Source organism: Symphalangus syndactylus, chromosome X, assembly GCF_028878055.3.
Source record: "Symphalangus syndactylus isolate Jambi chromosome X, NHGRI_mSymSyn1-v2.1_pri, whole genome shotgun sequence".
NCBI lineage: Eukaryota > Metazoa > Chordata > Mammalia > Primates > Hylobatidae > Symphalangus > Symphalangus syndactylus.
The window spans coordinates 9,836,403-9,980,581 of record NC_072447.2 but is presented as its reverse complement, the minus strand read 5'-3'; positions in this window follow the sequence as shown (position 1 = coordinate 9,980,581).

The following is a 144,179-nucleotide window of genomic DNA, read 5'->3' as shown; positions in this document are numbered from 1 at the left end:
TGAAACTTCTTTCTGATCTGTGCATTCAGCTAACAGAGTTAAACCATACTTTTGATTGAGCAGATCTGAACACTCTTTCTGTTGAAAATGCAACTGGACATTTGGAGCGCTAAGAGCGTAGTAGTGGAAAAAGGAATATATTCAAATATAAACTACACAGAAGCATTCTGTGAAACTTCTTTCTGATCTGAGCATACAGCTAACAGAGTTAAACCATACTTTTGATTGAGCAGTTTTGAAACACTCTGTCTGTAGAAAATGCAACTGGACATTCGTAGCGCTAAGTGGGAAATAGTCGAAAAAAGAATATGTTCAAATATAAACTACACAGAAGCATTGTATGAAACTTCTTTCTGTTCTGTGCATTCAACTAACAGAGTTGAACGTTACTTTTGATTGAGCCGTTCTGAAACACTCTTTCTGTAGAAACTGCAATTGGACATTCTGAGCGCTAAGAGGCCTATATTGGGAAAAAGAATGTCTACAAATAAAAACTACACAGAAGAATTGTGTGAAACTTCTTTCTGTTCTGTTTGTTCAACTAAAAGAGTTGAACCTTAGTTTTGATTGAGCCGTTCTGAAACACTCTTTCTGTAGAAAATGCAAGTGGAGATTCGGAGCGCTAAGAGGGTAATAGTGGAAAAAGGAATGTCTCCAAATATAAACTACACAGAATCATTCTGTGAAACTTCTTTCTGATCTGTGCATTCAGCTAACAGAGTTAAACCATACTTTTGATTGAGCAGATCTGAACACTCTTTCTGTAGAAAATGCAACTGGACATTTGGAGCGCTAAGAGAGTAGTAGTGGAAAAAGGAATATATTCAAATATAAACTACACAGAAGCATTCTGTGAAACTACTTTCTGATCTGAGCATTCAGCTAACAGAGTTAAACCATACTTTTGATTGAGCAGTTTTGAAACACTCTGTCTGTAGAAAATGCAACTGGACATTCGTAGCGCTAAGTGGGTAATAGTGGAAAAAAGAATATGTTCAAATATAAACTACACGGAAGCATTGTATGAAACTTCTTTCTGTTCTGTGCATTCAACTAACACAGTTGAACCCTACTTTTGATTGAGCCTTTCGGAAACACTCTTTCTGTAGAAACTGCAATTGGACATTCTGAGCGCTAAGAGGCCTCTATTGGGAAAAATAATATCTTCAAATAAAAACTACACAGAAGCATTGTGTGAAACTTATTGCTGATATGTTCATTAAGCTAACAGAGTTAAACCATACTTTTGATTGCGCAGTTCTGAACACTCTTTCTGTAGAAAATGCAAGTGGACATTCGGAGCGCTAGGAGGGTAATAGTGGAAAAAGGAATGTCTTCAAATATAAACTACACAGAATCATTTGGTGAAACTTCTTTCTGATCTGTGCATTCAGCTAAAAGAGTTAAACCATACTTTTGATTGAGCAGATCTGAACACTCTTTCTGTTGAAAATGCAACTGGACATTTGGAGCGCTAAGAGCGTAGTAGTGGAAAAAGGAATATATTCAAATATAAACTACACAGAAGCATTCTGTGAAACTTCTTTCTGATCTGAGCATACAGCTAACAGAGTTAAACCATACTTTTGATTGAGCAGTTTTGAAACACTCTGTCTGTAGAAAATGCAACTGGACATTCGTAGCGCTAAGTGGGTAATAGTGGAAAAAAGAATATGTTCAAATATAAACTACACAGAAGCATTGTATGAAACTTCTTTCTGTTCTGTGCATTCAACTAACAGAGTTGAACCTTACTTTTGATTGAGACGTTCTGAAACACTCTTTCTGTAGAAACTGCAATTGGACATTCTGAGCGCTAAGAGGCCTATATTGGGAAAAAGAATGTCTACAAATAAAAACTACACAGAAGAATTGTGTGAAACTTCTTTCTGTTCTGTTTGTTCAACTAAAAGAGTTGAACCTTAGTTTTGATTGAGCCGTTCTGAAACACTCTTTCTGTAGAAAATGCAAGTGGAGATTCGGAGCGCTAAAAGGGTAATAGTGGAAAAAGGAATGTCTCCAAATATAAACTACACAGAATCATTCTGTGAAACTTCTTTCTGATCTGTGCATTCAGCTAACAGAGTTAAACCATACTTTTGATTGAGCAGATCTGAACACTCTTTCTGTAGAAAATGCAACTGGACATTTGGAGCGCTAAGAGAGTAGTAGTGGAAAAAGGAATATATTCAAATATAAACTACACAGGAGCATTCTGTGAAACTTCTTTCTGATCTGAGCATTCAGCTAACAGAGTTAAACCATACTTTTGATTGAGCAGTTTTGAAACACTCTGTCTGTAGAAAATGCAACTGGACATTCGTAGCGCTAAGTGGGTAATATTTGAAAAAAGAATATGTTCAAATATAAATTACACAGAAGCATTGTATGAAACTTCTTTCTGTTCTGTGCATTCAACTAACAGAGTTGAACCTTACTTTTGATTGAGCCTTTCTGAAACACTCTTTCTGTAGAAACTGCAATTGGACATTCTGAGCGCTAAGAGGCCTCTATTGGGAAAAATAATATCTTCAAATAAAAACTACACAGAAGCATTGTGTGAAACTTATTTCTGATATGTTCATTAAGCTAACAGAGTTAAACCATACTTTTGATTGCGCAGTTCTGAACACTCTTTCTGTAGAAAATGCAAGTGGACATTCGGAGCGCTAAGAGGGTAATAGTGGAAAAAGGAATATATTCAAATATAAACTACACAGTAGCATTCTGTGAAAATTCTTTCTGTTCTGTGCATTCAACTAACAGAGTTGAACCTTACTTTTGATTGAGCCGTTCTGAAACACTCTTTCTGTAGAAACTGCAATTGGACATTCTGAGCGCTAAGAGGCCTATATTGGGAAAAGAATGTCTACAAATAAAAACTACACAGAAGAATTGTGTGAAACTTCTTTCTGTTCTGTTTGTTCAACTAAAAGAGTTGAACCTTAGTTTTGATTGAGCCGTTCTGAAACACTCTTTCTGTAGAAAATGCAAGTGGAGATTCGGAGCGCTAAGAGGGTAATAGTGGAAAAAGGAATGTCTCCAAATATAAACTACACAGAATCATTCTGTGAAACTTCTTTCTGATCTGTGCATTCAGCTAACAGAGTTAAACCATACTTTTGATTGAGCAGATCTGAACACTCTTTCTGTAGAAAATGCAACTGGACATTTGGAGAGCTAAGAGAGTAGTAGTGGAAAAAGGAATATATTCAAATATAAACTACACAGAAGCATTCTGTGAAACTTCTTTCTGATCTGAGCATTCAGCTAACAGAGTTAAACCATACTTTTGATTGAGCAGTTTTGAAACACTCTGTCTGTAGAAAATGCAACTGGACTTTCGTAGCGCTAAGTGGGTAATAGTGGAAAAAAGAATATATTAAAATATAAACTACACGGAAGCATTGTATGAAACTTCTTTCTGTTCTGTGCATTCAACTAACAGAGTTGAACCTTACTTTTGATTGAGCCTTTCGGAAACACTCTTTCTGTAGAAACTGCAATTGGACATTCTGAGCGCTAAGAGGACTCTATTGGGAAAAATAATATCTTCAAATAAAAACTACACAGAAGCATTGTGTGAAACTTATTTCTGATATGTTCATTAAACTAACAGAGTTAAACCATACTTTGATTGCGCAGTTCTGAACACTCTTTCTGTAGAAAATGCAAGTGGACATTCGGAGCGCTAAGAGGGTAATAGTGGAAAAAGGAATATATTCAAATATAAACTACACAGTAGCATTCTGTGAAAATTCTTTCTGTTCTGTGCATTCAACTAACAGAGTTGAACCTTACTTTTGATTGAGCCGTTCTGAAACACTCTTTCTGTAGAAACTGCAATTGGACATGCTAAGCGCTAAGAGGCCTACATTGGGAAAAAGAATATCTTCAAATAAAAACTACACAGATGCATTCTGTGAATCTTATTTCTGATCTGTAAATTCAGTTAACAGAGATAAAACATATTTTTGATTAAGCAGTTATGAAACACTCTTTTCGTAGAAAATGCAAGTGGAGATTCGGAGCGCTAAGAGGGTAATAGTGGAAAAAGGAATGTCTTCAAATATAAACTACACAGAATCATTCGGTGAAACTTCTTTCTGATCTGTGCATTCAACTAAAAGAGTTAAACCATACTTTTGATTGAGCAGATCTGAACACTCTTTCTGTTGAAAATGCAACTGGACATTTGGAGCGCTAAGAGCGTAGTAGTGGAAAAAGGAATATATTCAAATATAAACTACACAGAAGCATTCTGTGAAACTTCTTTCTGATCTGAGCATACAGCTAACAGAGTTAAACCATACTTTTGATTGAGCAGTTTTGAAACACTCTGTCTGTAGAAAATGCAACTGGACATTCGTAGCGCTAAGTGGGTAATAGTGGAAAAAAGAATATGTTCAAATATAAACTACACAGAAGCATTGTATGAAACTTCTTTCTGTTCTGTGCATTCAACTAACAGAGTTGAACCTTACTTTTGATTGAGACGTTCTGAAACACTCTTTCTGTAGAAACTGCAATTGGACATTCTGAGCGCTAAGAGGCCTATATTGGGAAAAAGAATGTCTACAAATAAAAACTACACAGAAGAATTGTGTGAAACTTCTTTCTGTTCTGTTTGTTCAACTAAAAGAGTTGAACCTTAGTTTTGATTGAGCCGTTCTGAAACACTCTTTCTGTAGAAAATGCAAGTGGAGATTCGGAGCGCTAAGAGGGTAATAGTGGAAAAAGGAATGTCTCCAAATATAAACTACACAGAATCATTCTGTGAAACTTCTTTCTGATCTGTGCATTCAGCTAACAGAGTTAAACCATACTTTTGATTGAGCAGATCTGAACACTCTTTCTGTAGAAAATGCAACTGGACATTTGGAGCGCTAAGAGAGTAGTAGTGGAAAAAGGAATATATTCAAATATAAACTACACAGAAGCATTCTGTGAAACTTCTTTCTGATCTGAGCATTCAGCTAACAGAGTTAAACCATACTTTTGATTGAGCAGTTTTGAAACACTCTGTCTGTAGAAAATGCAACTGGACATTCGTAGCGCTAAGTGGGTAATAGTGGAAAAAAGAATATGTTCAAATATAAACTACACAGAAGCATTGTATGAAACTTCTTTCTGTTCTGTGCATTCAACTAACAGAGTTGAACCTTACTTTTGATTGAGCCGTTCTGAAACACTCTTTCTGTAGAAATTGCAATTGGACATTCTTAGCGCTAAGAGGCCTATATTGGGAAAAATAATGTCTACAAATAAAAACTACACAGAAGAATTGTGTGAAACTTCTTTCTGTTCTGTTTGTTCAACTAAAAGAGTTGAACTTTAGTTTTGATTGAGCCGTTCTGAAACACTCTTTCTGTAGAAAATGCAAGTGGAGATTCGGTGCGCTAAGAGGGTAATAGTGGAAAAAAGAATGTCTCCAAATATAAACTACACAGAATCATTCTGTGAAACTTCTTTCTGATCTGTGCATTCAGCTAACAGAGATAAACCATACTTTTGATTGAGCAGATCTGAACACTCTTTCTGTAGAAAATGCAACTGGACATTTGGAGCGCTAAGAGAGTAGTAGTGGAAAAAGGAATATATTCAAATATAAACTACACAGGAGCATTCTGTGAAACTTCTTTCTGATCTGAGCATTCAGCTAACAGAGTTAAACCATACTTTTGATTGAGCAGTTTTGAAACACTCTGTCTGTAGAAAATGCAACTGGACATTCGTAGCGCTAAGTGGGTAATAGTTGAAAAAAGAATATGTTCAAATATAAATTACACAGAAGCATTGTATGAAACTTCTTTCTGTTCTGTGCATTCAACTAACAGAGTTGAACCTTACTTTTGATTGAGCCTTTCTGAAACACTCTTTCTGTAGAAACTGCAATTGGACATTCTGAGCGCTAAGAGGCCTCTATTGGGAAAAATAATATCTTCAAATAAAAACTACACAGAAGCATTGTGTGAAACTTATTTCTGATATGTTCATTAAGCTAACAGAGTTAAACCATACTTTTGATTGCGCAGTTCTGAACACTCTTTCTGTAGAAAATGCAAGTGGACATTCGGAGCGCTAAGAGGGTAATAGTGGAAAAAGGAATATATTCAAATATAAACTACACAGTAGCATTCTGTGAAAATTCTTTCTGTTCTGTGCATTCAACTAACAGAGTTGAACCTTACTTTTGATTGAGCCGTTCTGAAACACTCTTTCTGTAGAAACTGCAATTGGACATCATAAGCGCTAAGAGGCCTGTATTGGGAAAAATAATATCTTCAAATAAAAACTACACAGAAGCATTGTGTGAAACTTATTGCTGATATGTTCATTAAGCTAACAGAGTTAAACCATACTTTTGATTGCGCAGTTCTGAACACTCTTTCTGTAGAAAATGCAAGTGGACATTCGGAGCGCTAAGAGGGTAATAGTGGAAAAAGGAATGTCTTCAAATATAAACTACACAGAATCATTCGGTGAAACTTCTTTCTGATCTGTGCATTCAGCTAAAAGAATTAAACCATACTTTTGATTGAGCAGATCTGAACACTCTTTCTGTTGAAAATGCAACTGGACATTTGGAGCGCTAAGAGCGTAGTAGTGGAAAAAGGAATATATTCAAATATAAACTACACAGAAGCATTCTGTGAAACTTCTTTCTGATCTGATCATACAGCTAACAGAGTTAAACCACACTTTTGATTGAGCAGTTTTGAAACACTCTGTCTGTAGAAAATGCAACTGGACATTCGTAGCGCTAAGTGGGTAATAGTGGAAAAAAGAATATGTTCAAATATAAACTACACAGAAGCATTGTATGAAACTTCTTTCTGTTCTGTGCATTCAACTAACAGAGTTGAACCTTACTTTTGATTGAGACGTTCTGAAACATTCTTTCTGTAGAAACTGCAATTGGACATTCTGAGCGCTAAGATTCCTATATTGGGAAAAAGAATGTCTACAAATAAAAACTACACAGAAGAATTGTGTGAAACTTCTTTCTGTTCTGTTTGTTCAACTAAAAGAGTTGAACCTTAGTTTTGATTAAGCCGTTCTGAAACACTCTTTCTGTAGAAAATGCAAGTGGAGATTCGGAGCGCTAAGAGGGTAATAGTGGAAAAAGGAATGTCTCCAAATATAAACTACACAGAATAATTCTGTGAAACTTCTTTCTGATCTGTGCATTCAGCTAACAGAGTTAAACCATACTTTTGATTGAGCAGATCTGAACACTCTTTCTGTAGAAAATGCAACTGGACATTTGGAGCGCTAAGAGAGTAGTAGTGGAAAAAGGAATATATTCAAATATAAACTACACAGAAGCATTCTGTGAAACTTCTTTCTGATCTGAGCATTCAGCTAACAGAGTTAAACCATACTTTTGATTGAGCAGTTTTGAAACACTCTGTCTGTAGAAAATGCAACTGGACATTCGTAGCGCTAAGTGGGTAATAGTGGAAAAAAGAATATGTTCAAATATAAATTACACAGAAGCATTGTATGAAACTTCTTTCTGTTCTGTGCATTCAACTAACAGAGTTGAACCTTACTTTTGATTGAGCCGTTCTGAAACACTCTTTCTGTAGAAATTGCAATTGGACATTCTTAGCGCTAAGAGGCCTATATTGGGAAAAATAATGTCTACAAATAAAAACTACACAGAAGAATTGTGTGAAACTTCTTTCTGTTCTGTTTGTTCAACTAAAAGAGTTGAACTTTAGTTTTGATTGAGCCGTTCTGAAACACTCTTTCTGTAGAAAATGCAAGTGGAGATTCGGTGCGCTAAGAGGGTAATAGTGGAAAAAAGAATGTCTCCAAATATAAACTACACAGAATCATTCTGTGAAACTTCTTTCTGATCTGTGCATTCAGCTAACAGAGTTAAACCATACTTTTGATTGAGCAGATCTGAACACGCTTTCTGTAGAAAATGCAACTGGACATTTGGAGCGCTAAGAGAGTAGTAGTGGAAAAAGGAATATATTCAAATATAAACTACACTGGAGCATTCTGTGAAACTTCTTTCTGATCTGAGCATTCAGCTAACAGAGTTAAACCATACTTTTGATTGAGCAGTTTTGAAACACTCTGTCTGTAGAAAATGCAACTGGACATTCGTAGCGCTAAGTGAGTAATAGTTGAAAAAAGAATATGTTCAAATATAAATTACACAGAAGCATTGTATGAAACTTCTTTCTGTTCTGTGCATTCAACTAACAGAGTTGACCCTTACTTTTGATTGAGCCTTTCTGAAACACTCTTTCTGTAGAAACTGCAATTGGACATTCTGAGCGCTAAGAGGCCTCTATTGGGAAAAATAATATCTTCAAATAAAAACTACACAGAAGCATTGTGTGAAACTTATTTCTGATATGTTCATTAAGCTAACAGAGTTAAACCATACTTTTGATTGCGCAGTTCTGAACACTCTTTCTGTAGAAAATGCAAGTGGACATTCGGAGCGCTAAGAGGGTAATAGTGGAAAAAGGAATATATTCAAATATAAACTACACAGTAGCATTCTGTGAAAATTCTTTCTGTTCTGTGCATTCAACTAACAGAGTTGAACCTTACTTTTGATTGAGCCGTTCTGAAACACTCTTTCTGTAGTAACTGCAATTGGACATGCTAAGCGCTAATAGGCCTACATTGGGAAAAAGAATATCTTCAAATAAAAACTACACAGATGCATTCTGTGAAACTTATTTCTGATATGTAAATTCAGTTAACAGAGATAAAACATATTTTTGATTGAGCAGTTATGAAACACTCTTTTTGTAGAAAATGCAAGTGGAGATTCGGAGCGCTAAGTGGGTAATAGTGGAAAAAGGAATGTCTTCAAATATAAACTACACAGAATCATTCGGTGAAACTTCTTTCTGATCTGTGCATTCAGCAAACAGAGTTAAACCATACTTTTGATTGAGCAGATCTGAACACTCTTTCTGTTGAAAATGCAACTGGACATTTGGAGCGCTAAGAGCGTAGTAGTGGAAAAAGGAATATATTCAAATATAAACTACACAGAAGCATTCTGTGAAACTTCTTTCTGATCTGAGCATTCAGCTAACAGAGTTAAACCATACTTTTGATTGAGCAGTTTTGAAACACTCTGTCTGTAGAAAATGCAACTGGACATTCGTAGCGCTAAGTGGGTAATAGTGGAAAAAAGAATATGTTCAAATATAAACTACACAGAAGCATTGTATGAAACTTCTTTCTGTTCTGTGCATTCAACTAACAGAGTTGAACCTTACTTTTGATTGAGCCTTTCTGAAACACTCTTTCTGTAGAATCTGCAATTGGACATTCTGAGCGCTAAGAGTCCTATATTGGGAAAAATAATATCTTCAAATAAAAACTACACAGAAGCATTGTGTGAAACTTATTTCTGATATGTTCATTAAGCTAACAGAGTTAAACCATACTTTTGATTGCGCAGTTCTGAACACTCTTTCTGTAGAAAATGCAAGTGGACATTCGGAGCGCTAAGAGGGTAATAGTGGAAAAAGGAATATATTCAAATATAAACTACACAGTTGCATTCTGTGAAAATTCTTTCTGTTCTGTGCATTCAACTAACAGAGTTGAACCTTACTTTTGATTGAGCCGTTCTGAAACACTCTTTCTGTAGAAACTGCAATTGGACATGCTAAGCGCTAAGAGGCCTACATTGGGAAAAAGAATATCTTCAAATAAAAACTACACAGATGCATTCTGTGAAACTTATTTCTGATCTGTAAATTCAGTTAACAGAGATAAAACATATTTTTGATTGAGCAGTTATGAAACACTCTTTTTGTAGAAAATGCAAGTGGAGATTCGGAGCGCTAAGAGGGTAATAGTGGAAAAAGGAATGTCTTCAAATATAAACTACACAGAATCATTCGGTGAAACTTCTTTCTGATCTGTGCATTCAGCTAACAGAGTTAAACCATACTTTTGATTGAGCAGATCTGAACACTCTTTCTGTAGAAAATGCAACTGGACATTTGGAGCGCTAAGAGCGTAGTAGTGGAAAAAGGAATATATTCAAATATAAACTACACAGAAGCATTCTGTGAAACTTCTTTCTGATCTGAGCATACAGCTAACAGAGTTAAACCATACTTTTGATTGAGCAGTTTTGAAACACTCTGTCTGTAGAAAATGCAACTGGACATTCGTAGCGCTAAGTGGGTAATAGTGGAAAAGAGAATATGTTCAAATATAAACTACACAGAAGCATTGTATGAAACTTCTTTCTGTTCTGTGCATTCAACTAACAGAGTTGAACCTTACTTTTGATTGAGCCGTTCTGAAACACTCTTTCTGTAGAAACTGCAATTGGACATTCTGAGCGCTAAGAGGCCTATATTGGGAAAAAGAATGTCTACAAATAAAAACTACACAGAAGAATTGTGTGAAACTTCTTTCTGTTCTGTTTGTTAATCTAAAAGAGTTGAACCTTAGTTTTGATTGAGCCGTTCTGAAACACTCTTTCTGTAGAAAATGCAAGTGGAGATTCGGAGCGCTAAGAGGGTAATAGTGGAAAAAGGAATGTCTCCATATATAAACTACAGAGAATAATTCTGTGAAACTTCTTTCTGATCTGTGCATTCAGCTAACAGAGTTAAACCATACTTTTGATTGAGCAGATCTGAACACTCTTTCTGTAGAAAATGCAACTGGACATTTGGAGCGCTAATAGAGTAGTAGTGGAAAAAGGAATATATTCAAATATAAACTACACAGAAGCATTCTGTGAAACTTCTTTCTGATCTGAGCATTCAGCTAACAGAGTTAAACCATACTTTTGATTGAGCAGTTTTGAAACACTCTGTCTGTAGAAAATGCAACTGGACATTCGTAGCGCTAAGTGGGTAATAGTGGAAAAAAGAATATGTTCAAATATAAACTACACAGAAGCATTGTATGAAACTTCTTTCTGTTCTGTGCATTCAACTAACAGAGTTGAACCTTACTTTTGATTGAGCCTTTCGGAAACACTCTTTCTGTAGAAACTGCAATTGGACATTCTGAGCACTAAGAGGCCTATATTGGGAAAAATAATATCTTCAAATAAAAACTACACAGAAGCATTGTGTGAAACTTATTTCTGATATGTTCATTAAGCTAACAGAGTTAAACCATACTTTTGATTGCGCAGTTCTGAACACTCTTTCTGTAGAAAATGCAAGTGGACATTCGGAGCGCTAAGAGGGTAATAGTGGAAAAAGGAATATATTCAAATATAAACTACACAGTAGCATTCTGTGAAAATTCTTTCTGTTCTGTGCATTCAACTAACAGAGTTGAACCTTACTTTTGATTGAGCCGTTCTGAAACACTCTTTCTGTAGAAACTGCAATTGGACATGCTAAGCGCTAAGAGGCCTACATTGGGAAAAAGAATATCTTCAAATAAAAACTACACAGATGCATTCTGTGAAACTTATTTCTGATCTGTAAATTCAGTTAACAGAGATAAAACCTATTTTTGATTGAGCAGTTATGAAACACTCTTTTTGTAGAAAATGCAAGTGGAGATTCGGAGCGCTAAGAGGGTAATAGTGGAAAAAGTAATGACTTCAAATATAAACTACACAGAATCATTCGGTGAAACTTCTTTCTGATCTGTGCATTCAGCTAACAGAGTTAAACCATACTTTTGATTGAGCAGATCTGAACACTCTTTCTGTAGAAAATGCAACTGGACATTTGGAGCGCAAAGAGCGTAGTAGTGGAAAAAGGAATATATTCAAATATAAACTACACAGAAGCATTCTGTGAAACTTCTTTCTGATCTGAGCATTCAGCTAACAGAGTTAAACCATACTTTTGATTGAGCAGTTTTGAAACACTCTGTCTGTAGAAAATGCAACTGGACATTCGTAGCGCTAAGTGGGTAATAGTGGAAAAAAGAATATGTTCTAATATAAACTACACAGAAGCATTGTATGAAACTTCTTTCTGTTCTGTGCATTCAACTAACAGAGTTGAACCTTACTTTTGATTGAGCCGTTCTGAAACACTCTTTCTGTAGAAACTGCAATTGGACATTCTGAGCGCTAAGAGGCCTATATTGGGAGAAACAATGTCTACAAATAAAAACTACACAGAAGAATTGTGTGAAACTTCTTTCTGTTCTGTTTGTTCAAGTAAAAGAGTTGAACCTTAGTTTTGATTGAGCCGTTCTGAAACACACTTTCTGTAGAAAATGCAAGTGGAGATTCGGAGCGCTAAGAGGGTAATAGTGGAAAAAGAAATGTCTCCAAATATAAACTACACAGAATAATTCTGTCAAACTTCTTTCTGATCTGTGCATTCAGCTAACAGAGTTAAACCATACTTTTGATTGAGCAGATCTGGACACTCTTTCTGTAGAAAATGCAACTGGACATTTGGAGCGCTAAGAGAGTAGTAGTGGAAAAAGGAATATATTCAAATATAAACTACACAGAAACATTCTGTGAAACTTCTTTCTGATCTGAGCATTCAGCTAACAGAGTTAAACCATACTTTTGATGGAGCAGTTTTGAAACACTCTGTCTGTAGAAAATGCAACTGGACATTCGTAGCGCTAAGTGGGTAATAGTGGAAAAAAGAATATGTTCAAATATAAACTACACAGAAGCATTGTATGAAACTTCTTTCTGTTCTCTGCATTCAACTAACAGAGTTGAACCTTACTTTTGATTGAGCCTTTCTGAAACACTCTTTCTGTAGAATCTGCAATTGGACATTCTGAGCGCTAAGAGTCCTATATTGGGAAAAATAATATCTTCAAATAAAAACTACACAGAAGCATTGTGTGAAACTTATTTCTGATATGTTCATTAAGCTAACAGAGTTAAACCATACTTTTGATTGCGCAGTTCTGAACACTCTTTCTGTAGAAAATGCAAGTGGACATTCGGAGCGCTAAGAGGGTAATAGTGGAAAAAGGAATATATTCAAATATAAACTACACAGTAGCATTCTGTGAAAATTCTTTCTGTTCTGTGCATTCAACTAACAGAGTTGAACCTTACTTTTGATTGAGCCGTTCTGAAACACTGTTTCTGTAGAAACTGCAATTGGACATGCTAAGCGCTAAGAGGCCTACATTGGGAAAAAGAATATCTTCAAATAAAAACTACACAGATGCATTCTGTGAAAGTTATTTCTGATCTGTAAATTCAGTTAACAGAGATAAAACATATTTTTGATTGAGCAGTTATGAAACACTCTTTTTGTAGAAAATGCAAGTGGAGATTCGGAGCGCTAAGGGGGTAATAGTGGAAAAGGAATGTCTTCAAACATAAACTACACAGAATCATTCGGTGAAACTTCTTTCTGATCTGTGCATTCAGCTAACAGAGTTAAAACATACTTTTGATTGAGCAGATCTGAACACTCTTTCTGTTGAAAATGCAACTGGACATTTGGAGCGCTAAGAGCGTAGTAGTGGAAAAAGGAATATATTCAAATATAAACTGCACAGAAGCATTCTGTGAAACTTCTTTCTGATCTGAGCATACAGCTAACAGAGTTAAACCATACTTTTGATTGAGCAGTTTTGAAACACTCTGTCTGTAGAAAATGCAACTGGACATTCGTAGCGCTAAGTGGGTAATAGTGGAAAAGAGAATATGTTCAAATATAAACTACACAGAAGCATTGTATGAAACTTCTTTCTGTTCTGTGCATTCAACTAACAGAGTTGAACCTTACTTTTGATTGAGCCGTTCTGAAACACTCTTTCTGTAGAAACTGCAATTGGACATTCTGAGCGCTAAGAGGCCTATATTGGGAAAAAGAATGTCTACAAATAAAAACTACACAGAAGAATTGTGTGAAACTTCTTTCTGTTCTGTTTGTTAAACTAAAAGAGTTGAACCTTAGTTTTGATTGAGCCGTTCTGAAACACTCTTTCTGTAGAAAATGCAAGTGGAGATTCGGAGCGCTAAGAGGGTAATAGTGGAAAAAGGAATGTCTCCAAATATAAACTACACAGAATAATTCTGTGAAACTTCTTTCTGATCTGTGCATTCAGCTAACAGAGTTAAACCATACTTTTGATTGAGCATATCTGAACACTCTTTCTGTAGAAAATGCAACTGGACATTTGGAGCGCTAAGAGAGTAGTAGTGGAAAAAGGAATATATTCAAATATAAACTACACAGAAGCATTCTGTGAAACTTCTTTCTGATCTGAGCATTCAGCTAACAGAGTTAAACCATACTTTTGATTGAGCAGTTTTGAAACACTCTGTCTGTAGAAAATGCAACTGGACATTCGTAGCGCTAAGTGGGTAATAGTGGAAAAAAGAATATGTTCAAATATAAACTACACAGAAGCATTGTATGAAACTACTTTCTGTTCTGTGCATTCAACTAACAGAGTTGAACCTTACTTTTGATTGAGCCTTTCGGAAACACTCTTTCTGTAGAAACTGCAATTGGACATTCTGAGCACTAAGAGTCCTATATTGGGAAAAATAATATCTTCAAATAAAAACTACACAGAAGCATTGTGTGAAACTTATTTCTGATATGTTCATTAAGCTAACAGAGTTAAACCATACTTTTGATTGCGCAGTTCTGAACACTCTTTCTGTAGAAAATGCAAGTGGACATTCGGAGCGCTAAGAGGGTAATAGTGGAAAAAGGAATATATTCAAATATAAACTACACAGTAGCATTCTGTGAAAATTCTTTCTGTTCTGTGCATTCAACTAACAGAGTTGAACCTTACTTTTGATTGAGCCGTTCTGAAACACTCTTTCTGTAGAAACTGCAATTGGACATGCTAAGCGCTAAGAGGCCTACATTGGGAAAAAGAATATCTTCAAATAAAAACTACACAGATGCATTCTGTGAAACTTATTTCTGATCTGTAAATTCACTTAACAGAGATAAAACATATTTTTGATTGAGCAGTTATGAAACACTCTTTTTGTAGAAAATGCAAGTGGAGATTCGGAGCGCTAAGAGGGTAATAGTGGAAAAAGGAATGTCTTCAAATATAAACTACACAGAATCATTCGGTGAAACTTCTTTCTGATCTGTGCATTCAGCTAACAGAGTTAAACCATACTTTTGATTGAGCAGATCTGAACACTCTTTCTGTTGAAAATGCAACTGGACATTTGGAGCGCTAAGAGCGTAGTAGTGGAAAAAGGAATATATTCAAATATAAACAACACAGAAGCATTCTGTGAAACTTCTTTCTGATCTGAGCATTCAGCTAACAGAGTTAAACCATACTTTTGATTGAGCAGTTTTGAAACACTCTGTCTGTAGAAAATGCAACTGGACATTCGTAGCGCTAAATGGGTAATAGTGGAAAAAAGAATATGTTCTAATATAAACTACACAGAAGCATTGTATGAAAGTTCTTTCTGTTCTGTGCATTCAACTAACAGAGTTGAACCTTACTTTTGATTGAGCCGTTCTGAAACACTCTTTCTGTAGAAACTGCAATTGGACATTCTGAGCGCTAAGAGGCCTATATTGGGAGAAAGAATGTCTACAAATAAAAACTACACAGAAGAATTGTGTGAAACTTCTTTCTGTTCTGTTTGTTCAACTAAAAGAGTTGAACCTTAGTTTTGATTGAGCCGTTCTGAAACACTCTTTCTGTAGAAAATGCAAGTGGAGTTTCGGAGCGCTAAGAGGGTAATAGTGGAAAAAGAAATGTCTCCAAATATAAACTACACAGAATAATTCTGTGAAACTTCTTTCTGATCTGTGCATTCAGCTAACAGAGTTAAACCATACTTTTATTGAGCAGATCTGGACACTCTTTCTGTAGAAAATGCAACTGGACATTTGGAGCGCTAAGAGAGTAGTAGTGGAAAAAGGAATATATTCAAATATAAACTACACAGAAACATTCTGTGAAACTTCTTTCTGATCTGAGCATTCAGCTAACAGAGTTAAACCATACTTTTGATTGAGCAGTTTTGAAACACTCTGTCTGTAGAAAATGCAACTGGACATTCGTAGCGCTAAGTGGGTAATAGTGGAAAAAAGAATATGTTCAAATATAAACTACACAGAAGCATTGTATGAAACTTCTTTCTGTTCTGTGCATTCAACTAACAGAGTTGAACCTTACTTTTGATTGAGCCTTTCTGAAACACTCTTTCTGTAGATTCTGCAATTGGACATTCTGAGCGCTAAGAGTCCTATATTGGGAAAAATAATATCTTCAAATAAAAACTACACAGAAGCATTGTGTGAAACTTATTTCTGATATGTTCATTAAGCTAACAGAGTTAAACCATACTTTTGATTGCGCAGTTCTGAACACTCTTTCTGTAGAAAATGCAAGTGGACATTCGGAGCGCTAAGAGGGTAATAGTGGAAAAATGAATATATTCAAATATAAACTACACAGTAGCATTCTGTGAAAATTCTTTCTGTTCTGTGCATTCAACTAACAGAGTTGAACCTTACTTTTGATTGAGCCGTTCTGAAACACTCTTTCTGTAGAAACTGCAATTGGACATGCTAAGCGCTAAGAGGCCTACATTGGGAAAAAGAATATCTTCAAATAAAAACTACACAGATGCATTCTGTGAAACTTATTTCTGATATGTAAATTCAGGTAACAGAGATAAAACATATTTTTGATTGAGCAGTTATGAAACACTCTTTTTGTAGAAAATGCAAGTGGAGATTCAGAGCGCTAAGAGGGTAATAGTGGAAAAAGGAATGTCTTCAAATATAAACTACACAGAATCATTCGGTGAAACTTCTTTCTGATCTGTGCATTCAGCTAACAGAGTTAAACCATACTTTTGATTGAGCAGATCTGAACACTCTTTCTGTAGAAAATGCAACTGGACATTTGGAGCGCTAAGAGCGTAGTAGTGAAAAAAGGAATATATTCAAATATAAACTACACAGAAGCATTCTGTGAAACTTCTTTCTGATCTGAGTATACAGCTAACAGAGTTAAACCATACATTTGATTGAGCAGTTTTGAAACACTCTGTCTGTAGAAAATGCCACTGGACATTCGTAGCGCTAAGTGGGTAATAGTGGAAAAAAGAATATGTTCAAATATAAACTACACAGAAGCATTGTATGAAACTTCTTTCTGTTCTGTGCATTCAACTAACAGAGTTGAACCTTACTTTTGATTGAGCCGTTCTGAAACACTCTTTCTGTAGAAACTGCAATTGGACATTCTGAGCGCTAAGAGGCCTATATTGAGAAAAAGAATGTCTACAAATAAAAACTACACAGAAGAATTGTGTGAAACTTCTTTCTGTTCTGTTTGTTCAACTAAAAGAGTTGAACTTAGTTTTGATTGAGCCGTTCTGAAACACTCTTTCTGTAGAAAATGCAAGTGGAGATTCGGAGCGCTAAGAGGGTAATAGTGGAAAAAGGAATGTCTCCAAATATAAACTACACAGAATCATTCTGTGAAACTTATTTCTGATCTGTGCATTCAGCTAACAGAGTTAAAACATACTTTTGATTGAGCAGATCTGAACACTCTTTCTGTAGAAAATGCAACTGGACATTTGGAGCGCTAAGAGAGTAGTAGTTGAAAAAGGAATATATTCAAATATAAACTAAACAGAAGCATTCTGTGAAACTTCTTTCTGAACTGAGCATTCAGCTAACAGAGTTAAACCATACTTTTGATTGAGCAGTTTTGAAACACTCTGTCTGTAGAAAATGCAACTGGACATTCGTAGCGCTAAGTGGGTAATAGTGGAAAAAAGAATATGTTCAAATATAAACTACACAGAAGCATTGTATGAAACTTCTTTCTGTTCTGTGCATTCAACTAACAGAGTTGAACCTTACTTTTGATTGAGCCTTTCTGAAACACTCTTTCTGTAGAAACTGCAATTGGACATTCTGAGCGCTAAGAGGCCTATATTGGGAAAAATAATATCTTCAAATAAAAACTACACAGAAGCATTGTGTGAAACTTATTTCTGATATGTTCATTAAGCTAACAGAGTTAAACCATGCTTTTGATTGCGCAGTTCTGAACACTCTTTCTGTAGAAAATGCAAGTGGACATTCGGAGCGCTAAGAGGGTAATAGTGGAAAAAGGAATATATTCAAATATAAACTACACAGTAGCATTCTGTGAAAATTCTTTCTGTTCTGTGCATTCAACTAACAGAGTTGATCCTTTCTTTTGATTGAGCCGTTCTGAAACACTCTTTCTGTAGAAACTGCAATCGGACATGCTAAGCGCTAAGAGGCCTACATTGGGAAAAATAATATCTTCAAATATAAACTACACAGAAGCATTCTGTGAAACTTCTTTCTGATCTGAGCATTCAGCTAACAGAGTTAAACCATACTTTTGATTGAGCAGTTTTGAAACAGTCTGTCTGTAGAAAATGCAACTGGACATTCGTAGCGCTAAGTGGGTAATAGTGGAAAAAAGAATATGTTCAAATATAAACTACACAGAAGCATTGTATGAAACTTCTTTCTGTTCTGTGCATTCAACTAACAGAGTTGAACCTTACTTTTGATTGAGCCGTTCTGAAACACTCTTTCTGTAGAAACTGCAATTGGACATTCTGAGCGCTAAGAGGCCTATATTGGGAAAAAGAATGTCTACAAATAAAAACTACACAGAAGAATTGTGTGAAACTTATTTCTATTCTGTTTGTTCAACTAAAAGAGTTGAACCTTAGTTTTGATTGAGCCGTTCTGAAACACTCTTTCTGTAGAAAATGCAAGTGGAGATTCGGAGCGCTAAGAGGGTAATAGTGGAAAAAGGAACGTCTCCAAATATAAACTACACAGAATAATTCTGTGAAACTTCTTTCTGATCTGTGCATTCAGCTAACAGAGTTAAACCATACTTTTGATTGAGCAGATCTGAACACTCTTTCTGTAGAAAATGCAACTGGACATTTGGAGCGCTAAGAGAGTAGTAGTGGAAAAAGGAATGTATTCAAATATAAACTACACAGAAGCATTCTGTGAAACTTCTTTCTGATCTGAGCATTCAGCTAACAGAGTTAAACCATACTTTTGATTGAGCCGTTCTGAAACACTCTTTCTGTAGAAACTGCAATTGGACATTCTGAGCGCTAAGAGGCCTATATTGAGAAAAAGAATGTCTACAAATAAAAACTACACAGAAGAATTGTGTGAAACTTCTTTCTGTTCTGTTTGTTCAACTAAAAGAGTTGAACTTAGTTTTGATTGAGCCGTTCTGAAACACTCTTTCTGTAGAAAATGCAAGTGGAGATTCGGAGCGCTAAGAGGGTAATAGTGGAAAAAGGAATGTCTCCAAATATAAACTACACAGAATCATTCTGTGAAACTTATTTCTGATCTGTGCATTCAGCTAACAGAGTTAAAACATACTTTTGATTGAGCAGATCTGAACACTCTTTCTGTAGAAAATGCAACTGGACATTTGGAGCGCTAAGAGAGTAGTAGTTGAAAAAGGAATATATTCAAATATAAACTAAACAGAAGCATTCTGTGAAACTTCTTTCTGAACTGAGCATTCAGCTAACAGAGTTAAACCATACTTTTGATTGAGCAGTTTTGAAACACTCTGTCTGTAGAAAATGCAACTGGACATTCGTAGCGCTAAGTGGGTAATAGTGGAAAAAAGAATATGTTCAAATATAAACTACACAGAAGCATTGTATGAAACTTCTTTCTGTTCTGTGCATTCAACTAACAGAGTTGAACCTTACTTTTGATTGAGCCTTTCTGAAACACTCTTTCTGTAGAAACTGCAATTGGACATTCTGAGCGCTAAGAGGCCTATATTGGGAAAAATAATATCTTCAAATAAAAACTACACAGAAGCATTGTGTGAAACTTATTTCTGATATGTTCATTAAGCTAACAGAGTTAAACCATGCTTTTGATTGCGCAGTTCTGAACACTCTTTCTGTAGAAAATGCAAGTGGACATTCGGAGCGCTAAGAGGGTAATAGTGGAAAAAGGAATATATTCAAATATAAACTACACAGTAGCATTCTGTGAAAATTCTTTCTGTTCTGTGCATTCAACTAACAGAGTTGATCCTTTCTTTTGATTGAGCCGTTCTGAAACACTCTTTCTGTAGAAACTGCAATCGGACATGCTAAGCGCTAAGAGGCCTACATTGGGAAAAATAATATCTTCAAATATAAACTACACAGAAGCATTCTGTGAAACTTCTTTCTGATCTGAGCATTCAGCTAACAGAGTTAAACCATACTTTTGATTGAGCAGTTTTGAAACAGTCTGTCTGTAGAAAATGCAACTGGACATTCGTAGCGCTAAGTGGGTAATAGTGGAAAAAAGAATATGTTCAAATATAAACTACACAGAAGCATTGTATGAAACTTCTTTCTGTTCTGTGCATTCAACTAACAGAGTTGAACCTTACTTTTGATTGAGCCGTTCTGAAACACTCTTTCTGTAGAAACTGCAATTGGACATTCTGAGCGCTAAGAGGCCTATATTGGGAAAAAGAATGTCTACAAATAAAAACTACACAGAAGAATTGTGTGAAACTTATTTCTATTCTGTTTGTTCAACTAAAAGAGTTGAACCTTAGTTTTGATTGAGCCGTTCTGAAACACTCTTTCTGTAGAAAATGCAAGTGGAGATTCGGAGCGCTAAGAGGGTAATAGTGGAAAAAGGAACGTCTCCAAATATAAACTACACAGAATAATTCTGTGAAACTTCTTTCTGATCTGTGCATTCAGCTAACAGAGTTAAACCATACTTTTGATTGAGCAGATCTGAACACTCTTTCTGTAGAAAATGCAACTGGACATTTGGAGCGCTAAGAGAGTAGTAGTGGAAAAAGGAATGTATTCAAATATAAACTACACAGAAGCATTCTGTGAAACTTCTTTCTGATCTGAGCATTCAGCTAACAGAGTTAAACCATACTTTTGATTGAGCAGTTTTGAAACACTCTGTCTGTAGAAAATGCAACTGGACATTCGTAGCGCTAAGTGGGTAATAGTGGAAAAAAGAATATGTTCAAATATAAAATACACAGAAGCATTGTATGAAACTTCTTTCTGTTCTGTGCATTCAACTAACAGAGTTGAACCTTACTTTTGATTGAGCCTTTCTGAAACACTCTTTCTGTAGAATCTGCAATTGGACATTCTGAGCGCTAAGAGGCCTATATTGGGAAAAATAATATCTTCAAATAAAAACTACACAGAAGCATTGTGTGAAACTTATTTCTGATATGTTCATTAAGCTAACAGAGTTAAACCATACTTTTGATTGCGCAGTTCTGAACACTCTGTAGAAAATGCAAGTGGACATTCGGAGCGCTAAGAGGGTAATAGTGGAAAAAGTAATATACTCAAATATAAACTACACAGTAGCATTCTGTGAAAATTCTTTCTGTTCTGTGCATTCATCTAACAGAGTTGAACCTTACTTTTGATTGAGCCGTTCTGAAACACTCTTTCTGTAGAAACTGCAATTGGACATGCTAAGCGCTAAGAGGCCTACATTGGGAAAAAGAATATCATCAAATAAAAACTACACAGATGCATTCTGTGAAACATATTTCTGAACTGTAAATTCAGTTAACAGAGATAAAACATATTTTTGATTGAGCAGTTATGAAACACTCTTTTTGTAGAAAATGCAAGTGGAGATTCGGAGCGCTAAGAGGGTAATAGTGGAAAAAGGAATGTCTTCAAATATAAACTACACAGAATCATTCGGTGAAACTTCTTTCTGATCTGTGCATTCAGCTAACAGAGTTAAACCATACTTTTGATTGAGCAGATCTGAACACTCTTTCTGTTGAAAATGCAACTGGACATTTCGGGCGCTAAGAGCGTAGTAGTGGAAAAAGGAATATATTCAAATATAAACTACACAGAAGCATTCTGTGAAACTTCTTTCTGATCTGAGCATTCAGCTAACAGAGTTAAACCATACTTTTTATTGAGCAGTTTTGAAACACTCTGTCTGTAGAAAATGCAACTGGACATTCGTAGCGCTAAGTGGGTAATAGTGGAAAAAAGAATATGTTCAAATATAAACTACACAGAAGCATTGTATGAAACTTCTTTCTGTTCTGTGCATTCAACTAACAGAGTTGAACCTTACTTTTGATTGAGCATTTCTGAAACACTCTTTCTGTTGAAACTGCAATTGGACATTCTGAGCGCTAAGAGGCCTATATTGGCAAAAATAATATCTTCAAAGAAAAACTACACAGAAGCATTGTGTGAAACTTATTTCTGATATGTTCGTTAAGCTAACAGAGTTAAACCATACTTTTGATTGCGCAGTTCTGAACACTCTTTCTGTAGAAAATGCAAGTGGACATTCGGAGCGCTAAGAGGGTAATAGTGGAAAAAGGAATATATTCAAATATAAACTACACAGTAGCATTCTGTGAAAATTCTTTCTGTTCTGTGCATTCAACTAACAGAGTTGAACCTTACTTTTGATTGAGCCGTTCTGAAACACTGTTTCTGTAGAAACTGCAATTGGACATTCTAAGCGCTAAGAGGCCTAAATTGGGAAAAAGAATATCTTCAAATAAAAACTACACAGATGCATTCTGTGAAACTTATTTCTGATCTGTAAATTCAGTTAACAGAGATAAAACATATTTTTGATTGAGCAGTTATGAAACACTCTTTTTGTAGAAAATGCAAGTGGAGATTCGGAGCGCTAAGAGGGTAATAGTGGAAAAAGGAATGTCTTCAAATATAAACTACACAGAATCATTCGGTGAAACTTCTTTCTGATCTGTGCATTCAGCTAACAGAGTTAAACCATACTTTTGATTGAGCAGATCTGAACACTCTTTCTGTTGAAAATGCAACTGGACATTTGGAGCGCTAAGAGCGTAGTAGTGGAAAAAGGAATATATTCATATATAAACTACACAGAAGCATTCTGTGAAACTTCTTTCTGATCTGAGCATACAGCTAACAGAGTTAAACCATACTTTTGATTGAGCAGTTTTGAAACACTCTGTCTGTAGAAAATGCAACTGGACATTCGTAGCGCTAAGTGGGTAATAGTGGAAAAAAGAATATGTTCAAATATAAACTACACAGAAGCATTGTATGAAACTTCTTTCTGTTCTGTGCATTCAACTAACAGAGTTGAACCTTACTTTTGATTGAGCTGTTCTGAAACACTCTTTCTGTAGAAACTGCAATTGGACATTCTGAGCGCTAAGAGGCCTATATTGGGAAAAAGAATGTCTACAAATAAAAACTACACAGAAGAATTGTGTGAAACTTCTTTCTGTTCTGTTTGTTCAACTAAAAGAGTCGAACCTTAGTTTTGATTGAGCCGTTCTGAAACACTCTTTCTGTAGAAAATGCAAGTGGAGATTCAGAGCGCTAAGAGGGTAATAGTGGAAAAAGGAATGTCTCCAAATATAAACTACACAGAATAATTCTGTGAAACTTCTTTCTGATCTGTGCATTCAGCTAACAGAGTTAAAACATACTTTTGATTGAGCAGATCTGAACACTCTTTCTGTAGAAAATGCAACTGGACATTTGGAGCGCTAAGAGAGTAGTAGTGGAAAAAGGAATATATTCAAATATAAACTACACAGAAGCATTCTGTGAAACTTCTTTCTGAACTGAGCATTCAGCTAACCGAGTTAAACCATACTTTTGATTGAGCAGTTTTGAAACACTCTGTCTGTAGAAAATGCAACTGGACATTCGTAGCGCTAAGTGGGTAATAGTGGAAAAAAGAATATGTTCAAATATAAACTACACAGAAGCATTGTATGAAACTTCTTTCTGTTCTGTGCATTCAACTAACAGAGTTGAACCTTACTTTTGATTGAGCCTTTCTGAAACACTCTTTCTGTAGAAACTGCAATTGGACATTCTGAGCGCTAAGAGGCCTATATTGGGAAAAATAATATCTTCAAATAAAAACTACACAGAAGCATTCTGTGAAACTTCTTTCTGATCTGAGCATTCAGCTAACAGAGTTAAACCATACTTTTGATTGAGCAGTTTTGAAACACTCTGTCTGTAGAAAATGCAACTGGACATTCGTAGCGCTAAGTGGGTAATAGTGGAAAAAAGAATATGTTCAAATATAAACTACACAGAAGCATTGTATGAAACTACTTTCTGTACTGTGCATTCAACTAACAGAGTTGAACCTTACTTTTGATTGAGCCTTTCTGAAACACTCTTTCTGTAGAATCTGCAATTGGACATTCTGAGCGCTAAGAGGCCTATATTGGGAAAAATAATATCTTCAAATAAAAACTACACAGAAGCATCGTGTGAAACTTATTTCTGATATGTTCATTAAGCAAACAGAGTTAAACCATACTTTTAATTGCGCAGTTCTGACACTCTTTCTGTAGAAAATGCAAGTGGACATTCGGAGCGCTAAGAGGGTAATAGTGGAAAAAGTAATATATTCAAATATAAACTACACAGTAGCATTCTGTGAAAATTCTTTCTGTTCTGTGCATTCAACTAACAGAGTTGAACCTTACTTTTGATTGAGCCGTTCTGAAACACTCTTTCTGTAGAAACTGCAATTGGACATGCTAAGCGCTAAGAGGCCTACATTGGGAAAAAGAATATCTTCAAATAAAAACTACACAGATGCATTCTGTGAAACTTATTTCTTATCTGTAAATTCAGTTAACAGAGATAAAACATATTTTTGATTGAGCAGTTATGAAACACTCTTTTTGTAGAAAATGCAAGTGGAGATTCGGAGCGCTAAGAGGGTAATAGTGGAAAAAGGAATGTCTTCAAATATAAACTACACAGAATCATTCGGTGAAACTTCTTTCTGATCTGTGCATTCAGCTAACAGAGTTAAACCATACTTTTGATTGAGCAGATCTGAACACTCTTTCTGTTGAAAATGCAACTGGACATTTGGAGCGCTAAGAGCGTAGTAGTGGAAAAAGGAATATATTCATATATAAACTACACAGAAGCATTCTGTGAAACTTCTTTCTGATCTGAGCATACAGCTAACAGAGTTAAACCATACTTTTGATTGAGCAGTTTTGAAACACTCTGTCTGTAGAAAATGCAACTGGACATTCGTAGCGCTAAGTGGGTAATAGTGGAAAAAAGAATATGTTCAAATATAAACTACACAGAAGCATTGTATGAAACTTCTTTCTGTTCTGTGCATTCAACTAACAGAGTTGAACCTTACTTTTGATTGAGCCGTTCTGAAACACTCTTTCTGTAGAAACTGCAATTGGACCTTCTGAGCGCTAAGAGGCCTATATTGGGAAAAAGAATGTCTACAAATAAAAACTACACAGAAGAATTGTGTGAAACTTCTTTCTGTTTTGTTTGTTCAACTAAAAGAGTCGAACCTTAGTTTTGATTGAGCCGTTCTGAAACACTCTTTCTGTAGAAAATGCAAGTGGAGATTCGGAGCGCTAAGAGGGTAATAGTGGAAAAAGGAATGTCTCCAAATATAAACTACACAGAATAATTCTGTGAAACTTCTTTCTGATCTGTGCATTCAGCTAACAGAGTTAAACCATACTTTTGATTGAGCAGATCTGAACACTCTTTCTGTAGAAAATGCAACTGGACATTTGGAGCGCTAAGAGAGTAGTAGTTGAAAAAGGAATATATTCAAATATAAACTACACAGAAGCATTCTGTGAAACTTCTTTCTGAACTGAGCATTCAGCTAACAGATTTAAACCATACTTTTGATTGAGCAGTTTTGAAACACTCTGTCTGTAGAAAATGCAACTGGACATTCGTAGCGCTAAGTGGGTAATAGTGGAAAAAAGAATATGTTCAAATATAAACTACACAGAAGCATTGTATGAAACTTCTTTCTGTTCTGTGCATTCAACTAACAGAGTTGAACCTTAATTTTGATTGAGCCTTTCTGAAACACTCTTTCTGTAGAAACTGCAATTGGACATTCTGAGCGCTAAGAGGCCTATATTGGGAAAAATAATATCTTCAAATAAAAACTACACAGAAGCATTGTGTGAAACTTATTTCTGATATGTTCATTAAGCTAACAGAGTTAAACCATACTTTTGATTGCGCAGTTCTGAACACTCTTTCTGTAGAAAATGCAAGTGGACATTCGGAGCGCTAAGAGGGTAATAGTGGAAAAAGGAATATATTCAAATATAAACTACACAGTAGCATTCTGTGAAAATTCTTTCTGTTCTGTGCATTCAACTAACAGAGTTGATCCTTTCTTTTGATTGAGCCGTTCTGAAACACTCTTTCTGTAGAAACTGCAATTGGACATGCTAAGCGCTAAGAGGCCTTCATTGGGAAAAATAATATCTTCAAATATAAACTACACAGAAGCATTCTGTGAAACTTCTTTCTGATCTGAGCATTCAGCTAACAGAGTTAAACCATACTTTTGATTGAGCAGTTTTGAAACACTCTGTCTGTAGAAAATGCAACTGGACATTCGTAGCGCTAAGTGGGTAATAGTGGAAAAAAGAATATGTTCAAATATAAACTACACAGAAGCATTGTATGAAACTTCTTTCTGTTCTGTGCATTTAACTAACAGAGTTGAACCTTACTTTTGATTGAGCCGTTCTGAAACACTCTTTCTGTAGAAACTGCAATTGGACATTCTGAGCGCTAAGAGGCCTATATTGGGAAAAAGAATGTCTAAAAATAAAAACTACAGAGAAGAATTGTGTGAAACTTCTTTCTATTCTGTTTTTTCAACTAAAAGAATTGAACCTTAGTTTTGATTGAGCCGTTCTGAAACACTCTTTCTGTAGAAAATGCAAGTGGAGATTCGGAGCGCTAAGAGGGTAATAGTGGAAAAAGGAATGTCTCCAAATATAAACTACACAGAATAATTCTGTGAAACTTCTTTCTGATCTGTGCATTCAGCTAACAGAGTTAAACCATACTTTTATTTGAGCAGATCTGAACACTCTTTCTTTAGAAAATGCAACTGGACATTTGGAGCGCTAAGAGAGTAGTAGTGGAAAAAGGAATATATTCAAATATAAACTACACAGAAGCATTCTGTGAAACTTCTTTCTGATCTGAGCATTCAGCTAACAGAGTTAAACCATACTTTTGATTGAGCAGTTTTGAAACACTCTGTCTGTAGAAAATGCAACTGGACATTCGTAGCGCTAAGTGGGTAATAGTGGAAAAAAGAATATGTTCAAATATAAACTACACAGAAGCATTGTATGAAACTACTTTCTGTACTGTGCATTCAACTAACAGAGTTGAACCTTACTTTTGATTGAGCCTTTCTGAAACACTCTTTCTGTAGAATCTGCAATTGGACATTCTGAGCGCTAAGAGGCCTATATTGGGAAAAATAATATCTTCAAATAAAAAGTACACAGAAGCATCGTGTGAAACTTATTTCTGATATGTTCATTAAGCAAACAGAGTTAAACCATACTTTTAATTGCGCAGTTCTGAACACTCTTTCTGTAGAAAATGCAAGTGGACATTCGGAGCGCTAAGAGGGTAATAGTGGAAAAAGTAATATATTCAAATATAAACTACACAGTAGCATTCTGTGAAAATTCTTTCTGTTCTGTGCATTCAACTAACAGAGTTGAACCTTACTTTTGATTGAGCCGTTCTGAAACACTCTTTCTGTAGAAACTGCAATTGGACATGCTAAGCGCTAAGAGGCCTACATTGGTAAAAAGAATATCTTCAAATAAAAACTACACAGATGCATTCTGTGAAACTTATTTCTGATCTGTAAATTCAGTTAACAGAGGTAAAACATATTTTTGATTGAGCAGTTATGAAACACTCTTTTTGTAGAAAATGCAAGTGGAGATTCGGAGCGCTAAGAGGGTAATAGTGGAAAAAGTAATGTCTTCAAATATAACCTACACAGAATCATTCGGTGAAACTTCTTTCTGATCTGTGCATTCAGCTAACAGAGTTAAACCATACTTTTGATTGAGCAGATCTGAACACTCTTTCTGTTGAAAATGCAACTGGACATTTGGGGCGCTAAGAGCGTAGTAGTGGAAAAAGGAATATATTCAAATATAAACTACACAGAAGCATTCTGTGAAACTTCTTTCTGATCTGAGCATTCAGCTAACAGAGTTAAACCATACTTTTGATTGAGCAGTTTTGAAACACTCTGTCTGTAGAAAATGCAACTGGACATTCGTAGCGCTAAGTGGGTAATAGTGGAAAAAAGAATATGTTCAAATATAAACTACACAGAAGCATTGTATGAAACTTCTTTCTGTTCTGTGCATTCAACTAACAGAGTTGAACCTTACTTTTGATTGAGCCGTTCTGAAACACTCTTTCTGTAGAAACTGCAATTTGACATTCTGAGCTCTAAGAGGCATATATTGGGAAAAAGAATGTCTACAAATAAAAACTACACAGAAGAATTGTGTGAAACTACTTTCTGTTCTGTTTTTTCAACTAAAAGTGTTGAACCTTAGTTTTGATTGAGCCGTTCTGAAACACTCTTTCTGTAGAAAATGCAAGTGGAGATTCGGAGCGCTAAGAGGGTAATAGTGGAAAAAGGAATGTCTCCAAATATAAACTACACAGAATCATTCTGTGAAACTTCTTTCTGATCTGTGCATTCAGCTAACAGAGTTAAACCATACTTTTGATTGAGCAGATCTGAACACTCTTTCTGTAGAAAATGCAACTGGTCATTTGGAGCGCTAAGAGAGTAGTAGTGGAAAAAGGAATATATTCAAATATAAACTACACAGAAGCATTCTGTGAAACTTCTTTCTGATCTGAGCATTCAGCTAACAGAGTTAAACCATACTTTTGATTGAGCAGTTTTGAAACACTCTGTCTGTAGAAAATGCAACTGGACATTCGTAGCGCTAAGTGGGTAATAGTGGAAAAAAGAATATGTTCAAATATAAACTACACAGAAGCATTGTATGAAACTTCTTTCTGTTCTGTGCATTTAACTAACAGAGTTGAACCTTACATTTGATTGAGCCGTTCTGAAACACTCTTTCTGTAGAAACTGCAATTGGACATTCTGAGCGCTAAGAGGCCTATATTGGGAAAAAGAATGTCTACAAATAAAAACTACACACAAGAATTGTGTGAAACTTCTTTCTATTCTGTTTGTTCAACTAAAAGAGTTGAACCTTAGTTTTGATTGAGCCGTTCTGAAACACTCTTTCTGTAGAAAATGCAAGTGGAGATTCGGAGCGCTAAGAGGGTAATAGTGGAAAAAGGAATGTCTCCAAATATAAACTACACAGAATAATTCTGTGAAACTTCTTTCTGATCTGTGCATTCAGCTAACAGAGTTAAACCATACTTTTGATTGAGCAGATCTGAACACTCTTTCTGTAGAAAATGCAACTGGACATTTGGAGCGCAAAGAGAGTAGTAGTGGAAAAAGGAATATATTCAAATATAAACTACACAGAAGCATTCTGTGAAACTTCTTTCTGAACTGAGCATTCAGCTAACAGAGTTAAACCATACTTTTGATTGAGCAGTTTTGAAACACTCTGTCTGTAGAAAATGCAACTGGACATTCGTAGCGCTAAGTGGGTAATAGTGGAAAAAAGAATATGTTCAAATATAAACTACACAGAAGCATTGTATGAAACTTCTTTCTGTTCTGTGCATTCAACTAACAGAGTTGAACCTTACTTTTGATTGAGCCTTTCTGAAACACTCTTTCTGTAGAAACTGCAATTGGACATTCTGAGCGCTAAGAGGCCTATATTGGGAAAAATAATATCTTCAAATAAAAACTACACAGAAGCATTCTGTGAAACTTCTTTCTGATCTGAGCATTCAGCTAACAGAGTTAAACCATACTTTTGATTGAGCAGTTTTGAAACACTCTGTCTGTAGAAAATGCAACTGGACATTCGTAGCGCTAAGTGGGTAATAGTGGAAAAAAGAATATGTTCAAATATAAACTACACAGAAGCATTGTATGAAACTACTTTCTGTACTGTGCATTCAACTAACAGAGTTGAACCTTACTTTTGATTGAGCCTTTCTGAAACACTCTTTCTGTAGAATCTGCAATTGGACATTCTGAGCGCTAAGAGGCCTATATTGGGAAAAATAATATCTTCAAATAAAAACTACACAGAAGCATCGTGTGAAACTTATTTCTGATATGTTCATTAAGCAAACAGAGTTAAACCATACTTTTAATTGCGCAGTTCTGACACTCTTTCTGTAGAAAATGCAAGTGGACATTCGGAGCGCTAAGAGGGTAATAGTGGAAAAAGTAATATATTCAAATATAAACTACACAGTAGCATTCTGTGAAAATTCTTTCTGTTCTGTGCATTCAACTAACAGAGTTGAACCTTACTTTTGATTGAGCCGTTCTGAAACACTCTTTCTGTAGAAACTGCAATTGGACATGCTAAGCGCTAAGAGGCCTACATTGGGAAAAAGAATATCTTCAAATAAAAACTACACAGATGCATTCTGTGAAACTTATTTCTGATCTGTAAATTCAGTTAACAGAGATAAAACATATTTTTGATTGAGCAGTTATGAAACACTCTTTTTGTAGAAAATGCAAGTGGAGATTCGGAGCGCTAAGAGGGTAATAGTGGAAAAAGGAATGTCTTCAAATATAAACTACACAGAATCATTCGGTGAAACTTCTTTCTGATCTGTGCATTCAGCTAACAGAGTTAAACCATACTTTTGATTGAGCAGATCTGAACACTCTTTCTGTTGAAAATGCAACTGGACATTTGGAGCGCTAAGAGCGTAGTAGTGGAAAAAGGAATATATTCATATATAAACTACACAGAAGCATTCTGTGAAACTTCTTTCTGATCTGAGCATACAGCTAACAGAGTTAAACCATACTTTTGATTGAGCAGTTTTGAAACACTCTGTCTGTAGAAAATGCAACTGGACATTCGTAGCGCTAAGTGGGTAATAGTGGAAAAAAGAATATGTTCAAATATAAACTACACAGAAGCATTTTATGAAACTTCTTTCTGTTCTGTGCATTCAACTAACAGAGTTGAACCTTACTTTTGATTGAGCCGTTCTGAAACACTCTTTCTGTAGAAACTGCAATTGGACATTCTGAGCGCTAAGAGGCCTATATTGGGAAAAAGAATGTCTACAAATAAAAACTACACAGAAGAATTGTGTGAAACTTCTTTCTGTTTTGTTTGTTCAACTAAAAGAGTCGAACCTTAGTTTTGATTGAGCCGTTCTGAAACACTCTTTCTGTAGAAAATGCAAGTGGAGATTCGGAGCGCTAAGAGGGTAATAGTGGAAAAAGGAATGTCTCCAAATATAAACTACACAGAATAATTCTGTGAAACTTCTTTCTGATCTGTGCATTCAGCTAACAGAGTTAAACCATACTTTTGATTGAGCAGATCTGAACACTCTTTCTGTAGAAAATGCAACTGGACATTTGGAGCGCTAAGAGAGTAGTAGTTGAAAAAGGAATATATTCAAATATAAACTACACAGAAGCATTCTGTGAAACTTCTTTCTGAACTGAGCATTCAGCTAACAGATTTAAACCATACTTTTGATTGAGCAGTTTTGAAACACTCTGTCTGTAGAAAATGCAACTGGACATTCGTAGCGCTAAGTGGGTAATAGTGGAAAAAAGAATATGTTCAAATATAAACTACACAGAAGCATTGTATGAAACTTCTTTCTGTTCTGTGCATTCAACTAACAGAGTTGAACCTTAATTTTGATTGAGCCTTTCTGAAACACTCTTTCTGTAGAAACTGCAATTGGACATTCTGAGCGCTAAGAGGCCTATATTGGGAAAAATAATATCTTCAAATAAAAACTACACAGAAGCATTGTGTGAAACTTATTTCTGATATGTTCATTAAGCTAACAGAGTTAAACCATACTTTTGATTGCGCAGTTCTGAACACTCTTTCTGTAGAAAATGCAAGTGGACATTCGGAGCGCTAAGAGGGTAATAGTGGAAAAAGGAATATATTCAAATATAAACTACACAGTAGCATTCTGTGAAAATTCTTTCTGTTCTGTGCATTCAACTAACAGAGTTGATCCTTTCTTTTGATTGAGCCGTTCTGAAACACTCTTTCTGTAGAAACTGCAATTGGACATGCTAAGCGCTAAGAGGCCTTCATTGGGAAAAATAATATCTTCAAATATAAACTACACAGAAGCATTCTGTGAAACTTCTTTCTGATCTGAGCATTCAGCTAACAGAGTTAAACCATACTTTTGATTGAGCAGTTTTGAAACACTCTGTCTGTAGAAAATGCAACTGGACATTCGTAGCGCTAAGTGGGTAATAGTGGAAAAAAGAATATGTTCAAATATAAACTACACAGAAGCATTGTATGAAACTTCTTTCTGTTCTGTGCATTTAACTAACAGAGTTGAACCTTACTTTTGATTGAGCCGTTCTGAAACACTCTTTCTGTAGAAACTGCAATTGGACATTCTGAGCGCTAAGAGGCCTATATTGGGAAAAAGAATGTCTAAAAATAAAAACTACAGAGAAGAATTGTGTGAAACTTCTTTCTATTCTGTTTTTTCAACTAAAAGAATTGAACCTTAGTTTTGATTGAGCCGTTCTGAAACACTCTTTCTGTAGAAAATGCAAGTGGAGATTCGGAGCGCTAAGAGGGTAATAGTGGAAAAAGGAATGTCTCCAAATATAAACTACACAGAATAATTCTGTGAAACTTCTTTCTGATCTGTGCATTCAGCTAACAGAGTTAAACCATACTTTTATTTGAGCAGATCTGAACACTCTTTCTTTAGAAAATGCAACTGGACATTTGGAGCGCTAAGAGAGTAGTAGTGGAAAAAGGAATATATTCAAATATAAACTACACAGAAGCATTCTGTGAAACTTCTTTCTGATCTGAGCATTCAGCTAACAGAGTTAAACCATACTTTTGATTGAGCAGTTTTGAAACACTCTGTCTGTAGAAAATGCAACTGGACATTCGTAGCGCTAAGTGGGTAATAGTGGAAAAAAGAATATGTTCAAATATAAACTACACAGAAGCATTGTATGAAACTACTTTCTGTACTGTGCATTCAACTAACAGAGTTGAACCTTACTTTTGATTGAGCCTTTCTGAAACACTCTTTCTGTAGAATCTGCAATTGGACATTCTGAGCGCTAAGAGGCCTATATTGGGAAAAATAATATCTTCAAATAAAAAGTACACAGAAGCATCGTGTGAAACTTATTTCTGATATGTTCATTAAGCAAACAGAGTTAAACCATACTTTTAATTGCGCAGTTCTGAACACTCTTTCTGTAGAAAATGCAAGTGGACATTCGGAGCGCTAAGAGGGTAATAGTGGAAAAAGTAATATATTCAAATATAAACTACACAGTAGCATTCTGTGAAAATTCTTTCTGTTCTGTGCATTCAACTAACAGAGTTGAACCTTACTTTTGATTGAGCCGTTCTGAAACACTCTTTCTGTAGAAACTGCAATTGGACATGCTAAGCGCTAAGAGGCCTACATTGGTAAAAAGAATATCTTCAAATAAAAACTACACAGATGCATTCTGTGAAACTTATTTCTGATCTGTAAATTCAGTTAACAGAGGTAAAACATATTTTTGATTGAGCAGTTATGAAACACTCTTTTTGTAGAAAATGCAAGTGGAGATTCGGAGCGCTAAGAGGGTAATAGTGGAAAAAGTAATGTCTTCAAATATAACCTACACAGAATCATTCGGTGAAACTTCTTTCTGATCTGTGCATTCAGCTAACAGAGTTAAACCATACTTTTGATTGAGCAGATCTGAACACTCTTTCTGTTGAAAATGCAACTGGACATTTGGGGCGCTAAGAGCGTAGTAGTGGAAAAAGGAATATATTCAAATATAAACTACACAGAAGCATTCTGTGAAACTTCTTTCTGATCTGAGCATTCAGCTAACAGAGTTAAACCATACTTTTGATTGAGCAGTTTTGAAACACTCTGTCTGTAGAAAATGCAACTGGACATTCGTAGCGCTAAGTGGGTAATAGTGGAAAAAAGAATATGTTCAAATATAAACTACACAGAAGCATTGTATGAAACTTCTTTCTGTTCTGTGCATTCAACTAACAGAGTTGAACCTTACTTTTGATTGAGCCGTTCTGAAACACTCTTTCTGTAGAAACTGCAATTTGACATTCTGAGCTCTAAGAGGCATATATTGGGAAAAAGAATGTCTACAAATAAAAACTACACAGAAGAATTGTGTGAAACTACTTTCTGTTCTGTTTTTTCAACTAAAAGTGTTGAACCTTAGTTTTGATTGAGCCGTTCTGAAACACTCTTTCTGTAGAAAATGCAAGTGGAGATTCGGAGCGCTAAGAGGGTAATAGTGGAAAAAGGAATGTCTCCAAATATAAACTACACAGAATCATTCTGTGAAACTTCTTTCTGATCTGTGCATTCAGCTAACAGAGTTAAACCATACTTTTGATTGAGCAGATCTGAACACTCTTTCTGTAGAAAATGCAACTGGTCATTTGGAGCGCTAAGAGAGTAGTAGTGGAAAAAGGAATATATTCAAATATAAACTACACAGAAGCATTCTGTGAAACTTCTTTCTGATCTGAGCATTCAGCTAACAGAGTTAAACCATACTTTTGATTGAGCAGTTTTGAAACACTCTGTCTGTAGAAAATGCAACTGGACATTCGTAGCGCTAAGTGGGTAATAGTGGAAAAAAGAATATGTTCAAATATAAACTACACAGAAGCATTGTATGAAACTTCTTTCTGTTCTGTGCATTTAACTAACAGAGTTGAACCTTACATTTGATTGAGCCGTTCTGAAACACTCTTTCTGTAGAAACTGCAATTGGACATTCTGAGCGCTAAGAGGCCTATATTGGGAAAAAGAATGTCTACAAATAAAAACTACACACAAGAATTGTGTGAAACTTCTTTCTATTCTGTTTGTTCAACTAAAAGAGTTGAACCTTAGTTTTGATTGAGCCGTTCTGAAACACTCTTTCTGTAGAAAATGCAAGTGGAGATTCGGAGCGCTAAGAGGGTAATAGTGGAAAAAGGAATGTCTCCAAATATAAACTACACAGAATAATTCTGTGAAACTTCTTTCTGATCTGTGCATTCAGCTAACAGAGTTAAACCATACTTTTGATTGAGCAGATCTGAACACTCTTTCTGTAGAAAATGCAACTGGACATTTGGAGCGCAAAGAGAGTAGTAGTGGAAAAAGGAATATATTCAAATATAAACTACACAGAAGCATTCTGTGAAACTTCTTTCTGAACTGAGCATTCAGCTAACAGAGTTAAACCATACTTTTGATTGAGCAGTTTTGAAACACTCTGTCTGTAGAAAATGCAACTGGACATTCGTAGCGCTAAGTGGGTAATAGTGGAAAAAAGAATATGTTCAAATATAAACTACACAGAAGCATTGTATGAAACTTCTTTCTGTTCTGTGCATTCAACTAACAGAGTTGAACCTTACTTTTGATTGAGCCTTTCTGAAACACTCTTTCTGTAGAAACTGCAATTGGACATTCTGAGCGCTAAGAGGCCTATATTGGGAAAAATAATATCTTCAAATAAAAACTACACAGAAGCATTCTGTGAAACTTCTTTCTGATCTGAGCATTCAGCTAACAGAGTTAAACCATACTTTTGATTGAGCAGTTTTGAAACTCTCTGTCTGTAGAAAATGCAACTGGACATTCGTAGCGCTAAGTGGGTAATAGTGGAAAAAAGAATATGTTCAAATATAAACTACACAGAAGCATTGTATGAAACTACTTTCTGTACTGTGCATTCAACTAACAGAGTTGAACCTTACTTTTGATTGAGCCTTTCTGAAACACTCTTTCTGTAGAATCTGCAATTGGACATTCTGAGCGCTAAGAGGCCTATATTGGGAAAAATAATATCTTCAAATAAAAACTACACAGAAGCATCGTGTGAAACTTATTTCTGATATGTTCATTAAGCAAACAGAGTTAAACCATACTTTTAATTGCGCAGTTCTGAACACTCTTTCTGTAGAAAATGCAAGTGGACATTCGGAGCGCTAAGAGGGTAATAGTGGAAAAAGTAATATATTCAAATATAAACTACACAGTAGCATTCTGTGAAAATTCTTTCTGTTCTGTGCATTCAACTAACAGAGTTGAACCTTACTTTTGATTGAGCCGTTCTGAAACACTCTTTCTGTAGAAACTGCAATTGGACATGCTAAGCGCTAAGAGGCCTACATTGGGAAAAAGAATATCTTCAAATAAAAACTACACAGATGCATTCTGTGAAACTTATTTCTGATCTGTAAATTCAGTTAACAGAGATAAAACATATTTTTGATTGAGCAGTTATGAAACACTCTTTTTGTAGAAAATGCAAGTGGAGATTCGGAGCGCTAAGAGGGTAATAGTGGAAAAAGGAATGTCTTCAAATATAAACTACACAGAATCATTCGGTGAAACTTCTTTCTGATCTGTGCATTCAGCTAACAGAGTTAAACCATACTTTTGATTGAGCAGATCTGAACACTCTTTCTGTTGAAAATGCAACTGGACATTTGGAGCGCTAAGAGCGTAGTAGTGGAAAAAGGAATATATTCATATATAAACTACACAGAAGCATTCTGTGAAACTTCTTTCTGATCTGAGCATACAGCTAACAGAGTTAAACCATACTTTTGATTGAGCAGTTTTGAAACACTCTGTCTGTAGAAAATGCAACTGGACATTCGTAGCGCTAAGTGGGTAATAGTGGAAAAAAGAATATGTTCAAATATAAACTACACAGAAGCATTGTATGAAACTTCTTTCTGTTCTGTGCATTCAACTAACAGAGTTGAACCTTACTTTTGATTGAGCCGTTCTGAAACACTCTTTCTGTAGAAACTGCAATTGGACATTCTGAGCGCTAAGAGGCCTATATTGGGAAAAAGAATGTCTACAAATAAAAACTACACAGAAGAATTGTGTGAAACTTCTTTCTGTTCTGTTTGTTCAACTAAAAGAGTCGAACCTTAGTTTTGATTGAGCCGTTCTGAAACACTCTTTCTGTAGAAAATGCAAGTGGAGATTCGGAGCGCTAAGAGGGTAATAGTGGAAAAAGGAATGTCTCCAAATATAAACTACACAGAATAATTCTGTGAAACTTCTTTCTGATCTGTGCATTCAGCTAACAGAGTTAAACCATACTTTTGATTGAGCAGATCTGAACACTCTTTCTGTAGAAAATGCAACTGGACATTTGGAGCGCTAAGAGAGTAGTAGTTGAAAAAGGAATATATTCAAATATAAACTACACAGAAGCATTCTGTGAAACTTCTTTCTGAACTGAGCATTCAGCTAACAGATTTAAACCATACTTTTGATTGAGCAGTTTTGAAACACTCTGTCTGTAGAAAATGCAACTGGACATTCGTAGCGCTAAGTGGGTAATAGTGGAAAAAAGAATATGTTCAAATATAAACTACACAGAAGCATTGTATGAAACTTCTTTCTGTTCTGTGCATTCAACTAACAGAGTTGAACCTTAATTTTGATTGAGCCTTTCTGAAACACTCTTTCTGTAGAAACTGCAATTGGACATTCTGAGCGCTAAGAGGCCTATATTGGGAAAAAGAATATCTTCAAATAAAAACTACACAGAAGCATTGTGTGAAACTTATTTCTGATATGTTCATTAAGCTAACAGAGTTAAACCATACTTTTATTTGAGCAGATCTGAACACTCTTTCTTTAGAAAATGCAACTGGACATTTGGAGCGCTAAGAGAGTAGTAGTGGAAAAAGGAATATATTCAAATATAAACTACACAGAAGCATTCTGTGAAACTTCTTTCTGATCTGAGCATTCAGCTAACAGAGTTAAACCATACTTTTGATTGAGCAGTTTTGAAACACTCTGTCTGTAGAAAATGCAACTGGACATTCGTAGCGCTAAGTGGGTAATAGTGGAAAAAAGAATATGTTCAAATATAAACTACACAGAAGCATTGTATGAAACTACTTTCTGTACTGTGCATTCAACTAACAGAGTTGAACCTTACTTTTGATTGAGCCTTTCTGAAACACTCTTTCTGTAGAATCTGCAATTGGACATTCTGAGCGCTAAGAGGCCTATATTGGGAAAAATAATATCTTCAAATAAAAAGTACACAGAAGCATCGTGTGAAACTTATTTCTGATATGTTCATTAAGCAAACAGAGTTAAACCATACTTTTAATTGCGCAGTTCTGAACACTCTTTCTGTAGAAAATGCAAGTGGACATTCGGAGCGCTAAGAGGGTAATAGTGGAAAAAGTAATATATTCAAATATAAACTACACAGTAGCATTCTGTGAAAATTCTTTCTGTTCTGTGCATTCAACTAACAGAGTTCAACCTTACTTTTGATTGAGCCGTTCTGAAACACTCTTTCTGTAGAAACTGCAATTGGACATGCTAAGCGCTAAGAGGCCTACATTGGTAAAAAAATATCTTCAAATAAAAACTACACAGATGCATTCTGTGAAACTTATTTCTGATCTGTAAATTCAGTTAACAGAGGTAAAACATATTTTTGATTGAGCAGTTATGAAACACTCTTTTTGTAGAAAATGCAAGTGGAGATTCGGAGCGCTAAGAGGGTAATAGTGGAAAAAGTAATGTCTTCAAATATAACCTACACAGAATCATTCGGTGAAACTTCTTTCTGATCTGTGCATTCAGCTAACAGAGTTAAACCATACTTTTGATTGAGCAGATCTGAACACTCTTTCTGTTGAAAATGCAACTGGACATTTGGGGCGCTAAGAGCGTAGTAGTGGAAAAAGGAATATATTCAAATATAAACTACACAGAAGCATTCTGTGAAACTTCTTTCTGATCTGAGCATTCAGCTAACAGAGTTAAACCATACTTTTGATTGAGCAGTTTTGAAACACTCTGTCTGTAGAAAATGCAACTGGACATTCGTAGCGCTAAGTGGGTAATAGTGGAAAAAAGAATATGTTCAAATATAAACTACACAGAAGCATTGTATGAAACTTCTTTCTGTTCTGTGCATTCAACTAACAGAGTTGAACCTTACTTTTGATTGAGCCGTTCTGAAACACTCTTTCTGTAGAAACTGCAATTTGACATTCTGAGCTCTAAGAGGCATATATTGGGAAAAAGAATGTCTACAAATAAAAACTACACAGAAGAATTGTGTGAAACTACTTTCTGTTCTGTTTTTTCAACTAAAAGTGTTGAACCTTAGTTTTGATTGAGCCGTTCTGAAACACTCTTTCTGTAGAAAATGCAAGTGGAGATTCGGAGCGCTAAGAGGGTAATAGTGGAAAAAGGAATGTCTCCAAATATAAACTACACAGAATCATTCTGTGAAACTTCTTTCTGATCTGTGCATTCAGCTAACAGAGTTAAACCATACTTTTGATTGAGCAGATCTGAACACTCTTTCTGTAGAAAATGCAACTGGTCATTTGGAGCGCTAAGAGAGTAGTAGTGGAAAAAGGAATATATTCAAATATAAACTACACAGAAGCATTCTGTGAAACTTCTTTCTGATCTGAGCATTCAGCTAACAGAGTTAAACCATACTTTTGATTGAGCAGTTTTGAAACACTCTGTCTGTAGAAAATGCAACTGGACATTCGTAGCGCTAAGTGGGTAATAGTGGAAAAAAGAATATGTTCAAATATAAACTACACAGAAGCATTGTATGAAACTTCTTTCTGTTCTGTGCATTTAACTAACAGAGTTGAACCTTACATTTGATTGAGCCGTTCTGAAACACTCTTTCTGTAGAAACTGCAATTGGACATTCTGAGCGCTAAGAGGCCTATATTGGGAAAAAGAATGTCTACAAATAAAAACTACACACAAGAATTGTGTGAAACTTCTTTCTATTCTGTTTGTTCAACTAAAAGAGTTGAACCTTAGTTTTGATTGAGCCGTTCTGAAACACTCTTTCTGTAGAAAATGCAAGTGGAGATTCGGAGCGCTAAGAGGGTAATAGTGGAAAAAGGAATGTCTCCAAATATAAACTACACAGAATAATTCTGTGAAACTTCTTTCTGATCTGTGCATTCAGCTAACAGAGTTAAACCATACTTTTGATTGAGCAGATCTGAACACTCTTTCTGTAGAAAATGCAACTGGACATTTGGAGCGCAAAGAGAGTAGTAGTGGAAAAAGGAATATATTCAAATATAAACTACACAGAAGCATTCTGTGAAACTTCTTTCTGAACTGAGCATTCAGCTAACAGAGTTAAAACATACTTTTGATTGAGCAGTTTTGAAACACTCTGTCTGTAGAAAATGCAACTGGACATTCGTAGCGCTAAGTGGGTAATAGTGGAAAAAAGAATATGTTCAAATATAAACTACACAGAAGCATTGTATGAAACTTCTTTCTGTTCTGTGCATTCAACTAACAGAGTTGAACCTTACTTTTGATTGAGCCTTTCTGAAACACTCTTTCTGTAGAAACTGCAATTGGACATTCTGAGCGCTAAGAGGCCTATATTGGGAAAAATAATATCTTCAAATAAAAACTACACAGAAGCATTCTGTGAAACTTCTTTCTGATATGAGCATTCAGCTAACAGAGTTAAACCATACTTTTGATTGAGCAGTTTTGAAACACTCTGTCTGTAGAAAATGCAACTGGACATTCGTAGCGCTAAGTGGGTAATAGTGGAAAAAAGAATATGTTCAAATATAAACTACACAGAAGCATTGTATGAAACTACTTTCTGTACTGTGCATTCAACTAACAGAGTTGAACCTTACTTTTGATTGAGCCTTTCTGAAACACTCTTTCTGTAGAATCTGCAATTGGACATTCTGAGCGCTAAGAGGCCTATATTGGGAAAAATAATATCTTCAAATAAAAACTACACAGAAGCATCGTGTGAAACTTATTTCTGATATGTTCATTAAGCAAACAGAGTTAAACCATACTTTTAATTGCGCAGTTCTGAACACTCTTTCTGTAGAAAATGCAAGTGGACATTCGGAGCGCTAAGAGGGTAATAGTGGAAAAAGTAATATATTCAAATATAAACTACACAGTAGCATTCTGTGAAAATTCTTTCTGTTCTGTGCATTCAACTAACAGAGTTGAACCTTACTTTTGATTGAGCCGTTCTGAAACACTCTTTCTGTAGAAACTGCAATTGGACATGCTAAGCGCTAAGAGGCCTACATTGGGAAAAAGAATATCTTCAAATAAAAACTACACAGATGCATTCTGTGAAACTTATTTCTGATCTGTAAATTCAGTTAACAGAGATAAAACATATTTTTGATTGAGCAGTTATGAAACACTCTTTTTGTAGAAAATGCAAGTGGAGATTCGGAGCGCTAAGAGGGTAATAGTGGAAAAAGGAATGTCTTCAAATATAAACTACACAGAATCATTCGGTGAAACTTCTTTCTGATCTGTGCATTCAGCTAACAGAGTTAAACCATACTTTTGATTGAGCAGATCTGAACACTCTTTCTGTTGAAAATGCAACTGGACATTTGGAGCGCTAAGAGCGTAGTAGTGGAAAAAGGAATATATTCATATATAAACTACACAGAAGCATTCTGTGAAACTTCTTTCTGATCTGAGCATACAGCTAACAGAGTTAAACCATACTTTTGATTGAGCAGTTTTGAAACACTCTGTCTGTAGAAAATGCAACTGGACATTCGTAGCGCTAAGTGGGTAATAGTGGAAAAAAGAATATGTTCAAATATAAACTACACAGAAGCATTGTATGAAACTTCTTTCTGTTCTGTGCATTCAACTAACAGAGTTGAACCTTACTTTTGATTGAGCCGTTCTGAAACACTCTTTCTGTAGAAACTGCAATTGGACATTCTGAGCGCTAAGAGGCCTATATTGGGAAAAAGAATGTCTACAAATAAAAACTACACAGAAGAATTGTGTGAAACTTCTTTCTGTTCTGTTTGTTCAACTAAAAGAGTCGAACCTTAGTTTTGATTGAGCCGTTCTGAAACACTCTTTCTGTAGAAAATGCAAGTGGAGATTCGGAGCGCTAAGAGGGTAATAGTGGAAAAAGGAATGTCTCCAAATATAAACTACACAGAATAATTCTGTGAAACTTCTTTCTGATCTGTGCATTCAGCTAACAGAGTTAAACCATACTTTTGATTGAGCAGATCTGAACACTCTTTCTGTAGAAAATGCAACTGGACATTTGGAGCGCTAAGAGAGTAGTAGTTGAAAAAGGAATATATTCAAATATAAACTACACAGAAGCATTCTGTGAAACTTCTTTCTGAACTGAGCATTCAGCTAACAGATTTAAACCATACTTTTGATTGAGCAGTTTTGAAACACTCTGTCTGTAGAAAATGCAACTGGACATTCGTAGCGCTAAGTGGGTAATAGTGGAAAAAAGAATATGTTCAAATATAAACTACACAGAAGCATTGTATGAAACTTCTTTCTGTTCTGTGCATTCAACTAACAGAGTTGAACCTTAATTTTGATTGAGCCTTTCTGAAACACTCTTTCTGTAGAAACTGCAATTGGACATTCTGAGCGCTAAGAGGCCTATATTGGGAAAAATAATATCTTCAAATAAAAACTACACAGAAGCATTGTGTGAAACTTATTTCTGATATGTTCATTAAGCTAACAGAGTTAAACCATACTTTTGATTGCGCAGTTCTGAACACTCTTTCTGTAGAAAATGCAAGTGGACATTCGGAGCGCTAAGAGGGTAATAGTGGAAAAAGGAATATATTCAAATATAAACTACACAGTAGCATTCTGTGAAAATTCTTTCTGTTCTGTGCATTCAACTAACAGAGTTGATCCTTTCTTTTGATTGAGCCGTTCTGAAACACTCTTTCTGTAGAAACTGCAATTGGACATGCTAAGCGCTAAGAGGCCTTCATTGGGAAAAATAATATCTTCAAATATAAACTACACAGAAGCATTCTGTGAAACTTCTTTCTGATCTGAGCATTCAGCTAACAGAGTTAAACCATACTTTTGATTGAGCAGTTTTGAAACACTCTGTCTGTAGAAAATGCAACTGGACATTCGTAGCGCTAAGTGGGTAATAGTGGAAAAAAGAATATGTTCAAATATAAACTACACAGAAGCATTGTATGAAACTTCTTTCTGTTCTGTGCATTTAACTAACAGAGTTGAACCTTACTTTTGATTGAGCCGTTCTGAAACACTCTTTCTGTAGAAACTGCAATTGGACATTCTGAGCGCTAAGAGGCCTATATTGGGCAAAAGAATGTCTAAAAATAAAAACTACAGAGAAGAATTGTGTGAAACTTCTTTCTATTCTGTTTTTTCAACTAAAAGAATTGAACCTTAGTTTTGATTGAGCCGTTCTGAAACACTCTTTCTGTAGAAAATGCAAGTGGAGATTCGGAGCGCTAAGAGGGTAATAGTGGAAAAAGGAATGTCTCCAAATATAAACTACACAGAATAATTCTGTGAAACTTCTTTCTGATCTGTGCATTCAGCTAACAGAGTTAAACCATACTTTTATTTGAGCAGATCTGAACACTCTTTCTTTAGAAAATGCAACTGGACATTTGGAGCGCTAAGAGAGTAGTAGTGGAAAAAGGAATATATTCAAATATAAACTACACAGAAGCATTCTGTGAAACTTCTTTCTGATCTGAGCATTCAGCTAACAGAGTTAAACCATACTTTTGATTGAGCAGTTTTGAAACACTCTGTCTGTAGAAAATGCAACTGGACATTCGTAGCGCTAAGTGGGTAATAGTGGAAAAAAGAATATGTTCAAATATAAACTACACAGAAGCATTGTATGAAACTTCTTTCTGTACTGTGCATTCAACTAACAGAGTTGAACCTTACTTTTGATTGAGCCTTTCTAAAACACTCTTTCTGTAGAATCTACAGTTGGACATTCTGAGCGCTAAGAGGCCTCTATTGGGAAAAATAATATCTTCAAATAAAAACTACACAGAAGCATTGTGTGAAACTTATTTCTGATATGTTCATTAAGCTAACAGAGTTAAACCATACTTTTGATTGCGCAGTTCTGAACACTCTTTCTGTAGAAAATTCAAGTGGACATTCTGAGCGCTAAGAGGGTAATAGTGGAAAAAGGAATATATTCAAATATAAACTACACAGTAGCATTCTGTGAAAATTCTTTCTGTTCTGTGCATTCAACTAACAGAGTTGAACCTTACTTTTGATTGAGCCGTTCTGAAACACTCTTTCTGTAGAAACTGCAATTGGACATGCTAAGCGCTAAGAGGCCTACATTGGGAAAAAGAATATCTTCAAATAAAAACTACACAGATGCATTCTGTGAAACTTATTTCTGATCTGTAAATTCAGTTAACAGAGATAAAACATATTTTTGATTGAGCAGTTATGAAACACTCTTTTTGTAGAAAATGCAAGTGGAGATTCGGAGCGCTAAGAGGGTAATAGTGGAAAAAGGAATGTCTTCAAATATAAACTACACAGAATCATTCGGTGAAACTTCTTTCTTATCTGTGCATTCAGCTAATAGAGTTAAACCATACTTTTGATTGAGCAGATCTGAACACTCTTTCTGTTGAAAATGCAACTGGACATTTGGGGCGCTAAGAGCGTAGTAGTGGAAAAAGGAATATATTCAAATATAAACTACACAGAAGCATTCTGTGAAACTTCTTTCTGATCTGAGCATTCAGCTAACAGAGTTAAACCATACTTTTGATTGAGCAGTTTTGAAACACTCTGTCTGTAGAAAATGCAACTGGACATTCGTAGCGCTAAGTGGGTAATAGTGGTAAAAAGAATATGTTCAAATATAAACTACACAGAAGCATTGTATGAAACTTCTTTCTGTACTGTGCATTCAACTAACAGAGTTGAACCTTACTTTTGATTTAGCCTTTCTGAAACACTCTTTCTGTAGAATCTGCAATTGGACATTCTGAGCGCTAAGAGGCCTATATTGGGAAAAATAATATCTTCAAATAAAAACTACACAGAAGCATTGTGTGAAACTTATTTCTGATATGTTCATTAAGCTAACAGAGTTAAACCATACTTTTGATTGCGCAGTTCTGAACACTCTTTCTGTAGAAAATGCAAGTGGACATTCGGAGCGCTAAGAGGGTAATAGTGGAAAAAGGAATATATTCAAATATAAACTACACAGTAGCATTCTGTGAAAATTCTTTCTGTTCTGTGCATTCAACTAACAGAGTTGAACCTTACTTTTGATTGAGCCGTTCTGAAACACTCTTTCTGTAGAAACTGCAATTGGACATGCTAAGCGCTAAGAGGCCTACATTGGGAAAAAGAATATCTTCAAATAAAAACTACACAGATGCATTCTGTGAAACTTTTTTCTGATCTGTAAATTCAGTTAACAGAGATAAAACATATTTTTGATTGAGCAGTTATGAAACACTCTTTCTGTAGAAAATGCAAGTGGAGATTCGGAGCGCTAAGAGGGTAATAGTGGAAAAAGGAATGTCTCCAAATATAAACTACACAGAATCATTCTGTGAAACTTCTTTCTGATCTGTGCATTCAGCTAACAGAGTTAAACCATACTTTTGATTGAGCAGATCTGAACACTCTTTCTGTAGAAAATGCAACTGGACATTTGGAGCGCTAAGAGAGTAGAAGTGGAAAAAGGAATATATTCAAATATAAACTACACAGAAGCATTCTGTGAAACTTCTTTCTGATCTGAGCATTCAGCTAACAGAGTTAAACCATACTTTTGATTGAGCAGTTTTGAAACACTCTGTCTGTAGAAAATGCAACTGGACATTCGTAGCGCTAAGTGGGTAATAGTGGAAAAAAGAATATGTTCAAATATAAACTACACAGAAGCATTGTATGAAACTTCTTTCTGTTCTGTGCATTTAACTAACAGAGTTGAACCTTACTTTTGATTGAGCCGTTCTGAAACACTCTTTCTGTAGAAACTGCAATTGGACATTCTGAGCGCTAATAGGCCTATATTGGGAAAAAGAATGTCTACAAATAAAAACTACACAGAAGAATTGTGTGAAACTTCTTTCTATTCTGTTTGTTCAACTAAAAGAGTTGAACCTTAGTTTTGATTGAGCCGTTCTGAAACACTCTTTCTGTAGAAAATGTAAGTGGAGATTCGGAGCGCTAAGAGGGTAATAGTGGAAAAAGGAATGTCTCCAAATATAAACTACACAGAATAATTCTGTGAAACTTCTTTCTGATCTGTGCATTCAGCTAACAGAGTTAAACCATACTTTTGATTGAGCAGATCTGAACACTCTTTCTGTATTAAATGCAACTGGACATTTGGAGCGCAAAGAGAGTAGTAGTGGAAAAAGGAATATATTCAAATATAAACTACACAGAAGCATTCTGTGAAACTTCTTTCTGATCTGAGCATTCAGCTAACAGAGTTAAACCATACTTTTGATTGAGCAGTTTTGAAACACTCTGTCTGTACAAAATGCAACTGGACATTCGTAGCGCTAAGTGGGTAATAGTGGAAAAAAGAATATGTTCAAATATAAACTACACAGAAGCATTGTATGAAACTTCTTTCTGTTCTGTGCATTCAACTAACAGAGTTGAACCTTACTTTTGATTGAGCCGTTCTGAAACACTCTTTCTGTAGAAACTGCAAATGGACATTCTGAGCTCTAAGAGGCCTATATTGGGAAAAAGAATGTCTACAAATAAAAACTACACAGAAGAATTGTGTGAAACTACTTTCTGTTCTGTTTTTTCAACTAAAAGAGTTGAACCTTAGTTTTGATTGAGCCGTTCTGAAACACACTTTCTGTAGAAAATGCAAGTGGAGATTCGGAGCGCTAAGAGGGTAATAGTGGAAAAAGGAATGTCTCCAAATATAAACTACACAGATTCATTCTGTGAAACTTCTTTCTGATCTGTGCATTCAGCTAACAGAGTTAAAGCATACTTTTGATTGAGCAGATCTGAACACTCTTTCTGTAGAAAATGCAACTGGTCATTTGGAGCGCTAAGAGAGTAGTAGTGGAAAAAGGAATATATTCAAATATAAACTACACAGAAGCATTCTGTGAAACTTCTTTCTGATCTGAGCATTCAGCTAACAGAGTTAAACCATACTTTTGATTGAGCAGTTTTGAAACACTCTGTCTGTACAAAATGCAACTGGACATTCGTAGCGCTAAGTGGGTAATAGTGGAAAAAAGAATATGTTCAAATATAAACTACACAGAAGCATTGTATGAAACTTCTTTCTGTACTGTGCATTCAACTAACAGAGTTGAACCTTACTTTTGATTGAGCCTTTCTAAAACACTCTTTCTGTAGAATCTACAGTTGGACATTCTGAGCGCTAAGAGGCCTCTATTGGGAAAAATAATATCTTCAAATAAAAACTACACAGAAGCATTGTGTGAAACTTATTTCTGATATGTTCATTAAGCTAACAGAGTTAAACCATACTTTTGATTGAGCAGTTCTGAACACTCTTTCTGTAGAAAATTCAAGTGGACATTCTGAGCGCTAAGAGGGTAATAGTGGAAAAAGGAATATATTCAAATATAAACTACACAGTAGCATTCTGTGAAAATTCTTTCTGTTCTGTGCATTCAACTAACAGAGTTGAACCTCACTTTTGATTGAGCCGTTCTGAAACACTCTTTCTGTAGAAACTGCAATTGGACATGCTAAGCGCTAAGAGGCCTACATTGGGAAAAAGAATATCTTCAAATAAAAACTACACAGATGCATTCTGTGAAACTTACTTCTGATCTGTAAATTCAGTTAACAGAGATAAAACATATTTTTGATTGAGCAGTTATGAAACACTCTTTTTGTAGAAAATGCAAGTGGAGATTCGGAGCGCTAAGAGGGTAATAGTGGAAAAAGGAATGTCTTCAAATATAAACTACACAGAATCATTCGGTGAAACTTCTTTCTTATCTGTGCATTCAGCTAATAGAGTTAAACCATACTTTTGATTGAGCAGATCTGAACACTCTTTCTGTTGAAAATGCAACTGGACATTTGGGGCGCTAAGAGCGTATTAGTGGAAAAAGGAATATATTCAAATATAAACTACACAGAAGCATTCTGTGAAACTTCTTTCTGATCTGAGCATTCAGCTAACAGAGTTAAACCATACTTTTGATTGAGCAGTTTTGAAACACTCTGTCTGTAGAAAATGCAACTGGACATTCGTAGCGCTAAGTGGGTAATAGTGGTAAAAAGAATATGTTCAAATATAAACTACACAGAAGCATTGTATGAAACTTCTTTCTGTACTGTGCATTCAACTAACAGAGTTGAACCTTACTTTTGATTGAGCCTTTCTGAAACACTCTTTCTGTAGAATCTGCAATTGGACATTCTGAGCGCTAAGAGGCCTATATTGGGAAAAATAATATATTCAAATAAAAACTACACAGAAGCATTGTGTGAAACTTATTTCTGATATGTTCATTAAGCTAACAGAGTTAAACCATACTTTTGATTGCGCAGTTCTGAACACTCTTTCTGTAGAAAATGCAAGTGGACATTCGGAGCGCTAAGAGGGTAATAGTGGAAAAAGGAATATATTCAAATATAAACTACACAGTAGCATTCTGTGAAAATTCTTTCTGTTCTGTGCATTCAACTAACAGAGTTGAACCTTACTTTTGATTGAGCCGTTCTGAAACACTCTTTCTGTAGAAACTGCAATTGGACATGCTAAGCGCTAAGAGGCCTACATTGGGAAAAAGAATATCTTCAAATAAAAACTACACAGATGCATTCTGTGAAACTTTTTTCTGATCTGTAAATTCAGTTAACAGAGATAAAACATATTTTTGATTGAGCAGTTATGAAACACTCTTTCTGTAGAAAATGCAAGTGGAGATTCGGAGCGCTAAGAGGGTAATAATGGAAAAAGGAATGTCTCCAAATATAAACTACACAGAATCATTCTGTGAAACTTCTTTCTGATCTGTGCATTCAGCTAACAGAGTTAAACCATACTTTTGATTGAGCAGATCTGAACACTCTTTCTGTAGAAAATGCAACTGGACATTTGGAGCGCTAAGAGAGTAGTAGTGGAAAAAGGAATATATTCAAATATAAACTACACAGAAGCATTCTGTGAAACTTCTTTCTGATCTGAGCATTCAGCTAACAGAGTTAAACCATACTTTTGATTGAGCAGTTTTGAAACACTCTGTCTGTAGAAAATGCAACTGGACATTCGTAGCGCTAAGTGGGTAATAGTGGAAAAAAGAATATGTTCAAATATAAACTACACAGAAGCATTGTATGAAACTTCTTTCTGTTCTGTGCATTTAACTAACAGAGTTGAACCTTACTTTTGATTGAGCCGTTCTGAAACACTCTTTCTGTAGAAACTGCAATTGGACATTCTGAGCGCTAAGAGGCCTATATTGGGAAAAAGAATGTCTACAAATAAAAACTACACAGAAGAATTGTGTGAAACTTCTTTCTATTCTGTTTGTTCAACTAAAAGAGTTGAACCTTAGTTTTGATTGAGCCGTTCTGAAACACTCTTTCTGTAGAAAATGCAAGTGGAGATTCGGAGCGCTAAGAGGGTAATAGTGGAAAAAGGAATGTCTCCAAATATAAACTACACAGAATAATTCTGTGAAACTTCTTTCTGATCTGTGCATTCAGCTAACAGAGTTAAACCATACTTTTGATTGAGCAGATCTGAACACTCTTTCTGTAGAAAATGCAACTGGACATTTGGAGCGCAAAGAGAGTAGTAGTGGAAAAAGGAATATATTCAAATATAAACTACACAGAAGCATTCTGTGAAACTTCTTTCTGATCTGAGCATTCAGCTAACAGAGTTAAACCATACTTTTGATTGAGCAGTTTTGAAACACTCTGTCTGTACAAAATGCAACTGGACATTCGTAGCGCTAAGTGGGTAATAGTGGAAAAAAGAATATGTTCAAATATAAACTACACAGAAGCATTGTATGAAACTTCTTTCTGTACTGTGCATTCAACTAACAGAGTTGAACCTTACTTTTGATTGAGCCTTTCTAAAACACTCTTTCTGTAGAATCTACAGTTGGACATTCTGAGCGCTAAGAGGCCTCTATTGGGAAAAATAATATCTTCAAATAAAAACTACACAGAAGCATTGTGTGAAACTTATTTCTGATATGTTCATTAAGCTAACAGAGTTAAACCATACTTTTGATTGCGCAGTTCTGAACACTCTTTCTGTAGAAAATTCAAGTGGACATTCTGAGCGCTAAGAGGGTAATAGTGGAAAAAGGAATATATTCAAATATAAACTACACAGTAGCATTCTGTGAAAATTCTTTCTGTTCTGTGCATTCAACTAACAGAGTTGAACCTTACTTTTGATTGAGCCGTTCTGAAACACTCTTTCTGTAGAAACTGCAATTGGACATGCTAAGCGCTAAGAGGCCTACATTGGGAAAAAGAATATCTTCAAATAAAAACTACACAGATGCATTCTGTGAAACTTATTTCTGATCTGTAAATTCAGTTAACAGAGATAAAACATATTTTTGATTGAGCAGTTATGAAACACTCTTTTTGTATAAAATGCAAGTGGAGATTCGGAGCGCTAAGAGGGTAATAGTGGAAAAAGGAATGTCTTCAAATATAAACTACACAGAATCATTCGGTGAAACTTCTTTCTTATCTGTGCATTCAGCTAATAGAGTTAAACCATACTTTTGATTGAGCAGATCTGAACACTCTTTCTGTTGAAAATGCAACTGGACATTTGGGGCGCTAAGAGCGTAGTAGTGGAAAAAGGAATATATTCAAATATAAACTACACAGAAGCATTCTGTGAAACTTCTTTCTGATCTGAGCATTCAGCTAACAGAGTTAAACCATACTTTTGATTGAGCAGTTTTGAAACACTCTGTCTGTAGAAAATGCAATTGGACATTCGTAGCGCTAAGTGGGTAATAGTGGTAAAAATAATATGTTCAAATATAAACTACACAGAAGCATTGTATGAAACTTCTTTCTGTACTGTGCATTCAACTAACAGAGTTGAACCTTACTTTTGATTGAGCCTTTCTGAAACACTCTTTCTGTAGAATCTGCAATTGGACATTCTGAGCGCTAAGAGGCCTATATTGGGAAAAATAATATCTTCAAATAAAAACTACACAGAAGCATTGTGTGAAACTTATTTCTGATATGTTCATTAAGCTAACAGAGTTAAACCATACTTTTGATTGCGCAGTTCTGAACACTCTTTCTGTAGAAAATGCAAGTGGACATTCGGAGCGCTAAGAGGGTAATAGTGGAAAAAGGAATATATTCAAATATAAACTACACAGTAGCATTCTGTGAAAATTCTTTCTGTTCTGTGCATTCAACTAACAGAGTTGAACCTTACTTTTGATTGAGCCGTTCTGAAACACTCTTTCTGTAGAAACTGCAATTGGACATGCTAAGCGCTAAGAGGCCTACATTGGGAAAAAGAATATCTTCAAATAAAAACTACACAGATGCATTCTGTGAAACTTATTTCTGATCTGTAAATTCAGTTAACAGAGATAAAACATATTTTTGATTGAGCAGTTATGAAACACTCTTTCTGTAGAAAATGCAAGTGGAGATTCGGAGCGCTAAGAGGGTAATAGTGGAAAAAGGAATGTCTCCAAATATAAACTACACAGAATAATTCTGTGAAACTTCTTTCTGATCTGTGCATTCAGCTAACAGAGTTAAACCATACTTTTGATTGAGCAGATCTGAACACTCTTTCTGTTGAAAATGCAACTGGACATTTGGAGCGCTAAGAGAGTAGTAGTGGAAAAAGGAATATATTCAAATATAAACTACACAGAAGCATTCTGTGAAACTTCTTTCTGATCTGAGCATTCAGCTAACAGAGTTAAACCATACTTTTGATTGAGCAGTTTTGAAACACTCTGTCTGTACAAAATGCAACTGGACATTCGTAGCGCTAAGTGGGTAATAGTGGAAAAAAGAATATGTTCAAATATAAACTACACAGAAGCATTGTATGAAACTTCTTTCTGTTCTGTGCATTCAACTAACAGAGTTGAACCTTACTTTTGATTGAGCCGTTCTGAAACACTCTTTCTGTAGAAACTGCAATTGGACATTCTGAGCTCTAAGAGGCATATATTGGGAAAAAGAATGTCTACAAATAAAAACTACACAGAAGAATTGTGTGAAACTACTTTCTGTTCTGTTTTTTCAACTAAAAGAGTTGAACCTTAGTTTTGATTGAGCCGTTCTGAAACACTCTTTCTGTAGAAAATGCAAGTGGAGATTCGGAGCGCTAAGAGGGTAATAGTGGAAAAAGGAATGTCTCCAAATATAAACTACACAGAATCATTCTGTGAAACTTCTTTCTGATCTGTGCATTCAGCTAACAGAGTTAAACCATACTTTTGATTGAGCAGATCTGAACACTCTTTCTGTAGAAAATGCAACTGGACATTTGGAGCGCTAAGAGAGTAGTAGTGGAAAAAGGAATATATTCAAATATAAACTACACAGAAGCATTCTGTGAAACTTCTTTCTGATCTGAGCATTCAGCTAACAGAGTTAAACCATACTTTTGATTGAGCAGTTTTGAAACACTCTGTCTGTAGAAAATGCAACTGGACATTCGTAGCGCTAAGTGGGTAATAGTGGAAAAAAGAATATGTTCAAATATAAACTACACAGAAGCATTGTATGAAACTTCTTTCTGTTCTGTGCATTCAACTAACAGAGTTGAACCTTACTTTTGATTGAGCCGTTCTGAAACACTCTTTCTGTAGAAACTGCAATTGGACATTCTGAGCTCTAAGAGGCATATATTGGGAAAAAGAATGTCTACAAATAAAAACTACACAGAAGAATTGTGTGAAACTACTTTCTGTTCTGTTTTTTCAACTAAAAGAGTTGAACCTTAGTTTTGATTGAGCCGTTCTGAAACACTCTTTCTGTAGAAAATGCAAGTGGAGATTCGGAGCGCTAAGAGGGTAATAGTGGAAAAAGGAATGTCTCCAAATATAAACTACACAGAATCATTCTGTGAAACTTCTTTCTGATCTGTGCATTCAGCTAACAGAGTTAAACCATACTTTTGATTGAGCAGATCTGAACACTCTTTCTGTAGAAAATGCAACTGGACATTTGGAGCGCTAAGAGAGTAGTAGTGGAAAAAGGAATATATTCAAATATAAACTACACAGAAGCATTCTGTGAAACTTCTTTCTGATCTGAGCATTCAGCTAACAGAGTTAAACCATACTTTTGATTGAGCAGTTTTGAAACACTCTGTCTGTAGAAAATGCAACTGGACATTCGTAGCGCTAAGTGGGTAATAGTGGAAAAAAGAATATGTTCAAATATAAACTACACAGAAGCATTGTATGAAACTTCTTTCTGTTCTGTGCATTTAACTAACAGAGTTGAACCTTACTTTTGATTGAGCCGTTCTGAAACACTCTTTCTGTAGAAACTGCAATTGGACATTCTGAGCGCTAAGAGGCCTATATTGGGAAAAAGAATGTCTACAAATAAAAACTACACAGAAGAATTGTGTGAAACTTCTTTCTATTCTGTTTGTTCAACTAAAAGAGTTGAACCTTAGTTTTGATTGAGCCGTTCTGAAACACTCTTTCTGTAGAAAATGCAAGTGGAGATTCGGAGCGCTAAGAGGGTAATAGTGGAAAAAGGAATGTCTCCAAATATAAACTACACAGAATAATTCTGTGAAACTTCTTTCTGATCTGTGCATTCAGCTAACAGAGTTAAACCATACTTTTGATTGAGCAGATCTGAACACTCTTTCTGTAGAAAATGCAACTGGACATTTGGAGCGCAAAGAGAGTAGTAGTGGAAAAAGGAATATATTCAAATATAAACTACACAGAAGCATTCTGTGAAACTTCTTTCTGATCTGAGCATTCAGCTAACAGAGTTAAACCATACTTTTGATTGAGCAGTTTTGAAACACTCTGTCTGTACAAAATGCAACTGGACATTCGTAGCGCTAAGTGGGTAATAGTGGAAAAAAGAATATGTTCAAATATAAACTACACAGAAGCATTGTATGAAACTTCTTTCTGTACTGTGCATTCAACTAACAGAGTTGAACCTTACTTTTGATTGAGCCTTTCTAAAACACTCTTTCTGTAGAATCTACAGTTGGACATTCTGAGCGCTAAGAGGCCTCTATTGGGAAAAATAATATCTTCAAATAAAAACTACACAGAAGCATTGTGTGAAACTTATTTCTGATATGTTCATTAAGCTAACAGAGTTAAACCATACTTTTGATTGCGCAGTTCTGAACACTCTTTCTGTAGAAAATTCAAGTGGACATTCTGAGCGCTAAGAGGGTAATAGTGGAAAAAGGAATATATTCAAATATAAACTACACAGTAGCATTCTGTGAAAATTCTTTCTGTTCTGTGCATTCAACTAACAGAGTTGAACCTTACTTTTGATTGAGCCGTTCTGAAACACTCTTTCTGTAGAAACTGCAATTGGACATGCTAAGCGCTAAGAGGCCTACATTGGGAAAAAGAATATCTTCAAATAAAAACTACACAGATGCATTCTGTGAAACTTATTTCTGATCTGTAAATTCAGTTAACAGAGATAAAACATATTTTTGATTGAGCAGTTATGAAACACTCTTTTTGTATAAAATGCAAGTGGAGATTCGGAGCGCTAAGAGGGTAATAGTGGAAAAAGGAATGTCTTCAAATATAAACTACACAGAATCATTCGGTGAAACTTCTTTCTTATCTGTGCATTCAGCTAATAGAGTTAAACCATACTTTTGATTGAGCAGATCTGAACACTCTTTCTGTAGAAAATGCAACTGGACATTTGGAGCGCTAAGAGCGTAGTAGTGGAAAAAGGAATATATTCAAATATAAACTACACAGAAGCATTCTGTGAAACTTCTTTCTGATCTGAGCATTCAGCTAACAGAGTTAAACCATACTTTTGATTGAGCAGTTTTGAAACACTCTGTCTGTACAAAATGCAACTGGACATTCGTAGCGCTAAGTGGGTAATAGTGGAAAAAAGAATATGTTCAAATATAAACTACACAGAAGCATTGTATGAAACTTCTTTCTGTTCTGTGCATTCAACTAACAGAGTTGAACCTTACTTTTGATTGAGCCGTTCTGAAACACTCTTTCTGTAGAAACTGCAATTGGACATTCTGAGCTCTAAGAGGCATATATTGGGAAAAAGAATGTCTACAAATAAAAACTACACAGAAGAATTGTGTGAAACTACTTTCTGTTCTGTTTTTTCAACTAAAAGAGTTGAACCTTAGTTTTGATTGAGCCGTTCTGAAACACTCTTTCTGTAGAAAATGCAAGTGGAGATTCGGAGCGCTAAGAGGGTAATAGTGGAAAAAGGAATGTCTCCAAATATAAACTACACAGAATCATTCTGTGAAACTTCTTTCTGATCTGTGCATTCAGCTAACAGAGTTAAACCATACTTTTGATTGAGCAGATCTGAACACTCTTTCTGTAGAAAATGCAACTGGACATTTGGAGCGCTAAGAGAGTAGTAGTGGAAAAAGGAATATATTCAAATATAAACTACACAGAAGCATTCTGTGAAACTTCTTTCTGATCTGAGCATTCAGCTAACAGAGTTAAACCATACTTTTGATTGAGCAGTTTTGAAACACTCTGTCTGTAGAAAATGCAACTGGACATTCGTAGCGCTAAGTGGGTAATAGTGGAAAAAAGAATATGTTCAAATATAAACTACACAGAAGCATTGTATGAAACTTCTTTCTGTTCTGTGCATTCAACTAACAGAGTTGAACCTTACTTTTGATTGAGCCGTTCTGAAACACTCTTTCTGTAGAAACTGCAATTGGACATTCTGAGCGCTAAGAGGCCTATATTGGGAAAAAGAATGTCTACAAATAAAAACTACACAGAAGAATTGTGTGAAACTTCTTTCTGTTCTGTTTGTTCAACTAAAAGAGTTAAACCTTAGTTTTGATTGAGCCGTTCTGAAACACTCTTTCTGTAGAAAATGCAAGTGGAGATTCGGAGCGCTAAGAGGGTAATAGTGGAAAAAGGAATGTCTCCAAATATAAACTACACAGAATCATTCTGTGAAACTTCTTTCTGATCTGTGCATTCAGCTAACAGTGTTAAACCACACTTTTGATTGAGCAGATCTGAACACTCTTTCTGTTGAAAATGCAACTGGACATTTGGGGCGCTAAGAGCGTATTAGTGGAAAAAGGAATATATTCAAATATAAACTACACAGAAGCATTCTGTGAAACTTCTTTCTGATCTGAGCATTCAGCTAACAGAGTTAAACCATACTTTTGATTGAGCAGGTTTAAAACACTCTGTCTGTAGAAAATGCAACTGGACATTCGTAGCGCTAAGTGGGTAATAGTGGAAAAAAGAATATGTTCAAATATAAACTACACAGAAGCATTGTATGAAACTTCTTTCTGTTCTGTGCATTCAACTAACAGAGTTGAACCTTACTTTTGATTGAGCCGTTCTGAAACACTCTTTCTGTAGAAACTGCCATTGGACATTCTGAGCGCTAAGAGGCCTATATTGGGAAAAAGAATGTCTACAAATAAAAACTACACAGAAGAATTGTGTGAAACTATTTTCTGTTCTGCTTGTTCAACTAAAAGAGTTGAACCTTAGTTTTGATTGAGCCGTTCTGAAACACTCTTTCTGTAGAAAATGCAAGTGGAGATTCGGAGCGCTAAGAGGGTAATAGTGGAAAAAGGAATGTCTCCAAATATAAACTACACAGAATCATTCTGTGAAACTTGTTTCTGATCTGTGCATTCAGCTAACAGAGTTAAACCATACTTTTGATTGAGCAGATCTGAACACTCTTTCTGTAGAAAATGCAACTGGACATTTGGAGCGCTAAGAGAGTAGTAGTGGAAAAAGGAATATAGTCAAATATAAACTACAAAGAAGCATTCTGTGAAACTTCTTTCTGATCTGAGCATTCAGCTAACAGAGTTAAACCATACGTTTGATTGAGCAGTTTTGAAACACTCTGTCTGTAGAAAATGCAACTGTACATTCGTAGCGCTAAGTGGGTAATAGTGGAAAAAAGAATATGTTCAAATATAAACTACACAGAAGCATTGTATGAAACTTCTTTCTGTTCTGTGAATTCAACTAACAGAGTGGAACCTTACTTTTGATTGAGCCTTTCTGAAACACTCTTTCTGTAGAATCTGCAATTGGACATTCTGAGCGCTAAGAGGCCTATATTGGGAAAAATAATATCTTCAAATAAAAACTACACAGAAGCATTGTGTGAAACTTATTTCTGATATGTTCATTAAGCTAACAGAGTTAAACCATACTTTTGATTGCGCAGTTCTGAACACTCTTTCTGTAGAAAATGCAAGTGGACATTCGGAGCGCTAAGAGGGTAATAGTGGAAAAAGGAATATATTCAAATATAAACTACACAGTAGCATTCTGTGAAAATTCTTTCTGTTCTGTGCATTCAACTAACAGAGTTGAACCTTACTTTTGATTGAGCCGTTCTGAAACACTCTTTCTGTAGAAACTGCAATTGGACATGCTAAGCGCTAAGAGGCCTACTTTGGGAAAAAGAATATCTTCAAATAAAAACTACACAGATGCATTCTGTGAAACTTATTTCTGATCTGTAAATTCAGTTAACAGAGATAAAACATATTTTTGATTGAGCAGTTATGAAACACTCTTTTTGTAGAAAATGCAAGTGGAGATTCGGAGCGCTAAGAGGGTAATAGTGGAAAAAGGAATGTCTTCAAATATAAACTACACAGAATCATTCGGTGAAACTTCTTTCTGATCTGTGCATTCAGCTAACAGAGTTAAACCATACTTTTGATTGAGCAGATCTGAACACTCTTTCTGTTGAAAATGCAACTGGACATTTGGAGCGCTAAGAGCGTAGTAGTGGAAAAAGGAATATATTCAAATATAAACTACACAGAAGTATTCTGTGAAACTTCTTTCTGATCTGAGCATACAGCTAACAGAGTTAAACCATACTTTTGATTGAGCAGTTTTGAAACACTCTGTCTGTAGAAAATGCAACTGGACATTCGTAGCGCTAAGTGGGTAATAGTGGAAAAAAGAATATGTTCAAATATAAACTACACAGAAGCATTGTATGGAACATCTTTCTGTTCTGTGCATTCAACTAACAGAGTTGAACCTTACTTTTGATTGAGCCGTTCTGAAACACTCTTTCTGTAGAAACTGCAATTGGACATTCTGAGCGCTAAGAGGCCTATATTGGGAAAAAGAATGTCTACAAATAAAAACTACACAGAAGAATTGTGTGAAACTTCTTTCTGTTCTGTTTGTTCAACTAAAAGATTTGAACCTTAGTTTTGATTGAGCCGGTCTGAAACACTCTTTCTGTAGAAAATGCAGGTGGAGATTCGGAGCGCTAAGAGGGTAATAGTGGAAAAAGAATGTCTCCAAATATAAACTACACAGAATCATTCTGTGAAACTTCTTCCTGATCTGTGCATTCAGCTAACAGAGTTAAACCATACTTTTGATTGAGCAGATCTGAACACTCTTTCTGTAGAAAATGCAACTGGACATTTGGAGCGCTAAGAGAGTAGTAGTGGAAAAAGGAATATATTCAAATATAAACTACCCAGAAGCATTCTGTGAAACTTCTTTCTGAACTGAGCATTCAGCTAACAGAGTTAAACCATACTTTTGATTGAGCAGTTTTGAAACACTCTGTCTGTAGAAAATGCAACTGGACATTCGTAGCGCTAAGTGGGTAATAGTGGAAAAAAGAATATGTTCAAATATAAACTACACAGAAGCATTGTATGAAACTTCTTTCTGTTCTGTGCATTCAACTAACAGAGTTGAACCTTACTTTTGATTGAGCCTTTCTGAAACACTCTTTCTGTAGAAACTGCAATTGGACATTCTGAGAGCTAAGAGGCCTATAATGGGAAAAATAATATCTTCAAATAAAAACTACACAGAATCATTGTGTGAAACTTATTTCTGATATGTTCATTAAGCTAACAGAGTTAAACCATACTTTTGATTGCGCAGTTCTGAACACTCTTTCTGTAGAAAATGCAAGTGGACATTCGGAGCGCTAAGAGGGTAATAGTGGAAAAAGGAATATATTCAAATATAAACTACACAGTAGCATTCTGTGAAAATTCTTTCTGTTCTGTGCATTCAACTAACAGAGTTGAACCTTACTTTTGATTGAGCCGTTCTGAAACACTCTTTCTGTAGAAACTGCAATTGGACATGCTAAGCGCTAAGAGGCCTTCATTGGGAAAAATAATATCTTCAAATAAAAACTACACAGATGCATTCTGTGAAACTTATTTCTGATCTGTAAATTCAGTTAACAGAGATAAAACATATTTTTGATTGAGCAGTTATGAAACACTCTTTTTGTAGAAAATGCAAGTGGAGATTCGGAGCGCTAAGAGGGTAATAGTGGAAAAAGGAATGTCTTCAAATATAAACTACACAGAATCATTCGGTGAAACTTCTTTCTGATCTGTGCATTCAGCTAACAGAGTTAAACCATACTTTTGATTGAGCAGATCTGAACACTCTTTCTGTTGAAAATGCAACTGGACATTTGGAGCGCTAAGAGCGTAGTAGTGGAAAAAGGAATATATTCAAATATAAACTACACAGAAGCATTCTGTGAAACTTCTTTCTGATCTGAGCATACAGCTAACAGAGTTAAACCATACTTTTGATTGAGCAGTTTTGAAACACTCTGTCTGTAGAAAATGCAACTGGACATTCGTAGCGCTAAGTGGGTACTAGTGGAAAAAAGAATATGTTCAAATATAAACTACACAGAATCATTGTATGAAACTTCTTTCTGTTCTGTGCATTCAACTAACAGAGTTGAACCTTACTTTTGATTGAGCCGTTCTGAAACACTCTTTCTGTAGAAACTGCAATTGGACATTCTGAGCGCTAAGAGGCCTATATTGGGAAAAAGAATGTCTACAAATAAAAACTACACAGAAGAATTGTGTGAAACTTCTTTCTGTTCTGTTTGTTCAACTAAAAGAGTTGAACTTTAGTTTTGATTGAGCCGTTCTGAAACCCTCTTTCTGTAGAAAATGCAAGTGGAGATTCGGAGCGCTAAGAGGGTAATAGTGGAAAAAGGAATGTCTCCAAATATAAACTACACAGAATCATTCTGTGAAACTTCTTTCTGATCTGTGCATTCAGCTAACAGAGTTAAACCATACTTTTGATTGAGCAGATCTGAACACTCTTTCTGTAGAAAATGCAACTGGACATTTGGAGCGCTAAGAGAGTAGTAGTGGAAAAAGGAATATATTCAAATATAAACTACACAGAAGCACTCTGTGAAACTTCTTTCTGAACTGAGCATTCAGCTAACAGAGTTAAACCATACTTTTGATTGAGCAGTTTTGTAACACTCTGTCTGTAGAAAATGCAACTGGACATTCGTAGCGCTAAGTGGGTAATAGTGGAAAAAAGAATATGTTCAAATATAAACTACACGGAAACATTGTATGAAACTTCTTTCTGTTCTGTGCATTCAACTAACAGAGTTGAACCTTACTTTTGATTGAGCCTTTCTGAAACACTCTTTCTGTAGAAACTGCAATTGGACATTCTGAGCGCTAAGAGGCATATATTGGGAAAAATAATATCTTCAAATAAAAACTACACAGAAGCATTGTGTGAAACTTATTTCTGATATGTTCATTAAGCTAACAGAGTTAAACCATACTTTTGATTGCGCAGTTCTGAACACTCTTTCTGTAGAAAATGCAAGTGGACATTCGGAGCGCTAAGAGGGTAATAGTGGAAAAAGGAATATATTCAAATATAAACTACACAGTAGCATTCTGTGAAAATTCTTTCTGTTCTGTGCATTCAACTAATAGAGTTGATCCTTTCTTTTGATTGAGCCGTTCTGAAACACTCTTTCTGTAGAAACTGCAATTGGACATGCTAAGCGCTAAGAGGCCTACATTGGGAAAAAGAATATCTTCAAATAAAAACTACACAGATGCATTCTGTGAAACTTATTTCTGATCTGTAAATTCAGTTAACAGAGATAAAACATATTTTTGATTGAGCAGTTATGAAACACTCTTTTTGTAGAAAATGCAAGTGGAGATTCGGAGCGCTAAGAGGGTAATAGTGGAAAAAGGAATGTCTTCAAATATAAACTACACAGAATCATTCGGTGAAACTTCTTTCTGATCTGAGCATTCAGCTAACAGAGTTAAACCATACTTTTGATTGAGCAGATCTGAACACTCTTTCTGTAGAAAATGCAACTGGACATTTGGAGCGCTAAGAGCGTAGTAGTGGAAAAAGGAATATATTCAAATATAAACTACACAGAAGCATTCTGTGAAACTTCTTTCTGATCTGAGCATTCAGCTAACAGAGTTAAACCATACTTTTGATTGAGCAGTTTTGAAACACTCTGTCTGTAGAAAATGCAACTGGACATTCGTAGCGCTAAGTGGGTAATAGTGGAAAAAAGAATATGTTCAAATATAAACTACACAGAAGCATTGTATGAAACTTCTTTCTGTTCTGTGCATTCAACTAACAGAGTTGAACCTTACTTTTGATTGAGCCGTTCTGAAACACTCTTTCTGTAGAATCTGCAATTGGACATTCTGAGCTCTAAGAGGCATATATTGGGAAAAAGAATGTCTACAAATAAAAACTACACAGAAGAATTGTGTGAAACTACTTTCTGTTCTGTTTTTTCAACTAAAAGAGTTGAACCTTAGTTTTGATTGAGCCGTTCTGAAACACTCTTTCTGTAGAAAATGCAAGTGGAGATTCGGAGCGCTAAGAGGGTAATAGTGGAAAAAGGAATGTCTCCAAATATAAACTACACAGAATCATTCTGTGAAACTTCTTTCTGATCTGTGCATTCAGCTAACAGAGTTAAACCATACTTTTGATTGAGCAGATCTGAACACTCTTTCTGTAGAAAATGCAACTGGACATTTGGAGCGCTAAGAGAGTAGTAGTGGAAAAAGGAATATATTCAAATATAAACTACACAGAAGCATTCTGTGAAACTTCTTTCTGATCTGAGCATTCAGCTAACAGAGTTAAACCATACTTTTGATTGAGCAGTTTTGAAACACTCTGTCTGTAGAAAATGCAACTGGACATTCGTAGCGCTAAGTGGGTAATAGTGGAAAAAAGAATATGTTCAAATATAAACTACACAGAAGCATTGTATGAAACTTCTTTCTGTTCTGTGCATTTAACTAACAGAGTTGAACCTTACTTTTGATTGAGCCGTTCTGAAACACTCTTTCTGTAGAAACTGCAATTGGACATTCTGAGCGCTAAGAGGCCTATATTGGGAAAAAGAATGTCTACAAATAAAAACTACACAGAAGAATTGTGTGAAACTTCTTTCTATTCTGTTTGTTCAACTAAAAGAGTTGAACCTTAGTTTTGATTGAGCCGTTCTGAAACACTCTTTCTGTAGAAAATGCAAGTGGAGATTCGGAGCGCTAAGAGGGTAATAGTGGAAAAAGGAATGTCTCCAAATATAAACTACACAGAATAATTCTGTGAAACTTCTTTCTGATCTGTGCATTCAGCTAACAGAGTTAAACCATACTTTTGATTGAGCAGATCTGAACACTCTTTCTGTAGAAAATGCAACTGGACATTTGGAGCGCAAAGAGAGTAGTAGTGGAAAAAGGAATATATTCAAATATAAACTACACAGAAGCATTCTGTGAAACTTCTTTCTGATCTGAGCATTCAGCTAACAGAGTTAAACCATACTTTTGATTGAGCAGTTTTGAAACACTCTGTCTGTACAAAATGCAACTGGACATTCGTAGCGCTAAGTGGGTAATAGTGGAAAAAAGAATATGTTCAAATATAAACTACACAGAAGCATTGTATGAAACTTCTTTCTGTACTGTGCATTCAACTAACAGAGTTGAACCTTACTTTTGATTGAGCCTTTCTAAAACACTCTTTCTGTAGAATCTACAGTTGGACATTCTGAGCGCTAAGAGGCCTCTATTGGGAAAAATAATATCTTCAAATAAAAACTACACAGAAGCATTGTGTGAAACTTATTTCTGATATGTTCATTAAGCTAACAGAGTTAAACCATACTTTTGATTGCGCAGTTCTGAACACTCTTTCTGTAGAAAATTCAAGTGGACATTCTGAGCGCTAAGAGGGTAATAGTGGAAAAAGGAATATATTCAAATATAAACTACACAGTAGCATTCTGTGAAAATTCTTTCTGTTCTGTGCATTCAACTAACAGAGTTGAACCTTACTTTTGATTGAGCCGTTCTGAAACACTCTTTCTGTAGAAACTGCAATTGGACATGCTAAGCGCTAAGAGGCCTACATTGGGAAAAAGAATATCTTCAAATAAAAACTACACAGATGCATTCTGTGAAACTTATTTCTGATCTGTAAATTCAGTTAACAGAGATAAAACATATTTTTGATTGAGCAGTTATGAAACACTCTTTTTGTATAAAATGCAAGTGGAGATTCGGAGCGCTAAGAGGGTAATAGTGGAAAAAGGAATGTCTTCAAATATAAACTACACAGAATCATTCGGTGAAACTTCTTTCTTATCTGTGCATTCAGCTAATAGAGTTAAACCATACTTTTGATTGAGCAGATCTGAACACTCTTTCTGTAGAAAATGCAACTGGACATTTGGAGCGCTAAGAGAGTAGTAGTGGAAAAAGGAATATATTCAAATATAAACTACACAGAAGCATTCTGTGAAACTTCTTTCTGATCTGAGCATTCAGCTAACAGAGTTAAACCATACTTTTGATTGAGCAGTTTTGAAACACTCTGTCTGTACAAAATGCAACTGGACATTCGTAGCGCTAAGTGGGTAATAGTGGAAAAAAGAATATGTTCAAATATAAACTACACAGAAGCATTGTATGAAACTTCTTTCTGTTCTGTGCATTCAACTAACAGAGTTGAACCTTACTTTTGATTGAGCCGTTCTGAAACACTCTTTCTGTAGAAACTGCAATTGGACATTCTGAGCTCTAAGAGGCATATATTGGGAAAAAGAATGTCTACAAATAAAAACTACACAGAAGAATTGTGTGAAACTACTTTCTGTTCTGTTTTTTCAACTAAAAGAGTTGAACCTTAGTTTTGATTGAGCCGTTCTGAAACACTCTTTCTGTAGAAAATGCAAGTGGAGATTCGGAGCGCTAAGAGGGTAATAGTGGAAAAAGGAATGTCTCCAAATATAAACTACACAGAATCATTCTGTGAAACTTCTTTCTGATCTGTGCATTCAGCTAACAGAGTTAAACCATACTTTTGATTGAGCAGATCCGAACACTCTTTCTGTAGAAAATGCAACTGGACATTTGGAGCGCTAAGAGAGTAGTAGTGGAAAAAGGAATATATTCAAATATAAACTACACAGAAGCATTCTGTGAAACTTCTTTCTGATCTGAGCATTCAGCTAACAGAGTTAAACCATACTTTTGATTGAGCAGTTTTGAAACACTCTGTCTGTAGAAAATGCAACTGGACATTCGTAGCGCTAAGTGGGTAATAGTGGAAAAAAGAATATGTTCAAATATAAACTACACAGAAGCATTGTATGAAACTTCTTTCTGTTCTGTGCATTCAACTAACAGAGTTGAACCTTACTTTTGATTGAGCCGTTCTGAAACACTCTTTCTGTAGAAACTGCAATTGGACATTCTGAGCGCTAAGAGGCCTATATTGGGAAAAAGAATGTCTACAAATAAAAACTACACAGAAGAATTGTGTGAAACTTCTTTCTGTCCTGTTTGTTCAACTAAAAGAGTTAAACCTTAGTTTTGATTGAGCCGTTCTGAAACACTCTTTCTGTAGAAAATGCAAGTGGAGATTCGGAGCGCTAAGAGGGTAATAGTGGAAAAAGGAATGTCTCCAAATATAAACTACACAGAATCATTCTGTGAAACTTCTTTCTGATCTGTGCATTCAGCTAACAGTGTTAAACCACACTTTTGATTGAGCAGATCTGAACACTCTTTCTGTTGAAAATGCAACTGGACATTTGGGGCGCTAAGAGCGTATTAGTGGAAAAAGTAATATATTCAAATATAAACTACACAGAAGCATTCTGTGAAACTTCTTTCTGATCTGAGCATTCAGCTAACAGAGTTAAACCATACTTTTGATTGAGCAGGTTTAAAACACTCTGTCTGTAGAAAATGCAACTGGACATTCGTAGCGCTAAGTGGGTAATAGTGGAAAAAAGAATATGTTCAAATATAAACTACACAGAAGCATTGTATGAAACTTCTTTCTGTTCTGTGCATTCAACTAACAGAGTTGAACCTTACTTTTGATTGAGCCGTTCTGAAACACTCTTTCTGTAGAAACTGCCATTGGACATTCTGAGCGCTAAGAGGCCTATATTGGGAAAAAGAATGTCTACAAATAAAAACTACACAGAAGAATTGTGTGAAACTATTTTCTGTTCTGCTTGTTCAACTAAAAGAGTTGAACCTTAGTTTTGATTGAGCCGTTCTGAAACACTCTTTCTGTAGAAAATGCAAGTGGAGATTCGGAGCGCTAAGAGGGTAATAGTGGAAAAAGGAATGTCTTCAAATATAAACTACACAGAATCATTCGGTGAAACTTCTTTCTGATCTGTGCATTCAGCTAACAGAGTTAAACCATACTTTTGATTGAGCAGATCTGAACACTCTTTCTGTTGAAAATGCAACTGGACATTTGGAGCGCTAAGAGCGTAGTAGTGGAAAAAGGAATATATTCAAATATAAACTACACAGAAGTATTCTGTGAAACTTCTTTCTGATCTGAGCATACAGCTAACAGAGTTAAACCATACTTTTGATTGAGCAGTTTTGAAACACTCTGTCTGTAGAAAATGCAACTGGACATTCGTAGCGCTAAGTGGGTAATAGTGGAAAAAAGAATATGTTCAAATATAAACTACACAGAAGCATTGTATGGAACATCTTTCTGTTCTGTGCATTCAACTAACAGAGTTGAACCTTACTTTTGATTGAGCCGTTCTGAAACACTCTTTCTGTAGAAACTGCAATTGGACATTCTGAGCGCTAAGAGGCCTATATTGGGAAAAAGAATGTCTACAAATAAAAACTACACAGAAGAATTGTGTGAAACTTCTTTCTGTTCTGTTTGTTCAACTAAAAGATTTGAACCTTAGTTTTGATTGAGCCGGTCTGAAACACTCTTTCTGTAGAAAATGCAGGTGGAGATTCGGAGCGCTAAGAGGGTAATAGTGGAAAAAGAATGTCTCCAAATATAAACTGCACAGAATCATTCTGTGAAACTTCTTCCTGATCTGTGCATTCAGCTAACAGAGTTAAACCATACTTTTGATTGAGCAGATCTGAACACTCTTTCTGTAGAAAATGCAACTGGACATTTGGAGCGCTAAGAGAGTAGTAGTGGAAAAAGGAATATATTCAAATATAAACTACCCAGAAGCATTCTGTGAAACTTCTTTCTGAACTGAGCATTCAGCTAACAGAGTTAAACCATACTTTTGATTGAGCAGTTTTGAAACACTCTGTCTGTAGAAAATGCAACTGGACATTCGTAGCGCTAAGTGGGTAATAGTGGAAAAAAGAATATGTTCAAATATAAACTACACAGAAGCATTGTATGAAACTTCTTTCTGTTCTGTGCATTCAACTAACAGAGTTGAACCTTACTTTTGATTGAGCCTTTCTGAAACACTCTTTCTGTAGAAACTGCAATTGGACATTCTGAGAGCTAAGAGGCCTATAATGGGAAAAATAATATCTTCAAATAAAAACTACACAGAATCATTGTGTGAAACTTATTTCTGATATGTTCATTAAGCTAACAGAGTTAAACCATACTTTTGATTGCGCAGTTCTGAACACTCTTTCTGTAGAAAATGCAAGTGGACATTCGGAGCGCTAAGAGGGTAATAGTGGAAAAAGGAATATATTCAAATATAAACTACACAGTAGCATTCTGTGAAAATTCTTTCTGTTCTGTGCATTCAACTAACAGAGTTGAACCTTACTTTTGATTGAGCCGTTCTGAAACACTCTTTCTGTAGAAACTGCAATTGGACATGCTAAGCGCTAAGAGGCCTTCATTGGGAAAAATAATATCTTCAAATAAAAACTACACAGATGCATTCTGTGAAACTTATTTCTGATCTGTAAATTCAGTTAACAGAGATAAAACATATTTTTGATTGAGCAGTTATGAAACACTCTTTTTGTAGAAAATGCAAGTGGAGATTCGGAGCGCTAAGAGGGTAATAGTGGAAAAAGGAATGTCTTCAAATATAAACTACACAGAATCATTCGGTGAAACTTCTTTCTGATCTGTGCATTCAGCTAACAGAGTTAAACCATACTTTTGATTGAGCAGATCTGAACACTCTTTCTGTTGAAAATGCAACTGGACATTTGGAGCGCTAAGAGCGTAGTAGTGGAAAAAGGAATATATTCAAATATAAACTACACAGAAGCATTCTGTGAAACTTCTTTCTGATCTGAGCATACAGCTAACAGAGTTAAACCATACTTTTGATTGAGCAGTTTTGAAACACTCTGTCTGTAGAAAATGCAACTGGACATTCGTAGCGCTAAGTGGGTACTAGTGGAAAAAAGAATATGTTCAAATATAAACTACACAGAATCATTGTATGAAACTCCTTTCTGTTCTGTGCATTCAACTAACAGAGTTGAACCTTACTTTTGATTGAGCCGTTCTGAAACACTCTTTCTGTAGAAACTGCAATTGGACATTCTGAGCGCTAAGAGGCCTATATTGGGAAAAAGAATGTCTACAAATAAAAACTACACAGAAGAATTGTGTGAAACTTCTTTCTGTTCTGTTTGTTCAACTAAAAGAGTTGAACCTTAGTTTTGATTGAGCCGTTCTGAAACCCTCTTTCTGTAGAAAATGCAAGTGGAGATTCGGAGCGCTAAGAGGGTAATAGTGGAAAAAGGAATGTCTCCAAATATAAACTACACAGAATCATTCTGTGAAACTTCTTTCTGATCTGTGCATTCAGCTAACAGAGTTAAACCATACTTTTGATTGAGCAGATCTGAACACTCTTTCTGTAGAAAATGCAACTGGACATTTGGAGCGCTAAGAGAGTAGTAGTGGAAAAAGGAATATATTCAAATATAAACTACACAGAAGCACTCTGTGAAACTTCTTTCTGAACTGAGCATTCAGCTAACAGAGTTAAACCATACTTTTGATTGAGCAGTTTTGTAACACTCTGTCTGTAGAAAATGCAACTGGACATTCGTAGCGCTAAGTGGGTAATAGTGGAAAAAAGAATATGTTCAAATATAAACTACACGGAAACATTGTATGAAACTTCTTTCTGTTCTGTGCATTCAACTAACAGAGTTGAACCTTACTTTTGATTGAGCCTTTCTGAAACACTCTTTCTGTAGAAACTGCAATTGGACATTCTGAGCGCTAAGAGGCATATATTGGGAAAAATAATATCTTCAAATAAAAACTACACAGAAGCATTGTGTGAAACTTATTTCTGATATGTTCATTAAGCTAACAGAGTTAAACCATACTTTTGATTGCGCAGTTCTGAACACTCTTTCTGTAGAAAATGCAAGTGGACATTCGGAGCGCTAAGAGGGTAATAGTGGAAAAAGGAATATATTCAAATATAAACTACACAGTAGCATTCTGTGAAAATTCTTTCTGTTCTGTGCATTCAACTAATAGAGTTGATCCTTTCTTTTGATTGAGCCGTTCTGAAACACTCTTTCTGTAGAAACTGCAATTGGACATGCTAAGCGCTAAGAGGCCTACATTGGGAAAAAGAATATCTTCAAATAAAAACTACACAGATGCATTCTGTGAAACTTATTTCTGATCTGTAAATTCAGTTAACAGAGATAAAACATATTTTTGATTGAGCAGTTATGAAACACTCTTTTTGTAGAAAATGCAAGTGGAGATTCGGAGCGCTAAGAGGGTAATAGTGGAAAAAGGAATGTCTTCAAATATAAACTACACAGAATCATTCGGTGAAACTTCTTTCTGATCTGAGCATTCAGCTAACAGAGTTAAACCATACTTTTGATTGAGCAGATCTGAACACTCTTTCTGTAGAAAATGCAACTGGACATTTGGAGCGCTAAGAGCGTAGTAGTGGAAAAAGGAATATATTCAAATATAAACTACACAGAAGCATTCTGTGAAACTTCTTTCTGATCTGAGCATTCAGCTAACAGAGTTAAACCATACTTTTGATTGAGCAGTTTTGAAACACTCTGTCTGTAGAAAATGCAACTGGACATTCGTAGCGCTAAGTGGGTAATAGTGGAAAAAAGAATATGTTCAAATATAAACTACACAGAAGCATTGTATGAAACTTCTTTCTGTTCTGTGCATTCAACTAACAGAGTTGAACCTTACTTTTGATTGAGCCGTTCTGAAACACTCTTTCTGTAGAAACTGCAATTGGACATTCTGAGGGCTAAGAGGCCTATATTGGGAAAAAGAATGTCTACAAATAAAAACTACAGAGAAGAATTGTGTGAAACTTCTTTCTATTCTGTTTGTTCAACTAAAAGAGTTGAACCTTAGTTTTGATTGAGCCGTTCTGAAACACTCTTTCTGTAGAAAATGCAAGTGGAAATTCGGAGCGCTAAGAGGGTAATAGTGGAATAAGGAATGTCTCCAAATATAAACTACACAGAATAATTCTGTGAAACTTCTTTCTGATCTGTGCATTCAGCTAACAGAGTTAAACCATACTTTTGATTGAGCAGATCTGAACACTCTTTCTGTAGAAAATGCAACTGGACATTTGGAGCGCTAAGAGAGTAGTAGTGGAAAAAGGAATATATTCAAAAAAAAACTACACAGAAGCATTCTGTGAAACTTCTTTCTGATCTGAGCATTCAGCTAACATAGTTAAACCATACTTTTGATTGAGCAGTTTTGAAACACTCTGTCTGTAGAAAATGCAACTGGACTTTCGTAGCGCTAAGTGGGTAATAGTGGAAAAAAGAATATGTTCAAATATAAACTACACAGAAGCATTGTATGAAAATTCTTTCTGTTCTGTGCATTCAACTAACAGAGTTGAAGCTTACTTTTGACTGAGCCTTTCTGAAACACTCTTTCTGTAGAAACTGCAATTGGACATTCTGAGCGCTAAGAGGCCTATATTGGGAAAAATAATATCTTCAAATAAAAACTACACAGAAGCATTGTGTGAAACTTATTTCTGATATGTTCATTAAGCTAACAGAGTTAATCCATACTTTTGATTGCGCAGTTCTGAACACTCTTTCTGTAGAAAATGCAAGTGGACATTCGGAGCGCTAAGAGGGTAATAGTGGAAAAAGGAATATATTCAAATATAAACTACACAGTAGCATTCTGTGAAAATTCTTTCTGTTCTGTGCATTCAACTAACAGAGTTGAACCTTACTTTTGATTGAGCCGTTCTGAAACACTCTTTCTGTAGAAACTGCAATTGGACATGCTAAGCGCTAAGAGGCCTACATTGGGAAAAAGAATATCTTCAAATAAAAACTACACAGATGCATTCTGTGAAACTTATTTCTGATCTGTAAATTCAGTTAACAGAGATAAAACATATTTTTGATTGAGCAGTTATGAAACACTCTTTTTGTAGAAAATGCAAGTGGAGATTCGGAGCGCTAAGAGGGTCATAGTGGAAAAAGGAATGTCTTCAAATATAAACTACACAGAATCATTCGGTGAAACTTCTTTCTGATCTGTGCATTCAGCTAACATAGTTAAACCATACTTTTGATTGAGCAGATCTGAACACTCTTTCTGTAGAAAATGCAACTGGACATTTGGAGCGCTAAGAGCGTAGTAGTGCAAAAAGGAATATATTCAAATATAAACTACACAGAATCATTCTGTGAAACTTCTTTCTGATCTGAGCATTCAGCTAACAGAGTTAAACCATACTTTTGATTGAGCAGTTTTGAAACACTCTGTCTGTAGGAAATGCAACTGGACATTCGTAGCGCTAAGTGGGTAATAGTGGAAAAAAGAATATGTTCAAATATAAACTACACAGAAGCATTGTATGAAACTTCTTTCTGTTCTGTGCATTCAACTAACAGAGTTGAACCTTACTTTTGATTGAGCCGTTCTGAAACACTCTTTCTGTAGAAACTGCAATTGGACATTCTGAGCGCTAAGAGGCCTATATTGGGAAAAAGAATGTCTACAAATAAAAACTACACAGAAGAATTGTGTGAAACTACTTTCTGTTCTGTTTGTTCAAATAAAAGAGTTGAACCTTAGTTTTGATTGAGCCGTTCTGAAACACTCTTTCTGTAGAAAATGCAAGTGGAGATTCGGAGCGCTAAGAGGGTAATAGTGGAAAAAGTAATGTCTCCAAATATAAACTACACAGAATCATTCTGTGAAACTTCTTTCTGATCTGTGCATTCAGCTAACAGAGTTAAACCATACTTTTGATTGAGCAGATCTGAACACTCTTTCTGTAGAAAATGCAACTGGACATTTGGAGCGCTAAGAGAGTAGTAGTGGAAAAAGGAATATATTCATATATAAACTACACAGAAGCATTCTGTGAAACTTCTTTCTGATCTGAGCATTCAGCTAACAGAGTTAAACCATACTTTTGATTGAGCAGTTTTGAAACACTCTGTCTGTAGAAAATGCAACTGGACATTCGTAGCGCTAAGTGGGTAATAGTGGAAAAAAGAATATGTTCAAATATAAACTACACAGAAGCATTGTATGAAACATCCTTCTGTTCTGTGCATTCAACTAACAGAGTTGAAGCTTACTTTTGATTGAGCCGTTCTGAAACACTCTTTCTGTAGAAACTGCAATTGGACATTCTGAGCGCTAAGAGGCCTCTATTGGGAAAAATAACATCTTCAAATAAAAACTACACAGAAGCATTGTGTGAAACTTATTTCTGATATGTTCATTAAGCTAACAGAGTTAAACCATACTTTTGATTGCGCAGTTCTGAACACTCTTTCTGTAGAAAATGCAAGTGGACATTCGGAGCGCTAAGAGGGTAATAGTGGAAAAATGAATATATTCAAATATAAACTACACAGTAGCATTCTGTGAAAATTATTTCTGTTCTGTGCATTCAACTAACAGAGTTGAACCTTACTATTGATTGAGCCGTTCTGAAACACTCTTTCTGTAGAAACTGCAATTGGACATGCTAAGCGCTAAGAGGCCTACATTGGGAAAAAGAATATCTTCAAATAAAAACTACACAGATGCATTCTGTGAAACTTATTTCTGATCTGTAAATTCACTTAACAGAGATAAAACATATTTTTGATTGAGCAGTTATGAAACACTCTTTTTGTAGAAAATGCAAGTGGAGATTCGGAGCGCTAAGAGGGTAATAGTGGAAAAAGGAATGTCTTCAAATATAAACTACACAGAATCATTCGGTGAAACTTCTTTCTTATCTGTGCATTCAGCTAATAGAGTTAAACCATACTTTTGATTGAGCAGATCTGAACACTCTTTCTGTTGAAAATGCAACTGGACATTTGGGGCGCTAAGAGCGTAGTAGTGGAAAAAGGAATATATTCAAATATAAACTACACAGAAGCATTCTGTGAAACTTCTTTCTGATCTGAGCATTCAGCTAACAGAGTTAAACCATACTTTTGATTGAGCAGTTTTGAAACACTCTGTCTGTAGAAAATGCAACTGGACATTCGTAGCGCTCAGTGGGTAATAGTGGTAAAAAGAATATGTTCAAATATAAACTACACAGAAGCATTGTATGAAACTTCTTTCTGTACTGTGCATTCAACTAACAGAGTTGAACCTTACTTTTGATTGAGCCTTTCTGAAACACTCTTTCTGTAGAATCTGCAATTGGACATTCTGAGCGCTAAGAGGCCTATATTGGGAAAAATAATATCTTCAAATAAAAACTACACAGAAGCATTGTGTGAAACTTATTTCTGATATGTTCATTAAGCTAACAGAGTTAAACCATAATTTTGATTGCGCAGTTCTGAACACTCTTTCTGTAGAAAATGCAAGTGGACATTCGGAGCGCTAAGAGGGTAATAGTGGAAAAAGGAATATATTCAAATATAAACTACACAGTAGCATTCTGTGAAAATTCTTTCTGTTCTGTGCATTCAACTAACAGAGTTGAACCTTACTTTTGATTGAGCCGTTCTGAAACACTCTTTCTGTAGAAACTGCAATTGGACATGCTAAGCGCTAAGAGGCCTACATTGGGAAAAAGAATATCTTCAAATAAAAACTACACAGATGCATTCTGTGAAACTTATTTCTGATCTGTAAATTCAGTTAACAGAGATAAAACATATTTTTGATTGAGCAGTTATGAAACACTCTTTCTGTAGAAAATGCAAGTGGAGATTCGGAGCGCTAAGAGGGTAATAGTGGAAAAAGGAATGTCTCCAAATATAAACTACACAGAATCATTCTGTGAAACTTCTTTCTGATCTGTGCATTCAGCTAACAGAGTTAAACCATACTTTTGATTGAGCAGATCTGAACACTCTTTCTGTAGAAAATGCAACTGGACATTTGGAGCGCTAAGAGAGTAGTAGTGGAAAAAGGAATATATTCATATATAAACTACAGAGAAGCATTCTGTGAAACTTCTTTCTGATCTGAGCATTCAGCTAACAGAGTTAAACCATACTTTTGATTGAGCAGTTTTGAAACACTCTGTCTGTAGAAAATGCAAATGGACATTCGTAGCGCTAAGTGGGTAATAGTGGAAAAAAGAATATGTTCAAATATAAACTACACAGAAGCATTGTATGAAACTTCCTTCTGTTCTGTGCATTCAACTAACAGAGTTGAACCTTACTTTTGATTGAGCCGTTCTGAAACACTCTTTCTGTAGAAACTGCAATTGGACATTCTGAGCGCTAAGAGGCCTCTATTGGGAAAAATAACATCTTCAAATAAAAACTACACAGAAGCATTGTGTGAAACTTATTTCTGATATGTTCATTAAGCTAACAGAGTTAAACCATACTTTTGATTGCGCAGTTCTGAACACTCTTTCTGTAGAAAATGCAAGTGGACATTCGGAGCGCTAAGAGGATAATAGTGGAAAAATGAATATATTCAAATATAAACTACACAGTAGCATTCTGTGAAAATTCTTTCTGTTCTGTGCATTCAACTAACAGAGTTGAACCTTACTTTTGATTGAGCCGTTCTGAAACACTCTTTCTGTAGAAACTGCAATTGGACATGCTAAGCGCTAAGAGGCCTACATTGGGAAAAAGAATATCTTCAAATAAAAACTACACAGATGCATTCTGTGAAACTTATTTCTGATCTGTAAATTCACTTAACAGAGATAAAACATATTTTTGATTGAGCAGTTATGAAACACTCTTTTTGTAGAAAATGCAAGTGGAGATTCGGAGCGCTAAGATGGTAATAGTGGAAAAAGGAATGTCTTCAAATATAAACTACACAGAATCATTCGGTGAAACTTCTTTCTTATCTGTGCATTCAGCTAATAGAGTTAAACCATACTTTTGATTGAGCAGATCTGAACACTCTTTCTGTTGAAAATGCAACTGGACATTTGGGGCGCTAAGAGCGTAGTAGTGGAAAAAGGAATATATTCAAATATAAACTACACAGAAGCATTCTGTGAAACTTCTTTCTGATCTGAGCATTCAGCTAGCAGAGTTAAACCATACTTTTGATTGAGCAGTTTTGAAACACTCTGTCTGTGGAAAATGCAACTGGACATTCGTAGCGCTAAGTGGGTAATAGTGGTAAAAAGAATATGTTCAAATATAAACTACACAGAAGCATTGTATGAAACTTCTTTCTGTACTGTGCATTCAACTAACAGAGTTGAACCTTACTTTTGATTGAGCCTTTCTGAAACACTCTTTCTGTAGAATCTGCAATTGGACATTCTGAGCGCTAAGAGGCCTATATTGGGAAAAATAATATCTTCAAATAAAAACTACACAGAAGCATTGTGTGAAACTTATTTCTGATATGTTCATTAAGCTAACAGAGTTAAACCATATTTTTGATTGCGCAGTTCTGAACACTCTTTCTGTAGAAAATGCAAGAGGACATTCGGAGCGCTAAGAGGGTAATAGTGGAAAAAGGAATATATTCAAATATAAACTACACAGTAGCATTCTGTGAAAATTCTTTCTGTTCTGTGCATTCAACTAACAGAGTTGAACCTTACTTTTGATTGAGCCGTTCTGAAACACTCTTTCTGTAGAAACTGCAATTGGACATGCTAAGCGCTAAGAGGCCTACATTGGGAAAAAGAATATCTTCAAATAAAAACTACACAGATGCATTCTGTGAAACTTATTTCTGATCTGTAAATTCAGTTAACAGAGATAAAACATATTTTTGATTGAGCAGTTATGAAACACTCTTTCTGTAGAAAATGCAAGTGGAGATTCGAAGCGCTAAGAGGGTAATAGTGGAAAAAGGAATGTCTCCAAATATAAACTACACAGAATAATTCTGTGAAACTTCTTTCTGATCTGTGCATTCAGCTAACAGAGTTAAACCATACTTTTGATTGAGCAGATCTGAACACTCTTTCTGTAGAAAATGCAACTGGACATTTGGAGCGCTAAGAGAGTAGTAGTGGAAAAAGGAATATATTCAAATATAAACTACACAGAAGCATTCTGTGAAACTTCTTTCTGATCTGAGCATTCAGCTAACAGAGTTAAACCATACTTTGATTGAGCAGTTTTGAAACACTCTGTCTGTACAAAATGCAACTGGACATTCGTAGCGCTAAGTGGGTAATAGTGGAAAAAAGAATATGTTCAAATATAAACTACACAGAAGCATTGTATGAAACTTCTTTCTGTTCTGTGCATTCAACTAACAGAGTTGAACCTTAATTTGATTGAGCCGTTCTGAAACACTCTTTCTGTAGAAACTGCAATTGGACATTCTGAGCGCTAAGAGGCCTATATTGGGAAAAATAATGTCTACAAATAAAAACTACACAGAAGAATTGTGTGAAACTTATTTCTGTTCTGTGCATTCAACTAACAGAGTTGAACCTTACTTTTGATTGAGCCTTTCTGAAACACTCTTTCTGTAGAATCTGCAATTGGACATTCTGAGCGCTAAGAGGCCTCTATTGGGAAAAATAATATCTTCAAATAAAAACTACACAGAAGCATTGTGTGAAACTTATTTCTGATATGTTCATTAAGCTAACAGAGTTAAACCACACTTTTGATTGCGCAGTTCTGAACACTCTTTCTGTAGAAAATGCAAGTGGACATTCGGAGCGCTAAGAGGGTAATAGTGGAAAAAGGAATATATTCAAATATAAACTACACAGTAGCATTCTGTGAAAATTCTTTCTGTTCTGTGCATTCAACTAACAGAGTTGAACCTTACTTTTGATTGAGCCGTTCTGAAACACTCTTTCTGTAGAAACTGCAATTGGACATGAGAAGCGCTAAGAGGCCTACATTGGGAAAAAGAATATCTTCAAATAAAAACTACACAGATGCATTCTGTGAAACTTATTTCTGATCTGTAAATTCAGTTATCAGAGATAAAACATATTTTTGATTGAGCAGTTATGAAACACTCTTTTTGTAGAAAATGCAAGTGGAGATTCGGAGCGCTAAGAGGGTAATAGTGGAAAAAGGAATGTCTTCAAATATAAACTACACAGAATCATTCGGTGAAACTTCTTTCTGATCTGTGCATTCAGCTAACAGAATTAAACCATACTTTTGATTGAGCAGATCTGAACACTCTTTCTGTTGAAAATGCAACTGGACATTTGGAGCGCTAAGAGCGTAGTAGTGGAAAAAGGAATATATTCAAATATAAACTACACAGAAGCATTCTGTGAAACTTCTTTCTGATCTGAGCATACAGCTAACAGAGTTAAACCATACTTTTGATTGAGCAGTTTTGAAACACTCTGTCTGTAGAAAATGCAACTGGACATTCGTAGCGCTAAGTGGGTAATAGTGGAAAAAAGAATATGTTCAAATATAAACTACACAGAATCATTGTATGAAACTTCTTTCTGTTCTGTGCATTCAACTAACAGAGTTGAACCTTACTTTTGATTGAGCCGTTCTGAAACACTCTTTCTGTAGAAACTGCAATTGGACATTCTGAGCGCTAAGAGGCCTATATTGGGAAAAAGAATGTCTACAAATAAAAACTACACAGAAGAATTGTGTGAAACTTCTTTCTGTTCTGTTTGTTCAACTAAAAGAGTTAAACCTTAGTTTTGATTGAGCCGTTCTGAAACACTCTTTCTGTAGAAAATGCAAGTGGAGATTCGGAGCGCTAAGAGGTTAATAGTGGAAAAAGGAATGTCTCCAAATATAAACTACACAGAATCATTCTGTGAAACTTCTTTCTGATCTGTGCATTCAGCTAACAGTGTTAAACCATACTTTTGATTGAGCAGATCTGAACACTCTTTCTGTTGAAAATGCAACTGGACATTTGGGGCGCTAAGAGCGTATTAGCGGAAAAAGGAATATATTCAAATATAAACTACACAGAAGCATTCTGTGAAACTTCTTTCTGATCTGAGCATTCAGCTAACAGAGTTAAACCATACGTTTGATTGAGCAGTTTTGAAACACTCTGTCTGTAGAAAATGCAACTGTACATTCGTAGCGCTAAGTGGGTAATAGTGGAAAAAAGAATATGTTCAAATATAAACTACACAGAAGCATTGTATGAAACTTCTTTCTGTTTTGTGAATTCAACTAACAGAGTGGAACCTTACTTTTGATTGAGCCTTTCTGAAACACTCTTTCTGTAGAATCTGCAATTGGACATTCTGAGCGCTAAGAGGCCTATATTGGGAAAAATAATATCTTCAAATAAAAACTACACAGTAGCATTGTGTGAAACTTATTTCTGATATGTTCATTAAGCTAACAGAGTTAAACCATACTTTTGATTGCGCAGTTCTGAACACTCTTTCTGTAGAAAATGCAAGTGGACATTCGGAGCGCTAAGAGTGTAATAGTGGAAAAAGGAATATATTCAAATATAAACTACACAGTAGCATTCTGTGAAAATTCTTTCTGTTCTGTGCATTCAACTAACAGAGTTGAACCTTACTTTTGATTGAGCCGTTCTGAAACTCTCTTTCTGTAGAAACTGCAATTGGACATGCTAAGCGCTAAGAGGCCTACATTGGGAAAAAGAATATCTTCAAATAAAAACTACACAGATGCATTCTGTGAAACTTATTTCTGATCTGTAAATTCAGTTAACAGAGATAAAACATATTTTTGATTGAGCAGTTATGAAACACTCTTTTTGTAGAAAATGCAAGTGGAGATTCGGAGGGCTAAGAAGGTAATAGTGGAAAAAGGAATGTCTTCAAATATAAACTACACAGAATCATTCGGTGAAACTTCTTTCTGATCTGTGCATTCAGCTAACAGAGTTAAACCATACTTTTGATTGAGCAGATCTGAACACTCTTTCTGTTGAAAATGCAACTGGACATTTGGAGCGCTAAGAGCGTAGTAGTGGAAAAAGGAATATATTCAAATATAAACTACACAGAAGCATTCTGTGAAACTTCTTTCTGATCTGAGCATTCAGCTAACAGAGTTAAACCATACTTTTGATTGAGCAGTTTTGAAACACTCTGTCTGTAGAAAATGCAACTGGACATTCGTAGCGCTAAGTGGGTAATAGTGGAAAAAAGAATATGTTCAAATATAAACTACACAGAAGCATTGTATGAAACTTCTTTCTGTTCTGTGCATTCAACTAACAGAGTTGAACCTTACTTTTGATTGATCCATTCTGAAACCGTCTTTCTGTAGAAACTGCAAATGGACATTCTGAGCGCTAAGAGGCGTATATTGGGAAAAAGAATGTCTACAAATAAAAACTACACAGAATAATTGTGTGAAACTTCTTTCTGTTCTGTTTGTTCAACTAAAAGAGTTGAACCTTAGTTTTGATTGAGCCGTTCTGAAACACTCTTTCTGTAGAAAATGCAAGTGGAGATTCGGAGCGCTAAGAGGGTAATAGTGGAAAATGGAATGTCTCCAAATATAAACTACACAGAATCATTCTGTGAAACTTCTTTCTGATCTGTGCATTCAGCTAACAGAGTTAAAACATACTTTTGATTGAGCAGATCTGAACACTCTTTCTGTAGAAAATGCAACTGGACATTTGGAGCGCTAAGAGAGTAGTAGTGGAAAAAGGAATGTATTCATATATAAACTACAGAGAAGCATTCTGTGAAACTTCTTTCTGATCTGAGCATTCAGCTAACAGAGTTAAACCATACTTTTGATTGAGCAGTTTTGAAACACTCTGTCTGTAGAAAATGCAACTGGAAATTCGTAGCGCTAAGTGGGTAATAGTAAAAAAAAGAATATGTTCAAATATAAACTACACAGAAGCATTGTATGAAACTTCTTTCTGTTCTGTGCATTCAACTAACAGAGTTGAACCTTACTTTTGATTGAGCCTTTCTGAAACACTCTTTCTGTAGAAACTGCAATTGGACATTCTGAGCGCTAAGAGGCCTATATTGGGAAAAATAATATCTTCAAATAAAAACTACACAGAAGCATTGTGTGAAACTTATTTCTGATATGTTCATTAAGCTAACAGAGTTAAACCATACTTTTGATTGCGCAGTTCTGAACACTCTTTCTGTAGAAAATGCAAGTGGACATTTGGAGCGCTAAGAGGGTAATAGTGGAAAAAGGAATATATTCAAATATAAACTGCACAGTAGCATTCTGTGAAAATTCTTTCTGTTCTGTGCATTCAACTAAGAGAGTTGATCCTTACTTTTGATTGAGCCGTTCTGAAACACTCTATCTGTAGAAACTGCAATTGGACATGCTAAGCGCTAAGAGGCCTACATTGGGAAAAAGAATATCTTCAAATAAAAACTACACAGATGCATTCTGTGAAACTTATTTCTGATCTGTAAATTCAGTTAACAGAGATAAAACATGTTTTTGATTGAGCAGTTATGAAACACTCTTTTTGTAGAAAATGCAAGTGGAGATTCGGAGCGCTAAGAGGGTAATAGTGGAAAAAGGAATGTCTTCAAATATAAACTACACAGAATCATTCGGTGAAACTTCTTTCTGATCTGTGCATTCAGCTAACAGAGTTAAACCATACTTTTGATTGAGCAGATCTGAACACTCTTTCTGTAGAAAATGCAACTGGACATTTGGAGCGCTAAGAGCGTAGTAGTGGAAAAAGGAATATATTCAAATATAAACTACACAGAAGCATTCTGTGAAACTTTTTTCTGATCTGAGCATTCAGCTAACAGAGTTAAACCATACTTTTGATTGAGCAGTTTTGAAACACTCTGTCTGTAGAAAATGCAACTGGACATTCATAGCGCTAAGTGGGTAATAGTAAAAAAAAGAATATGTTCAAATATAAACTACACAGAAGCATTGTATGAAACTTCTTTCTGTTCTGTGCATTCAACTAACAGAGTTGAACCTTACTTTTGATTGAGCCGTTCTGAAACACTCTTTCTGTAGAAACTGCAATTGGACATTCTGAGCGCTAAGAGGCCTATATTGGGAAAAATAATATCTTCAAATAAAAACTACACAGAAGCATTGTGTGAAACTTATTTCTGATATGTTCATTAAGCTAACAGAGTTAAACCATACTTTTGATTGCGCAGTTCTGAACACTCTTTCTGTAGAAAATGCAAGTGGACATTTGGAGCGCTAAGAGGGTAATAGTGGAAAAAGGAATATATTCAAATATAAACTGCACAGTAGCATTCTGTGAAAATTCTTTCTGTTCTGTGCATTCAACTAAGAGAGTTGATCCTTACTTTTGATTGAGCCGTTCTGAAACACTCTATCTGTAGAAACTGCAATTGGACATGCTAAGCGCTAAGAGGCCTACATTGGGAAAAAGAATATCTTCAAATAAAAACTACACAGATGCATTCTGTGAAACTTATTTCTGATCTGTAAATTCAGTTAACAGAGATAAAACATGTTTTTGATTGAGCAGTTATGAAACACTCTTTTTGTAGAAAATGCAAGTGGAGATTCGGAGCGCTAAGAGGGTAATAGTGGAAAAAGGAATGTCTTCAAATATAAACTACACAGAATCATTCGGTGAAACTTCTTTCTGATCTCTGCATTCAGCTAACAGAGTTAAACCATACTTTTGATTGAGCAGATCTGAACACTCTTTCTGTAGAAAATGCAACTGGACATTTGGAGCGCTAAGAGCGTAGTAGTGGAAAAAGGAATATATTCAAATATAAACTACACAGAAGCATTCTGTGAAACTTCTTTCTGATCTGAGCATTCAGCTAACAGAGTTAAACCATACTTTTGATTGAGCAGTTTTGAAACACTCTGTCTGTAGAAAATGCAACTGGACATTCGTAGCGCTAAGTGGGTAATAGTGGAAAAAAGAATATGTTCAAATATAAACTACACAGAAGCATTGTATGAAACTTCTTTCTGTTCTGTGCATTCAACTAACAGAGTTGAACCTTACTTTTGATTGAGCCGTTCTGAAACACTCTTTCTGTAGAAACTGCAATTGGACATTCTGAGCGCTAAGAGGCCTATATTGGGAAAAAGAATGTCTACAAATAAAAACTACACAGAAGAATTGTGTGAAACTACTTTCTGTTCTGTTTGTTCAACTAAAAGAGTTGAACCTTAGCTTTGATTGAGCCGTTCTGAAACACTCTTTCTGTAGAAAATGCAAGTGGAGATTCGGAGCGCTAAGAGGGTAATAGTGGAAAAAGGAATGTCTCCAAATATAAACTACACAGAATCATTCTGTGAAACTTCTTTCTGATCTGTGCATTCAGCTAACAGAGTTAAACCATACTTTTGATTGAGCAGATCTGAACACTCTTTCTGTAGAAAATGCAACTTGACATTTGGAGCGCTAAGAGAGTAGTAGTGGAAAAAGGAATATATTCAAATATAAACTACACAGAAGCATTCTGTGAAACTTCTTTCTGATCTGAGCATTCCGCTAACAGAGTTAAACCATACTTTTGATTGAGCAGTTTTGAAACACTCTGTCTGTAGAAAATGCAACTGTACATTCGTAGCGCTAAGTGGGTAATAGTGGAAAAAAGAATATGTTCAAATATAAACTACACAGAAGCATTGTATGAAACTTCTTTCTGTTCTGTGCATTCAACTAACAGAGTTGAAGCTTACTTTTGACTGAGCCTTTCTGAAACACTCTTTCTGTAGAAACTGCAATTGGACATTCTGAGCGCTAAGAGGCCTATATTGGGAAAAATAATATCTTCAAATAAAAACTACACAGAAGAATTGTGTGAAACTTATTTCTGATATGTTCATTAAACTAACAGAGTTAATCCATACTTTTGATTGCGCAGTTCCGAACACTCTTTCTGTAGAAAATGCAAGTGGACATTCGGAGCGCTAAGAGGGTAATAGTGGAAAAAGGAATATATTCAAATATAAACTACACAGTAGCATTCTGTGAAAATTCTTTCTGTTCTGTGCATTCAACTAACAGAGTTGAACCTTACTTTTGATTGAGCCGTTCTGAAACACTCTTTCTGTAGAAACTGCAATTGGACATGCTAAGCGCTAAGAGGCCTACATTGGGAAAAAGAATATCTTCAAATAAAAACTACACAGATGCATTCTGTGAAACTTATTTCTGATCTGTAAATTCAGTTAACAGAGATAAAACATATTTTTCATTGAGCAGTTATGAAACACTCTTTTTGTAGAAAATGCAAGTGGAGATTCGGAGCGCTAAGAGGGTAATAGTGGAAAAAGGAATGTCTTCAAATATAAACTACACAGAATCATTCGGTGAAACTTCTTTCTGATCTGAGCATTCAGCTAACAGAGTTAAACCATACTTTTGATTGAGCAGATCTGAACACTCTTTCTGTAGAAAATGCAACTGGACATTTGGAGCGCTAAGAGCGTAGTAGTGGAAAAAGGAATATATTCAAATATAAACTACACAGAAGCATTCTGTGAAACTTCTTTCTGATCTGAGCATTCAGCTAACAGAGTTAAACCATACTTTTGATTGAGCAGTTTTGAAACACTCTGTCTGTAGAAAATGCAACTGGACATTCGTAGCGCTAAGTGGGTAATAGTGGAAAAAAGAATATGTTCAAATATAAACTACACAGAAGCATTGTATGAAACTTCGTTCTGTTCTGTGCATTCAACTAACAGAGTTGAACCTTACTTTTGATTGAGCCGTTCTGAAACACTCTTTCTGTAGAAACTGCAATTGGACATGCTAAGCGCTAAGAGGCCTATATTGGGAAAAAGAATGTCTACAAATAAAAACTACAGAGAAGAATTGTGTGAAACTTCTTTCTATTCTGTTTGTTCAACTAAAAGAGTTGAACCTTAGTTTTGATTGAGCCGTTCTGAAACACTCTTTCTGTAGAAAATGCAAGTGGAAATTCGGAGCGCTAAGAGGGTAATAGTGGAATAAGGAATGTCTCCAAATATAAACTACACAGAATAATTCTGTGAAACTTCTTTCTGATCTGTGCATTCAGCTAACAGAGTTAAACCATACTTTTGATTGAGCAGATCTGAACACTCTTTCTGTAGAAAATGCAACTGGACATTTGGAGCGCTAAGAGAGTAGTAGTGGAAAAAGGAATATATTCAAATATAAACTACACAGAAGCTTTCTGTGAAACTTCTTTCTGATCTGAGCATTCAGCTAACATAGTTAAACCATACTTTTGATTGAGCAGTTTTGAAACACTCTGTCTGTAGAAAATGCAACTGGACATTCGTAGCGCTAAGTGGGTAATAGTGGAAAAAAGATTATGTTCAAATATAAACTACACAGAAGCATTGTATGAAACTTTTTTCTGTTCTGTGCATTCAACTAACAGAGTTGAAGCTTACTTTTGACTGAGCCGTTCTGAAACACTCTTTCTGTAGAAACTTCAATTGGACATTCTGAGCGCTAAGAGGCCTATATTGGGAAAAATAATATCTTCAAATAAAAACTACACAGAAGCATTGTGTGAAACTTATTTCTGATATGTTCATTAAGCTAACAGAGTTAAACCATACTTTTGATTGCGCAGTTCTGAACACTCTTTCTGTAGAAAATGCAAGTGGACATTCGGATCGCTAAGAGGGTAATAGTGGAAAAATGAATATATTCAAATATAAACTACACAGTAGCATTCTGTGAAAATTCTTTCTGTTCTGTGCATTCAACTAACAGAGTTGAACCTTACTTTTGATTGAGCCGTTCTGAAACACTCTTTCTGTAGAAACTGCAATTGGACATGCTAAGCGCTAAGAGGCCTACATTGGGAAAAAGAATATCTTCAAATAAAAACTACACAGATGCATTCTGTGAAACTTATTTCTGATCTGTAATTTCAGTTAACAGAGATAAAACATATTTTTGATTGAGCAGTTATGAAACACTCTTTTTGTAGAAAATGCAAGTGGAGAATCGGAGCGTTAAGAGGGTAATAGTGGAAAAAGGAATGTCTTCAAATATAAACTACACAGAATCATTCGGTGAAACTTATTTCTGATCTGTGAATTCAGCTAACAGAGTTAAACCATACTTTTGATTGAGCAGATCTGAACACTCTTTCTGTTGAAAATGCAACTGGACATTTGGAGCGCTAAGAGCGTAGTAGTGGAAAAAGCAATATATTCAAATATAAACTACACAGAAGCATTCTGTGAAACATCTTTCTGATCTGAGCATTCAGCTAACCGAGTTAAACCATACTTTTGATTGAGCAGTTTTGAAACACTCTGTCTGTAGAAAATGCAACTGGACATTCGTAGCGCTAAGTGGGTAATAGTGGAAAAAAGAATATGTTCAAATATAAACTACACAGAAGCATTGTATGAAACTTCTTTCTGTTCTGTGCATTCAACTAACAGAGTTGAACCTTACTTTTGATTGAGCCGTTCTGAAACCGTCTTTCTGTAGAAACTGCAATTGGACATTCTGAGCGCTAAGAGGCCTATATTGGGAAAAAGAATGTCTACAAATAAAAACTACACAGAAGAATTTTGTAAAACTACTTTCTGTTCTGTTTGTTCAACTAAAAGAGTTGAACCTTAGTTTTGATTGAGCCGTTCTGAAACACTCTTTCTGTAGAAAATGCAAGTGGAGATTCGGAGCGCTAAGAGGGTAATAGTGGAAAAAGTAATGTCTCCAAATATAAACTACACAGAATCATTCTGTGAAACTTCTTTCTGATCTGTGCATTCAGCTAACAGAGTTAAACCATACTTTTGATTGAGCAGATCTGAACACTCTTTCTGTAGAAAATGCAACTGGACATTTGGAGCGCTAAGAGAGTAGTAGTGGAAAAAGGAATATATTCATATATAAACTACAGAGAAGCATTCTGTGAAACTTCTTTCTGATCTGAGCATTCAGCTAACAGAGTTAAACCATACATTTGATTGAGCAGTTTTGAAACACTCTGTCTGTAGGAAATGCAACTGGACATTCGTAGCGCTAAGTGGGTAATAGTGGAAAAAAGAATATGTTCAAATATTAACTACACAGAAGCATTGTATGAAACATCCTTCTGTTCTGTGCATTCAACTAACAGAGTTGAACCTTACTTTTGATTGAGCCGTTCTGAAACACTCTTTCTGTAGAAACTGCAATTGGACATTCTGAGCGCTAAGAGGCCTCTATTGGGAGAAATAATATCTTCAAATAAACACTACACAGAAGCATTGTGTGAAACTTATTTCTGATATGTTCATTAAGCTAACAGAGTTAAACCATACTTTTGATTGCGCAGTTCTGAACACTCTTTCTGTAGAAAATGCAAGTGGACATTCGGAGCGCTAAGAGGGTAATAGTGGAAAAATGAATATATTCAAATATAAACTACACAGTAGCATTCTGTGAAAATTCTTTCTGTTCTGTGCATTCAACTAACAGAGTTGAACCTTACTTTTGATTGAGCCGTTCTGAAACCGTCTTTCTGTAGAAACTGCAATTGGACATTCTGAGCGCTAAGAGGCCTATATTGGGAAAAAGAATGTCTACAAATAAAAACTACACAGAAGAATTGTGTGAAACTACTTTCTGTTCTGTTTGTTCAACTAAAAGAGTTGAACCTTAGTTTTGATTGAGCCGTTCTGAAACACTCTTTCTGTAGAAAATGCAAGTGGAGATTCGGAGCGCTAAGAGGGTAATAGTGGAAAAAGGAATGTCTCCAAATATAAACTACACAGAATCATTCTGTGAAACTTCTTTCTGATCTGTGCATTCAGCTAACAGAGTTAAACCATACTTTTGATTGAGCAGATCTGAACACTCTTTCTGTAGAAAATGCAACTGGACATTTGGAGCGCTAAGAGAGTAGTAGTGGAAAAAGGAATATATTCAAATATAAACTACACAGAAGCATTCTGTGAAACTTTTTTCTGATCTGAGCATTCCGCTAACAGAGTTAAACCATACTTTTGATTGAGCAGTTTTGAAACACTCTGTCTGTAGAAAATGCAACTGGACATTCGTAGCGCTAAGTGGGTAATAGTGGAAAAAAGAATATGTTCAAATATAAACTACACAGAAGCATTGTATGAAACTTCTTTCTGTTCTGTGCATTCAACTAACAGAGTTGAAGCTTACTTTTGACTGAGCCTTTCTGAAACACTCTTTCTGTAGAAACTGCAATTGGACATTCTGAGCGCTAAGAGGCCTATATTGGGAAAAATAATATCTTCAAATAAAAACTACACAGAAGCATTGTGTGAAACTTAATTCTGATATGTTCATTAAACTAACAGAGTTAATCCATACTTTTGATTGCGCAGTTCCGAACACTCTTTCTGTAGAAAATGCAAGTGGACATTCGGAGCGCTAAGAGGGTAATAGTGGAAAAAGGAATATATTCAAATATAAACTACACAGTAGCATTCTGTGAAAATTCTTTCTGTTCTGTGCATTCAACTAACAGAGTTGAACCTTACTTTTGATTGAGCCGTTCTGAAACACTCTTTCTGTAGAAACTGCAATTGGACATGCTAAGCGCTAAGAGGCCTACATTGGGAAAAAAATATCTTCAAATAAAAACTACACAGATGCATTCTGTGAAACTTATTTCTGATCTGTAAATTCAGTTAACAGAGATAAAACATATTTTTCATTGAGCAGTTATGAAACACTCTTTTTGTAGAAAATGCAAGTGGAGATTCGGAGCGCTAAGAGGGTAATAGTGGAAAAAGGAATGTCTTCAAATATAAACTACACAGAATCATTCGGTGAAACTTCTTTCTGATCTGAGCATTCAGCTAACAGAGTTAAACCATACTTTTGATTGAGCAGATCTGAACACTCTTTCTGTAGAAAATGCAACTGGACATTTGGAGCGCTAAGAGCGTAGTAGTGGAAAAAGGAATATATTCAAATATAAACTACACAGAAGCATTCTGTGAAACTTCTTTCTGATCTGAGCATTCAGCTAACAGAGTTAAACCATACTTTTGATTGAGCAGTTTTGAAACACTCTGTCTGTAGAAAATGCAACTGGACATTCGTAGCGCTAAGTGGGTAATAGTGGAAAAAAGAATATGTTCAAATATAAACTACACAGAAGCATTGTATGAAACTTCTTTCTGTTCTGTGCATTCAACTAACAGAGTTGAACCTTACTTTTGATTGAGCCGTTCTGAAACACTCTTTCTGTAGAAACTGCAATTGGACATTATGAGCGCTAAGAGGCCTATATTGGGAAAAAGAATGTCTACAAATAAAAACTACAGAGAAGAATTGTGTGAAACTTCTTTCTATTCTGTTTGTTCAACTAAAAGAGTTGAACCTTAGTTTTGATTGAGCCGTTCTGAAACACTCTTTCTGTAGAAAATGCAAGTGGAAATTCGGAGCGCTAAGAGGGTAATAGTGGAATAAGGAATGTCTCCAAATATAAACTACACAGAATAATTCTGTGAAACTTCTTTCTGATCTGTGCATTCAGCTAACAGAGTTAAACCATACTTTTGATTGAGCAGATCTGAACACTCTTTCTGTAGAAAATGCAACTGGACATTTGGAGCGCTAAGAGAGTAGTAGTGGAAAAAGGAATATATTCAAATATAAACTACACAGAAGCATTCTGTGAAACTTCTTTCTGATCTGAGCATTCAGCTAACATAGTTAAACCATACTTTTGATTGAGCAGTTTTGAAACACTCTGTCTGTAGAAAATGCAACTGGACATTCGTAGCGCTAAGTGGGTAATAGTGGAAAAAAGAATATGTTCAAATATAAACTACACAGAAGCATTGTATGAAACTTCCTTCTGTTCTGTGCATTCAACTAACAGAGTTGAAGCTTACTTTTGACTGAGCCTTTCTGAAACACTCTTTCTGTAGAAACTGCAATTGGACATTCTGAGCGCTAAGAGGCCTATATTGGGAAAAATAATATCTTCAAATAAAAACTACACAGAAGCATTGTGTGAAACTTATTTCTGATATGTTCATTAAGCTAACAGAGTTAATCCATACTTTTGATTGCGCAGTTCTGAACACTCTTTCTGTAGAAAATGCAAGTGGACATTCGGAGCGCTAAGAGGGTAATAGTGGAAAAAGGAATATATTCAAATATAAACTACACAGTAGCATTCTGTGAAAATTCTTTCTGTTCTGTGCATTCAACTAACAGAGTTGAACCTTACTTTTGATTGAGCCGTTCTGAAACACTCTTTCTGTAGAAACTGCAATTGGACATGCTAAGCGCTAAGAGGCCTACATTGGGAAAAAGAATATCTTCAAATAAAAACTACACAGATGCATTCTGTGAAACTTATTTCTGATCTGTAAATTCAGTTAACAGAGATAAAACATATTTTTGATTGAGCAGTTATGAAACACTCTTTTTGTAGAAAATGCAAGTGGAGATTCGGAGCGCTAAGAGGGTCATAGTGGAAAAAGGAATGTCTTCAAATATAAACTACACAGAATCATTCGGTGAAACTTCTTTCTGATCTGTGCATTCAGCTAACCTAGTTAAACCATACTTTTGATTGAGCAGATCTGAACACTCTTTCTGTAGAAAATGCAACTGGACATTTGGAGCGCTAAGAGCGTAGTAGTGGAAAAAGGAATATATTCAAATATAAACTACACAGAATCATTCTGTGAAACTTCTTTCTGATCTGAGCATTCAGCTAACAGAGTTAAACCATACTTTTGATTGAGCAGTTTTGAAACACTCTGTCTGTAGAAAATGCAACTGGACATTCGTAGCGCTAAGTGGGTAATAGTGGAAAAAAGAATATGTTCAAATATAAACTACACAGTAGCATTGTATGAAACTTCTTTCTGTTCTGTGCATTCAACTAACAGAGTTGAACCTTACTTTTGATTGAGCCGTTCTGAAACACTCTTTCTGTAGAAACTGCAATTGGACATTCTGAGCGCTAAGAGGCCTATATTGGGAAAAAGAATGTCTACAAATAAAAACTACACAGAAGAATTGTGTGAAACTACTTTCTGTTCTGTTTGTTCAAATAAAAGAGTTGAACCTTAGTTTTGATTGAGCCGTTCTGAAACACTCTTTCTGTAGAAAATGCAAGTGGAGATTCGGAGCGCTAAGAGGGTAATAGTGGAAAAAGTAATGTCTCCAAATATAAACTACACAGAATCATTCTGTGAAACTTCTTTCTGATCTGTGCATTCAGCTAACAGAGTTAAACCATACTTTTGATTGAGCAGATCTGAACACTCTTTCTGTAGAAAATGCAACTGGACATCTGGAGCGCTAAGAGAGTAGTAGTGGAAAAAGGAATATATTCATATATAAACTACACAGAAGCATTCTGTGAAACTTCTTTCTGATCTGAGCATTCAGCTAACAGAGTTAAACCATACTTTTGATTGAGGAGTTTTGAAACACTCTGTCTGTAGAAAATGCAACTGGACATTCGTAGCGCTAAGTGGGTAATAGTGGAAAAAAGAATATGTTCAAATATAAACTACACAGAAGCATTGTATGAAACTTCCTTCTGTTCTGTGCATTCAACTAACAGAGTTGAACCTTACTTTTGATTGAGCCGTTCTGAAACACTCTTTCTGTAGAAACTGCAATTGGACATTCTGAGCGCTAGGAGGCCTCTATTGGGAAAAATAATATCTTCAAATAAAAACTACACAGAAGCATTGTGTGAAACTTATTTCTGATATGTTCATTAAGCTAACAGAGTTAAACCATACTTTTGATTGCGCAGTTCTGAACACTCTTTCTGTAGAAAATGCAAGTGGACATTCGGAGCGCTAAGAGGGTAATAGTGGAAAAATGAATATATTCAAATATAAACTACACAGTAGCATTCTGTGAAAATTCTTTCTGTTCTGTGCATTCAACTAACAGAGTTGAACCTTACTTTTGATTGAGCCGTTCTGAAACACTCTTTCTGTAGAAACTGCAATTGGACATGCTAAGCGCTAAGAGGCCTACATTGGGAAAAAGAATATCTTCAAATAAAAACTACACAGATGCATTCTGTGAAACTTATTTCTGATCTGTAAATTCAGTTAACAGAGATAAAACATATTTTTGATTGAGCAGTTATGAAACACTCTTTTTGTAGAAAATGCAAGTGGAGAATCGGAGCGTTAAGAGGGTAATAGTGGAAAAATGAATGTCTTCAAATATAAACTACACAGAATCATTCGGTGAAACTTATTTCTGATCTGTGAATTCAGCTAACAGAGTTAAACCATACTTTTGATTGAGCAGATCTGAACACTCTTTCTGTTGAAAATGCAACTGGACATTTGGAGCGCTAAGAGCGTAGTAGTGGAAAAAGCAATATATTCAAATATAAACTACACAGAAGCATTCTGTGAAACTTCTTTCTGATCTGAGCATTCAGCTAACAGAGTTAAACCATACTTTTGATTGAGCAGTTTTGAAACACTCTGTCTGTAGAAAATGCAACTGGACATTCGTAGCGCTAAGTGGGTAATAGTGGAAAAAAGAATATGTTCAAATATAAACTACACAGAAGCATTGTATGAAACTTCTTTCTGTTCTGTGCATTCAACTAACAGAGTTGAACCTTACTTTTGATTGAGCCGTTCTGAAACCGTCTTTCTGTAGAAACTGCAATTGGACATTCTGAGCGCTAAGAGGCCTATATTGGGAAAAAGAATGTCTACAAATAAAAACTACACAGAAGAATTTTATGAAACTACTTTCTGTTCTGTTTGTTCAACTAAAAGAGTTGAACCTTAGTTTTGATTGAGCCGTTCTGAAACACTCTTTCTGTAGAAAATGCAAGTGGAGATTCGGAGCGCTAAGAGGGTAATAGTGGAAAAAGTAATGTCTCCAAATATAAACTACACAGAATCATTCTGTGAAACTTCTTTCTGATCTGTGCATTCAGCTAACAGAGTTAAACCATACTTTTGATTGAGCAGATCTGAACACTCTTTCTGTAGAAAATGCAACTGGACATTTGGAGCGCTAAGAGAGTAGTAGTGGAAAAAGGAATATATTCATATATAAACTACAGAGAGGCATTCTGTGAAACTTCTTTCTGATCTGAGCATTCAGCTAACAGAGTTAAACCATACTTTTGATTGAGCAGTTTTGAAACACTCTGTCTGTAGAAAATGCAACTGGACATTCGTAGCGCTAAGTGGGTAATAGTGGAAAAAAGAATATGTTCAAATATTAACTACACAGAAGCATTGTATGAAACATCCTTCTGTTCTGTGCATTCAACTAACAGAGTTGAACCTTACTTTTGATTGAGCCGTTCTGAAACACTCTTTCTGTAGAAACTGCAATTGGACATTCTGAGCGCTAAGAGGCCTCTATTGGGAAAAATAATATCTTCAAATAAACACTACACAGAAGCATTGTGTGAAACTTATTTCTGATATGTTCATTAAGCTAACAGAGTTAAACCATACTTTTGATTGCGCAGTTCTGAACACTCTTTCTGTAGAAAATGCAAGTGGGCATTCGGAGCGCTAAGAGGGTAATAGTGGAAAAATGAATATATTCAATTATAAACTACACAGTAGCATTCTGTGAAAATTCTTTCTGTTCTGTGCATTCAACTAACAGAGTTGAACCTTACTTTTGATTGAGCCGTTCTGAAACACTCTTTCTGTAGAAACTGCAATTGGACATGCTAAGCGCTAAGAGGCCTACATTGGGAAAAAGAATATCTTCAAATAAAAACTACACAGATGCATTCTGTGAAACTTATTTCTGATCTGTAAATTCAGCTAACAGAGATAAAACATATTTTTGATTGAGCAGTTATGAAACACTCTTTTTGTAGAAAATGCAAGTGGAGATTCGGAGCGCTAAGAGGGTAATAGTGGAAAAAGGAATGTCTTCAAATATAAACTACACAGAATCATTCGGTGAAACTTCTTTCTGATCTGTGCATTCAGCTAACAGAGTTAAACCATACTTTTGATTGAGCAGATCTGAACACTCTTTCTGTTGAAAATGCAACTGGACATTTGGAGCGCTAAGAGCGTAGTAGTGGAAAAAGGAATATATTCAAATATAAACTACACAGAAGCATTCTGTGAAACTTCTTTCTGATCTGAGCATTCAGCTAACAGAGTTAAACCATACTTTTGATTGAGCAGTTTTGAAACACTCTGTCTGTAGAAAATGCAACCTGACATTCGTAGCGCTAAGTGGGTTATAGTGGAAAAAAGAATATGTTCAAATATAAACTACACAGAAGCATTGTATGAAACTTCTTTCTGTTCTGTGCATTCAACTAACAGAGTTGAACCTTACTTTTGATTGAGCCGTTCTGAAACCGTCTTTCTGTAGAAACTGCAATTGGACATTCTGAGCGCTAAGAGGCCTATATTGGGAAAAAGAATGTCTACAAATAAAAACTACACAGAAGAATTGTGTGAAACTACTTTCTGTTCTGTTTGTTCAACTAAAAGAGTTGAACCTTAGTTTTGATTGAGCCGTTCTGAAACACTCTTTCTGTAGAAAATGCAAGTGGAGATTCGGAGCGCTAAGAGGGTAATAGTGGAAAAAGGAATGTCTCCAAATATAAACTACACAGAATCATTCTGTGAAACTTCTTTCTGATCTGTGCATTCAGCTAACAGAGTTAAACCATACTTTTGATTGAGCAGATCTGAACACTCTTTCTGTAGAAAATGCAACTGGACATTTGGAGCGCTAAGAGAGTAGTAGTGGAAAAAGGAATATATTCAAATATAAACTACACAGAAGCATTCTGTGAAACTTCTTTCTGATCTGAGCATTCCGCTAACAGTGTTAAACCATACTTTTGATTGAGCAGTTTTGAAACACTCTGTCTGTAGAAAATGCAACTGGACATTCGTAGCGCTAAGTGGGTAATAGTGGAAAAAAGAATATGTTCAAATATAAACTACACAGAAGCATTGTATGAAACTACTTTCTGTTCTGTGCATTCAACTAACGGAGTTGAAGCTTACTTTTGACTGAGCCTTTCTGAAACACTCTTTCTGTAGAAACTGCAATTGGACATTCTGAGCGCTAAGAGGCCTGTATTGGGAAAAATAATATCTTCAAATAAAAACTACACAGAAGCATTGTGTGAAACTTATTTCTGATATGTTCATTAAACTAACAGAGTTAATCCATACTTTTGATTGCGCAGTTCCGAACACTCTTTCTGTAGAAAATGCAAGTGGACATTCGGAGCGCTAAGAGGGTAATAGTGGAAAAAGGAATATATTCAAATATAAACTACACAGTAGCATTCTGTGAAAATTCTTTCTGTTCTGTGCATTCAACTAACAGAGTTGAACCTTACTTTTGATTGAGCCGTTCTGAAACACTCTTTCTGTAGAAACTGCAATTGGACATGCTAAGCGCTAAGAGGCCTACATTGGGAAAAAGAATATCTTCAAATAAAAACTACACAGATGCATTCTGTGAAACTTATTTCGGATCTGTAAATTCAGCTAACAGAGATAAAACATATTTTTGATTGAGCAGTTATGAAACACTCTTTTTGTAGAAAATGCAAGTGGAGATTCGGAGCGCTAAGAGGGTAATAGTGGAAAAAGGAATGTCTTCAAATATAAACTACACAGAATCATTCGGTGAAACTTCTTTCTGATCTGTGCATTCAGCTAACAGAGTTAAACCATACTTTTGATTGAGCAGATCTGAACACTCTTTCTGTTGAAAATGCAACTGGACATTTGGAGCGCTAAGAGCGTAGTAGTGGAAAAAGGAATATATTCAAATATAAACTACACAGAAGCATTCTGTGAAACTTCTTTCTGATCTGAGCATTCAGCTAACAGAGTTAAACCATACTTTTGATTGAGCAGTTTTGAAACACTCTGTCTGTAGAAAATGCAACTGGACATTCGTAGCGCTAAGTGGGTAATAGTGGAAAAAAGAATATGTTCAAATATTAACTACACAGAAACATTGTATGAAACATCCTTCTGTTCTGTGCATTCAACTAACAGAGTTGAACCTTACTTTTGATTGAGCCGTTCTGAAACACTCTTTCTGTAGAAACTGCAATTGGACATTCTGAGCGCTAAGAGGCCTCTATTGGGAAAAATAATATCTTCAAATAAACACTACACAGAAGCATTGTGTGAAACTTATTTCTGATATGTTCATTAAGCTAACAGAGTTAAACCATACTTTTGATTGCGCAGTTCTGAACACTCTTTCTGTAGAAAATGCAAGTGGACATTCGGAGCGCTAAGAGGGTAATAGTGGAAAAATGAATATATTCAAATATAAACTACACAGTAGCATTCTGTGAAAATTCTTTCTGTTCTGTGTATTCAACTAACAGAGTTGAACCTTACTTTTGATTGAGCCGTTCTGAAACACTCTTTCTGTAGAAACTGCAATTGGACATGCTAAGCGCTAAGAGGCCTACATTGGGAAAAAGAATATCTTCAAATAAAAACTACACAGATGCATTCTGTGAAACTTATTTCTGATCTGTAAATTCAGCTAACAGAGATAAAACATATTTTTGATTGAGCAGTTATGAAACACTCTTTTTGTAGAAAATGCAAGTGGAGATTCGGAGCGCTAAGAGGGTAATAGTGGAAAAAGGAATGTCTTCAAATATAAACTACACAGAATCATTCGGTGAAACTTCTTTCTGATCTGTGCATTCAGCTAACAGAGTTAAACCATACTTTTGATTGAGCAGATCTGAACACTCTTTCTGTTGAAAATGCAACTGGACATTTGGAGCGCTAAGAGCGTAGTAGTGGAAAAAGGAATATATTCAAATATAAACTACACAGAAGCATTCTGTGAAACTTCTTTCTGATCTGAGCATTCAGCTAACAGAGTTAAACCATACTTTTGATTGAGCAGTTTTGAAACACTCTGTCTGTAGAAAATGCAACTGGACATTCGTAGCGCTAAGTGGGTTATAGTGGAAAAAAGAATATGTTCAAATATAAACTACACAGAAGCATTGTATGAAACTTCTTTCTGTTCTGTGCATTCAACTAACAGAGTTGAACCTTACTTTTGATTGAGCCGTTCTGAAACCGTCTTTCTGTAGAAACTGCAATTGGACATTCTGAGCGCTAAGAGGCCTATATTGGGAAAAAGAATGTCTACAAATAAAAACTACACAGAAGAATTGTGTGAAACTACTTTCTGTTCTGTTTGTTCAACTAAAAGAGTTGAACCTTAGTTTTGATTGAGCCGTTCTGAAACACTCTTTCTGTAGAAAATGCAAGTGGAGATTCGGAGCGCTAAGAGGGTAATAGTGGAAAAAGGAATGTCTCCAAATATAAACTACACAGAATCATTCTGTGAAACTTCTTTCTGATCTGTGCATTCAGCTAACAGAGTTAAACCATACTTTTGATTGAGCAGATCTGAACACTCTTTCTGTAGAAAATGCAACTGGACATTTGGAGCGCTAAGAGAGTAGTAGTGGAAAAAGGAATATATTCAAATATAAACTACACAGAAGCATTCTGTGAAACTTCTTTCTGATCTGAGCATTCCGCTAACAGAGTTAAACCATACTTTTGATTGAGCAGTTTTGAAACACTCTGTCTGTAGAAAATGCAACTGGACATTCGTAGCGCTAAGTGGGTAATAGTGGAAAAAAGAATATGTTCAAATATAAACTACACAGAAGCATTGTATGAAACTTCTTTCTGTTCTGTGCATTCAACTAACAGAGTTGAAGCTTACTTTTGACTGAGCCTTTCTGAAACACTCTTTCTGTAGAAACTGCAATTGGACATTCTGAGCGCTAAGAGGCCTATATTGGGAAAAATAATATCTTCAAATAAAAACTACACAGAAGCATTGTGTGAAACTTATTTCTGATATGTTCATTAAACTAACAGAGTTAATCCATACTTTTGATTGCGCAGTTCCGAACACTCTTTCTGTAGAAAATGCAAGTGGACATTCGGAGCGCTAAGAGGGTAATAGTGGAAAAAGGAATATATTCAAATATAAACTACACAGTAGCATTCTGTGAAAATTCTTTCTGTTCTGTGCATTCAACTAACAGAGTTGAACCTTACTTTTGATTGAGCCGTTCTGAAACACTCTTTCTGTAGAAACTGCAATTGGACATGCTAAGCGCTAAGAGGCCTACATTGGGAAAAAAATATCTTCAAATAAAAACTACACAGATGCATTCTGTGAAACTTATTTCTGATCTGTAAATTCAGTTAACAGAGATAAAACATATTTTTCATTGAGCAGTTATGAAACACTCTTTTTGTAGAAAATGCAAGTGGAGATTCGGAGAGCTAAGAGGGTAATAGTGGAAAAAGGAATGTCTTCAAATATAAACTACACATAATCATTCGGTGAAACTTCTTTCTGATCTGAGCATTCAGCTAACAGAGTTAAACCATACTTTTGATTGAGCAGATCTGAACACTCTTTCTGTAGAAAATGCAACTGGACATTTGGAGCGCTAAGAGCGTAGTAGTGGAAAAAGGAATATATTCAAATATAAACTACACAGAAGCATTCTGTGAAACTTCTTTCTGATCTGAGCATTCAGCTAACAGAGTTAAACCATACTTTTGATTGAGCAATTTTGAAACACTCTGTCTGTAGAAAATGCAACTGGACATTCGTAGCGCTAAGTGGGTAATAGTGGAAAAAAGAATATGTTCAAATATAAACTACACAGAAGCATTGTATGAAACTTCTTTCTGTTCTGTGCATTCAACTAACAGAGTTGAACCTTACTTTTGATTGAGCCGTTCTGAAACACTCTTTCTGTAGAAACTGCAATTGGACATTCTGAGCGCTAAGAGGCCTATATTGGGAAAAAGAATGTCTACAAATAAAAACTACAGAGAAGAATTGTGTGAAACTTCTTTCTATTCTGTTTGTTCAACTAAAAGAGTTGACCCTTAGTTTTGATTGAGCCGTTCTGAAACACTCTTTCTGTAGAAAATGCAAGTGGAAATTCGGAGCGCTAAGAGGGTAATAGTGGAATAAGGAATGTCTCCAAATATAAACTACACAGAATAATTCTGTGAAACTTCTTTCTGATCTGTGCATTCAGCTAACAGAGTTAAACCATACTTTTGATTGAGCAGATCTGAACACTCTTTCTGTAGAAAATGCAACTGGACATTTGGAGCGCTAAGAGAGTAGTAGTGGAAAAAGGAATATATTCAAATATAAACTACACAGAAGCATTCTGTGAAACTTCTTTCTGATCTGAGCATTCAGCTAACATAGTTAAACCATACCTTTGATTGAACAGTTTTGAAACACTCTGTCTGTAGAAAATGCAACTGGACATTCGTAGCGCTAAGTGGGTAATAGTGGAAAAAAGAATATGTTGAAATATAAACTACACAGAAGCATTGTATGAAACTTCTTTCTGTTCTGTGCATTCAACTAACAGAGTTGAAGCTTACTTTTGACTGAGCCTTTCTGAAACACTCTTTCTGTAGAAACTGCAATTGGACATTCTGAGCGCTAAGAGGCCTCTATTGGGAAAAATAATAGCTTCAAATAAAAACTACACAGAAGCATTGTGTGAAACTTATTTCTGATATGTTCATTAAGCTAACAGAGTTAAACCATACTTTTGATTGCGCAGTTCTGAACACTCTTTCTGTAGAAAATGCAAGTGGACATTCGGAGCGCTAAGAGGGTAATAGTGGAAAAAGGAATATATTCAAATATAAACTACACAGTAGCATTCTGTGAAAATTCTTTCTGTTCTGTGCATTCAACTAACAGAGTTGAACCTTACTTTTGATTGAGCCGTACTGAAACACTCTTTCTGTAGAAACTGCAATTGGACATGCTAAGCGCTAAGAGGCCTACATTGGGAAAAAGAATATCTTCAAATAAAAACTACACAGATGCATTCTGTGAAACTTATTTCTGATCTGTAAATTCAGTTAACAGAGATAAAACATATTTTTGATTGAGCAGTTATGAAACACTCTTTTTGTAGAAAATGCAAGTGGAGATTCGGAGCGCTAAGAGGGTAATAGTGGAAAAACGAATGTCTTCAAATATAAACTACACAGAATCATTCGGTGAAACTTTTTTCTGATCTGTGAATTCAGCTAACAGAGTTAAACCATTCTTTTGATTGAGCAGATCTGAACACTCTTTCTGTTGAAAATGCAACTGGACATTTGGAGCGCTAAGAGCGTAGTAGTGGAAAAAGGAATATATTCAAATATAAACTACACAGAAGCATTCTGTGAAACTTCTTTCTGATCTGAGCATTCAGCTAACAGAGTTAAACCATACTTTTGATTGAGCAGTTTTGAAACACTCTGTCTGTAGAAAATGCAACTGGACATTCGTAGCGCTAAGTGGGTAATAGTGGAAAAAAGAATATGTTCAAATATAAACTACACAGAAGCATTGTATGAAACTACTTTCTGTTCTGTGCATTCAGCTAACAGAGTTGAACCTTACTTTTGATTGAGCCGTTCTGAAACACTCTTTCTGTTGAAACTGCAATTGGACATTCTGAGCACTAAGAGGCCTATATTGGGAAAAAGAATGTCTACAAATAAAAACTACTCAGAAGAATTGTGTGAAACTACTTTCTGTTCTGTTTGTTCAACTAAAAGAGTTGAACCTTAGATTTGATTGAGCCGTTCTGAAACACTCTTTCTGTAAAAAATGCAAGTGGAGATTCGGAGCGCTAAGAGGGTAATAGTGGAAAAACAATGTCTCCAAATATAAACTACACAGAATCATTCTGTGAAACTTCTTTCTGATCTGTGCATTCAGCTAACAGAGTTAAACCTTACTTTTGATTGAGCAGATCTGAACACTCTTTCTGTAGAAAATGCAACTGGACATTTCGAGCGCTAAGAGAGTAGTAGTGGAAAAAAGAATATATTCAAATATAAACTACACAGAAGCATTCTGTGAAACTTCTTTCTGATCTGAGCATTCAGCGAACAGAGTTAAACCATACTTTTGATTGAGCAGTTTTGAAACACTCTGTCTGTAGAAAATGCAACTGGACATTCGTAGCGCTAAGTGGGTAATAGTGGAAAAAAGAATATGTTCAAATATAAACTACACAGAAGCATTGTATGAAACTTCTTTCTGTTCTGTGCATTCAACTAACAGAGTTGAACCTTACTTTTGATTGAGCCGTTCTGAAACCGTCTTTCTGTAGAAACTGCAATTGGACATTCTGAGCGCTAAGAGGTCTATATTGGGAAAAAGAATGTCTACAAATAAAAACTACACAGAAGAATTGTGTGAAACTTCTTTCTGTTCTGTTTGTTCAACTAAAAGAGTTGAACCTTAGTTTTGATTGAGCCGTTCTGAAACACTCTTTCTGTAGAAAATGCAAGTGGAGATTCGGAGCGCTAAGAGGGTAATAGTGGAAAAAGGAATGTCTCCAAATATAAACTACACAGAATCATTCTGTGAAACTTCTTTCTGATCTGTGCATTCAGCTAACAGAGTTAAACCACACTTTTGATTGAGCAGATCTGAACACTCTTTCTGTAGAAAATGCAACTGGACATTTGGAGCGCTAAGAGAGTAGTAGTGGAAAAAGGAATATATTCAAATATAAACTACACAGAAGCATTCTGTGAAACTTTTTTCTGATCTGAGCATTCAGCTAACAGAGTTAAACCATACTTTGATTGAGCAGTTTTGAAACACTCTTTCTGTAGAAACTGCAATTGGACATTCTGAGCGCTAAGAGGCCTCTATTGGGAAAAATAATAGCTTCAAATAAAAACTACACAGAAGCATTGTGTGAAACTTATTTCTGATATGTTCATTAAGCTAACAGAGTTAAACCATACTTTTGATTGCGCAGTTCTGAACACTCTTTCTGTAGAAAATGCAAGTGGACATTCGGAGCGCTAAGAGGGTAATAGTGGAAAAAGGAATATATTCAAATATAAACTACACAGTAGCATTCTGTGAAAATTCTTTCTGTTCTGTGCATTCAACTAACAGAGTTGAACCTTACTTTTGATTGAGCCGTTCTGAAACACTCTTTCTGTAGAAACTGCAAATGGACATGCTAAGCGCTAAGAGGCCTACATTGGGAAAAAGAATATCTTCAAATAAAAACTACACAGATGCATTCTGTGAAACTTATTTCTGATCTGTAAATTCAGTTAACAGAGATAAAACATATTTTTGATTGAGCAGTTATGAAACACTCTTTTTGTAGAAAATGCAAGTGTAGATTCGGAGCGCTAAGAGGGTAATAGTGGAAAAAGGAATGTCTTCAAATATAAACTACACAGAATCATTCGGTGAAACTTCTTCCTGATCTGTGCATTCAGCTAACAGAGTTAAACCATAGTTTGATTGAGCAGATCTGAACACTCTTTCTGTTGAAAATGCAACTGGACATTTGGAGCGCTAAGAGCGTAGTAGTGGAAAAAGGAATATATTCAAATATAAACTACACAGAAGCATTCTGTGAAACTTCTTTCTGATCTGAGCATTCAGCTAACAGAGTTAAACCATATTTTGATTGAGCAGTTTTGAAACACTCTGTCTGTAGACAATGCAACTGAACATTCGTAGCGCTAAGTGGGTAATAGTGGAAAAAAGAATATGTTCAAATATAAACTACACAGCATCATTGTATGAAACTTCTTTCTGTTCTGTGCATTCAACTAACAGAGTTGAACCTTACTTTTGATTGAGCCGTTCTGAAACACTCTTTCTGTAGAAACTGCAATTGGACATTCTGAGCGCTAAGAGGCCTCTATTGGGAAAAATAATATCTTCAAATAAAAACTACACAGAAGCATTGTGTGAAACTTATTTCTGATATGTTCAATAAGCTAACAGAGTTAAACCATACTTTTGATTGCGCAGTTCTGAACACTCTTTCTGTAGAAAATGCAAGTGGACATTCGGAGCGCTAAGAGGGTAATAGTGGAAAAAGGAATATATTCAAATATAAACTACACAGTAGCATTCTGTGAAAATTCTTTCTGTTCTGTGCATTCAACTAACAGAGTTGAACCTTACTTTTGATTGAGCCGTACTGAAACACTCTTTCTGTAGAAACTGCAATTGGACATGCTAAGCGCTAAGAGGCCTACATTGGGAAAAAGAATATCTTCAAATAAAAACTACACAGATGCATTCTGTGAAACTTATTTCTGATCTGTAAATTCAGTTAACAGAGATAAAACATATTTTTGATTGAGCAGTTATGAAACTCTCTTTTTGTAGAAAATGCAAGTGGAGATTCGGAGCGCTAAGAGGGTAATAGTGGAAAAACGAATGTCTTCAAATATAAACTACACAGAATCATTCGGTGAAACTTTTTTCTGATCTGTGAATTCAGCTAACAGAGTTAAACCATTCTTTTGATTGAGCAGATCTGAACACTCTTTCTGTTGAAAATGCAACTGGACATTTGGAGCGCTAAGAGCGTAGTAGTGGAAAAAGGAATATATTCAAATATAAACTACACAGAAGCATTCTGTGAAACTTCTTTCTGATCTGAGCATTCAGCTAACAGAGTTAAACCATACTTTTGATTGAGCAGTTTTGAAACACTCTGTCTGTAGAAAATGCAACTGGACATTTGGAGCGCTAAGAGCGTAGTAGTGGAAAAAGGAATATATTCAAATATAAACTACACAGAAGCATTCTGTGAAACTTCTTTCTGATCTGAGCATTCAGCTAACAGAGTTAAACCATATTTTGATTGAGCAGTTTTGAAACACTCTGTCTGTAGACAATGCAACTGAACATTCGTAGCGCTAAGTGGGTAATAGTGGAAAAAAGAATATGTTCAAATATAAACTACACAGCATCATTGTATGAAACTTCTTTCTGTTCTGTGCATTCAACTAACAGAGTTGAACCTTACTTTTGATTGAGCCGTTCTGAAACACTCTTTCTGTAGAAACTGCAATTGGACATTCTGAGCGCTAAGAGGCCTATATTGGGAAAATGAATGTCTACAAATAAAAACTACACAGAAGAATTGTGTGAAACTTCTTTCTGTTCTGTTTGTTCAACTAAAAGAGTTGAACCTTAGTTTTGATTGAGCCATTCTGAAACACTCTTTCTGTAGAAAATGCAAGTGGAGATTCGGAGCGCTAAGAGGGTAATAGTGGAAAAAGGAATGTCTCCAAATATAAACTACACAGAATCATTCTGTGAAACTTCTTTCTGATCTGTGCATTCAGCTAACAGTGTTAAACCATACTTTTGATTGAGCAGATCTGAACACTCTTTCTGTAGAAAATGCAACTGGACATTTGGAGCGCTAAGAGAGTAGTAGTGGAAAAAGGAATATATTCAAATATAAACTACACAGAAGCATTCTGTGAAACTTCTTTCTGATCTGAGCATTCAGCTAACAGAGTTAAACCATACTTTTGATTGAGCAGTTTTGAAACACTCTGTCTGTAGAAATTGCAACTGGACATTCGTAGCGCTAAGTGGGTAATAGTGGAAAAAAGAATATGTTCAAATATAAACTACACAGAAGCATTGTATGAAACTTCTTTCTGTTCTGTGCATTCAACTAACAGAGTTGAACCTTACTTTTGATTGAGCCTTTCTGAAACACTCTTTCTGTAGAAACTGCAATTGGACATTCTGAGCGCTAAGAGGCCTCTATTGGGAAAAATAATATCTTCAAATAAAAACTACACAGAAGCATTGTGTGAAACTTATTTCTGATATGTTCAATAAGCTAACAGAGTTAAACCATACTTTTGATTGCGCAGTTCTGAACACTCTTTCTGTAGAAAATGCAAGTGGACATTCGGAGCGCTAAGAGTGTAATAGTGGAAAAAGGAATATATTCAAATATAAACTACACAGTAGCATTCTGTGAAAATTCTTTCTGTTCTGTGCATTCAACTAACAGAGTTGAACCTTACTTTTGATTGAGCCGTTCTAAAACACTCTTTCTGTAGAAACTGCAATGGGACATGCTAAGCGCTAAGAGGCCTACATTGGGAAAAAGAATATCTTCAAATAAAAACTACACAGATGCATTCTGTGAAACTTATTTCTGATCTGTAAATTCATTTAACAGAGATAAAACATATTTTTGATTGAGCAGTTATGAAACACTATTTTTGTAGAAAATGCAAGTGGAGATTCGGAGCGCTAAGTGGGTAATAGTGGAAAAAGGAATGTCTTCAAATATAAACTACACAGAATCATTCCGTGAAACTTCATTCTGATCTGTGCATTCAGCTAACAGAGTTAAACCATACTTTTGATTGAGTAGATCTGAACACTCTTTCTGTTGAAAATGCAACTGGACATTTGGAGCGCTAAGAGCGTAGTAGTGGAAAAAGAATATATTCAAATATAAACTACACAGAAGCATTCTGTGAAACTTCTTTCTGATCTGAGCATTCAGCTAACAGAGTTAAACCATACTTTTGATTGAGCAGTTTTGAAACACTCTGTCTGTAGACAATGGAACTGGACATTCGTAGCGCTAAGTGGGTAATAGTGGAAAAAAGAATATGTTCAAATATAAACTACACAGAAGCATAGTATGAAACTTCTTTCTGTTCTGTGCATTCAACTAACAGAGTTGAACCTTACTTTTGATTGAGCCGTTCTGAAACACTCTTTCTGTAGAAACTGCAATTGGACATTCTGAGCGCTAAGATGCCTATATTGGGAAAAAGAATGTCTACAAATAAAAACTACACAGAAGAATTGTGTGAAACTTCTTTCTGTACTGTTTGTTCAACTAAAAGAGTTGAACCTTAGTTTTGATTGAGCCGTTCTGAAACACTCTTTCTGTAGAAAATGCAAGTGGAGATTCGGAGCGCTAAGGGGGTAATAGTGGAAAAAGGAATGTCTCCAAATATAAACTACACAGAATCATTCTGTGAAACTTCTTTCTGATCTGTGCATTCAGCTAACAGAGTTAAACCATACATTTGATTGAGCAGATCTGAACACTCTTTCTGTAGAAAATGCAACTGGACATTTGGAGCGCTAAGAGAGTAGTAGTGGAAAAAGTAATATATTCAAATATAAACTACACAGAAGCATTCTGTGAATCTTCTTTCTGATCTGAGCATTCAGCTAACAGAGTTAAACCATACTTTTGATTGAGCAGTTTTGAAACACTCGGTCTGTAGAAAATGCAACTGGACATTCGTAGCGCTAAGTGGGTAATAGTGGAAAAAAGAATATGTTCAAATATAAACTACACAGAAGCATCGTATGAAACTACTTTCTGTTCTGTGCATTCAACTAACAGAGTTGAACCATACTTTTGATTGAGCCTTTCTGAAACACTCTTTCTGTAGAAACTGCAATTGGACATTCTGAGCGCTAAGAGGCCTCTATTGGGAAAAATAATATCTTCAAATAAAAACTACACAGAAGCATTGTATGAATCTTATTTCTGATATGTTCAATAAGCTAACAGATTTAAACCATACTTTTGATTGCGCAGTTCTGAACACTCTTTCTGTAGAAAATGCAAGTGGACATTCGGAGCGCTAAGAGGGTAATAGTGGAAAAAGGAATATATTCAAATATAAACTACACAGTAGCATTCTGTGAAAATTCTTTCTGTTCTGTGCATTCAACTAACAGAGTTGAACCTTACTATTGATTGAGCCGTTCTGAAACACTCTTTCTGTAGAAACTGCAATTGGACATGCTAAGCGCTAAGAGGCATACATTGGGAAAAATAATATCTTCAAATAAAAACTACACAGATGAATTCTGTGAAACTTATTTCTGATCTGTAAATTCAGTTAACAGAGATAAAACATATTTTTGATTGAGCAGTTATGAAACACTCTTTTTGTAGAAAATCCAAGTGGAGATTCGGAGCGCTAAGAGGGTAATAGTGGAAAAAGGAATGTCTTCAAATATAAACTACACAGAATCATTCGGTGAAACTTCTTTCTGATCTGTGCATTCAGCTAACAGAGTTAAACCATACTTTTGATTGAGCAGATCTGAACACTCTTTCTGTTGAAAATGCAACTGGACATTTGGAGCGCTAAGAGCGTAGTAGTGGAAAAAGGAATATATTCAAATATAAACTACACAGAAGCATTCTGTGAAACTTCTTTCTGATCTGAGCATTCAGCTAACAGAGTTAAACCATACTTTTGATTGAGCAGTTTTGAAACACTCTGTCTGTAGACAATGGAAATGGACATTCGTAGCGCTAAGTGGGTAATAGTGGAAAAAAGAATATGTTCAAATATAAACTACACAGAAGCATAGTATGAAACTTCTTTCTGTTCTGTGCATTCAACTAACAGAGTTGAACCTTACTTTTGATTGAGCCGTTCTGAAACACTCTTTCTGTAGAAACTGCAATTGGACATTCTGAGCGCTAAGATGCCTATATTGGGAAAAAGAATGTCTACAAATAAAAACTACACAGAAGAATTGTGTGAAACTTCTTTCTGTTCTGTTTGTTCAACTAAAAGAGTTGAACCTTAGTTTTGATTGAGCCGTTCTGAAACACTCTTTCTGTAGAAAATGCAAGTGGAGATTCGGAGCGCTAAGGGGGTAATAGTGGAAAAAGGAATGTCTCCAAATATAAACTACACAGAATCATTCTGTGAAACTTCTTTCTGATCTGTGCATTCAGCTAACAGAGTTAAACCATACATTTGATTGAGCAGATCTGAACACTCTTTCTGTAGAAAATGCAACTGGACATTTGGAGCGCTAAGAGAGTAGTAGTGGAAAAAGTAATATATTCAAATATAAACTACACAGAAGCATTCTGTGAATCTTCTTTCTGATCTGAGCATTCAGCTAACAGAGTTAAACCATACTTTTGATTGAGCAGTTTTGAAACACTCGGTCTGTAGAAAATGCAACTGGACATTCGTAGCGCTAAGTGGGTAATAGTGGAAAAAAGAATATGTTCAAATATAAACTACACAGAAGCATCGTATGAAACTACTTTCTGTTCTGTGCATTCAACTAACAGAGTTGAACCATACTTTTGATTGAGCCTTTCTGAAACACTCTTTCTGTAGAAACTGCAATTGGACATTCTGAGCGCTAAGAGGCCTCTATTGGGAAAAATAATATCTTCAAATAAAAACTACACAGAAGCATTGTATGAAACTTATTTCTGATATGTTCAATAAGCTAACAGAGTTAAACCATACTTTTGATTGCGCAGTTCTGAACACTCTTTCTGTAGAAAATGCAAGTGGACATTCGGAGCGCTAAGAGGGTAATAGTGGAAAAAGGAATATATTCAAATATAAACTACACAGTAGCATTCTGTGAAAATTCTTTCTGTTCTGTGCATTCAACTAACAGAGTTGAACCTTACTATTGATTGAGCCGTTCTGAAACACTCTTTCTGTAGAAACTGCAATTGGACATGCTAAGCGCTAAGAGGCCTACATTGGGAAAAATAATATCTTCAAATAAAAACTACACAGATGAATTCTGTGAAACTTATTTCTGATCTGTAAATTCAGTTAACAGAGATAAAACATATTTTTGATTGAGCAGTTATGAAACACTCTTTTTGTAGAAAATGCAAGTGGAGATTCGGAGCGCTAAGAGGGTAATAGTGGAAAAAGGAATGTCTTCAAATATAAACTACACAGAATCATTCGGTGAAACTTCTTTCTGATCTGTGCATTCAGCTAACAGAGTTAAACCATACTTTTGATTGAGCAGATCTGAACACTCTTTCTGTTGAAAATGCAACTGGACATTTTGAGCGCTAAGAGCGTAGTAGTGGAAAAAGGAATATATTCAAATATAAACTACACAGAAGCATTCTGTGAAACTTCTTTCTGATCTGAGCATTCAGCTAACAGAGTTAAACCATACTTTTGATTGAGCAGTTTTGAAACACTCTGTCTGTAGACAATGGAACTGGATATTCGTAGCGCTAAGTGGGTAATAGTGGAAAAAAGAATATGTTCAAATATAAACTACACAGAAGCATAGTATGAAACTTCTTTCTGTTCTGTGCATTCAACTAACAGAGTTGAACCTTACTTTTGATTGAGCCGTTCTGAAACACTCTTTCTGTAGAAACTGCAATTGGACATTCTGAGCGCTAAGATGCCTATATTGGGAAAAAGAATGTCTACAAATAAAAACTACACAGAAGAATTGTGTGAAACTTCTTTCTGTTCTGTTTGTTCAACTAAAAGAGTTGAACCTTAGTTTTGATTGAGCCGTTCTTAAACACTCTTTCTGTAGAAAATGCAAGTGGAGTTTCGGAGCGCTAAGGGGGTAATAGTGGAAAAAGGAATGTCTCCAAATATAAACTACACAGAATCATTCTGTGAAACTTCTTTCTGATCTGTGCATTCAGCTAACAGAGTTAAACCATACATTTGATTGAGCAGATCTGAACACTCTTTCTGTAGAAAATGCAACTGGACATTTGGATCGCTAAGAGAGTAGTAGTGGAAAAAGAAATATATTCAAATATAAACTACACAGAAGCATTCTGTGAAACTTCTTTCTGATCTGAGCATTCAGCTAACAGAATTAAACCATACTTTTGATTGAGCAGTTTTGAAACACTCGGTCTGTAGAAAATGCAACTGGACATTCGTAGCGCTAAGTGGGTAATAGTGGAAAAAAGAATATGTTCAAATATAAACTACACAGAAGCATCGTATGAAACTACTTTCTGTTCTGTGCATTCAACTAACAGAGTTGAACCTTACTTTTGATTGAGCCTTTCTGAAACACTCTTTCTGTAGAAACTGCAATTGGACATTCTGAGCGCTAAGAGGCCTCTATTGGGAAAAATAATATCTTCAAATAAAAACTACACAGAAGCATTGTGTGAAACTTATTTCTGATATGTTCAATAAGCTAACAGAGTTAAACCATACTTTTGATTGCGCAGTTCTGAACACTCTTTCTGTAGAAAATGCAAGTGGACATTCCGAGCGCTAAGAGGGTAATAGTGGAAAAAGGAATATATTCAAATATAAACTACACAGTAGCATTCTGTGAAAATTCTTTCTGTTCTGTGCATTCAACTAACAGAGTTGAACCTTACTTTTGATTGAGCCGTACTGAAACACTCTTTCTGTAGAAACTGCAATTGGACATGCTAAGCGCTAAGAGGCCTACATTGGGAAAAAGAATATCTTCAAATAAAAACTACACAGATGCATTCTGTGAAACTTATTTCTGATCTGTAAATTCAGTTAACAGAGATAAAATATATTTTTGATTGAGCAGTTATGAAACACTCTTTTTGTAGAAAATGCAAGTGGAGATTCGGAGCGCTAAGAGGGTAATAGTGGAAAAAGGAATGTCTTCAAATATAAACTACACAGAATCATTCGGTGAAACTTTTTTCTGATCTGTGAATTCAGCTAACAGAGTTAAACCATTCTTTTGATTGAGCAGATCTGAACACTCTTTCTGTTGAAAATGCAACTGGACATTTGGAGCGCTAAGAGCGTAGTAGTGGAAAAAGGAATATATTCAAATATAAACTACACAGAAGCATTCTGTGAAACTTCTTTCTGATCTGAGCATTCAGCTAACAGAGTTAAACCATACTTTTGATTGAGCAGTTTTGAAACACTCTGTCTGTAGAAAATGCAACTGGACATTCGTAGCGCTAAGTGGGTAATAGTGGAAAAAAGAATATGTTCAAATATAAACTACACAGAAGCATTGTATGAAACTTCTTTCTGTTCTGTGCATTCAGCTAACAGAGTTGAACCTTACTTTTGATTGAGCCGTTCTGAAACACTCTTTCTGTTGAAACTGCAATTGGACATTCTGAGCACTAAGAGGCCTATATTGGGAAAAAGAATGTCTACAAATAAAAACTACTCAGAAGAATTGTGTGAAACTACTTTCTGTTCTGTTTGTTCAACTAAAAGAGTTGAACCTTAGATTTGATTGAGCCGTTCTGAAACACTCTTTCTGTAGAAAATGCAAGTGGAGTTTCGGAGCGCTAAGAGGGTAATAGTGGAAAAAGCAATGTCTCCAAATATAAACTACACAGAATCATTCTGTGAAACTTCTTTCTGATCTGTGCATTCAGCTAACAGAGTTAAACCATACTTTTGATTGAGCAGATCTGAACACTCTTTCTGTAGAAAATGCAACTGGACATTTCGAGCGCTAAGAGAGTAGTAGTGGAAAAAAGAATATATTCAAATATAAACTACACAGAAGCATTCGGTGAAACTTCTTTCTGATCTGAGCATTCAGCTAACAGAGTTAAACCATACTTTTGATTGAGCAGTTTTGAAACACTCTGTCTGTAGAAAATGCAACTGGACATTCGTAGCGCTAAGTGGGTAATAGTGGAAAAAAGAATATGTTGAAATATAAACTACACAGAAGCATTGTATGCAACTTCTTTCTGTTCTGTGCATTCAACTAACAGAGTTGAAGCTTTCTTTTGACTGAGCCTTTCTGAAACACTCTTTCTGTAGAAACTGCAATTGGACATTCTGAGCGCTAAGAGGCCTCTATTGGGAAAAATAATATCTTCAAATAAAAACTACACAGAAGCATTGTGTGAAACTTATTTCTGATATGTTCATTAAGCTAACAGAGTTAAACCATACTTTTGATTGCGCAGTTCTGAACACTCTTTCTGTAGAAAATGCAAGTGGACATTCGGAGCGCTAAGAGGGTAATAGTGGAAAAAGGAATATATTCAAATATAAACTACACAGTAGCATTCTGTGAAAATTCTTTCTGTTCTGTGCATTCAACTAACAGAGTTGAACCTTACTTTTGATTGAGCCGTTCTGAAACACTCTTTCTGTAGAAACTGCAATTGGACATTCTGAGCGCTAAGAGGCCTATATTGGGAAAAAGAATGTCTACAAATAAAAACTAAACAGAAGAATTGTGTGAAACTCCTTTCTGTTCTGTTTGTTCAACTAAAAGAGTTGAAACTTAGTTTTGATTGAGCCATTCTGAAACACTCTTTCTGTAGAAAATGCAAGTGGAGATTCGGAGCGCTAAGAGGGTAATAGTGGAAAAAGGAATGTCTTCAAATATAAACTACACAGAATCATTCGGTGAAACTTCTTCCTGATCTGTGCATTCAGCTAACAGAGTTAAACCATAGTTTGATTGAGCAGATCTGAACACTCTTTCTGTTGAAAATGCAACTGGACATTTGGAGCGCTAAGAGCGTAGTAGTGAAAAAAGGAATATATTCAAATATAAACTACACAGAAGCATTCTGTGAAACTTCTTTCTGATCTGAGCATTCAGCTAACAGAGTTAAACCATATTTTGATTGAGCAGTTTTGAAACACTCTGTCTGTAGACAATGCAACTGGACATTCGTAGCGCTAAGTGGGTAATAGTGGAAAAAAGAATATGTTCAAATATAAACTACACAGAATCATTGTATGAAACTTCTTTCTGTTCTGTGCATTCAACTAACAGAGTTGAACCTTACTTTTGATTGAGCCGTTCTGAAACACTCTTTCTGTAGAAACTGCAATTGGACATTCTGAGCGCTAAGAGGCCTATATTGGGAAAAAGAATGTCTACAAATAAAAACTACACAGAAGAATTGTGTGAAACTTCTTTCTGTTCTGTTTGTTCAACTAAAAGAGTTGAACCTTAGTTTTGATTGAGCCATTCTGAAACACTCTTTCTGTAGAAAATTCAAGTGGAGATTCGGAGCGCTAAGAGGGTAATAGTGGAAAAAGGAATGTCTCCAAATATAAACTACACAGAATCATTCTGTGAAACTTCTTTCTGATCTGTGCATTCAGCTAAAAGTGTTAAACCATACTTTTGATTGAGCAGATCTGAACACTCTTTCTGTAGAAAATGCAACTGGACATTTGGAGCGCTAAGAGAGTAGTAGTGGAAAAAGGAATATATTCAAATATAAACTACACAGAAGCATTCTGTGAAACTTCTTTCTGATCTGAGCATTCAGCTAACAGAGTTAAACCATACTTTTGATTGAGCAGTTTTGAAACACTCTGTCTGTAGAAAATGCAACTGGACATTCGTAGCGCTAAGTGGGTAATAGTGGAAAAAAGAATATGTTCAGATATAAACTACACAGAAGCATTGTATGAAACTTCTTTCTGTTCTGTGCATTCAACTAACAGAGTTGAACCTTACTTTTGATTGAGCCTTTCTGAAACACTCTTTCTGTAGAAACTGCAATTGGACATTCTGAGTGCTAAGAGGCCTCTATTGGGAAAAATAATATCTTCAAATAAAAACTACACAGAAGCATTGTGTGAAACTTATTTCTGATATTTTCATTAAGCTAACAGAGTTAAACCATACTTTTGATTGCGCAGTTCTGAACACTCTTTCTGTAGAAAATGCAAGTGGACATTCGGAGCGCTAAGAGGGTAATAGTGGAAAAAGGAATATATTCAAATATAAACTACACAGTAGCATTCTGTGAAAATTCTTTCTGTTCTGTGCATTCAACTAACAGAATTGAACCTTACTTTTGATTGAGCCGTTCTAAAACACTCTCTCTGTAGAAACTGCAATGGGACATGCTAAGCGCTAAGAGGCCTACATTAGGAAAAAGAATAACTTCAAATAAAAACTACACAGATGCATTCTGTGAAACTTATTTCTGATCTGTTAATTCTGTTAACAGAGATAAAACATATTTTTGATTGAGCAGTTATGAAACACTCTTTTTGTAGAAAATGCAAGTGGAGATTCGGAGCGCTAAGAGGGTAATAGTGGAAAAAGAAATGTCTTCAAATATAAACTACACAGAATCATTCGGTGAAACTTCATTCTGATCTGTGCATTCAGCTAACAGAGTTAAACCATACTTTTGATTGAGCAGATCTGAACACTCTTTCTGTTGAAAATGCAACTGGACATTTGGAGCGCTAAGAGCGTAGTAGTGGAAAAAGGAATATATTCAAATATAAACTACACAGAAGCATTCTGTGAAACTTCTTTCTGATCTGAGCATTCAGCTAACAGAGTTAAACCATACTTTTCATTGAGCAGTTTTGAAACACTCTGTCTGTAGACAATGGAACTGGACATTCGTAGCGCTAAGTGGGTAATAGTGGAAAAAAAATATGTTCAAATATAAACTACACAGAAGCATAGTATGAAACTTCTTTCTGTTCTGTGCATTCAACTAACAGAGTTGAACCTTACTTTTGATTGAGCCGTTCTGAAACACTCTTTCTGTAGAAACTGCAATTGGACATTCTGAGCGCTAAGATGCCTATATTGGGAAAAAGAATGTCTACAAATAAAAACTACACAGAAGAATTGTGTGAAACTTCTTTCTGTTCTGTTTGTTCAACTAAAAGAGTTGAACCTTAGTTTTGATTGAGCCGTTCTGAAACACTCTTTCTGTAGAAAATGCAAGTGGAGATTCGGAGCGCTAAGGGGGTAATAGTGGAAAAAGGAATGTCTCCAAATATAAACTACACAGAATCATTCTGTGAAACTTCTTTCTGATCTGTGCATTCAGCTAACAGAGTTAAACCATACATTTGATTGAGCAGATCTGAACACTCTTTCTGTAGAAAATGCAACTGGACATTGTTAGCGCTAAGTGGGTAATAGTGGAAAAAAGAATATGTTCAAATATAAACTACACAGAAGCATTGTATGAAACTTCTTTCTGTTCCGTGCATTCAACTAACAGAGTTGAACCTTACTTTTGATTGAGCCTATCTGAAAAACTCTTTCTGTAGAAACTGCAATTGGACATTCTGAGCGCTAAGAGGCCTCTATTGGGAAAAATAATATCTTCAAATAAAAACTACACAGAAGCATTGTGTGAAACTTATTTCTGATATGTTCATTAAGCTAACAGAGTTAAACCATACTTTTGATTGCGCAGTTCTGAACACTCTTTCTGTAGAAAATGCAAGTGGACATTCGGAGCGCTAAGAGGGTAATAGTGGAAAAAGGAATATATTCAAATATAAACTACACAGTAGCATTCTGTGAAAATTCTTTCTGTTCTGTGCATTCAACTAACAGAGTTGAACCTTACTTTTGATTGAGCCGTTCTGAAACACTCTTTCTGTAGAAACTGCAATTGGACATGCTAAGCGCTAAGAGGCCTACATTGGGAAAAAGAATATCTTCAAATAAAAACTACACAGATGCATTCTGTGAAACTTTTTTCTGATCTGTAAATTCAGTTCACAGAGATAAAACATATTTTTGATTGAGCAGTTATGAAACACTCTTTTTGTAGAAAATGCAAGTGGAGATTCGGAGCGCTAAGAGGGTAATAGTGGAAAAAGGAATGTCTTCAAATATAAACTACACAGAATCATTCGGTGAAACTTCTTTCTGATCTGTGCATTCAGCTAACAGAGTTAAACCATACTTTTGATTGAGCAGATCTGAACACTCTTTCTGTAGAAAATGCAACTGGACATTTGGAGCGCTAAGAGAGTAGTAGTGGAAAAAGGAATATATTCAAATATAAACTACACAGAAGCATTCTGTGAAACTTCTTTCTGATCTGAGCATTCAGCTAACAGAGTTAAACCATACTTTTGATTGAGCAGTTTTGAAACACTCTGTCTGTAGAAAATGCAACTGGACATTTTTAGTGCTAAGTGGGTAATAGTGGAAAAAAGAATATGTTCAAATATAAACTACACAGTAGCATTCTGTGAAAATTCTTCCTGTTCTGTGCATTCAACTAACAGAGTTGAACCTTACTTTTGATTGAGCCGTTCTGAAACACTCTTTCTGTAGAAACTGCAATTGGACATGCTAAGCGCTAAGAGGCCTACATTGGGAAAAAGAATATCTTCAAATAAAAACTACACAGATGCATTCTGTGAAACTTATTTCTGATCTGTAAATTCAGTTAACAGAGATAAAACATATTTTTGATTGAGCAGTTATGAAACACTCTTTTTGTAGAAAATGCAAGTGGAGATTCGGAGCGCTAAGAGGGTAATAGTGGAAAAAGGAATGTCTTCAAATATAAACTACACAGAATCATTCGGTGAAACTTCTTCCTGATCTGTGCATTCAGCTAACAGAGTTAAACCATAGTTTGATTGAGCAGATCTGAACACTCTTTCTGTTGAAAATGCAACTGGACATTTGGAGCGCTAAGAGCGTAGTAGTGGAAAAAGGAATATATTCAAATATAAACTACACAGAAGCATTCTGTGAAACTTCTTTCTGATCTGAGCATTCAGCTAACAGAGTTAAACCATATTTTGATTGAGCAGTTTTGAAACACTCTGTCTGTAGACAATGCAACTGGACATTCGTAGCGCTAAGTGGGTAATAGTGGAAAAAAGAATATGTTCAAATATAAACTACACAGAATCATTGTATGAAACTTCTTTCTGTTCTGTGCATTCAACTAACAGAGTTGAACTTTACTTTTGATTGAGCCGTTCTGAAACACTCTTTCTGTAGAAACTGCAATTGGACATTCTGAGCGCTAAGAGGCCTATATTGGGAAAAAGAATGTCTACAAATAAAAACTACACAGAAGAATTGTGTGAAACTTCTTTCTGTTCTGTTTGTTCAACTAAAAGAGTTTAACCTTAGTTTTGATTGAGCCATTCTGAAACACTCTTTCTGTAGAAAATGCAAGTGGAGATTCGGAGCGCTAAGAGGGTAATAGTGGAAAAAGGAATGTCTCCAAATATAAACTACACAGAATCATTCTGTGAAACTTCTTTCTGATCTGTGCATTCAGCTAACAGAGTTAAACCATACATTTGATTGAGCAGATCTGAACAATCTTTCTGTAGAAAATGCAACTGGACATTTGGAGCGCTAAGAGAGTAGTAGTGGAAAAAGAAATATATTCAAATATAAACTACACAGTAGCATTCTGTGAGACTTCTTTCTGATCTGAGCATTCAGCTAACAGAGTTAAACCATACTTTTGATTGAGCAGTTTTGAAACACTCGGTCTGTAGAAAATGCAACTGGACATTCGTAGCGCTAAGTGGGTAATAGTGGAAAAAAGAATATGTTCAAATATAAACTACACAGAAGCATCGTATGAAACTACTTTCTGTTCTGTGCATTCAACTAACAGAGTTGAACCATACTTTTGATTGAGCCTTTTTGAAACACTCTTTCTGTAGAAACTGCAATTGGACATTCTGAGCGCTAAGAGGCCTCTATTGGGAAAAATAATATCTTCAAATAAAAACTACACAGAAGCATTGTATGAAACTTATTTCTGATATGTTCAATAAGCTAACAGAGTTAAACCATACTTTTGATTGCGCAGTTCTGAACACTCTTTCTGTAGAAAATGCAAGTGGACATTCGGAGCGCTAAGAGGGTAATAGTGGAAAAAGGAATATATTCAAATATAAACTACACAGTAGCATTCTGTGAAAATTCTTTCTGTTCTGTGCATTCAACTAACAGAGTTGAACCTTACTATTGATTGAGCCGTTCTGAAACACTCTTTCTGTAGAAACTGCAATTGGACATGCTAAGCGCTAAGAGGCCTACATTGGGAAAAATAATATCTTCAAATAAAAACTACACAGATGCATTCTGTGGAACTTATTTCTGATCTGTAAATTCAGTTAACAGAGATAAAACATATTTTTGATTGAGCAGTTATGTAACACTCTTTTTGTAGAAAATGCAAGTGGAGATTCGGAGCGCTAAGAGGGTAATAGTGGAAAAAGGAATGTCTTCAAATATAAAATACACAGAATCATTCGGTGAAACTTCTTTCTGATCTGTGCATTCAGCTAACAGAGTTAAACCATACTTTTGATTGAGCAGATCTGAACACTCTTTTTGTTGAAAATGCAACTGGACATTTGGAGCGCTAAGAGCGTAGTAGTGGAAAAAGGAATATATCCAAATATAAACTACACAGAAGCATTCTGTGAAACTTCTTTCTGATCTGAGCATTCAGCTAACAGAGTTAAACCATACTTTTGATTGAGCAGTTTTGAAACACTCTGTCTGTAGAAAATGCAACTGGACATTCGTAGCGCTAAGTGGGTAATAGTGGAAAAAAGAATATGTTCAAATATAAACTACACAGAAGCATTGTATGAAACTTCTTTCTGTTCTGTGCATTCAACTAACAGAGTTGAACCTTACTTTTGATTGAGCCGTTCTGAAACACTCTTTCTGTAGAAACTGCAATTGGACATTCTGAGCGCTAAGAGGCCTATATTGGGAAAAAGAATGTCTACAAATAAAAACTACACAGAAGAATTGTGTGAAACTTCTTTCTGTTCTGTTTGTTCAACTAAAAGAGTTGAACCTTAGTTTTGATTGAGCCGTTCTGAAACAATCTTTCTCTAGAAAATGCAAGTGGAGATTCGGAGCGCTAAGAGGGTAATAGTGGAAAAAGGAATGTCTCCAAATATAAACTACACAGAATCATTCTGTGAAACTTCTTTCTGATCTGTGCATTCAGCTAACAGAGGTAAACCATACTTTTGATTGAGCAGATCTGAACACTCTTTCTGTTGAAAATGCAACTGGACATTTGGAGCGCTAAGAGCGTAGTAGTGGAAAAAGGAATATATTCAAATATAAACTACACAGAAGCATTCTGTGAAACTTCTTTCTGATCTGAGCATTCAGCTAACAGAGTTAAACCATACTTTTGATTGAGCAGTTTTGAAACACTCTGTCTGTAGAAAATGCAACTGGACATTCGTAGCGCTAAGTGGGTAATAGTGGAAAAAAGAATATGTTCAAATATAAACTACACAGAAGCATTGTATGAAACTTCTTTCTGTTCTGTGCATTCAACTAACAGAGTTGAACCTTACTTTTGATTGAGCCTTTCTGAAACACTCTTTCTGTAGAAACTGCAATTGGACATTCTGAGCGCTAAGAGGCCTCTATTGGGAAAAATAATATCTTCAAATAAAAACTACACGGAAGCATTGTGTGAAACTTATTTCTGATATGTTCATTAAGCTAACAGAGTTAAACCATGCTTTTGATTGCGCAGTTCTGAACACTCTTTCTGTAGAAAATGCAAGTGGACATTCGGAGCGCTAAGAGGGTAATAGTGGAAAAAGGAATATATTCAAATATAAACTACACAGTAGCATTCTGTGAAAATTCTTTCTGTTCTGTGCATTCAACTAACAGAGTTGAACCTTACTTTTGATTGAGCCGTTCTGAAACACTCTTTCTGTAGAAACTGCAATTGGACATGCTAAGCGCTAAGAGGCCTACATTGGGAAAAAGAATATCTTCAAATAAAAACTACACAGATGCATTCTGTGAAACTTATTTCTGATCTGTAAATTCAGTTAACAGAGATAAAACATATTTTTGATTGAGCAGTTATGAAACACTCTTTTTGTAGAAAATGCAAGTGGAGATTCGGAGCGCTAAGAGGGTAATAGTGGAAAAAGGAATGTCTTCAAATATAAACTACACAGAATCATTCGGTGAAACTTTTCTGATCTGTGCATTCAGCTAACAGAGTTAAACCATACTTTTGATTGAGCACATCTGAACACTCTTTCTGTTGAAAATGCAACTGGACATTTGGAGCGCTAAGAGCGTAGTAGTGGAAAAAGGAATATATTCAAATATAAACTACACAGAAGCATTCTGTGAAACTTCTTTCTGATCTGAGCATTCAGCTAACAGAGTTAAACCATACTTTTGATTGAGCAGTTTTGAAACACTCTGTCTGTAGAAAATGCAACTGGACATTCGTAGCGCTAAGTGGGTAATAGTGGAAAAAAGAATATGTTCAAATATAAACTACACAGAAGCATTGTATGAAACTTCTTTCTGTTCTGTGCATTCAACTAACAGAGTTGAACCTTACTTTTGATTGAGCCGTTCTGAAACACTCTTTCTGTAGAAACTGCAATTGGACATTCTGAGCGCTAAGAGGCCTATATTGGGAAAAAGAATGTCTACAAATAATAACTACACAGAAGAATTGTGTGAAACTTCTTTCTGTACTGTTTGTTCAACTAAAAGAGTTGAACCTTAGTTTTGATTGAGCCGTTCTGAAACACTCTTTCTGTAGAAAATTCAAGTGGAGATTCGGAGCGCTAAGAGGGTAATAGTGGAAAAAGGAATGTCTCCAAATATAAACTACACAGAATCATTCTGTGAAACTTCTTTCTGATCTGTGCATTCAGCTAACAGAGTTAAACCATACTTTTGATTGAGCAGATCAGAACACTCTTTCTGTAGAAAATGCAACTGCACCTTTGGAGCGCTTAGAGAGTAGTAGTGGAAAAAGGAATATATTCAAATATAAACTACACAGAAGCATTCTGTGAAACTTCTTTCTGATCTGAGCATTCAGCTAACAGATTTAAACCATACTTTTGATTGAGCAGTTTTGAAACACTCTGTCTGTAGAAAATGCAACTGGACATTCGTAGCGCTAAGTGGGTAATAGTGGAAAAAAGAATATGTTCAAATATAAACTACACAGAAGCATTGTATGAAACTTCTTTCTGTTCTGTGCATTCAACTAACAGAGTTGAACCTTACTTTTGATTGAGCCTTTCTGAAACACTCTTTCTGTAGAAACTGCAATTGGACATTCTGAGCGCTAAGAGGCCTCTATTGGGAAAAATAATATCTTCAAATAAAAACTACACAGAAGCATTGTGTGAAACTTATTTCTGATATGTTCATTAAGCTAACAGAGTTAAACCATACTTTTGATTGCGCAGTTCTGAACACACTTTCTGTAGAAAATGCAAGTGGACATTCGGAGCGCTAAGAGAGTAATAGTGGAAAAAGGAATATATTCAAATATAAACTACACAGTAGCATTCTGTGAAAATTCTTTCTGTTCTGTGCATTCAACTAACAGAGTTGAACCTTACTTTTGATTGAGCCGTTCTGAAACACTCTTTCTGTAGAAACTGCAATTGGACATGCTAAGCGCTAAGAGGCCTACATTGGGAAAAAGAATATCTTCAAATAAAAACTTCACAGATGCATTCTGTGAAACTTATTTCTGATCTGTAAATTCAGTTAACAGAGATAAAACATATTTTTGATTGAGCAGTTATGAAACACTCTTTTTGTAGAAAATGCAAGTGGAGATTCGGAGCGCTAAGAGGGTAATAGTGGAAAAAGGAATGTCTTCAAATATAAACTACACAGAATCATTCGTTGAAACTTCTTTCTGATCTGTGAATTCAGCTAACAGAGTTAAACCATACTTTTGATTGAGCAGATCTGAACACTCTTTCTGTAGAAAATGCAACTGGACATTTGGAGCGCTAAGAGCGTAGTAGTGGAAAAAGAAATATATTCAAATATAAACTACACAGAAGCCTTCTGTGAAACTTATTTCTGATCTGAGCATTCAGCTAACAGAGTTAAACCATACTTTTGATTGAGCAGTTTTGAAACACTCTGTCTGTAGAAAATGCAACTGGACATTCGTAGCGCTAAGTGGGTAATAGTGGAAAAAAGAATATGTTCAAATATAAACTACACAGAAGCATTGTGTGAAACTTCTTTCTGTTCTGTGCATTCAACTAACAGAGTTGAACCTTACTTTTGATTGAGCCGTTCTGAAACACTCTTTCTGTAGAAACTGCAATTGGACATTCTGAGCGCTAAGAGGCCTATATTGGGAAAAAGAATGTCTACAAATAAAAACTACACAGAAGAATTGTGTGAAACTTCTTTCTGTTCTGTTTGTTCAACTAAAAGAGTTGAACCTTAGTTTTGATTGAGCCGTTCTGAAACACTCTTTCTGTAGAAAATGCAAGTGGAGATTCGGAGCGCTAAGAGGGTAATAGTGGAAAAAGGAATGTCTCCAAATATAAACTACACAGAATCATTCTGTGAAACTTCTTTCTGATCTGTGCATTCAGCTAACAGAGTTAAACCATACTTTTGATTGAGCAGATCTGAACACTCTTTCTGTAGAAAATGCAACTGGACATTTGGAGCGCTAAGAGAGTAGTAGTGGAAAAAGGAATATATTCAAATATAAACTACACAGAAGCATTCTGTGAAACTTCTTTCTGATCTGAGCATTCAGCTAACAGAGTTAAACCATACTTTTGATTGAGCAGTTTTGAAACACTCTGTCTGTAGAAAATGCAACTGGACATTCGTAGCGCTAAGTGGGTAATAGTGGAAAAAAGAGTATGTTCAGATATAAACTACACAGAAGCATTGTATGAAACATATTTCTGTTCTGTGCATTCAACTAACAGAGTTGAACCTTACTTTTGATTGAGCCTTTCTGAAACACTCTTTCTGTAGAAACTGCAATTGGACATTCTGAGCGCTAAGAGGCCTCTATTGGGAAAAATAATATCTTCAAATAAAAACTACACAGAAGCATTGTGTGAAACTTATTTCTGATATGTTCATTAAGCTAACAGAGTTAAACCATACTTTTCATTGCGCAGTTCTGAACACTCTTTCTGTAGAAAATGCAAGTGGACATTCGGAGCGCTAAGAGGGTAATAGTGGAAAAAGGAATATATTCAAATATAAACTACACAGTAGCATTCTGTGAAAATTCTTTCTGTTCTGTGCATTCAACTAACAGAGTTGAACCTTACTTTTGATTGAGCCGTTCTGAAACACTCTTTCTGTAGAAACTGCAATTGGACATGCTAAGCGCTAAGAGGCCTACATTGGGAAAAAGAATATCTTCAAATAAAAACTACACAGATGCATTCTGTGAAACGTATTTCTGATCTGTAAATTCAGTTAACAGAGATAAAACATATTTTTCATTGAGCAGTTATGAAACACTGTTTTTGTAGAAAATGCAAGTGGAGATTCGGAGCGCTAAGAGGGTAATAGTGGAAAAAGGAATGTCTTCAAATATAAACTACACAGAATCATTCGGTGAAACTTCTTTCTGATCTGTGAATTCAGCTAACAGAGATAAACCATACTTTTGATTGAGCAGATCTGAACACTCTTTCTGTTGAAAATGCAACTGGACATTTGGAGCGCTAAGAGCGTAGTAGTGGAAAAAGGAATATATTCAAATATAAACTACACAGAAGCATTCTGTGAAACTTCTTTCTGATCTGAGCATTCAGCTAACAGAGTTAAACCATACTTTTTATTGAGCAGTTTTGAAACACTCTGTCTGTAGAAAATGCAACTGGACATTCGTAGCGCTAAGTGGGTAATAGTGGAAAAAAGAATATGTTCAAATATAAACTACACAGAAGCATTGTATGAAACTTCTTTCTGTTCTGTGCATTCAACTAACAGAGTTGAACCTTACTTTTGATTGAGCCGTTCTGAAACACTCTTTCTGTAGAAACTGCAATTGGACATTCTGAGCGCTAAGAGGCCTATATTGGGAAAAAGAATGTCTACAAATAAAAACTACAAAGAAGAATTGTGTGAAACTTCTTTCTGTTCGGTTTGTTCAACTAAAAGAGTTGAACCTTAGTTTTGATTGAGCCCTTCTGAAACACTCTTTCTGTAGAAAATGCAAGTGGAGATTCGGAGCGCTAAGAGGGTAATAGTGGAAAAAGGAATGTCTCCAAGTATAAACTACACAGAATCATTCTGTGAAACTTCTTTCTGATCTGTGCATTCAGCTAACAGAGTTAAACCATACTTTTGATTGAGCACATCTGAACACTCTTTCTGTAGAAAATGCAACTGGACATTTGGAGCGCTAAGAGAGTAGTAGTGGAAAAAGGAATATATTCAAATATAAACTACACAGAAGCATTCTGTGAAACTTCTTTCTGATCTGAGCATTCAGCTAACAGAGTTAAACCATACTTTTGATTGAGCAGTTTTGAAACACTCTGTCTGTAGAAAATGCAACTGGACATTCGTAGCGCTAAGTGGGTAATAGTGGAAAAAAGAATATGTTCAAATATAAACTACACAGAAACATTGTATGAAACTTCTTTCTGTTCTGTGCATTCAACTAACAGAGTTGAACCTTACTTTTGATTGAGCCTTTCTGAAACACTCTTTCTGTAGAAACTGCAATTGGACATTCTGAGCGCTAAGAGGCCTCTATTGGGAAAAATAATATCTTCAAATAAAAACTACACAGAAGCATTGTGTGAAACTTATTTCTGATATGTTCATTAAGCTAACAGAGTTAAACCATACTTTTGATTGCGCAGTTCTGAACACTCTTTCTGTAGAAAATGCAAGTGGACATTCGGAGCGCTAAGAGGGTAATAGTGGAAAAAGGAATATATTCAAATATAAACTACACAGTAGCATTCTGTGAAAATTCTTTCTGTTCTGTGCATTCAACTAACAGAGTTGAACCTTACTTTTGATTGAGCCGTTCTGAAACACTCTTTCTGTAGAAACTGCAATTGGACATGCTAAGCGCTAAGAGGCCTACATTGGGAAAAAGAATATCTGCAAATCATAACTACACAGATGCATTCTGTGAAACTTATTTCTGATCTGTAAATTCAGTTAACAGAGATAAAACATATTTTTGATTGAGCAGTTATGAAACACTCTTTTTGTAGAAAATGCAAGTGGAGATTCGGAGCGCTAAGAGGGTAATAGTGGAAAAAGGAATGTCTTCAAATATAAACTACACAGAATCATTCGGTGAAACTTCTTCCTGATCTGTGCATTCAGCTAACAGAGTTAAACCATACATTTGATTGAGCACATCTGAACACTCTTTCTGTTGAAAATGCAACTGGACATTTGGAGCGCTAAGAGCGTAGTAGTGGAAAAAGTAATATATTCAAATATAAACTACACAGAAGCATTCTGTGAAACTTCTTTCTGATCTGAGCATTCAGCTAACAGAGTTAAAACATACTTTTGATTGAGCAGTTTTGAAACACTCTGTCTGTAGAAAATGCAACTGGACATTCGTAGCGCTAAGTGGGTAATAGTGGAAAAAAGAATATGTTCAAATATAAACTACACAGAAGCATTGTATGAAACTTATTTCTGTTCTGTGCATTCAACTAACAGAGTTGAACCTTACTTTTGATTGAGCCTTTCTGAAACACTCTTTCTGTAGAAACTGCAATTGGACATTCTGAGCGCTAAGAGGCCTATATTGGGAAAAAGAATGTCTACAAATAAAAACTACACAGAAGAATTGTGTGAAACTTCTTTCTGTTCTGTTTGTTCAACTAAAAGAGTTGAACCTTAGTTTTGATTGAGCCGTTCTGAAACACTCTTTCTGTAGAAAATGCAAGTGGAGATTCGGAGCGCTAAGAGGGTAATAGTGGAAAAAGGAATGTCTCCAAATATAAACTACACAGAATCATTCTGTGAAATTTCTTTCTGATCTGTGCATTCAGCTAACAGAGTTAAACCATACTTTTGATTGAGCAGATCTGAACACTCTTTCTGTTGAAAATGCAACTGGACATTTGGAGCGCTAAGAGCGTATTAGTGTAAAAAGGAATATATTCAAATATAAACTACACAGAAGCATTCTGTGAAACTTCTTTCTGATCTGAGCATTCAGCTAACAGAGTTAAACCATACTTTTGATTGAGCAGTTTTGAAACACTCTGTCTGTAGAAAATGCAACTGGACATTCGTAGCGCTAAGTGGGTAATAGTGGAAAAAAGAATATGTTCAAATATAAACTACACAGAAGCATTGTATGAAACTTCTTTCTGTTCTGTGCATTCAACTAACAGAGTTGAACCTTACTTTTGATTGAGCCTTTCTGAAACACTCTTTCTGTAGAAACTGCAATTGGACATTCTGAGCGCTAAGAGGCCTCTATTGGGAAAAATAATATCTTCAAATAAAAACTACACAGAAGCATTGTGTGAAACTTATTTCTGATATGTTCATTAAGCTAACAGAGTTAAACCATACTTTTGATTGCGCAGTTCTGAACACTCTTTCTGTAGAAAATGCAAGTGGACATTCGGAGCGCTAAGAGGGTAATAGTGGAAAAAGGAATATATTCAAATATAAACTACACAGTAGCATTCTGTGAAAATTCTTTCTGTTCTGTGCATTCAACTAACAGAGTTGAACCTTACTTTTGATTGAGCCGTTCTGAAACACTCTTTCTGTAGAAACTGCAATTGGACATGCTAAGCGCTAAGAGGCCTACATTGGGAAAAAGAATATCTTCAAATAAAAACTACACAGATGCATTCTGTGAAACTTATTTCTGATCTGTAAATTCAGTTAACAGAGATAAAACATATTTTTGATTGAGCAGTTATGAAACACTCTTTTTGTAGAAAATCCAAGTGGAGATTCGGAGCGCTAAGAGGGTAATAGTGGAAAAAGGAATGTCTTCAAATATAAACTACACAGAATCATTCGGTGAAACTTCTTTCTGATCTGTGCATTCAGCTAACAGAGTTAAACCATACATTTGATTGAGCACATCTGAACACTCTTTCTGTTGAAAATGCAACTGGACATTTGGAGCCCTAAGAGCGTAGTAGTGGAAAAAGTAATATATTCAAATATAAACTACACAGAAGCATTCTGTGAAACTTCTTTCTGATCTGAGCATTCAGCTAACAGAGTTAAATCATACTTTTGATTGAGCAGGTTTGAAACACTCTGTCTGTAGAAAATGCAACTGGACATTCGTAGCGCTAAGTGGGTCATAGTGGAAAAAAGAATATGTTCAAATATAAACTACACAGAAGCATTGTATGAAACTTCTTTCTGTTCTGTGCATTCAACTAACAGAGTTGAACCTTACTTTTGATTGAGCCTTTCTGAAACACTCTTTCTGTAGAAACTGCAATTGGACATTCTGAGCGCTAAGAGGCCTATATTGGGAAAAAGAATGTCTACAAATAAAAACTACACAGAAGAATTGTGTGAAACTTCTTTCTGTTCTGTTTGTTCAACTAAAAGAGTTGAACCTTAGTTTTGATTGAGCCGTTCTGAAACACTCTTTCTGTAGAAAATGCAAGTGGAGATTCGGAGCGCTAAGAGGGTAATAGTGGAAAAAGGAATGTCTACAAATATAAACGACACAGAATCATTCTGTGAAATTTCTTTCTGATCTGTGCATTCAGCTAACAGAGTTAAACCATACTTTTGATTGAGCAGATCTGAACACTCTTTCTGTTGAAAATGCAACTGGACATTTGGAGCGCTAAGAGCGTATTAGTGGAAAAAGAAATATATTCAAATATAAACTACACAGAAGCATTCTGTGAAACTTCTTTCTGATCTGAGCATTCAGCTAACAGAGTTAAACCATACTTTTGATTGAGCAGTTTTGAAACACTCTGTCTGTAGAAAATGCAACTGGACATTCGTAGCGCTAAGTGAGTAATAGTGGAAAAAAGAATATGTTCAAATATAAACTACACAGAAGCATTGTATGAAACTTCTTTCTGTTCTGTGCATTCAACTAACAGAGTTGAACCTTACTTTTGATTGAGCCGTTCTGAAACACTCTTTCTGTAGAAACTGCAATTGGACATTCTGAGCGCTAAGAGGCCTATATTACGAAAAAGAATGTCTACAAATAAAAACTACACAGAAGAATTGTGTGAAACTTCTTTCTGTACTGTTTGTTCAACTAAAAGAGTTGAACCTTAGTTTTGATTGAGCCGTTCTTAAACACTCTTTCTGTAGAAAATGCAAGTGGAGATTCGGAGCGCTAAGAGGGTAATAGTGGAAAAAGTAATGTCTCCAAATATAAACTACACAGAATCATTCTGTGAAAATTCTTTCTGATCTGTGCATTGAGCTAACAGAGTTAAACCATACTTTTGATTGAGCAGATCAGAACACTCTTTCTGTAGAAAATGCAACTGCACATTTGGAGCGCTAAGAGAGTAGTAGTGGAAAAAGGAATATATTCAAATATAAACTACACAGAAGCATTCTGTGAAACTTCTTTCTGATCTGAGCATTCAGCTAACAGAGTTAAACCATACTTTTCATTGAGCAGTTTTGAAACACTCTGTCTGTAGAAAATGCAACTGGACATTCGTAGCGCTAAGTGGGTAATAGTGGAAAAAAGAATATGTTCAAATATAAACTACACAGAAGCATTGTATGAAACTTCTTTCTGTTCTGTGCATTCAACTAACAGAGTTGAACCTTACTTTTGATTGAGCCTTTCTGAAACACTCTTTCTGTAGAAACTGCAATTGGACATTCTGAGCGATAAGAGGCCTCTATTGGGAAAAATAATATCTTCAAATAAAAACTACACAGAAGCATTGTGTGAAACTTATTTCTGATATGTTCATTAAGCTAACAGAGTTAAACCATACTTTTGATTGCGCAGTTCTGAACACACTTTCTGTAGAAAATGCAAGTGGACATTCGGAGCGCTAAGAGGGTAATAGTGGAAAAAGGAATATATTCAAATATAAACTACACAGTAGCATTCTGTGAAAATTCTTTCTGTTCTGTGCATTCAACTAACAGAGTTGAACCTTACTTTTGATTGAGCCGTTCTGAAACACTCTTTCTGTAGAAACTGCAATTGGACCTGCTAAGCGCTAAGAGGCCTACATTGGGAAAAAGAATATCTTCAAATCAAAACTACACAGATGCATTCTGTGAAACTTATTTCTGATCTGTAAATTCAGTTAACAGAGATAAAACATATTTTTGATTGAGCAGTTATGAAACACTCTTTTTGTAGAAAATGCAAGTGGAGATTCGGAGCGCTAAGAGGGTAATAGTGGAAAAAGGAATGTCTTCAAATATAAACTACACAGAATCATTCGGTGAAACTTCTTTCTGATCTGTGCATTCAGCTAACAGAGTTAAACCATACTTTTGATTGAGCAGATATGAACACACTTTCTCTGGAAAATGCAACTGGACATTTGGAGCGCTAAGAGCGTAGTAGTGGAAAAAGGAATATATTCAAATATAAACTACACAGAAGCATTCTGTGAAACTTCTTTCTGATCTGAGCATTCAGCTAACAGAGTTAAACCATACTTTTGATTGAGCAGTTTTGAAACACTCTGTCTGTAGAAAATGCAACTGGACATTCGTAGCGCTAAGTGGGTAATAGTGGAAAAAAGAATATGTTCAAATATAAACTACACAGAAGCATTGTATGAAACTTCTTTCTGTTCTGTGCATTCAACTAACAGAGTTGAACCTTACTTTTGATTGAGCCGTTCTGAAACACTCTTTCTGTAGAAACTGCAATTGGACATTCTGAGCGCTAAGAGGCCTATATTGGGAAAAAGAATGTCTACAAATAATAACTACACAGAAGAATTGTGTGAAACTTCTTTCTCTTCGGTTTGTTCAACTAAAAGAGTTGAACCTTAGTTTTGATTGAGCCGTTCTGAAACACTCTTTTTGTAGAAAATGCAAGTGGAGATTCGGAGCGCTAAGAGGGTAATAGTGGAAAAAGGAATGTCTCCAAGTATAAACTACACAGAATAATTCTGTGAAACTTCTTTCTGATCTGTGCATTCAGCTAACAGAGTTAAACCATACTTTTGATTGAGCAGATCAGAACACTCTTTCTGTAGAAAATGCAACTGGACATTTGGAGCGCTAAGAGAGTAGTAGTGGAAAAAGGAATATACTCAAATATAAACTACACAGAAGCATTCTGTGAAACTTCTTTCTGATCTGAGCATTCAGCTAACAGAGTTAAACCATACTTTTGATTGAGCAGTTTTGAAACACTCTGTCTGTAGAAAATGCAACTGGACATTCGTAGCGCTAAGTGGGTAATAGTAGAAAAAAGAATATGTTCAAATATAAACTACACAGAAGCATTGTATGAAACTTCTTTCTGTTCTGTGCATTCAACTAACAGAGTTGAAGCTTACTTTTGATTGAGCCTTTCTGAAACACTCTTTCTGTAGAAACTGCAATTGGACATTCTGAGCGCTAAGAGGCCTCTATTGGGAAAAATAATATCTTCAAATAAAAACTACACAGAAGCATTGTGTGAAACTTATTTCTGATATGTTCATTAAGCTAACAGAGTTAAACCATACTTTTGATTGCGCAGTTCTGAACACACTTTATGTAGGAAATGCAAGTGGACATTCGGAGCGCTAAGAGGGTATTAGTGGAAAAAGGAATATATTCAAATATAAACTACACAGTAGCATTCTGTGAAAATTCTTTCTGTTCTGTGCATTCAACTAACAGAGTTGAACCTTACTTTTGATTGAGCCGTTCTGAAACACTCTTTCTGTAGAAACTGCAATTGGACATTCTGAGCGCTAAGAGGCCTATATTGGGAAAAAGAATATCTTCAAATAAAAACTACACAGATGCATTCTGTGAAACTTATTTCTGATCTGTAAATTCAGTTAACAGAGATAAAACATATTTTTGATTGAGCAGTTATGAAACACCCTTTTGGTAGAAAATGCAAGTGGAGATTCGGAGCGCTAAGAGGGTAATAGTGGAAAAAGGAATGTCTCCAAGTATAAACTACACAGAATCATTCTGTGAAACTTCTTTCTGATCTGTGCATTCAGCTAACAGAGTTAAACCATACTTTTGATTGAGCAGATCTGAACACTCTTTCTGTAGAAAATGCAAATGGACATTTGGAGCGCTAAGAGAGTAGTAGTGGAAAAAGGAATATATTCAAATATAAACTACACAGAAGCATTCTGTGAAACTTCTTTCTGATCTGAGCATTCAGCTAACAGAGTTAAACCATATTTTGATTGAGCAGTTTTGAAACACTCTGTCTGTAGAAAATGCAACTGGACATTCGTAGCGCTAAGTGGGTAATAGTGGAAAAAAGAGTATGTTCAGATATAAACTACACAGAAGCATTGTATGAAACTTCTTTCTGTTCTGTGCATTCAAATAACAGAGTTGAACCTTACTTTTGATTGAGCCTTTCTGAAACACTCTTTCTGTAGAAACTGCAATTGGACATTCTGAGCGCTAAGAGGCCTATATTGGGAAAAATAATATCCTCAAATAAAAACTACACAGAAGCATTGTGTGAAACTTATTTCTGATATGTTCATTAAGCTAACAGAGTTAAACCATACTTTTGATTGCGCAGTTCTGAACACTCCTTCTGTAGAAAATGCAAGTGGACATTCGGAGCGCTAAGAGGGTAATAGTGGAAAAAGGAATATATTCAAATATAAACTACACAGTAGCATTCTGTGAAAATTCTATCTGTTCTGTGCTTTCAACTAACAGAGTTGAACCTTACTTTTGATTGAGCCGTTCTGAAACACTCTTTCTGTAGAAACTGCAATTGGACATGCTAAGCGCTAAGAGGCCTACATTGGGAAAAAGAATATCTTCAAATAAAAACTACACAGATGCATTCTGTGAAACTTATTTCTGATCTGTAAATTCAGTTAACAGAGATAAAACATATTTTTGATTGAGCAGTTATGAAACACTCTTTTTGTAGAAAATGCAAGTGGAGATTCGGAGCGCTAAGAGGGTAATAGTGGAAAAAGGAATGTCTTCAAATATAAACTACACAGAATCATTCGGTGAAACTTCTTTCTGATCTGTGCATTCAGCTAACAGAGGTAAACCATACTTTTGATTGAGCAGATCTGAACACTCTTTCTGTAGAAAATGCAACTGGACATTTGGAGCGCTAAGAGCGTAGTAGTGGAAAAATGAATATATTCAAATATAAACTACACAGAAGCATTCTGTGAAACTTCTTTCTGATCTGAGCATTCAGCTAACAGAGTTTAACCATACTTTTGATTGAGCAGTTTTGAAACACTCTGTCTGTAGAAAATGCAACTGGACATTCGTAGCGCTAAGTGGGTAATAGTGGAAAAAAAATATGTACAAATATAAACTACACAGAAGCATTGTATGAAACTTCTTTCTGTTCTGTGCATTCAACTAACAGAGTTGAACCTTACTTTTGATTGAGCCGTTGTGAAACACTCTTTCTGTAGAAACTGCAATTGGACATTCTGAGCGCTAAGAGGCCTATATTGGGAAAAAGAATGTCTACAAATAAAAACTACACAGAAGAATTGTGTGAAACTTCTTTCTGTTCTGTTTGTTCAACTAAAAGAGTTGAACCTTAGTTTTGATTGAGCCGTTCTGAAACACTCTTTCTGTAGAAAATGCAAGTGGACATTCGGAGCGCTAAGAGGGTAATAGTGGAAAAAGTAATGTCTCCAAATATAAACTACACAGAATCATTCTGTGAAACTTCTTTCTGATCTGTGCATTCAGCTAACAGAGTTAAACCATACTTTTGATTGAGCAGATCTGAACACTCTTTCTGTAGAAAATGCAACTGGACATTTGGAGCGCTAAGAGAGTAGTAGTGGAAAAAGGAATATATTCAAATGTAAACTACACAGAAGCATTCTGTGTAACTTCTTTCTGATCTGAGCATTCAGCTAACAGAGTTAAACCATATTTTGATTGAGCAGTTTTGAAACACTCTGTCTGTAGAAAATGCAACTGGACATTCGTAGCGCTAAGTGGGTAATAGTGGAAAAAAGAGTATGTTCAGATATAAACTACACAGAAGCATTGTATGAAACTTCTTTCTGTTCTGTGCATTCAACTAACAGAGTTGAACCTTACTTTTGATTGAGCCTTTCTGAAACACTCTTTCTGTAGAAACTACAATTGGACATTCTGAGCGCTAAGAGGATTCTATTGGGAAAAATAATATCTTCAAATAAAAACTACACAGAAGCATTGTGTGAAACTTATTTCTGATATGTTCATTAAGCTAACAGAGTTAAACCATACTTTTGATTGCGCAGTTCTGAACACTCTTTCTGTAGAAAATGCAAGTGGACATTCGGAGCACTAAGAGGTTAATAGTGGAAAAAGGTATATATTCAAATATAAACTACACAGTAGCATTATGTGAAAATTCTTTCTGTTCTGTGCATTCAACTAACAGAGTTGAACCTTACTTTTGATTGAGCCGTTGTGAAACACTCTTTCTGTAGAAACTGCAATTGGACATTCTGAGCGCTAAGAGGCCTATATTGGGAAAAAGAATGTCTACAAATAAAAACTACACAGAAGAATTGTGTGAAACTTCTTTCTGTTCTGTTTGTTCAACTAAAAGAGTTGAACCTTAGTTTTGATTGAGCCGTTCTTAAACACTCTTTCTGTAGAAAATGCAAGTGGAGATTCGGAGCGCTAAGAGGGTAATAGTGGAAAAAGTAATGTCTCCAAATATAAACTACACAGAATCATTCTGTGAAAATTCTTTCTGATCTGTGCATTGAGCTAACAGAGTTAAACCATACTTTTGATTGAGCAGATCAGAACACTCTTTCTGTAGAAAATGCAACTGCACATTTGGAGCGCTAAGAGAGTAGTAGTGGAAAAAGGAATATATTCAAATATAAACTACACAGAAGCATTCTGTGAAACTTCTTTCTGATCTGAGCATTCAGCTAACAGAGTTAAACCATACTTTTCATTGAGCAGTTTTGAAACACTCTGTCTGTAGAAAATGCAACTGGACATTCGTAGCGCTAAGTGGGTAATAGTGGAAAAAAGAATATGTTCAAATATAAACTACACAGAAGCATTGTATGAAACTTCTTTCTGTTCTGTGCATTCAACTAACAGAGTTGAACCTTACTTTTGATTGAGCCTTTCTGAAACACTCTTTCTGTAGAAACTGCAATTGGACATTCTGAGCGATAAGAGGCCTCTATTGGGAAAAATAATATCTTCAAATAAAAACTACACAGAAGCATTGTGTGAAACTTATTTCTGATATGTTCATTAAGCTAACAGAGTTAAACCATACTTTTGATTGCGCAGTTCTGAACACACTTTCTGTAGAAAATGCAAGTGGACATTCGGAGCGCTAAGAGGGTAATAGTGGAAAAAGGAATATATTCAAATATAAACTACACAGTAGCATTCTGTGAAAATTCTTTCTGTTCTGTGCATTCAACTAACAGAGTTGAACCTTACTTTTGATTGAGCCGTTCTGAAACACTCTTTCTGTAGAAACTGCAATTGGACCTGCTAAGCGCTAAGAGGCCTACATTGGGAAAAAGAATATCTTCAAATCAAAACTACACAGATGCATTCTGTGAAACTTATTTCTGATCTGTAAATTCAGTTAACAGAGATAAAACATATTTTTGATTGAGCAGTTATGAAACACTCTTTTTGTAGAAAATGCAAGTGGAGATTCGGAGCGCTAAGAGGGTAATAGTGGAAAAAGGAATGTCTTCAAATATAAACTACACAGAATCATTCGGTGAAACTTCTTTCTGATCTGTGCATTCAGCTAACAGAGTTAAACCATACTTTTGATTGAGCAGATATGAACACACTTTCTCTGGAAAATGCAACTGGACATTTGGAGCGCTAAGAGCGTAGTAGTGGAAAAAGGAATATATTCAAATATAAACTACACAGAAGCATTCTGTGAAACTTCTTTCTGATCTGAGCATTCAGCTAACAGAGTTAAACCATACTTTTGATTGAGCAGTTTTGAAACACTCTGTCTGTAGAAAATGCAACTGGACATTCGTAGCGCTAAGTGGGTAATAGTGGAAAAAAGAATATGTTCAAATATAAACTACACAGAAGCATTGTATGAAACTTCTTTCTGTTCTGTGCATTCAACTAACAGAGTTGAACCTTACTTTTGATTGAGCCGTTCTGAAACACTCTTTCTGTAGAAACTGCAATTGGACATTCTGAGCGCTAAGAGGCCTATATTGGGAAAAAGAATGTCTACAAATAATAACTACACAGAAGAATTGTGTGAAACTTCTTTCTCTTCGGTTTGTTCAACTAAAAGAGTTGAACCTTAGTTTTGATTGAGCCGTTCTGAAACACTCTTTTTGTAGAAAATGCAAGTGGAGATTCGGAGCGCTAAGAGGGTAATAGTGGAAAAAGGAATGTCTCCAAGTATAAACTACACAGAATAATTCTGTGAAACTTCTTTCTGATCTGTGCATTCAGCTAACAGAGTTAAACCATACTTTTGATTGAGCAGATCAGAACACTCTTTCTGTAGAAAATGCAACTGGACATTTGGAGCGCTAAGAGAGTAGTAGTGGAAAAAGGAATATACTCAAATATAAACTACACAGAAGCATTCTGTGAAACTTCTTTCTGATCTGAGCATTCAGCTAACAGAGTTAAACCATACTTTTGATTGAGCAGTTTTGAAACACTCTGTCTGTAGAAAATGCAACTGGACATTCGTAGCGCTAAGTGGGTAATAGTAGAAAAAAGAATATGTTCAAATATAAACTACACAGAAGCATTGTATGAAACTTCTTTCTGTTCTGTGCATTCAACTAAGACAGTTGAACCTTACTTTTGATTGAGCCTTTCTGAAACACTCTTTCTGTAGAAACTGCAATTGGACATTCTGAGCGCTAAGAGGCCTCTATTGGGAAAAATAATATCTTCAAATAAAAACTACACAGAAGCATTGTGTGAAACTTATTTCTGATATGTTCATTAAGCTAACAGAGTTAAACCATACTTTTGATTGCGCAGTTCTGAACACACTTTATGTAGGAAATGCAAGTGGACATTCGGAGCGCTAAGAGGGTATTAGTGGAAAAAGGAATATATTCAAATATAAACTACACAGTAGCATTCTGTGAAAATTCTTTCTGTTCTGTGCATTCAACTAACAGAGTTGAACCTTACTTTTGATTGAGCCGTTCTGAAACACTCTTTCTGTAGAAACTGCAATTGGACATGCTAAGCGCTAAGAGGCCTACATTGGGAAAAAGAATATCTTCAAATAAAAACTACACAGATGCATTCTGTGAAACTTATTTCTGATCTGTAAATTCAGTTAACAGAGATAAAACATATTTTTGATTGAGCAGTTATGAAACACTCTTTTTGTAGAAAATGCAAGTGGAGATTCGGAGCGCTAAGAGGGTAATAGTGGAAAAAGGAATGTCTCCAAGTATAAACTACACAGAATCATTCTGTGAAACTTCTTTCTGATCTGTGCATTCAGCTAACAGAGGTAAACCATACTTTTGATTGAGCAGATCTGAACACTCTTTCTGTAGAAAATGCAACTGGACTTTTGGAGCGCTAAGAGAGTAGTAGTGGAAAAAGGAATATATTCAAATATAAACTACACAGAAGCATTCTGTGAAACTTCTTTCTGATCTGAGCATTCAGCTAACAGAGTTAAACCATATTTTGATTGAGCAGTTTTGAAACACTCTGTCTGTAGAAAATGCAACTGGACATTCGTAGCGCTAAGTGGGTAATAGTGGAAAAAAGAGTATGTTCAGATATAAACTACACAGAAGCATTGTATGAAACTTCTTTCTGTTCTGTGCATTCAAATAACAGAGTTGAACCTTACTTTTGATTGAGCCTTTCTGAAACACTCTTTCTGTAGAAACTGCAATTGGACATTCTGAGCGCTAAGAGGCCTATATTGGGAAAAATAATATCCTCAAATAAAAACTACACAGAAGCATTGTGTGAAACTTATTTCTGATATGTTCATTAAGCTAACAGAGTTAAACCATACTTTTGATTGCGCAGTTCTGAACACTCCTTCTGTAGAAAATGCAAGTGGACATTCGGAGCGCTAAGAGGGTAATAGTGGAAAAAGGAATATATTCAAATATAAACTACACAGTAGCATTCTGTGAAAATTCTATCTGTTCTGTGCTTTCAACTAACAGAGTTGAACCTTACTTTTGATTGAGCCGTTCTGAAACACTCTTTCTGTAGAAACTGCAATTGGACATGCTAAGCGCTAAGAGGCCTACATTGGGAAAAAGAATATCTTCAAATAAAAACTACACAGATGCATTCTGTGAAACTTATTTCTGATCTGTAAATTCAGTTAACAGAGATAAAACATATTTTTGATTGAGCAGTTATGAAACACTCTTTTTGTAGAAAATGCAAGTGGAGATTCGGAGCGCTAAGAGGGTAATAGTGGAAAAAGGAATGTCTTCAAATATAAACTACACAGAATCATTCGGTGAAACTTCTTTCTGATCTGTGCATTCAGCTAACAGAGGTAAACCATACTTTTGATTGAGCAGATCTGAACACTCTTTCTGTAGAAAATGCAACTGGACATTTGGAGCGCTAAGAGCGTAGTAGTGGAAAAATGAATATATTCAAATATAAACTACACAGAAGCATTCTGTGAAACTTCTTTCTGATCTGAGCATTCAGCTAACAGAGTTTAACCATACTTTTGATTGAGCAGTTTTGAAACACTCTGTCTGTAGAAAATGCAACTGGACATTCGTAGCGCTAAGTGGGTAATAGTGGAAAAAAAATATGTACAAATATAAACTACACAGAAGCATTGTATGAAACTTCTTTCTGTTCTGTGCATTCAACTAACAGAGTTGAACCTTACTTTTGATTGAGCCGTTGTGAAACACTCTTTCTGTAGAAACTGCAATTGGACATTCTGAGCGCTAAGAGGCCTATATTGGGAAAAAGAATGTCTACAAATAAAAACTACACAGAAGAATTGTGTGAAACTTCTTTCTGTTCTGTTTGTTCAACTAAAAGAGTTGAACCTTAGTTTTGATTGAGCCGTTCTGAAACACTCTTTCTGTAGAAAATGCAAGTGGACATTCGGAGCGCTAAGAGGGTAATAGTGGAAAAAGTAATGTCTCCAAATATAAACTACACAGAATCATTCTGTGAAACTTCTTTCTGATCTGTGCATTCAGCTAACAGAGTTAAACCATACTTTTGATTGAGCAGATCTGAACACTCTTTCTGTAGAAAATGCAACTGGACATTTGGAGCGCTAAGAGAGTAGTAGTGGAAAAAGGAATATATTCAAATGTAAACTACACAGAAGCATTCTGTGTAACTTCTTTCTGATCTGAGCATTCAGCTAACAGAGTTAAACCATATTTTGATTGAGCAGTTTTGAAACACTCTGTCTGTAGAAAATGCAACTGGACATTCGTAGCGCTAAGTGGGTAATAGTGGAAAAAAGAGTATGTTCAGATATAAACTACACAGAAGCATTGTATGAAACTTCTTTCTGTTCTGTGCATTCAACTAACAGAGTTGAACCTTACTTTTGATTGAGCCTTTCTGAAACACTCTTTCTGTAGAAACTACAATTGGACATTCTGAGCGCTAAGAGGATTCTATTGGGAAAAATAATATCTTCAAATAAAAACTACACAGAAGCATTGTGTGAAACTTATTTCTGATATGTTCATTAAGCTAACAGAGTTAAACCATACTTTTGATTGCGCAGTTCTGAACACTCTTTCTGTAGAAAATGCAAGTGGACATTCGGAGCACTAAGAGGTTAATAGTGGAAAAAGGTATATATTCAAATATAAACTACACAGTAGCATTATGTGAAAATTCTTTCTGTTCTGTGCATTCAACTAACAGAGTTGAACCTTACTTTTGATTGAGCCGTTGTGAAACACTCTTTCTGTAGAAACTGCAATTGGACATTCTGAGCGCTAAGAGGCCTATATTGGGAAAAAGAATGTCTACAAATAAAAACTACACAGAAGAATTGTGTGAAACTTCTTTCTGTTCTGTTTGTTCAACTAAAAGAGATGAACCTTAGTTTTGATTGAGCCGTTCTGAAACACTCTTTCTGTAGAAAATGCAAGTGGAGATTCGGAGCGCTAATAGGGTAATAGTCGAAAAAGGAATGTCTCCAAATATAAACTACACAGAATCATTCTGTGAAACTTCTTTCTGATCTGTGCATTCAGCTAACAGAGTTAAACCATACTTTTGATTGAGCAGATCTGAACACTCTTTCTGTAGAAAATGCAAATGGACATTTGGAGCGCTAAAAGAGTAGTAGTGGAAAAAGGAATATATTCAAATATAAACTACACAGAAGCATTCTGTGAAACTTCTTTCTGATCTGAGCATTCAGCTAACAGAGTTAAACCATATTTTGATTGAGCAGTTTTGAAACACTCTGTCTGTAGAAAATGCAACTGGACATTCGTAGCGCTAAGTGGGTAATAGTGGAAAAAAGAGTATGTTCAGATATAAACTACACAGAAGCATTGTATGAAACTTCTTTCTGTTCTGTGCATTCAAATAACAGAGTTGAACCTTACTTTTGATTGAGCCTTTCTGAAACACTTTTTCTGTAGAAACTGCAATTGGACATTCTGAGCGCTAAGAGGCCTATATTGGGAAAAATAATATCTTCAAATAAAAACTACACAGAAGCATTGTGTGAAACTTATTTCTGATATGTTCATTAAGCTAACAGAGTTAAACCATACTTTTGATTGCGCAGTTCTGAACACTCCTTCTGTAGAAAATGCAAGTGGACATTCCGAGCGCTAAGAGGGTAATAGTGGAAAAAGGAATATATTCAAATATAAACTACACAGTAGCATTCTGTGAAAATTCTATCTGTTCTGTGCTTTCAACTAACAGAGTTGAACCTTACTTTTGATTGAGCCGTTCTGAAACACTCTTTCTGTAGAAACTGCAATTGGACATGCTAAGCGCTAAGAGGCCTACATTGGGAAAAAGAATATCTTCAAATAAAAACTACACAGATGCATTCTGTGAAACTTATTTCTGATCTGTAAATTCAGTTAACAGAGATAAAACATATTTTTGATTGAGCAGTTATGAAACACTCTTTTTGTAGAAAATGCAAGTGGAGATTCGGAGCGCTAAGAGGGTAATAGTGGAAAAAGGAATGTCTTCAAATATAAACTACACAGAATCATTCGGTGAAACTTCTTTCTGATCTGTGCATTCAGCTAACAGAGGTAAACCATACTTTTGATTGAGCAGATCTGAACACTCTTTCTGTAGAAAATGCAACTGGACATTTGGAGCGCTAAGAGCGTAGTAGTGGAAAAATGAATATATTCAAATATAAACTACACAGAAGCATTCTGTGAAACTTCTTTCTGATCTGAGCATTCAGCTAACAGAGTTTAACCATACTTTTGATTGAGCAGTTTTGAAACACTCTGTCTGTAGAAAATGCAACTGGACATTCGTAGCGCTAAGTGGGTAATAGTGGAAAAAAAATATGTACAAATATAAACTACACAGAAGCATTGTATGAAACTTCTTTCTGTTCTGTGCATTCAACTAACAGAGTTGAACCTTACTTTTGATTGAGCCGTTCTGAAACACTCTTTCTGTAGAAACTGCAATTGGACATTCTGAGCGCTAAGAGGCCTATATTGGGAAAAAGAATGTCTACAAATAAAAACTACACAGAAGAATTGTGTGAAACTTCTTTCTGTTCTGTTTGTTCAACTAAAAGAGTTGAACCTTAGTTTTGATTGAGCCGTTCTGAAACACTCTTTCTGTAGAAAATGCAAGTGGACATTCGGAGCGCTAAGAGGGTAATAGTGGAAAAAGGAATGTCTCCAAATATAAACTACACAGAATCATTCTGTGAAACTTCTTTCTGATCTGTGCATTCAGCTAACAGATTTAAACCATACTTTTGATTGAGCAGATCTGAACACTCTTTCTGTAGAAAATGCAACTGGACATTTGGAGCGCTAAGAGAGTAGTAGTGGAAAAAGGAATATATTCAAATGTAAACTACACAGAAGCAATCTGTGAAACTTCTTTCTGATCTGAGCATTCAGCTAACAGAGTTAAACCATACTTTTGATTGAGCAGTTTTGAAACACTCTGTCTGTAGAAAATGCAACTGGACATTCGTAGCGCTAAGTGAGTAATAGTGGAAAAAAGGGTATGTTCAGATATAAACTACACAGAAGCATTGTATGAAACTTCTTTCTGTTCTGTGCATTCAACTAAGACAGTTGAACCTTACTTTTGATTGAGCCTTTCTGAAACACTCTTTCTGTACAAACTGCAATTGGACATTCTGAGCACTAAGAGGCCTCTATTGGGAAAAATAATATCTTCAAATAAAAACTACACAGAAGCATTGTGTGAAACTTATTTCTGATATGTTCATTAAGCTAACAGAGTTAAACCATACTTTTGATTGCGCAGTTCTGAACACTCCTTCTGTAGAAAATGCAAGTGGACATTCGGAGCGCTAAGAGGGTAATAGTGGAAAAAGGAATATATTCAAATATAAACTACACAGTAGCATTCTGTGAAAATACTTTCTGTTCTGTGCATTCAACTAACAGAGTTGAACCTTACTTTTGATTGAGCCGTTCTGAAACACTCTTTCTGTAGAAACTGCAATTGGACATGCTAAGCGCTAAGAGGCCTACATTGGGAAAAAGAATATCTTCAAATAAAAACTACACAGATGCATTCTGTGAAACTTATTTCTGATCTGTAAATTCAGTTAACAGAGATAAAACATATTTTTGATTGAGCAGTTATGAAACACTCTTTTTGTAGAAAATGCAAGTGGAGATTCGGAGCGCTAAGAGGGTAATAGTGGAAAAAGGAATGTCTTCAAATATAAACTACACAGAATCATTCGGTGAAACTTCTTTCTGATCTGTGCATTCAGCTAACAGAGGTAAACCATACTTTTGATTGAGCAGATCTGAACACTCTTTCTGTAGAAAATGCAACTGGACTTTTGGAGCGCTAAGAGCGTAGTAGTGGAAAAGGGAATATATTCAAATATAAACTACACAGAAGCATTCTGTGAAACTTCTTTCTGATCTGAGCATTCAGCTAACGGAGTTAAACCATACTTTTGATTGAGCAGTTTTGAAACACTCTGTCTGTAGAAAATGCAACTGGACATTCGTAGCGCTAAGTGGGTAATAGTGGAAAAAAGAATATGTTCAAATATAAACTACACAGAAGCATTGTATGAAACTGCTTTCTGTTCTGTGCATTCAACTAACAGAGTTGAACCTTACTTTTGATTGAGCCGTTCTGAAACACTCTTTCTGTAGAAACTGCAATTGGACATTATGAGCGCTAAGAGGCCTATATTGGGAAAAAGAATGTCTACAAATAAAAACTACACAGAAGAATTGTGTGAAACTCCTTTCTGTTCTGTTTGTTCAACTAAAAGAGTTGAACCTTAGTTTTGATTGAGCCGTTCTGAAACACTCTTTCTGTAGAAAATGCAAGTGGAGATTCGGAGCGCTAAGAGGGTAATAGTGGAAAAAGGAATGTCTCCAAATATAAACTACACAGAATCATTCTGTGAAACTTCTTTCTGATCTGTGCATTCAGCTAACAGAGTTAAACCATACATTTGATTGAGCAGATCTGAACACTCTTTCTGTAGAAAATGCAACTGGACATTTGGAGCGCTAAGAGAGTAGTAGTGGAAAAAGGAATATATTCAAATGTAAACTACACAGAAGCATTCTGTGAAACTTCTTTCTGATCTGAGCATTCAGTTAACAGAGTTAAACCATACTTTTGATTGAGCAGTTTTGAAACACTCTGTCTGTAGAAAATGCAACTGGACATTCGTAGCGCTAAGTGGGTAATAGTGGAAAAAAGAGTATGTTCAAATATAAACTACACAGAAGCATTGTATGAAACTTCTTTCTGTTCTGTGCATTCAACTAACAGAGTTGAACCTTAGTTTTGATTGAGCCTTTCTGAAACACTCTTTCTATAGAAAGTGCAATTGGACATTCTGAGCGCTAAGAGGCCTCTATTGGGAAAAATAATATCTTCAAATAAAAACTACACAGAAGCATTGTGTGAAACTTATTTCTGATATGTTCATTAAGCTAACAGAGTTAAACCATACTTTTGATTGCGCAGTTCTGAACACTCTTTCTGTAGAAAATGCAAGTGGACATTCGGAGCGCTAAGAGGGTAATAGTGGAAAAAGGAATATATTCAAATATAAACTACTCAGTAGCATTCTGTGAAAATTCTTTCTGTTCTGTGCATTCAACTAACAGAGTTGAACCTTACTTTTGATTGAGCCGTTCTGAAACACTCTTTCTGTAGAAACTGCAATTGGACATGCTAAGCGCTTAGAGGCCTACATTGGGAAAAAGAATATCTTCAAATAAAAACTACACAGATGCATTCTGTGAAACTTATTTCTGATCTGTAAATTCAGTTAACAGAGATAAAACATATTTTTGATTGAGCAGTTATGAAACACTCTTTTTGTAGAAAATGCAAGTGGAGATTCGGAGCGCTAAGAGGGTAATAGTGGAAAAAGGAATGTCTTCAAATATAAACTACACAGAATCATTCGGTGAAAATTCTTTCTCATCTGTGCATTCAGCTAACAGAGTTAAACCATACTTTTGATTCAGCAGATCTGAACACTCTTTCTGTAGAAAATGCAACTGGACATTTGGAGCGCTAAGAGCGTAGTAGTGGAAAAAGGAATATATTCAAATATAAACTACACAGAAGCATTCTGTGAAACTTCTTTCTGATCTGAGCATTCAGCTAACAGAGTTAAACCATACTTTTGATTGAGCAGTTTTGAAACACTCTGTCTGTAGGAAATGCAAGTGAACATTCGTAGCGCTAAGTGGGTAATAGTGGAAAAAAGAATATGTTCAAATATAAACTACACAGAAGCATTGTATGAAACTTCTTTCTGTTCTGTGCATTCAACTAACAGAGTTGAACCTTACTATTGATTGAGCCGTTCTGAAACACTCTTTCTGTAGAAACTGCAATTGGACATTCTGAGCGCTAAGAGGCCTATATTGGGAAAAAGAATGTCTACAAATAAAAACTACACAGAAGAATTGTGTGAAACTTCTTTCTCTTCTGTTTGTTCAACTAAAAGAGTTGAACCTTAGTTTTGATTGAGCCGTTCTGAAACACTCTTTCTGTAGAAAATGCAAGTGGAGATTCGGAGCGCTAAGAGGGTAATAGTGGAAAAAGGAATGTCTCCAAATATAAACTACACAGAATCATTCTGTGAAACTTCTTTCTGATCTGTGCATTCAGCTAACAGAGTTAAAACATACTTTTGATTGAGCAGATCTGAACACTCTTTCTGTAGAAAATGCAACTGGACATTTGGAGCGCTAAGAGAGTAGTAGTGGAAAAAGGAATATATTCAAATATAAACTACACAGAAGCATTCTGTGAAATTTCTTTCTGATCTGAGCATTCAGCTAACAGAGTTAAACCATACTTTTGATTGAGCAGTTTTGAAACACTCTGTCTGTAGAAAATGCAACTGGACATTCGTAGCGCTAAGTGGGTAATAGTGGAAAAAAGAATATGTTCAAATATAAACTACACAGAAGCATTGTATGAAACTTCTTTCTGTTCTGTGCATTCAACTAACAGAGTTGAACCTTACTTTTGATTGAGCATTTCTGAAACACTCTTTCTGTAGAAACTGCAATTGGACATTCTGAGCGCCAAGAGGCCTATATTGGGAAAAATAATATCTTCAAATAAAAACTGCACAGAAGCATTGTGTGAAACTTATTTCTGATATGTTCATTAAGCTAACAGAGTTAAACCATACTTTTGATTGCGCAGTTCTGAACACTCTTTCTGCAGAAAATGCAAGTGGACATTCGGAGCGCTAAGAGGGTAATAGTGGAAAAAGGAATATATTCAAATATAAACTACACAGAAGCATTCTGTGAAAATTCTTTCTGTTCGGTGCATTCAACTAACAGAGTTGAACCTTACTTTTGATTGTGCCGTTCTGAAACACTCTTTCTGTAGAAACTGCAATTGGACATGCTAAGCGCTAAGAGGCCTACATTGCGAAAAATAATATCTTCAAATAAAAACTACACAGATGCATTCTGTGAAACTTATTTCTGATCTGTAAATTCAGTTAACAGAGATAAAACATATTTTTGATTGAGCAGTTATGAAACACTCTTTTTGTAGAAAATGCAAGTGGAGATTCGGAGCGCTAAGAGGGTAATAGTGGAAAAAGGAATGTCTTCAAATATAAACTACACAGAAACATTCTGTGAAACTTCTTTCTGATCTGTGCATTCAGCTAACAGAGTTAAACCATACTTTTGATTGAGCAGATCTGAACACTCTTTCTGTAGAAAATGCAACTGGACATTTGGAGCGCTAAGAGCGTAGTAGTGGAAAAAGGAATATATTCAAATATAAACTACACAGAAGCATTCTGTGAAACTTCTTTCTGATCTGAGCATTCAGCTAACAGAGTTAAACCATACTTTTGATTGAGCAGTTTTGAAACACTCTGTCTGTAGAAAATGCAACTGGACATTCGTAGCGCTAAGTGGGTAATAGTGGAAAAAAGAATATGTTCAAATATAAACTACACAGAAGCATTGTATGAAACTTCCTTCTGTTCTGTGCATTCAACTAACAGAGTTGAACCTTACTTTTGATTGAGCCGTTCTGAGACACTCTTTCTGTAGAAACTGCAATTGGACATTCTGAGCGCTAGGAGGCCTATATTGGGAAAAAGAATGTCTACAAATAAAAACTACACAGAAGAATTGTGTGAAACTTCTTTCTCTTCTGTTTGTTCAACTAAAAGAGTTGAACCTTAGTTTTGATTGAGCCGTTCTGAAACACTCTTTCTGTAGAAAATGCAAGTGGAGATTCGGAGCGCTAAGAGGGTAATAGTGGAAAAAGGAATGTCTCCAAATATAAACTACACAGAAGCATTCTGTGAAACTTCTTTCTGATCTGTGCATTCAGCTAACAGAGTTAAACCATACTTTTGATTGAGCAGATCTGAACACTCTTTCTGTAGAAAATGCAACTGGACATTTGGAGCGCTAAGAGAGTAGTAGTGGAAAAAGGAATATATTCAAATATAAACTACACAGAAGCATTCTGTGAAACTTCTTTCTGATCTGAGCATTCAGCTAACAGAGTTAAACCATACTTTTGATTGAGCAGTTTTGAAACACTCTGTCTGTAGAAAATGCAACTGGACATTCGGAGCGCTAAGTGGGTAATAGTGGAAAAAAGAATATGTTCAAATGTAAACTACACAGAAGCATTGTATGAAACTTCTTTCTGTTCTGTGCATTCAACTAACAGAGTTGAACCTTACTTTTGATTGAGCATTTCTGAAACACTCTTTCTGTAGAAACTGCAATTGGACATTCTGAGCGCCAAGAGGCCTATATTGGGAAAAATAATATCTTCAA